At 51.3% G+C, this 142,727-nt stretch overlaps 2 protein-coding genes and 3 pseudogenes across 2 annotated transcripts; all 5 read right to left on the minus strand.

Moving 5' to 3' along the window:
• Positions 1–25,003: 25,003 nt before the first annotated feature.
• Positions 25,004–25,829, minus strand: LOC134149757 (exosome complex component MTR3-like; annotated as a pseudogene).
• Positions 25,830–25,999: 170 nt separating this feature from the next.
• On the minus strand, positions 26,000–39,991 carry LOC134149671 (alanine--tRNA ligase, cytoplasmic-like; annotated as a pseudogene).
• Positions 39,992–51,604: 11,613 nt separating this feature from the next.
• LOC134149779 (C-signal-like) lies at positions 51,605–54,289 on the minus strand. The gene is made up of 6 exons (XM_062592986.1): positions 54,143–54,289; positions 53,596–53,647; positions 53,005–53,175; positions 52,497–52,678; positions 52,005–52,124; positions 51,605–51,694 (listed from the first exon to the last, which is right to left on the minus strand). The coding sequence occupies exons 1-6, from the start codon at positions 54,287–54,289 to the stop codon at positions 51,605–51,607; spliced, it is 762 nt and encodes a 253-aa protein (XP_062448970.1).
• Positions 54,290–54,819: 530 nt separating this feature from the next.
• On the minus strand, positions 54,820–80,268 carry LOC134149672 (capping protein, Arp2/3 and myosin-I linker protein 2-like; annotated as a pseudogene).
• Positions 80,269–87,941: 7,673 nt separating this feature from the next.
• Positions 87,942–117,713, minus strand: LOC134149673 (transcriptional repressor CTCF-like). The gene is given in 15 exon segments (XM_062592902.1): positions 87,942–88,206; positions 90,188–90,206; positions 90,531–90,705; positions 91,154–91,336; positions 91,785–91,945; positions 93,589–93,738; positions 94,533–94,653; positions 96,921–97,054; positions 97,950–98,120; positions 98,810–99,602; positions 115,459–115,638; positions 115,755–115,844; positions 116,293–116,416; positions 116,927–117,053; positions 117,665–117,713. Coding segments are annotated over 15 exon segments (2,742 nt in total).
• Between the last annotated feature and the right edge of the window lie 25,014 nt (positions 117,714–142,727).

The following is a 142,727-nucleotide window of genomic DNA, read 5'->3' on the forward strand; positions in this document are numbered from 1 at the left end:
ATAGGTATCAAACAACTTAATTGCTACTTGCCTCTGTGGTTCGGAGGAAGTAGTGACTTCGCAGGCTTCATCAAAGCCACTGGGCATCTGCTGGTCTATCAGAGAGCGAGGCAATAGGCACCTCACAAGCAGAAATAGCAGCTATGTGCCTACCACTGGCCTCTCCAATACTGAAACAGCCAGGCACATTCATGGAAGCCATCGCATCCATACATAGCCTCATCTCATTCACTTGCAGCTGCATTTCCAGAGGGCTCAAGATGCTGGCAAAGATGTTGACAGCTACAGGGACACACCCTGGTGTACTGCCTCCATTCCCAGCGGCTTGAGGACTGCACTGGGAACGTACACAACTGGAGCAACCTAGAAAGAAAGACAGAATCGGGAGTGTTACTGTCAGTTCTGCTGGCCTTACATAGTCGCAACAGTTAAGGGCAAATGTCTCCCCACCATGCTGAGCTGTATCTGTGAGAGAACAGCCAGCAAGGCCACTGAGACATCCTAGTCCTCTTTTTGGCATAGGTGAGACCATGTCTTTATACCAGGTCCCCAAAACAGCAGCGAGGACACAACATGACATGTAGGCCATCCTCTCTCAGAGACACTCTGAAATGCAGTTTCCACAACAAAAGAGAGCATTGGGAAGGGCATCTTGTGAGGACACCAGCAACCTGCTCACACTCTGCTCAGCAGATCCCAAACACAGCTCTGAGCAACATCTGGAGGCTGTGGGGGCAGCAACAGCTCAGGGAAATGCTTGAAAATGCTTCTCAGACCCAAAAAAGGTTCAAAGCTTCCTGCACCCAAACCCCACCAAGCCGCCCAGGCCCAGATGCTCGGGGCAGGCCGGCACACCTGGCTTGCAGGTCAGTTCCCCTCGGTGACAGGGCGCTGCATCCCCTGGTCACAGCCCCAACAGCCCCTTTGGGAGCTCCTGCAGGAAATCAGTCCCCTCACCAGCACCGATGACCCTGCTGCAGCGAGAGGACACCCACCAGCATTTGAACGCACCCGCAGCCCCCACCAGCCCCACTCGCACCCGCTCTCAATCCCACTCCCTTCTCCCCTGCTTCACTCCCTCGTCCCTTGCAGGTCTCCCTTCTCTTGGCCTTTTCTCACTCTGGACTCCGATTGGCTGAGACAGACATCATTCCAATCCATCCCCGCCCTCCTCCTCAGGACAGCCAATAGGAAGGCCGCACTCAGGCGATGCCATGGCAATGCTGCACCCTCCTGCCCTGGCAGCCAGCTCTGCCCCCTCGCCCCGCGGGACGGTGCCATCTTGTGGGCGGCAGCGCGTGATGCGGCGGGGCCTAAGTGCAGCCCCGCGTTGGGTGCACAGGCAGTGCAGGCCCCAGGCGTGGCTGCTCTGCCACAGGGTCCCCTTGGGGCTCCTTGCTGCCCTGCACCCTGGGGGCCGTGCTGGGCTTGGAGGGCAGCCCTGGGGCCTGTGCTGGGGCGAGCCTTGGTGCCGGCGATGGAGCCCTGGGAATGGCTGGGGTGCCAGAGCCTGTGGGCAATGTGCTGCTGCCCCCAGGGCAGGGCACTGTCCTCTCGGCCCTTCTGCCCCTGCCCCATCCCCAGAGTAGCCCCAGGGCTCAGCAGCCCTCCCACTGCCTCTGGCAGGACTGGGCCACGGCCAAGCAGGGGCTGCTTTGTGTGGGGCCAGGCTGTGCCCTGAGGGGTCACTCTGGAGGGCTGAGGAGCGCCATGGGGGCACAGGGCAGTGAGGGGGAGACCAGATCTGGGCCTGCTGGTGCCGGGGAGTGGAGGTGTGGGGTCAGGAGGGGGCTGGGGGAGATGGCCCTGTTGGGGTCACCCCAGCAGTGCACCCCGCAGAGAAAAGTCCTTGGGGTAGCCAGGTCTTACAAGGTGACAGTGTTGCCCCCACCTGTTCACAAAGTGCTCTCCCAAACAGGCTGTCTTGGGTGCAGAGGTTGGAGCCCGTTTTGCAGGAGGACACAGGCTGTGGCCATCTCAAGATGGCATCTCTGAGCCCCAGATATGCTTTGTCAAGTTAAAATCATAAAAGGATACAAACGGTGTCAATCCTCACTGGAGAGCTACAGAAGCACTGGAAAGAAGCAAGTGCATTCCTGGCTGATGGCATCCCTGCAGCAGTCTTCCATCTCGCTTGTCCCTTTGCCCTCAGCTCACCTCTCAAGCCCAGGACAAGGGACGCTCTTCCCATCTCATCACCCAATACTCCTTTCCAACATGCTGCTGTTCCTCTGCATGTCGACAAGGGCTCCTAGTGCAGCCCTGTTGCCTCCTATCCTGCCTCCTTGCCACGGAGCCACTACGAAGGACAGTGGTGGGGACAGCATGAGCAGTGCCCAGCAGTGCCTGGGCCTCGCAGGGAAGTGAGGGTCCCAACCCATGGCTCCAGGGAGACCTCCCTGTGATGCAGCACATCCCGCTGTGACCTCAGCTCATGTCATGTGGGGTCTCACTACGCCATTGCCATGGAGATGGCCCAGCCAGGGAGCAGAAAGATTTCCTCTCACCTCCTGGAAAGCAATCCCCTCCCTTCCCCCAGTTATTTTCCAAACATTTCTGATAAATTCCTTCATCTCCAGAGGGGCCTTGGGCATCAGGGCAGCCCCAGGACCTAGGAGTCCTGGCTGCCACATGGTCTCCCGAGCCAGAGAAGCTTCTCAGGCAGGATTTTGCCCGGGATCCACAGCAGTTTTTTCAGCTCAGAGTTTCAGTGTACCTCCTCAAACAGGAGCCCCAGAAGGCTCCCAGGGAGCTGCAGGAGCGTTGGGAACAAGGAACTGTTGCCTGGGCTGATGGTATTGGTCCAGCAGTCCTCCATCTGACTTGCTGCGTGTCCTTGGCTCACCTCTGTAGCTGAGGAGGAGGGATGCTCTTCCTGTTTTGTCACCCAAAACTCCTTTACAATGAGCCCCTGCCCCACTGCCTGCTGGCGAGGGGCCCCAATGTGGCCCCCTTGCATCATGTCCCCACTCCTTTCCATAGAGCTGCTATGGAAGACAGAAGTTTCTTTTCTCTTCTTGCTCTCCATTTCCTGCTTTTTCACATAGAACACAGCATAAAAATCTCACTAGTCCCCTACTTTCACATACCTGCTTTCTGCACCTTTTCAACACCCTATGTATTCCCAGCCTACGCCCCCCCCCACATCCCAGTTCCTTTCCTTTGCTCCAGCAGCATGCTAAGATTGAGAACGCCTAAAAGTGGGGTGTGTATGTGAGGGAAATAAATAACGAGATGCCAGCACAAACAGCAGTGGGATGGCAAAGCAGGTGGTATAAGAAAATGCTTGCAAGCCATGTCAGACACCCCAAAGAAGTCATGTCCTTCCAAAATCTGCCAAGTGGAAATGACCTACAAAGCTAAACAATTCTGAAGGCTTGTGGAATTTGGTGCCTCTGGTTGTGCATGATGCCAGGGACACAGGGCTGTAAGAAGCACTTGGGAGAGGGCCAAGCCTTGCAGGAGGCAGCTTCAGCTAGCTGAGCCCTGGCAGGAGCAGGGGAGAGCAAGACAGGGGTCTTGAGGGCGCTCTGCTTCTCCTGCTAGCCAGGTTGGCTGGGCAGAGGCTTTGTCAGTGTGGGGCAAGAGACGGGAAATGGCAGCTGCCTTGGGCACCTGCAGGCATGTCCTTGCAGGCTGCCAGGCAGAGCATGCAGTCAGGCTCCCGGCAGACATAGACCTCCTGCTCCTTGCCAGCACTTCCCACTTGCTCCTCGGCAGCTCCAGGGAGTCAGGCAGAGGCTTTCAAGGCCACAGTCATGGTCATCTCTGCACCTTTGCGAGGACATGTGCAGAAGCCCGTGAGCCCTGTGCACTGGGCAGCCAAGGCAGCCTTTGCCTTTGGTGGAAGCAAGCTGGGCTCCAGCTGTGCTGCACTGCTGCATGCAGCTGCTGCTGGCCACCTGTGGGCAGAAGGACTCACAGGGTGGAAGCGGTTGCCTTGGTCCGAGTGGCTGGTGAAGAGCAGGCAAGCTGAGGCCCACGGGCAAGGGAAGCTCTGGCTGAGCTGGGCTCAGAGCTGCTCTCTGCCCCTCAGTGCAGAGCTCACGGGCTCTGTGTGGGCCTTGGAGCATGCAGGTTGCTGTGCTTTGTCCCAGGGAAAATCCTCAGGGCCAGCAAGAAATTTCCACCTGGCCGCAGCAGCTCCTGCCTACCTCTTTAACCCCAGCTCCTTTGCCAAACCAGCTGGCTGCTCCCATGCCTGCTGCCTGCCTCTGCCTCCAGCCCAATGGCTCACCTCGCCCCTGTGCTCCAGTGTGCCTGGCAGCGCGTGTGCAGCCTGACAGCAGCCGTTTGCTGCCGCTCCTCGTCCCTCTGCAGGATCCTCTGCTGGGGACCTGCTGCTCTGGCCCCAATGGCTGCTGCTGCCTCCTCATGGAGCGGCTCTCCTCAGAGGGAGGACCCCAGGGGCTCTGCTCCCAGCAGGGACACAGTCCCCATGGACACCACCGCATCACCATGGCCTTGGAGGCACCATGCCACCACCATCACAAAGTCCTGCTGCTCACCGTGGCAACACCCCTCACTAAGCTCTGGGGATCTCTGGGGGCACCCCCAGCACAATGCCTTGGCAGTCCCCATGGGCACACCCATCCCCATGGCCTTGCCTCCAAGCCTCTGCTTTCAGCTTTGGAGCCCGCCTGGCAGCTGAGAGCTGGGCAGCACCACCAAGGTTCCTCTCTCCACCCTTACACTCCATGCCCCTTGCACAGGCTGCCCTTCTTCAGGCACTCCAGAGCACACAGCCACTCCAAGGCCACCCCTGGCTCTGCCTGCTAATCCTCAGCCCTCTCCAGTGGCTCATTGTGCAATCCACGCCACAGCTCCCTGCATTCTTGCTGCTCTCTTAAGGGCTTTGCCTTTCCCCACACCACCTGGCACCTTTGCTTGCCATCCCAGGCCATCACTTCCTCACTCTCCTTGCAGTCACCGTCTCCTCTAGGTTGCTCCTGCTACAAGTCTCTCCTCACCAGCTTGCCAAGCTGATTCACCATCAGCTCAGCACTTGGCAACAGTCTCCTGCCAAAGACAGCCTGACACCGTCGCCCACACTGGCCTTCAGCACCTCCTCCAGCTGCTGCAAGCCCAGGCCTGCCATGCCAGCACCTGCTCCGCTCTCCTCTGAGCCTCTTCCTACTCACAGGGCGCTTTTCTCACCAGAAGTCCCTCCTTCTCACCACAAAACTCCAAGGACTCTTAGAGGCTAAGAGCAGCACTGGTCGCTATGCACTGGGCCCTGCTGCAGTAGCCTTTGACACCCCCTACCCCCTCCCCTCCAGGTGTCAACAGCTCCCAACCTGCCACCATGACAAGCGCAAAGAAAGCTCAGCTCCAGTGCTGCGCTTCAGGAGCTGGGCTAGCTTTCCCCACGCTGTTCTAGTTAGATTCCTGGGGGCCAAACATCCGGTTTGGCAAGCCAGCACAAACACACACACACACACACACAAACACTGTGCAGTAGCAAGCAGTTTATTAGGAGATACTTACAAACAGACCGACCCAATGGTAATCTCGAGAAGGACCACTCCAATGATTTTCCCGATCATCTGCATGATGAGAGAGAGAGTCAGCAGGCACAATCTTTGCGGGCATCCCCGAGGAGGCAACGTGGTCCTCTGTTGTGTAGCAGCCTCTCTCTCCTTTGGAAAAATTACGGTATTTATGATTATTTGCAGTAGGCGGGAGTCCTGGCACATGGGGCCAACAAACGCAGGGAGTTTAGCCCAACTCCACCCCAGTCGCATTACTCTTCAACTTCTGACCTTCATGTTGACTGCTTCTCACGGTTATTCTGTGGCTGGAAGCCACAGAATCCATATGTAACCAACTGCTGTTCTTTCTCGTAGATTTCCAAGACCTTGTTAATTACTTATTTGTATTCCGCTTAACACAGCCATATTGTTCTAGGCACTAAAAAGTTATAACACGGACCATTCCCATCAAGTATCACACAGTACAGATACAAGCACCCACAAATTGACAGCAGGATGCCACTTCCATTTCTAGGGCCAACGTTGAGAGATCAGCCCAGGGAGCAGCTGCACTGGAAAGGCTGTCTGACACTGACAGAGCAACTCAGCACTGCAACAGCCCTCAACATAACGCCAGACCTCTGCTGTGCCAGCTGTGCCACTGTCTCTGCCCCACACAGCTGCCTCGTCTACTACATGCAACCAAGTGCCAGCAAGAAGACAGGCATGCAGGGCACTCCCCACTTGCACACTCCCCTGGCACTGCTCTCCTCACTGCCTTCCCTTGACTTCAAAACCCAGACACACAGGGAAGCTCTTGCACTAACACCAAAGGTGGCCAAGGCACTCCAGGCTCACAAGGCACATGCAAATGATCAGCACAAGATCAGGCACAGAGATGGCTCTTTGCATGATGCGGTTCTTTACACTGGGCAGGATCCTGCTCTCTTTGGGCAGAGCAGGCTGCTGCTTCCCACCTCCATGCCCTCAGGAACCTCCAGCTAGGAAGGTGGTGAGGGGAGGGCATGTGGATTTTCTTTAGGAATACAGAAGTTGCAGATACAATGTGGAGTCCTGAGGACCCCCTGAGCCCAAAGTAACTTCAGTTCCTTTCCTTTCCTTACTTGGGCATGGAGCCCTTGGGAAGGGAAAAAGGATGCAGAGGCTTTGAAATGAGGCCCAAAGAAAGAGACAGCCCCAGGCTGGAGGGCTGCTGGAATGCCAGCTCTCCTGGCTGCACAGCCTCTGTAGCAGGAGTCTGGGCTCCACAGCTGGGATCACACAGCACTGATGGGCTGGTGCCATGGAAAATGTGACCTTGGGCACATCTTCAGCCCTCACAGAGCCAGGAGGATAAGAATTGTGACACTTCCTCAGTTCAAGCTACCAAGGCTTTGGGGCACTCACACAAAGGCACTCAACACATGCTGCCATTCATTATAAGGGTCTTTCACACATCCTACAGGGCACCACCACCTTCTAGGAAAAGGAAGGGGAACACTAGCATTTGCTGAGTGTGCTGGCAGTAAAAACATTTCTGGGATGCAGAATGTGCAGCACAGCAGAGGTACCAGGAGGTGAACCCTCACCCCAGGTCACCCATGGAAGCCAAGCGCATTTATTGAACCCCTCACATCCATACCTAGCCTCATCTCATTCACTTGCAGGTGCTTTCACAGAGGCTCACAATGATGGCAAAGATGCTGACAGGTACAGGGACATACCCTGGCATCCTGCCTCCATCCTCAGTGGCTCGAGGACTGCATTGGGAGCCTCTACAATTGGAGCAACCTAGAAAGAGAGAAAGAGTCGGCGTGTTACTGTGAGTCCTGCTGTCCTTCCATAGTCGCAACAGCCCGGGGCAAATGTCTCTTCTCTGTGCTGAGCTGCCTCTGGGATAGCACAGCCAGCAGGGCCACTGACATATTCTATCCACCTTTTTGTCACTGGTGAGACTGTGTCTGTATACTGGGTCCCGTCTGGGCTCTCCAATTCTGCAAAGGCACAAGCACACAGCAGGGAGTCCAGCACAGGCATACCAAGACAGTCAGGTGTTGGAGCGTGGGGTATCTAAGGACAGTTGCCCATCACCCTGAGAGCCCTGACTTCTTCTGAGGTAGCATCTTCCCCATCTGCCAGTGTCTGGGTAGGCACAAAGTGCAGAAATGGCTCTGACTGCTTTCCTTAACTATCCATCTCTCAGATGGATCAAAATGGATTAGGGTCTGAGATGGGAAGATGCAATCAGGGTCGGGTCCAGATTCCACAGAAAGCCTTGAAGCAGTGAGAAGACCACTTTCTCCAGCAGAGTCTGTAAAACCCCCAAGACTCAGGAAGCATCAAGACCTTCAAAAACTGCAAGCCTGAACCTCAGCTGACAGAAAACAACTAACTGCAAGCATCCCTCGCTCACACCAGGATGCTCCAAGGAGGGAGCACAGCCAGCATCAGTGCTCACCCAGGGCTCCCACAAGGACACTGTGATGGCAGGCTGGCCTCCGGGAGCAGAGCACTGCTCTCTCCAGACACCTCCTTCTATGCTGAGCAGCCAAACATTGAGCCAACATGTGCCTGTGCATCAGTGGTGCACAGCGCACAGCACCACACATGGCAGCAGACAGGACACCCCCAAGGGCCCCACAACACAGAAAGCCCAACTCTCCAGTCTTTCCAGTCCCTTCTAGGCCTCCAAGGCCTTGGAAACAATGCTTCCTCTGAACATCCACTCACAGTGCTGACCTGGTAACTTCCCATCTCCAGGAAGCAGAGAGCAAGCGCTCTCACAGCTGCTGATCGAGTCAGCTCTTGCTGCTCACTTTTGCCTCACATGCCCTCAAGGCACTCACCTAAAGGGGCCTCCCTACTTACAGGCCCCTAGAGCCTTCAATGAGAGGCCCATCCTCAGGCCTTCTCTTCCCTACAGCTGGGAGGCAGGACAAACACTTTCTTCTGAAATGGCAAAAGGCAGCTCCACTTGAACAAAAAGAAGGACAGATGGACAGGCTCACTCTCCACATGCAGATTACAACTGCCCCTGACAGCCCACAAGGTACCCAGAGATGACAGGCTGGGGGCAGGCTTCAGCACCAAGGGAAATGCAGTGGCCTCAGAGACTGCTGGAGCACATGGCAGCTTTGGTAATCTCTGAAATAAATGCAAGGCTGCTTGGGCATCGCCTGCTGCCAGAAGGATGCTTTTGGCCCCAAAAGGTCAAAGATGGTGCTCCATGTTTTAGGTACACCAGGAAGCACGACCCACCTTGCCTGACAGGAGCAGAACGACTTGACTGTCCAATTCACAAGCCACTCCACAACACTCGACAGCTGAGGCTGGCACTGAAACTTAGTCAGTGAGCACACAGACCTGGGCCCTGGCCTTGATGACCTGCCATTTGTCAGTGATCATCCTCAGCGAATCCAGGGAGTGATGCCAGAGGAAAAAACGTGGTGCTGAGCCATTTCCAGAGCAGTACCCACCATGACACAGCTCCTGAACTTAGGCCTTCCCACAATGGAGCCAGCGGTAAAAGGCTTCAAGAACAGAGGGGACATAATGCATGCCACATAGCTGGGAGGCTAGCGGTGGGATGTATGTGCTCACCACCACTGCCTTGACTCCAGCTACTCTGAGCAATGCAGCTAGAGCTAAGTGGGGCTCCTCACCACCACCCAAAGCACAGGCAAAATCCAGTCCCTTGCCAGGGTCAGCAGGGTCAGCACCTAACCACACCACACCTAGCACATTGGTGTCTACACGTGGCTGCTTTCTTATTTCCCCACTGCTGCACAAAAAGGTCACACTACAGCACGCTGGTGGGGTAATGTGCAGAGACTGCACCTGGAAGGAAGAGAGACCTGGGCTGCGCATCCCTTGCAGGGCACTTTTGCCTTGCTTCTCCCATTCAAAGGCACTCCTCCAAACAGATCCCCTACAGGAAGGACTCAGCCCCTTGACAGTCAGCTCCCAAGAACTCACCTGCCTTTCTCCAAAGACACCACACCAAAAGGCCTTCACTCCTTCACTCCAGCAGGCTAATGCCCAGCCAGAAAAGCGCATCTCCCACAACATCTGCTCCTCTCAGCAAACACTGCTGCAGACCAAAGCTCTTAGGAGCAAGAGGAAATGAGAGGAAAGGAGGGAAAACACAGGCTTGGTTCACATCACAGAGCAAGGAGAAACACTCCCTGGGCTTCAGGAACAATCCATGCTGCAGATCCTGGAAATCACATAGCATCCCCAAGGCCTGAACCTCAGTGCATCAAAGGCAGCAGGCTGCCAGCAACTCTGGCCCATGACACCAGGGAAGCCTAGGCCCAGCCAGCATATTCACACCCTCACCTTGCAGTGCTCCCCAGCTCCCCACTCTGGCAGCACTGCCCACACACAGCACCGCCCTCTCCAGCTATCTCCTCCCATGCTGAACAACAAAACACTGGGACCACCACCTGGCTCCCCCACAGGGCACCCCTGCAGTGCAACATCCTGTACACACCACTGCTCGCCTCACAGAGGGTTGCAGCAAACGTGCACCCCTGCATCAGCAATGCACAGGGCACCCCAAGTGCCCCACAACACAGAAAGCCCAGCTCTCCAACTCTTCACTTCCCTTCTAGTCCTCCAAGGCTTTGCAACATGCACTGCCTCTCAGCATCCACTCACAGTCCTATACATGGTTACTTCCCTTCTCCAGGAAGCAGAGCAGTGCTCTCACAAGCCCTGATCGGGTCACCTCTTGCCATTCGTTTGTGCCTCAACTTCCCTGAACAAGAAATCTCTTTCAAAATGTGGCCGCTACCTGTTTGGCGGTAACATTCCTTCTGTCTCCTCCAACAGACTTTGCACCCATTCTCCACTGGCTGCATACTCAGACAAAAAATCATCAACTTCTAAGGTGCTGCAGATCCAAATGTGTCATAAAAGCACGTGGACACCCGAAAGACAGGCACAGCATTTAGACCTTGCAGGAACATCTCACAAGCTCCCTCCTGTTTCTACAGGGGGTATTTCCAAAGCACACACACATGCTGGAGATAAGAGATTACTAACACTGATTACACCAACATTCAATTGAATGAGCAGTTTAAAAAGCCTAGCTGGACTTCCTAGCTGTCTGGGAGCAGCCTGCAAGCTTCTACTTAGGAACAAGGGGAAAAACAAACTCCATGTCCATATTCACTAGAGAACATCACCCGCATTTTAAAAGTAGTAGTACTAAGTCAGGATCATGGAGTGGAATAGAATTGGTGTCAGACAATGGGGAACATCTGCTTGATTAATTAGTTGACTTTCTGTATTGCTGTAGAGCTCTGCAGCGGTCAATAACTCCTCTGGGCACACGCAACAAACCCAGGAGTCACCTCAACACCACCATCCAGGACACGTGGCTTCTCCTGACCTGTCAGCTGCTCACAAGTGCAAACCCCCAATGTTAGAGAGATACTGTGAGAAAAACCTTGCAAATAGTTAACAAGACTCAAGGACAAGGGGGAGAGAAAAACAGTATTGCAAAGGATAACCAGCTCCAGCTAAATAACCTTGATGAAACTACAGCACTTTGAAGATTGCGAGGGGTAGGTAAGACAAAAACAGCAGAATAACCCAGAAGTGACCTTAGGTTCATTGAGGCTTATTAACATATTAAACTTCACACCCCTAAATGAATAATGAGATGGAAATGACATGATAATGATGTTACCGCCTCTTCTTCGCTTCCTATGCTAATTAGCAAGAATGTGAAAGCACAAGCGCAGAGAGATTACCTGAGGTAATGAAACTGTAACCAATAGAAAGATTTGTAAAAAAAACCCTAATTAATGCCTTCTTGCAATATGGCTTGCTTAGAGAGTGTCAGTCTGAATTCAATACACCAATCCTGCCAGTAAGGAAACCGCGCTCCCAAGAATATCGACTGGTCCAGGACCTAAGGGCAGTGAACCAAATAACAAAAGATATCCATCCAACCGTGCCAAACCCATCTACTCTTTTAGCCTCGGTGCCTGAGACTAACAATATTTTCACAGTGCTAGATTTAAAAGATGCTTTTTTCTGTATTCCTATAGAAGAACAAAGCCAGACAATTTTCGCCTTTGAATGGGAAAGTCCCACTACGAGGAGGAAGGAGCAGTTATGCTGGACGGTTCTTCCTCAAGGATTCAAGAACAGTCCTACCCTGTTTGGTGAGATCCTGGGCAAAGAGCTAGCCCAATGGCAGGAAGGTAACAAAAACGTCACTCTTTTACAGTATGTGGATGACATTTTGATTGGAGCAGATTCAGAGCAAATATGTTTAGAGGCGACAGTGAGTCTGTTAAATTTTTTGGGATTTGCCTGGTATCGTGTTTCAAAGAAAAAGGCTCAGATTGCGAAGAAGGAAGTCCAATATCTTGGTTTTAAAATATCGAAAATATCCTCCTCACCATCGCAAACATCAGCTTGCTGGTCTGCCAATGGCCTCTCAGGGCCTCAGGCAGCAGCAACCTCACAACAGCAAAGAGCAGCCCTGCAACCAGCACTGCACGAGCAGGCACTGCTTCACAAGTCACCTCACAGGCACCAGCAGCAGCCAGCGGCCTGCCACTGACTGATGACGCACAAGGCACAAGGCACCTCACAAGCCTGCCTACAGCTCTGCTCTACAACGCAGTGTGCCACAAGGGCCCTCACAACCACCACCAGCATCAAGGGCCACAGCACTGGCAATGACGGCCTCAGGCACACGTCGCCTCAGCAAATATGTTTAGAGGCGACAGTGAGTCTGTTAAATTTTTGGGGACTTGCTGGGTATCGTGTTTGAAAGAAAAAGGCTCAGATTGCAAAGAAGGAAGTCCAATATCTTGGTTTTAAAATATCAAAAGGACAACGTGCACTAGGAGCGGAAAGCAAAGAGGCTATATGCCGAATTGCAGTACCCCGCACGGAAAGACAGCTGAGGGGATTCTTGGGAATGGTAGGATTTTGCTGTATATGGATCCCTAATTTTGGGCTGATAACCAAACCTTTATATGCAGCCCTAAAGGGTCCAGGAGAATGGTTAGAGGGGACCCCAGAATGCCATGCTAGTTTCGATCAAATAAAATTGATGGAAGCTCCAGCATTGTGACTCCCAGATATGGCTAAACCCTTTCAATTGTATGTACATGAGCGACAGCAGGTGGCCTCAGGAGTAATGACCCAAATGCTCGGGAGCTGGAAAAGACCAGTGGTGTATTTTTCTAAACAATTAGACGAAGTAAGTAAAGGATGGCTGGCCTGCCTCCGGGCTATAGCAGCCACTGTCTTATTAATACAAGAGGCCCGCAAATTGACTCTGGGACAGCCCTTAACTGTTTTTGTACCACATGCAGTATCAGCAATTTTAAATCAAAAGGGGCATCATTGGATTTCCCCGAGCAGACTGGTAAAATATCATGCTGTGTTATTGGAACAAGGAGATATTACCTTAAAGGTGGTACTGACCTTAAACCTTGCTACTTTGCTACCTGGTGAATAGCAAAAAGAGTTACAACATGACTGTTTGGCCACTATCGAGCAAGTATATTCTAGCCGGCCTGATTTAAAGGATGAACCTTTGCAGAACCCAGATGTGGAACTACATACAGATGGTAGCAGCTTTGTACAGAATGGAGAGAGAAAGGCTGGATATGCAGTGGTGACTCAATGGAAAGAAGTAGAAGCTAAACCATTGCCACAAAACACCTCAGCACAGAAGGCTGAAATCATTGCTCTTATACGAGCCCTTGAAATCGGAAAGGGCCAAACAGTAGGTATATATACTGACTCAAAGTATGCTTTTGGGGTAGTTCACGCTCATGGAGCGATTTGGAAAGAACGAGGGCTCTTAAATTCTCAAGGAAGTAATATAAAGTATGGACAAGAGATATTAAGATTGTTACAAGCAATAATGGAACCCAAAGAAGTAGCTATAATGCATTGCAAAGCCCATCAGAGGGGAAATAGTGAAGTGGCACAAGGAAACAGGAGAGCAGACGCGGCAGCCAAAAAGGCAGCACTAGCAGGACAGGTGACTGGAGCTTTATTACCCAGTAGAAAAATACAGATGAGACCTCCTGAATATTCAGACAAAGAAAATCAATTGGCAGAAAGGCTAAAATGTACAAAAATTGCTGAAGGGTGGTGGGTCACCCCAAATGGACAAGTTTTAATTACAGCCAAAATGATGGAAGTGCTCCTCAAGAGACTGCATGAAGAAACTCACATGGGAGCAGATGCTATGATAAGCAGCGTAAAAAGATATGCTGTGGGATCAAAAATGCTATCAAATGCTGACCTTATTGTAAGGAGATGCCCCACCTGTTGTGCAAACAACCCCAAAATTCAGAAGAAACCACCTATGGGAGAACTAAGAAGAGGATTAACCCCAGGGGAACACTGGCAGATAGATTTCTCTGAGTTGCCTAAATGTGGTCGGTTTAAAGATTTACTTGTTTTGGTAGATACATTTTCTGGCTGGCCAGAAGCCTTCCCATGCTCCACCAATCATGCAAAAGAAGTAATTAAAATTTTACTAAAAGAGATGATTCCTCGATTTGGGATTCCTGAAGGTATATCCTCAGATAATGGACCTCCTTTTATTTCAGAGGTAGTTCAAGGAACATCGAAATTTTTACAGATGAAATGGGAATTACACACTCCATGGAGACCCCAGTCTAGCGGTAAGGTAGAAAGAATGAACCAAACACTTAAAAGACATATTTCAAAACTGTATCAGGAAATCCATCTTAAATGGGTAGATGTATTACCAATGGCCTTGATGAGAATACGAATAACCCCAAGAATAAAAGAGGGAGTATGCCCTTTTGAAATACTTTACGGGAAACCTTACCCAATTAATGAAATAGGGGGACGAAGTGATCAAATGCATGTAAGAGGGGAAGAAATGTTGAGAGAGTATTTATTGTCTTTGTCTCGGGTACTAACATCTTTACATAGGTACCTTAATCAACGTACCCCCCTTCCATTGGATTCCCCTGTGCATGACTTCAAGCCTGGGGATCTGGTTTATATTCAGACATGGAAAGAAGAACCACTAAGAGAAAAGTGGAAAGGACCTTACCTGGTGCTTCTGACAACTCATACTGCAGTAAAGGCGGAGGGAATAAGTTCCTGGACCCACTATTCCCGAATACAGAAGGCACCTTTGAATGATTCGTGGACTGCCACACCCACAAGATATCTCTCAAGATAAGAATACAGAAGTTACAAAAGTGATGAATTGCACTTGGAAAATTGAACTCTTTTATATGGAAATAGAGTGCTCTTAGTGTTATTAGGTGTTATTTTGCATTCTGATAGTATTGTTAATAATAGATAGAGCTGATTTATAAGAATATTGATTTGTTTAATTTAATTTGTTTGCTATAGAGTTAAGATGGAAAATGAGGACACTGTTAATTTTGTTATGCATGCTCATTGGTACAGCTAACCTGATTTTGTAGCTTATACGGGCCTTCAGAAAAAGTGACTCAGATTACTGCTTGCTTCTCTGTTCCCCAAATCTCCCAGATCACCCATGCCATGGGAAATACTTAGAATTAACTTAACATCCATGTAAGAATAATTGAAGTTAAATTTAAATGAAACTTGCTAGACAAGTGATATTAAGAAGTCTCAAAGGGGGGAATTGTTAGAGAAATACTGTGAGAAAAACCTTGCAAATAGTTAACAAGACTCAAGGACAAGGGGGAGAGAAAAACAGTACTGCAAAGGATAACCAGCTCCGGCTAAATAACCTTGATGAAACCACAGCGCTTTGAAGATTGCGAGGGGTAGGTAAGACAAAAACAGCAGAATAACCCAGAAGTGACCTTAGGTTCATTAAGGCTTATTAACATAATTAAACTTCACACCCCTAAATGAATAATGAGAGGGAAATGACATGATAATGATGTTACCGCCTCTTCTTTGCTTCCTATGCTAATTAACGAGAATGTGAAAGCGCAAGTGCTGAGCGATTACCTGAGGTAATGAAACTGTAACCAATAGAAAGATTTGTGTAAATACTCCCTGAAAAGTGTGTATAAATCAAGAACGAGAGGGGGAGAAGGTGTGCTAGCTTTGTGGATTTGCCACCTAGCACCCATCTCTGCGCAGAAATGAAATAAACAAATATCTCAACCCTGTGTGTCTATTGGTTGTTTGCACACCGGGTAACAGAACCCAGATTTTGGGACAACAAGGCAAAAGGCACCTCACCATCGCATACATCAGCTTGCTGGCCTGCCAATGGCCTCTCAGGGCCTCAGGCAGCAGCAACCTCACAACAGCAAAGAGCAGCCCTGCAACCAGCACTGCACGAGCAGGCACTGCTTCACAAGTCACCTCACAGGCACCAGCAGCAGCCAGCGGCCTGCCACTGACCACCGACGCACAACGCACAAGGCACCTCACAAGCCTGCCTACAGCTCTGCCCTACAACGCAGTGTAGCACAAGGGCCCTCGCAACCACCACCAGCACCAAGGGCCACAGCACTGGCAAGGACGGCCTCAGGCACACGTCGCCTCAGCACCACACACAGCAGCCACACGCCTAGCATTGCCCTCTTTGGCATGGCACTCACACACAACTCTAGCCACTTCAGCACCACCAAGAGCACCCACGCGCCTCGCACTGGCCTCGAGGGCCTCATGCAGAATGGACCTCACAAGCCTGCCCATAGCTCACCACAATCACGCACGGCTGCACGAGTCACCTCACAACTACCAACAGCATCCAGGGGCCTGGCCCTGGCCTCCAAAGCACACAGCAACAAGGCATCTCACAGGTCCCCACAGAGCACTGGCCTAGCAGACACTCCGCCACAAGCAGCCTCCCAGCAACTAGCAGCAGCAAGCGCCACAGCCTTGCCAATCAGAGCCTCAGGCACAACTCACCTCACAAGCACAAATTGTAGCCAGGGGCCTAGCACTGACCGAGCACGCACTGCTCCACAAGTCACCTCGCACAAACACTAACAGCAGTCACGTGCCTGCCACTGCCCACTAAGACACGCAGGCACAACGCACCTCAGCACAAAGCCTGCTTACACCTCTGGCCTCTCAGCCACTGTGCCACAAGCGAGCAAAGAACCAGCCACAGCACCAACGGCCAGAGCACTGCCAAGGAGGGCCCCACACCAAAGGCGCCTTACAAGCCCAAAGAGCAGCTGCGGGCCTAGCATGGCCCTAGCACGCACTGCTGCCCAAGTCACCTGGCAACAACTGACAACAGCACCTGACAAGCACTGCCCAGAAAGGCAATGCACCACAAGCCAGCTCTCAAGCACTAGCAGCACCCAGGGCCTGACACCCAAGTGTCAGCCCAAGTGGCTACAGCTTAGTGGCACAGACAGGGAAGCTAAGGTTGCTCTTTAGACCCTCCAGCAGACATTCAGCTGTTCCAGGGACCCCAAGCTCCAGCACTGCTCCCTCTGTGGGCAGGTGCAGCTGCTCCTGCTGCCTGCAGCGACATCCTTGACCCTAGGGGGACCTTGTCTTCAACTGCCCTTCTAGCACATAGCTGGAGAAGGCTTCCCACTCCCAGAAGAGCAATGATGGTCCAAGCAGAGCTTTGTTTCACCTTGTGCTAGGTTTAATCTAACACTCACCAACTCTGCAAGAGCTGAAATGGCAAAATGAGCTTCAGCATCTTTCTTCCCCCAATCCCCTCCTGGTTCACAGAGCGTGATTTATTACAACCATGTCAGCTGCCTGCATTGGAGGTGATTTGCTGACAGATCACTTCTTAATTTGGAGCTGAGTGAGCAGACAGCAAGGGACTGTGAAATTTAACATCAGAGAGCGCTGAATGCAGATTTCCAGATAGCAAGGCCTGCTCCAGCTGGTGCTGCACAGGGGGATCTTTCCATTGCGGGCACCCAAATACCCTGCTTGGCTCTGGGGGCAGACTGCTGCCAGCACAGAGCCACCTTCCCAGTGCTGTCCTGCATGGAAGCCTACTTGTTACCCTCTAAGATGCCTCCTGCTCCCCAGGCAGAGGAGGAGGTTGTGCAGGATGAGTGGATGTCCCTATCCTGCTGTGCCCACGTGTCCTGCTGTCTCACAGCAGTGCTGTGCCATGCTGTGGCATGTCAGTGGTCACTGCAGTGTGAGTGACTCTCTCTTCTTACCTCCTGCAGCAGTAATTGTGATCTGGACTACAATCTCTACAGGGATGACTTCTCATACCAGTGAGTGTGGCCTCCCAGGCCTGGGATGTGCTGATTGCGTGTGGGTTGGCAAATGATCGCAGCTCTGTTGACTGATAGCAGTGAGCTTGGTGTCCCAGGCTGGCAGCCCCAGGCATCTGTTCCCCACTTCTAGGAGAAGTTTAGCAGCACTGCCCTCTTCAAGGAACACCTGTACCCAGACTCCCAGGGCTGCATACCTTGAGGGTGGAGCAGCTGGGACAGGGACAGCGTGTTGGCCTGCTCCAGCAAGGGGCAAGGCCAGGGTAGGCACTGTGACCTCCTGTAATGCAGGCGTACCTTTGCCTGGCACAATCCCTCACCCCTCAGTTTTGCCTGAAGGAACAGAGCCAGAGATGTTAACCTGTCCTGCTGCCATGCCTTCTAGGCCCTGCTCACACTGCTGTGGTTTTGTGCTCTTGTAGGGTATATGAGTACCAGAAGATCCCGCCCCTCATTAACCGCATCCCTGTCAAGGCCAGACGAACTCATGTTGGGGCAGGAGGCAAAAGTAGTCTAAGCCCCCAGCCTGGGACGAGGAGCAGCACCAGCTCCATGACAGGACGGACAAAGTGTAAGTGTTATGTGGCCTGCGTAGAAGGGAAGGAGCAAGGTGATAGTTCCATTAAGCCCTTGAGGATGCTGGAAGCATTTTGGACCAGCGGAGAGACCATCTCTCAGGTGAGGGGATGTTATACATGTCATACTTAATCATAATGGGGAGAATCCCAGCTGGCTCCAATATGCATGTGTCTGTACAGAGCTCGTACAAGGCCAGCCTGCAGGTACAAGGAAGCCTGGATGCCAATGTGTGAGCCTAACCCCAAGTAGGAGCTGCCAGGCAGTGCAAAGTTGAGGGGTGGGCACCATCTCTGCACGCAAGGGAGTGAGCTTGGCCTCCAGAGCCTGCTGGAAAATTCCCTGGGCCTCCCTCCTTCCTAGTAATGGGAAAGCTGACCACGGACTTTCGGCATCATGGAGTTTTACCCCCTGCCCTGCGAGGATAAGACTACTGTTCTGCTCAGGCACTCCAAGTTTTTGCAGTCTCTGTCCCTGCAGGATCAAAGGAGATCGAGAAGAAAAGGGTCGAAGTGGGTGCAGAGTTGCCATCCCCAGCAGGAGAGGTGCCACGGGAGCCCCAAGGGAAGGAGGGATCCAGAGCTGATGGGCACAGTGACCTGCGCAACATCGACAGTACAGAAGAGAGCACAGACACTGAGGAGACTGTAAGGCCAGGGCCAGCTTTTGTACTGGGAGGCAGGGTGCACCGTGGCCCTAGTTATCTCCTTTACCAAAACTTATCTCTACTTGAGCCCAAATATCTCTGCCCTGGGGTTTGTGAGGGTTTGGTGGGCTTGGAGGAGGATTCAGAGCTGACCTACTGCACAACTCTGCACGATGAGGTGTAGGAGCAAGTGCTGTGTTGTGCTGATGCGCAGCCATAACCAGCGCCTAGATGCTGGAGGAGCCCCGAGAAGGGACTTCCTGGTTGTGGCCCTGCCACTGCCTGTATGGGTTCCGCTGGGATATGCCCGGAGTAGAGGAGATGCCTAATCAGTATGGCTGTCCCTGCCCCGGGGTTCTAGGGCACCTGAACTGCCCTGACGTGCTGTCTGGGGCTACAACTTTTGTAGGTTTGGGAAAGGCCCAAGGAAGGTGGTGATTTTTGCCCGTGCAGTTTATGGCCCTTTACCAGGCCTGCGGCCAGCCCTCCCCATGCTGACTGCTGCCAGGACCACTCCTGCTCAGCCCAGACTGGCCCTTGCCAGCACGCCAGGTCCAGGGCACAGCTTTGGCTCCCAGGCCCTGTGCTCTGCAGCACTTGATCAAGTTGTGTTCCCAGGATATGTTTGTGCCCAGGGTCCTTAGGAACATGGAAACAGAGCTGGCCCCTTTCCGGAGCCCTGAACCAGCATGGCCACAGGAACTCCTGCCCCGCAGCAATAGGGATCAAGAGAACCAGGCAGGGCAAACGAGCAGACAGCCCCTGCCCCATACCTGTGCATCATGCAGCTCACAGCTGTGAGTGTCTTACTCCAGCAGTGCAGGGGTTAGCCCAAGGTGCAAAAACCATCAGCGTGCAAATATCCTTTATCAAAGCTGTTCAACACAACAAGCACCTGCAGCTGCTTCTCACATGTGCCTCCTCTGAGCTTTGAGTCAGAGGTAGCCATCTGCCAGGGGGGCTGCACTTTCCCATGTAATCACACAGCCCTGTGGGGCTGTGGGATCCCAGCTCCTGCAATAATGTGCAGTGTTGGCAGCATCTGCTCTGTGTCATTTGGACTCAGCACCTTCAGCTCTCTTTGCCCCAGCAGTGCAGGATCTTGGGGTGACCGACAGGCTGGTGACAATGGGAGTGGAGATAACCACTTGTGGCTCTCTCAGTACCTGCAAAGATACTGCAGCCAGAAGGAGGATGGGGAAGCAGGGACTGTGGCCAGGCTAGGGCTAGGGAGCCGCCCGCTCTGTTGGGACACTTCTCTGGTGGCTCCCTGTCACGAGGAGTGGAAGGGGTGTCCAGAGAAAACAGTGGTGGCCTGTGGCCAGCTGTGACAAGGAGGCTGGAATAAGTCAGTCCTAAAAATACCCCCTGCTCTCTGATCGCCTCATATAAGCCATGCCTGAGTGGGCAGACCTGCCTTTACCCACCTGAGGCAGAAATGGACTCATGAGTTGGAGGGTGCCACTGGTCCCTGGGCATGTGGTGGCACAGGCATCCATTTCCCCAGGGCAGGCTGCCTTGGAATGCCTCTGGGTGCCAGTGCAGGCTGCTGCGCCCCCCACCCTGCTACGCTGAGGGCACACAGCAGCAGGCACTGTTGCCTGGCCAGCTCACTGCAGAGCCCTATCTGGCTGCAGCTGTGATGCTGGCAAAGCCTAGCCTGACTTGTCAGCTGGGCACAGTGATGATCTGCAGCTCTTGTGCCCTGTGCAATACAGAGAGAACAGCTTGAGGGTGCTTTGGCACTGAGACTGTTAGGGGTGACTCCAGGCTCCCTCCCTTGTCTCTGAGGCTGAACAGGCACGTATGCACAGGCCATGGTGCTGCTGTGCACTGTGCTGGGCAGGGTGATGTGTCTGGTCCTGTCGACAGGGCCAGAGGGCTCCTCATGGAAAGGTCATGCTGTATGTTTTTTCTTGCAGATGAAAAATCACACATCAGACCTCGAGGGGAGTCAGTAAATGGACTGGGATACCGTGGCATTCCTGGTGGGCCGGCCAGCAGTTCCTGTCTTGTGTTCGTCTTTCTTGTGAGGCCTACACCTAGTGCCACACGTGCTGCGAAGTACCCACTCTCAGCACTCATGCCTAGCATGGGCATCCCCTGCCACTGTTGCCAGCAGCCCCATGTCCCGCTCCTGCGAGGCTTTGGCCTGCTGTAGTAAGAGAAGCCTTTGTGTTTGCACTTTTTTTCCCCCTCTTTCCGTTTTTAGACTAGGGATAAATAAATGTGTACGGAGGGAGGGAGGGTTAGAGGGTAGAAGCAGAAAGAATCATGTCCCAAAGGAACATCAGTGTTGAGCAGAAATCTAGGCCACGTTGTGAGCAAGGGTCCACCCTTTCCTCGCACTGTGCTGCCAAGGGAGCAAGGAGGCCCTGGAGCTTGGTGCAGCACACTGTATCACAAAGGACCCAGCACCATTAGCTCTCCCCATGCCAGGCACTGCACCAACGCCTGTGTGTGCTACACAGTTCACATGTCAGCCTCCTGTGCCCTGAAAGCATGTCCTCAAGCCTGCCCTTCCCACAGCCCTTGTCTGCACACTTTGAGCCCCACAGGGAACTTGTGCCAGCCATGCCACTGTGTGGCCTCTCAGAAAGTTCAGTGGGTGCCAGTACAGCAGGCCAAGGCGCTCAGAGCTGCATGGCATCATGTCGTGACAACCCCTGTGCGGTCGTCCTTCTGCTGTACCATCAGAGGCTGTGCAGATGAGTACCGCCCTGAGGTGGCTCCAGGGGGGCCTTCACAGCAAGGGCTGAGTGTTTCCGGGTAGGGAGCTGGGTCTGCGTGCTGAGCTCAGCCTCAGCGCTGGCAGACGAATGCAGAAGGCTGGTGTAAGCTATAGTTTTCCACCCGTGTCACTGGCATCACAAAACAGGGCAAAGTTGCAGCTCTGTCTCTTCTGGGAGGTGATAGGTTGGAAATTCCCCTCATTGCTTATGGGAGGCCCAGTCATCAGGAACTGCACATGGAAGGGGCCTTTGCACCCTGTCCTGTTTGGTCTGGCAGCTCCCTGCAGTTTGACACCAGCAGCCTAGTGTGGTGTAGTGCAAGCCCAATTGCTGCCAGTCACCCACACTCACAAATGTGTTGTCTTTGTTGGTCATTCCTTGACTGTTCTCTGCTGTGCTACCCGACAGCATTTGCAGTCACTAGGACTCCCACTGAGCAGCTTTGTCACCAATAATGGGAGGTGTTTGCTTTGCCATCAGGCACATTTCGACTGTGTAGACAGTAGCAGGAGAGTGCTTTGGGACTTATCTTCAGCCAAGGGACTTGTAGTCCCTTTCATTCTCCATGTTCTGCAGTGTTGTATCTTATTTCAATGTCTCTCATTTCTAGGTCGTCCTTGCTGGTAGGAAATTGTTCTGTATTTCTAATTTGCCTTGGTAAAAGAGTGTATTGTGTTGGAAGGAAAACAAAATAAAAATTGTATTTCTTTTCTCTGGTTATTTGAGTCTGATGTATTTTTTAACAAGCTTAAATGCACCTGCTTTTCTGCATCCATGAGAGAATGACTTTGCCAAGCAGCTGCCACACACAGTCCTAGGATATACTGTGCAGTATATACTGGCTACTTCCTTGGAAAGGTGCTAGCTGCCTCTCCACAATGCCATGTGGCAGAACTGGCATTAAAGAGAGCAGGCCTCTGAGTCCTCCATGGATGCACATGTGCACTGGGGGCTGCTCGAGGAAGCAGAGGTTTCTTGAGCTGGATCCACGTGGTCTCAGGCAGGTGGAAGGTGTGAGAGGAGCCATTGCAGCTCCTGGGTGCATATGATTAAAGCTGAAATCTTAACACTTTCTACGGGTGTACAGTCAGTGACAGGCATGTGGCAGACTTGGATTGACCAGCCTAGCTGTGCAACTGGTGCTGGGCCTGGCCCAAGTGCAGGAGTGTCTGAACACTACACTTTGTGTGGTTTCTACCTCCAGCTCCCCAGTCCAGCCCAAGCCTCCCATGGACCTATGGGAAGGAAACACTGACAGCAAGAAGAGTCGTGTAGCTGCCCCGCAGCTCAGCATGGGCTCCTGTGACTTCACGGTTTTAGGAGGAAGAGGATTAAGGCACCCTCCTGGCCTACAACTGAGTGCTTTTCATGCTGCCTGATTAAAAGTAGCTGCATTTATCACTCCCAGGACCAAGCATGGTGTGAAGCTGCCTTGGGCTTTGGCTGTCCTGTAACCTTAGGCTGGTACCAGCCTGGTTTCTCTTAGGCTCTATGTTACTGCTATCCATCGCCCCCCACTCTGAGACTGTACTAGTTATCCCCAGTCCACAAGGTAATTTGCTCGGCTGTGGGATTGTAAGCAGCTGCTTTGTCCGTAGATGAGCATCCACTGCAGTGCTCCCCGCTCCGCTCCCATTCACCTGCCCAGAGCTCACCGCAGCGATGGTGCAGTGCAGGCGTAGGTGTGACAAGCCAGCCCTGCTGAATCACAAGACCAAGCACAGCTTGGCTTTTTTGCGTGAACATGAAGTTGGCGTTCTCGGTGGAAACACATCAGTCACCGTCTTTGCCCAGGATACTCCTTCTCAATGGGCTGAGGCAAGCCTCAGCGTCCTAAGGCTGGTGCAGCATGATGCAGCCGGCCTCACAGGACCAGCTCTGCTCCATCCCCAGTAACAACTCAAAGCTCAGAGTCTGGCAAGTCAGTGCCCATCTGCCTCTGCACCTCCCTGCTACCATTGCCTGCAAGATTCTGCCTTGCATCAGCCCAAGCATCTGACAGCACAATGCACAACGAAAGTTGTTCCTGGGCTGCGCACAGCCCTGCTTGGCCTCAGTGCTGCTCTCTCCTTGTGACAACCCAGGGCCAGGGCACCTCCTTGCTTCATGGGACAGCTCAGCACAACACAACCAGGAGGGAGTCAAGTGTGACTCCTGCTACTTGTTTTCCAAAAACAGTTTGGGGTTTGATGGGGAAAAAAAGGGCCACTTGAGTGAGCTGTGCTCCTGGCAGAGAAACAACCTCCCTGCAGTGCCTGGCCCAGGCCACTTCTGGGCTCAGTGGTAAGGGCAGCCCTGATCTCAGGTCTTGCCTGCATCAGGAACAGAGGTAGACTACACTGGGCAAAATTTGCTGCTGTAGTTGCCACTTCTAACACCAAGTTGCACATAACCAGGAGCCAACAGAGGAAAGTCCAAGTGTGTGCGCAGAGCCCCCTCTTTGTGAAGGACTGAGCCTGCTGCTTGGCAGTCAGTTGGACAAGTAGCCATGGACTAGCGGTGCCAGGCAAATGAGCACATCCTTCACTGTCTCGCTGGCAGACCCAAGCAGGCCAAAGACTCATCAGAAAATATGGGTTTATTATATATATTAAAAAAACCAAAAAACAGCCAAAACATGTCTCTCCACCACCCCAAAGCACTGTCCAGGCAAGTCTCTGTAAAGTCCAAGCGACGCACAGGCTGTAGTGATAGATGGTTCCTGCCAGGGCTGCTCGAGTCCTGTTGTGTGGCTGGTTGTGGTGGGGTGTTGGTAATGGACAGGCTGGATATAGCAGTCTCATCCTTGGCACCAGGGCCACCTCCAAGCTTTGGGCCTTGGTGAGTCCAGGGGTGGCCTAGTAGACTCTGGTGGGCTCCAGCAGCACGGGTGGCTGACCTGGGGGCTCCAGCAGGTGCAAAGATACTATTGGGGGGATCCAGTGGTTAAAGCAGCTGATCTCAGCAGTGTGGCCAGTCCCTTGGGACAGAGGGGGGGTCCAGGAGCACTTCAGTGGTGTGGAGGGGAGGGGGGCACAGGCAGGCTCTGGCAGCTGAGGTGATATGGGGTTTACTACGCAGCAGCTCAGGCAATGTGTGTGTTGGGGGGCTGCTTTTGGGGGGCTTGGGTGGTGTGAAAGCTGCTCAAGGTGGGGGGGGGCTCTAGCAATATGGACAGGCTGCTCAGGCAGGAGCTGGGGTGCTCTGGGAGGTCTGCGGTGCTGCAAGGGGCTGCTCAGGAAGGCTCTGGGGGTCTCTGGCAGTGCAGGCGGCTGCTTGGCTGGGCTCCAGCGGGCTCGGGCAGTGGGGGGCTGCTCCAGAGAGGCCTCTGGCAGTGCAGAGGGACAAATCTGGGGGCTCTAGCAGTATGAGGCTGCTCTGCTGGCCTCTGGGGCCTGCAGCAGCGGAGGGAGCCCTTCAGGCCGGCTCAGGCAGTGGAGGGGGTGGCACGGCGCCGGGCAGAGCGCAGGAGGCTCTGCCGCAGCACGGGGTAGAGGCGGTGGCAGCTATCGAGGCCGAGGCGCAGGGCCTGGGCCCAGCTGTCGGGGGGCCGCCCTGGCCACAGCCCAGCAGCCCCGACACCTGGTTGAGGGAGGGCAGTAGGGCCACGGTGAGGAGGGTGGCAGCGCTCCTCGGCCTCACTAGGCTGCAGGAGCCAGTAGGCGGCGGTGGCATCGGGCGGCCGGGACAGGGCGCAGCCCACCGCCAGGTCGTACATCTCCACACTGGCATTGGCGAGTGCCAGTGCGGCGGCGCTGACGGCAGCGGCCAGGGTGGAGCCACCGTCCTGCAGCAGCAGCGCGCTGATGGCGAGGTGCGCGCGCGGGTAACGTGCCAGCCGCACCACTGGCTCCAGCACCTCACGCAGTGCCGCCGCCGCCGCCTCGTTCTCCGTCGATGCCTCGCATGCTGCCGCCTGCCACCCACGCCCAGCGAAGGGCGTGCGCCGGAACTCACACACCAACCACCCCGCCGTGGCCAACGCCTGGCTCCGCCGCCGCAGCCACCTCGCACGGGCCCCAGGCAGCGCACAGCACCTTGGTGCCGCTCGTCAGCTCCACGTAGGCCGAGCCCTCGGCCTGGCTCAGCAGCCCCATGCGTGCGAACAACGGCCGCAAGGCGCACGGGTCCCGCACCTCCTCTCCTCCTCCTCCTCCTCCTCTTACTCCTCAGCCGCTGCCCACATCTCCGGCGGCTGCGACTCCTCCGGGCCCCGCAGGCAGCGGTGATCCACTGGCATTCTCCGGCCGGCCACCCCGCGAGGAAAGCAGGGAAAGAGGGAGGGAGGGAGAGGGGAGCCCGGCCCAGCCCGGTCCAGCCCCTCAAGCACAGCCAGCGGTGCACGTGGCAGGCGGCCTTTATTAGCCGAGTTGAACCCCCCTCTAGTGCCCCCATCCTCACCTCACTAAGATCTGCAATCTCCTTCTGCACATCCTTGTTGGGAGCTCTCTGCACTTTCACTTTGGCATCCAGGTCAGACAGCAATTTCTTGAGGCTGTCTACTTTCCTGAGGGCCTAGCAGAATAAAATTCAAGTTATGCTTTGCAGAGAGAGTTACCAAGTTGACCTCTGCCCAGAACCATATGCTGCTGTTCCAGACACGGAGACTCCTTGCCATTCCCACACTCAATGGAGAGCACAGTACCAAGCCCGAATAAATTCTGACACTTACGCCCCCAAGAGGACTTTAGATCTGCAGCCTATCCTGCAAATCAATGTGAGCTCGCCCTGCAGCCGCCTCTGGGATCCACCCTATGCCCTTCTGCCCCACTAACACGACAGCTAGAGCTTAGACTCCTCCAGCTCTCTCCTCCAGCTATGTCATACACAGAGACTTCCAGCACAACCTTCATTGACAGCAACATCCTTTTCTGTGACTGGGCTGCTGGAGTTCAAGCCAGGAGTCCTTTACGTACTCATAACGATACCCCATGGCGCTGAGTTATCCCAGTAGAAATACTGGCCAAACTTGACTGAAAGGAACCTCGGTAGAGGGTTACCATGTGTGTGTGCATGCTCCAGTGATTTCCTGCAGTGCACAGATTTCACAGAAGATTATCTCCTGCCTCTCCCTTACCTTTCGAGCTTCAGCACTGGTGACTGCAACTATCCTCCAGATGCCTTTAGCAATTGCTTCTTCTGACACAATCACAAAGGGGCCAGTATAGCTGGAGTTCTGCAAGTGCCTTTGAAAGAACCCAGACACAAACTCACAGGAGAGGGTTAAAAATCTCAGCAGGTATCAGCATGGGAACAAATAAATAAATAAATAAATAAATAAAGGAGATGCAGCAAGAGTGGAGACAGGACTCAACCCAGCCATCAAAAGCCTAAGAGGGAAAAAAGGGTGGCAAAGACTATGCTCCCAGCACTGCCATAGACAGTATGTGTGGGCAGGGACATAGGTGTATAGGCAGTTTCCCTGTCTGCAAAGGCTGACAGGAAACACAGCTTTACTCAGGACAGTGCACTGGGAACGCTGAGGCTTATAATCATTACCTCAAGCTCTCACCCTTCTGTGCCCAGCACACATTACAGCAGACCTTCAGGAACTCAGGATCCACAGGGACTCCTCTTCACCCACCCCACTGCCTTCCACTGCCTCTCCAGATACTCACGTCCCTCCGCAGAACTCAACAGAAGTGGTCGAGCCTGTGGGGCCAGAGGGGTCAGCCAGCAGCTCTTCCACAGGGATGCCGATTGAGACCACACGGACAGGATCGGGGTAGGTCTCCTCAAAAACAGCCCGCAAGCCTTGGATAGCTTTGGCTGCTGCGAGAATGCAGTCCTTGGCATACACAGTCTGCAGAGGACAGGAAAGGAGTGCAGATAAGAGCTGGTCCTGCCAGCTGTAACCAAAGGCCTGCATTCCCACAGAATCCTGGCTTCCTCTGAAATATCCTAAAAGGAAAGTTATGTACCTCACAGGAGTGACAGTTTGTTGAGCTGCAGGGATCCCAAATTGTTTAACAGCTACTCCATCTTCAAGTTTCCTGATACCAGGGCCTGCTCAGACCCTGTGTGCTCCTCCACATTCAGTGATTTCTAACTACAAACTCCCAAGCAGCGTGGAGGGTTCCTTCCACGGTCTGCTCTGAGACAGGGCTTGTGCTGGGCAGAGCAACTCTCTCACATCATAGTGGGTCTGGCTCACATCACCAGCCAGGCCTGAGAAACTACTCTGTCAAGTTCTCCTTGGCTCTCATAGCTAATACGACACTAGAGCAGGCAAGCAATTACTCCATCCCTAGAGAGGCCTCAGAACCAGTGAACAGAGCAAGGTATCAAAATTTTCTTGAGGTCATTCACATCTGTGCACAATACTGCATCAGTAGCTCAGCAAACTCCTGCTGGGCCAAACTTCCAGCATCCCAGATCATACAAAAATTTGACCCAAGGCGTTTTTTCCTAACTACGTCCCTATGTCCCTATCCAGCTGAACATAAAGACTGAACACAGAGAGCCAGTCCATGTGAGAAGAGTCAATGGGAACTGGTGACCAAGGCAAAACTTATCTTTGACCTGGAACATTTTGGGGAATGGCAACAAACATAAACCCATGTTACACTGCACAGTTCAGTCACAGGGAGGAGAAAGCACAGAATGAATGGGGTTCACACCAGATTTCTTCTGAAAACTGGTGCCCCAGTCGTCCACTGAGGCTGGTACAGACACTGTGGCAAGCCTATGCCTGGGTCTGCCAGGAAAAGAACAGGATCCTTTCTACAGAATTTGGACAGTGAACTGACTGAGTACCATCCCAGCCCACAAGGTCCTTCTGAACCTGACAGCCATACTCACCTTCGCTTCGTCGATTATCTGGTTGACAATCCCTTCAACCTTCTTGATTTCCTGGGTAGACAAGGCTCCCTTAGCCATGAAGTCAAACCACAGCTTGTCTGGTGCCACCAATGACCCCCTCCGGTCAGCTTCCCCCAGCACTGAGCGCAGGGCAAAGTTGAGGATGTGGGTGGCCGTGTGGTTGCTCATGACTGACCTCCGCCTGGTCTAGGGCAGGAAGCCACTGTTAAATAGGGCCTTGCACTGCAGAGTCTCTAGCAAGGGAAGTGCATTTTATGGTGCAGTTTCAAGCGAAACCTGAACTAGCCTGAGGAGACCTCAGGCTCATCAAATCCACTGCCCTGGAGCCTTGGCTTAGGGAGTAGGGCATTTCCCATTCAGTTTGCACACAGCATTTCCCAGGATGTCCCCTCACTGGGCCTGTCTGGAAAGAGGCCAGGGACAGACCAGGTCACAGACACTGTCTCCCCTCTTCAATAGGTAAAAGCGCTGCAAGATGGTAGCCTTCCTTTTTGCTCCAGAAGAGTCCCTTCAGGGAAGGGAAATGCATTTTGCAGACTTGGGCTTAGCCCAGCGCTCACTCGGCAGGCTGAGCCTGCTACAGCAATGTCTGGACCAGGGCAGCCCACCCAGGCTCTCAGCTGTCATCCCCAAGCCAGTGGGGCAGCATACATGTCTCAGCTCCCAGTCATGCCCTGAACATGATTCTGCTACGGATCAGCAAAAGCCAGTGTCCGTAGCTCAGAGCCAGCAGCGTGTTATCTGCCTTGCAGAAGGAGGAAGCCAGATCTCAGGCAGGAGGGCCACTACTCCAGCTCAACTGGAAGAGCCATGCTACTTGCCTGCACCACATGCTGCAGGGAGAGCAGACTCTCATCCCAGAGCAGCACTAATGGAACGACATGGCTAAAACCTCCCAGAATTGAGAGGTGAAGCCATCTATTATACTGTGTCTTAACTCACCTCATCAATAGACAGATGGACTTGATCTCCTACTTTCAAGCTCCCATACAGAGTTCCTATGTGAAGCACATAGCCCCCTCGGACTTGCACATTCTTCACCATGAACTCTGTTTTCTGTACAAGGAGGGAAAGGCACTCAGTGAGCAGAGGGAGACAGACCAAGGGGGAGACAGACAGTCTAGCCAGAGGCCTTGACTGCAACTGGAAAAGCCTCAGCTGAGGGAAAGCTGGACTGGTGCATGTGATTTGAGCAAGCTAAGCCCCTGCAGGCATAGTAATGCAGGCTGCAAAGCAGAGAACTGAATGAAGGACAAGGTGGGGCACAGTTATGGGGCATGGCAGAGCTGAATCAGCTCCCCACTTCATGGCTCAGAAGCACCATGTCCCAGCACCACCACTGCAGGCACCTGCATCCTGGTGACAGCCTAACACTGCAGCATGAAGTTACGAAGTTTAGTGAAGCCTCCCAAGAAGCAGGGGAGCAAACCCCAGCACACCTGTGCTATGCTGCACCCCCAAGAAGGAAACCTGTGCAATGTCTGACGCCTGCTACGGACATGGAATTGCTAGAGCTTGTTTGACACCTTCTTCCTCTCTGAACACACCCGCCCAGGCCCCAGCTCAGACTATGACAGGCTCTCAAGCCCACTCACATCCTCCCTGCTGGCGTCGTCCTTGACCATGTAGCCCTCGTCATATGTGCCCATGTGCCCACCCTGCTCAGCACAGAAGCAAGTGTGGTCCAGTACTATCCCACACTCCTGGCCAGTGGACACTTCCTCCACAAACTTCTCCCTGCGGATGGCTTTCACTGTGGCCACAAGGCTCCCAAAATCTGTCACCGGGAGGACAGGCAGTGTCAGTAGAATAGGAAAACCTTGCAGATACCATGTAGAAGCAGAACTTCATAGCAAAGGCTCCCAGTTATTGCACAAGCTCATGGCAGTTATACACACAAACAGGTGTAAAGAGGAAGAACTAGGACAACATTTAGCTGAGGAAGAGGGAATTTGATTCAATACTTTTCAAGGCAGAGAATGACACTTTTTTCCACACTTTCACAATACAAGCCAGCAGCCTATGTGGCTGTATCAAAGAATTAGCAGCAAGAGCCAAAACCAGCAAGCAGGCCAAGGACACTAATAGATTGAGGAGCATCTGCAAAGTTGTGTGGCACTGGCAATGGGCACGTAGGAAATGCAGACACTGTAGCATGGAGACAAGAAGCTGCGGGGAAGAGTCCCCTTAGGTCTCTCTGATCAGGTGAGCAGCAACTGATGTGAACAGTCCCTAGAGCAGCCCTTGGACAGTCTGCAATTCTCTTTCTCTGCTCAAGTTATTACAAATGTGCTATTCATGTGCACGCATTTCACCCACTTTCATGCCCCAAGGAAGATAAACTCAGAGGGACCCTTGTTGAGGCAAATGCCAGGAAGACCTGACAAAGAAGCTCCTGCCTGTGAGATGTATGAGGAAAGGTTTGGCAGTAGAGGATGGTTCTGAGAAGGCTTTCTCATACCATAGGCACCACTTGGATCTGAAGTGTAGCTGCATTTCGGTGAGTTGTCAGTCACCTCCAGCCCTCGGGCCCTTAGCTCTTCGATGGCCTAAATGTCCAGCATTAGAAGGTCCCCCCCTCCAGCACCCTTGCCTTGGGATTTGAGCTGCAAGTGACAAGCACAGAAGTTTGAGAGAACCCACTTCAGCACTGGCTTGCACACACCAGCCTGGACACACAGCTCTCGCTCTCGCATTCCTAGGATCACCTGGCACAGAGCTTTGCTCTGGGCAAACACCCGCCACCTGGTAGAATGCTCCCACCTCTTCTGGCTTCAGAGCAGGCTGTTCCAGCACTGCCAGCAGGCACTCAAAGCAAGTCTGAACCCAGCAGAGGCAGGTCAAGTCCGTGGCCTGCTCATCCATGCTACCCTATATTGCTGTACTGCATGTGTCAGGAGACACATCCAAGCTACAGGCCTGACTGGACGCTCTGCTTCTCAGACAGGGAGACCCAGGACTTCCATGGGAACAAGGGAAGGTGCTCCCAGGACTTCAGTAATTCTGTCTGAAGGCTGAGTTCGAGGCCACAGGCCTCACAACTTTAGTGTACAAACACAGTCTCAGCTACACAGGAAAGGCATGTCCCATAGGAAGTCTCAGGGTGTGCTCCGGACTCTCCCATAGGGCACAGACATTTGAGTGTACACATAAGAAAGGAGCAGTCTCATGACCAGAAGCTTAAAGATTGGGAATTCTCCTTGCATCCTCTCAGACCAGTGCCCCCTCGAGATGTTGTCTACCTGTGCGTTTTTCCGCTCTTCTTCAAAGCCCTCCATATCCACAACAAGGCCTTTCTCCTCTGCAATCAGCCCAGTGAGATCCACAGGAAAACCATAGGTGTCATACAGAAGCCAGGCAGTGTCACCTGCAGAGTAAAAACAGCAGTCAGCACTCCTGTTCCTTGAGCCAATATCCCTTTTCCAGCTCTCAACTGGTTGTCCCACCCAATTGGCTCTGTGCTATGGCAGTCAGTAATTGGCAGGGTAGAAAACAAGCCTCTGGTGAACATGACCACCTGATAAGCTCTTCACTGGCATGCTCAGGGCAGAGAGATCACACTAGCATGTTGTGTCTGGGCTGCTGCAGATCTAAGGAAGCGAACACAGACAAAAGAAAAATGGGGTGGCCCTACGCTGAGCAACAGGCTTTTGACTCCAGCTCGCAGCTCCCAGCCCAGCCAAGCCCTGACTCAGTCCCAAATGATAAACATCTTTTGGTTCATCTGGAAAGAAGTCACAGCCTTACCGGGGATGCTTTTACTGTCTCCCAGGCTCTGGATCTTCCCGTCCAGGATGCGACGTCCTCTGGTGAGCGTTTTCAGGAACTGATCCTCTTCTTTGTTGATGATGTCCTTCACCATATCTGGGTCCTTCTTCAGCTCAGGGAAGGCATCCCCCTACACAGCCCAGAGGATTAGCCCCTCAGCATGGTGATCTGCACAGGCTAGCACATATAGCAGAGTGAAAAGAGAACTTACCAATGACTGTACCACAACATCAACCAGTGTAGCAAAGAAGCCCTTGGGGGCATTGAGCTTCTCATGGGAGTAGCGCACAGCCCGTCAGAGAATCCGCCTCAGCACATACCTAGGAGATAGCACAAGCCCTCATGCTAACATTACATCTCCGATTCATGCTCATAAGATCCCTCTGTATCCACCTACCAGCATCCCCTTCCAGGACCAAGAATGCCGGCTTGTTCACCCTCTCTCCATATTTTCTCTCAACTAACTGTTCTCTCCAGCAGCAAGCCAGAGGTGAAGTGCCTGGCCTCAGCCCTGTTCCTCAGACTCACTAGGTGCCCAGAACCAGTCCTATGAGTGGTACCCACTGCACAGTGCCCCAGCCCAAATTTCATTACATTTTTGACAGCAGCATTACTGCAAGTGTAGTTCTGTGTCCACCTGTCCATAATGATCCTTTCTGGGGGTTGATACAGTGGGACTGGTACTCACTAGAGCTTTCAGACTGACGTGTCTTCATCTTTTGGGGGACTGTGCTGCAGGGCTTTTTGAAGTGTCAAATATACTGTGGCAAACACTCCTCTATCTACTGCTCTAGTGATGCCTTCAAAGACATTTCACAGACTCACAAGACTCCACTCCCCTCAGGAAAGCTGTACTGAACAAAACAGAAGCAGCAGCAGCATGGCAGTTCCCTTCTTACCCTCTGCCAGTGTTGTCAGGTCTGCCCCCATCAGAAAGGGCCAGCGTGATGGTTCGTGCGTGGTCAGCCAGCATACAGTAGGCCATATCTATGCTATCTGCATCATCAGCACCAACCTGTCCCATGTACGGCCTGGCACCAGTGCCCTGTGCAGAGAGAAGGCAATTGGCACAGTGTAGGGGGGGGGAGGATCAGCATTGTGGCAGAACTGCAGGGGAAGCACCTAACAAGTTAGCCTCATCTCCCCTCCCTTCCCAGGGCTCAGAGACGGCACACTCCTCTTACAAGAAGCTGAGCTGATGTATCCAGGGAAGACAGAGAGCTGCTGGGCTCCACATGGTGCCACAGCCTGCATTTGCAGGGCCAAAGGATGCCCAGGGCCAGAGGAAGGGAGAGTAAAATTACCACAGCATAAAAAACCCAAGGGAGCAGAGGTAGGGAGAGGGACAGAGTCAACGGTGATCCAAAAAAGAAAACATCTGTTTTGTGCACTGTCTCATAGATTCCAGCCTGGTATTAACCTGCCCAGGAAAAAGCCTTTCCAATTCTGTCATGTGGGTCCCAGCTTCCCTTTTTTAGGGATGTCTCTATCTCTACCCATGAGAAAGGCACTGCTGTAATAATGGAGTGGCTGCACATGGTGCAAATCTTGCACCATGGGCCAAGGTCCTCACAGTCAGGCTTCCAGCAAATCCACACACAGCAGGAAAACAAGAACACACTTGCTTTGCCTAGTCGATGGCTTTAACATATGGAAAGGTGGCCCTGTAGCTCTAACTCTGAAGTTCTGCCCCACATCCTTCTGAGGATCAGGAAGTATCTGAGCTTTCCATGTTTTCTCCAGTACAATCTGCAGCTGGAGAGCTCTGACACTTCCATAGGAATAAATGTGTATTACACAGAGGGCTCATGACAGTTAGTTCCTGGCACTGGTAACAGCCCTCCCCACCCAGGAAGACAGAGTAATTGCACACTGGTTCTGCAAGTGACCATTCATGGTTTAGGGCAGAGATCTCCTCTCTGCAGGGGATTTCTGCAGATTAGCACAACATGAGGTTCTGGGTAGAAGTCTGAAGGACAAATTCTGTCTCTGAGTCTAGTACTCAGTGGCAACATGTGCTATCTATCATTGGCAAAAGGATGGCTCTTGGCCAGAGCATCTCCCACTGTCAGAGATAACCAAGGAGTACACGATTAGGACAGCTCACAGGAAATAGATGGGAAAGCCGCACTGCTCATGTCCCTCATTCTGCCCTGGAAATATACCCCAAGGTAGCAATCAGTTGGGCCAGCCTGAGTTTCTACCCTCCTCAGCAAAGGACAAATCTGCAGAGCTCACCCTAGCTGGGAAAGCAGAGATCTGCAGACACTATCCCTGCCCAATCACCTCCCTACATCTCCCTGAGGGTCCAGGAAATAGGGAAACAGACAAAGCTGGGTCAGTCTTCAAGCCCAGACTACCCTGTTCATACCTTCTGTATGGCTTCAAAATAAGGAATGAAAAGGTCACTGTCGTAGTTGGACATCTTGTTCTGCAGCACAGAAACCAGCCTCTCCAGACCCATCCCAGTGTCAATACTCTTCTTGGGAAGAGGTTTCAGACTCCCATCAGCTTCCCTGTCCAAACCCAAAAGGAAAGACAAGCCATTATGGAGAGAGACACTGCAGAGACATGCCCATCTCTCCTCTCCATGAGATTTTGTTGCATAAGATTTAAGAGACAGGCCCATACACAAATCACACACAGGGGAACTGTGATAAAATATAATTAACAAGAACCTCAACAACAACCTAGACCCAGATCAGGATGGCATCTCTTTCCCACTTAACCCTACTAGTGAGCTGAGGAATCATTCCTAATTTGCCCTCAAAACCAGGTATAACCAACCTCTTCTGTTCAAGCTGGCTGGGGGACAGAACATTGCAAAGTGCACAGCTTCTTGAAAAAAAAGGAATGGTCAGCAGTCCCAAACCTGTTGACCTCAAGAGCCTGATAGGAGACAGGGAGACACTGAAGGGTGACCCTGCAGGACTGAATGAAGAGCAAGGCTCATATGGATTCTCCCTCGGTCAATGGTAGCGTGCCCAGCCTCCAAGCACCACGACTCCTCTAACTTCTCAGTGGTGCAATACCAAAGTTCAAAAGCTTTCTACAAGGCTTAAATTGCTGAAGGTGTTTGTAGGTACAGGAATGAGGCTGTAGCAAACAGCAAAGCAGTAAAGAGACATCTGAGTCAGAGGGCCGAGAAAGTGGCCAAACTGCTAAGTTGGGGTTAAGGCTGACAGGAGAGATGGCTTGTGGTTAACGGGACTCTACATGTCTAATGAGGAACAGCATGGATAAATGCAAGTCCCAGGACTCATAGTTCAGCTGTGCTCTCCATTCAGCAGCTCAGAAGAAAAATGGGCAGAACGGTCAAAAATGTGGTCTTGTGCTAGGAGCCATCACTAACTACACAGCCTGAGTAAACTCCCATGCAAAACCGGAGCCACCTGGAAATGCAGGTCTCACCCACCAGCTGAACTGTATGAACACCAGGTTCCAGATTTCCAGGACACTGGGGTCATCCTGATTGACCAGGTGCGAGGCATCTCTGTCCCCAATCCGGTCATAGTGGATCTCGCTGCAAGGGCTTCAGAGGCCTGTGTTTCCCATTTCCCAGAAGTTCTCCTTCATATTGCCAGGCAGAATCCTACTCTCAGCCAACCGGTAATAAGAAACTCCTGTTGAACAACAGAGACTCATGGCAAGGCAGGAATCCCCTGAACTGAAGACTGTATCAAAGAAATTTCAGTTCAGCAATTCCCTGAATGGGCAGAAGAGTGGTCAGGGTCCTGTGACAGACCAAGCCAAGAGCTTAATTCTCACGATCCTACCACCCAGATTCCTTGCTGAGTAGGCAGAGGCCTACAGAACTTCTCAGTGAAGCCTCAGTCAGGAACAAAAGGGGCTATCTCACTTTAATGCATGCTAGGCAGGTTTTGCCCCACAGTCTAGATCTGTGTCATGGGGTTCATAACAGGTTTCACAGGGGGCAACAGCCACAATACCAAAGGCATTTCATTGCTACATCAAATTTTGGCATACTCACAGCTTGACTGCTAAGTGCAGTTCAGGTTTCCACATCTCAGGGAGGGTGAGGCAGAGGCAGAGAAAGAACAGAAGAGGGCAGCTAAAACTACCTAGGGGTAGAACTTCTGCTTTACAAAGAGAAGCTGGAAATAGTAAGAGTCTTCAGTTTGGAGGGGAGGAGGTTGAGGGTGGACTATGACTGAGAGTTACAAAAATCCAACAGGCTCAAAGTAGGATCAGATATACTTTAGAGGTGCAGGTCCCTACAACATAAACAGAATAGAAGGGTATCCCTCTGTAGTGAGAGCACCCGCAGAAGATCTGTTGAAGAGTCAGTGACTGGCAGAGTACATGATAGCAGGCCCAGCGTGTGAAACTACACATTGACCAAATTCCCATCATGCCCAGGCATGCACATTCCATTTTGTCAACAATGTCTAGCTGCTTCCCAGCCAGCAGCTACTCAGGCTTAGCAAAGCAGAGACAAGGGAACAGTTCTAGTAGATTAAGAAGCCCTTAGGATCCAAGTGGAGCTTTGTCTGGGCGTCCCACTCGTGTGTCTGACCCATGCCTCCGGCAGCCTCCCATCAGTGACTCCTCTGTGCGATTCCCAGGGCTTCCCGTGCAGTTTGGAGCATTACGTCCTTTATTAAATCTATCCTGTTTAACCCCTCATGAACTCTGAGTGTCACCAGTAGCCAACCCTTCCTTGCCTGCCTTGAGGTCACACGCTCTATTGTCCTTAATCCAACAACTGCAGATGCTGGAAATGGATGAGGGAAAGAGTGCAGACCACAGCCAGGCCTGCCTGTTCTTTTTGAATAGCATCTCCTCCTCCTGCTGTCAGAGACAACACACTGAACTGAAAAGATTGTTGGTCTGACCTAGCAGGGCACTTATGTTCTTAAGCTTATACAAGAAATTTTGAATTGGAAGAGCTAGGGTACAGGTCTTGGCCTCTTCCATCTAACACTAGTGCTTCCCTTTGGCTTTGCAGTTCTACCACCCTGCAAACATTATTTGTGATATGCCAGATACGCCTGTTACTCTGCCACATAAGGCATGCCACCTTTCTCTGAACAAAGGCAGACAGTTGCCTAAATTGTGAAAAATTAAAGATTTCCTGATGCAAAGGAGCGCCTGTCAACACAAAGCTGTACTTTTGAGTGCTGGAGACAGGTCCCAGATGCCTTCCTTGGTTTAGACTTCCTCTCAGTTCAAACCCACCTTCCTCAACAGTATTGACCTCTTGCATCTGCTGGCTAAACTGGGTAGAACTACCAAAAGTCAGAAGTGCACTCACACTTGGGCAAGCAGGACCAGAGACATCTGTCCCCCTCAAGCCACAAAAGAAGCCTCCAACGCTGCCTAGCTGATACCTTCCCTATTGCTTATCAAAACATGCAGCTTCCTTGATTGTAGGACCTTACCCCAAATCCAGCCAGATCTGCTTGCACTCCAGGTCTGGTTGCAATCCTGCAGTTTCATTTCCACCAAAGTAAGTAACATAGAGTCTTTCAATAGGGATGCCAAACTCCTTGGTGAGAAGGTCCAGAGCCAGTTTGCAAGCAAGTTCCTGTAGAAGGAAAGATGAAGTAAGCAAGTAAAAGGAAGCTTCTCTTCAACATGCAACACCTGCCCATGCAGAATATCAGCTGCTGTACTCACTAGCTGACTACAGTCTACCCAGGGAGTCTCTCAAACATGCAGAAACCTTCTGTGCCTGACTTAGGGTCATTCGGAAGATCAGGAAACTAGTCTCCACACAACATTTCAGCCAAGTCTCTCCAGACGTCTCCTTGTGCTATTAGGTCTACCAGACAGAAGCTGGACCAGAACAGCTCTCCACAGAGGAAACAGTCAAGAATTTACAGACTTTTGTTATAAGAAATATGCAAACTAATATATGTAACACACAAGGTACACGGAACATCTCATATGGCTTTCCAAATGCAGTCAAATTAGCCCCTAGAAGGTTCTCTGCCTAAAAAAAACCCTTTGAAATCTGCTGTTATACTGTATTCTTAACATCCCTTTTGTGAAGTCGAACCCTCCTCTAGCAAGAAGCTTGGGCAAGGATATCATTATGTTATGATCACTCCTCTTTGAGGTCATAGTCAGAGCATACGCACCTTTCCATGGCTACAGCCAATAAAACCTCTACCTGAAGACATCAAACCAGCAGTGAGAATATAAGCACCTTTGTAAACACCAAGTGACTAATCTCAAAACATCCTGCAGTGTGGGGTTTTTACTCCATGTTCATCTATTCCAAAGGAGCACAACATGCCTTGGGGACCTTTGGAACTACTCTTGAGTAGAGGTCTTTTCTTTCCTCTTGGTACATTTGTAGACAAACACTTTGCTGAAATCATGGAGATGGGCAACTTTGCGTTAAAGATTCAGAGCTGCCAGTTTTACCTTGAAATACTCCCCAAAGGACCAGGACCCCAACATCTTGAAGAATGTGTGGTGGTAGACGTCCTTTCCCACATCATCCAGGTCACTGTGCTTGCCTCCAGCTCAGATGCACTTCTGAGTGTTGGTAGCTCTGTTCAGTTTAGCGAGTGGGTGTGAGGGGTCAGTAGTATTCAGGAAGATGGGTTTGAACTGAGAGGAAAAGGAAGAAAGAAATCTAAATGAAGGGAAAATATCATAAGCTCACTTTCAAATGTTGCTAGCAAAAGCAAGGCAATGAGTTTTATCTACCTCGTGATATGCCACCAGCCTGGACACACCTAAAGTAGCATTCAGAACCATCAAGGCTGCTGTCTCCTACATGGAAGGAGGAGTAAAACTGGCTGTAACTCAGCACATGTACATGTTCCTGGAGCACATCAAGCCCCAGGACTTCCAAAGGGACTGAAAGCAACCAGATTACCAGCTGGCAATATAGTTAGCAAAAACTGTATGCTGATCTTCTGCAGAGCACTTTCAGTAGCCCAGCCCCAACCACTCATTAAAATAGTTATTAGTCATTTGTGCCAGGATTCTTCATGCATCTATTTGCAGCACCAGCTGTGGTCCAAAGGGTCAAGGAAGGAATACTGGCAGTGCTCCCACGGCTGCACAGTCAACCCAGCAGACTCAGGAAGTTCTCCTAGTGTTTCTACCAACTCTGCAATAGAACAGGGGACCCCAGGAAATGCACCAGGTACCTCTTTATAACAAAGTGATGAAAGGGGATCATGAAAACAGCAAAGACTTTCCAACAATCCATGGAAGAGATTGTAGTTTGTTTGAAAACCCTGTCTTCAGGATATAAAGGGACAAATCTTAATCTCACTAAAATGAAATCAGAGGAATGTGACCAAGCTCAGCGCAGAGACCAGCCACTAAAATGTGAAGAGAAAACTGAATTCCCTGCAAATTGAAGTGTTTACAGAGCTAGTCACACCTGGAGCAGGCGTTTATCCGAGAGGAGAAAGGCAAATGCATTGCCATCTAAGAGGCTACAAGCGGCTTTAGACTGCACCTAGAGCTTGACAAACTACTGGTAAGTTCAGGAATCCAGGAGGAGCTTATTAAAAAGGGGCAGGCATTCCAAAAGCTCTGCAGACAGCTTCATAGATTTCAACTGCTACAGGCAATGTCCATAAGAACCACAGTACCAGAGAGGGAATCCTACCTGATTCATGCCAGCATTGGCAAAAAGCAGTGTGGGATCAGCCAGGGGTATTGTAGAAGAAGAGTGCACATAAGTGTGCTTGTTTTCCTTGAAGAAGTCAATAAATCGTTGCCTGATCTGGCTAGCTGTTAGTGTAACTTCCATCTTAAAACTGCAAGCCACAGCTGTCAAAAGCAAGTGCAAGGGAAAGCAGCCAGGCCTTGGTGCAATCTGAGGGGACAGCAAAGAACAAGGCTCTTACATCAAGACATCACGTTGTCAACTCAAGCACTAACATCAGGATCACTGCATTTATCCCTTAAAAGGGGTTCCTCACATTAACAATTACTTTCACCAACTCCCCAGATTAATCATCAATCCGTCCCAAATGGTGCTGATCCAAAACCTACCCCCTCCAACCTCCCAGATGTCTGCAGTTCTAGCTCTAGTTACCTGTTTTTTGAAACCATGTATTTGAAGATACCAAGTTCACCTGGATACTGAACTGTTAGAGACTGTGTCTGCCTTGCCCTATCCCTGGGGAGAACTCCTAAGTCCTACAACCATTCAAGGTGAATAAAGCATAGGATCGTAGAATGGCTGCAGTTGGAAAGGTCCTCTGGAGATCTCCTGCTCCAACCCACCTGCTCCAAGCTGGGTCAGCTGTAAGGATGCCTGGAAATCACCCCTGCAAGCAGTCACATTACCTTACTCACACCAGTGACAGAAGACCAGCTCCTGTGTATTGTACCTGGTACTTAGCACTGTCCTCGGCCTCCGAGAGAGGCGGGAAGAAAAGCCTCTCCCAGCAGCTCCAGTACCAGCGGTGCCGTTGCCTCCACCCTCTCACCACCGCCCCCCTCGTGGGGAACCTTCCCCCAGCCCACACCGTTCTGGGAGGCAAAGAGAGGTCGCGGGGGCAAACCCAATGCCGACGGCCCCCCAAGCCGCCCAGAGCCCCAGCAGAGGTCCTGCAGGCCGTCGCAGTCGCTCTGGCCCTCACATCCACCATGGCCGCTGACAGAGGCAGGCTCCCGGCACGCTTTGCAGCAGGCTCACACCCGGCAGTGCTGCGCCTTGCCGCCAGCACCCAGTCTGGCGCGGCACCCCCCAACCCCCTACCTGCACGGCCGCCGCCGCAGCCCCTCGCTCTGCACCACCAGCCCCGCGGCAAGAGCCACCCCGCCCCTGCCGAGGGCACCGGACGCCCCTCTCCGATTGGCTGTCGTTGTGGTCACGCTCAGGATAAGCCCCGCCCCTTTTGCCAGGCCGAGGGGCGGGGTGGCGGCTGGCTGATGCAATGGCGGGACATGAGGCCACGTGACACGGCTGGGCGGAAGCTGGGCAGGGCGCTGCCATTTGAGGTGCCGCAGCCCCTCTGTAGAGCGCTGCTGGTGGCGCCAGGCAGGCAGCGCCAGGCATGCTCTCTGCTGTGATCCTGCCTTACGACAAGGCCTCGGGGAGCTCAGCACGGGTTCGCTTTGGTGCACAGGCCTGAGGTGCTGGCGTCTGAGGGGCAACAGGCTGCTAGAAAGGCCAGGGCCAGGAGGGGAATAAGGGGGAGAAAGAGCCAGTGCAGGAAGGGTGGATCCACTGGGTGGCTGCCAGCAGTGATCAAGGCCCTCCTTGCCTGCCTCTCGGTCAATATGGCGGGGCCCCCTGCGTGGGATGTAGCAGTTGCAAAGCGGGTCTGAGGGGACCAGTTCACAAACAAGATGTACTGCAGTTGTTCAATATGCAGCAATTGTGCTCACTTCATGCAGTCAGGGAGCTGCAGGTAACGGAGGTGCACAGTGAAAGGGGCAGTGTAAGAGTGAAAGGGGCAGTGTTTATAAGGTAGAAATGGAGAAGGTTGCCCTAGAGAAAAAAAAAGTTCACTGTGAGGATAGTCAGACATTGAAAGATGGGCCCAGAGAGGCTGTGGGATCTCTTTTCGAGGGAGTTTTAAGACCTGGCTTGATGGAGCCCCGGGCAACCTAGTGTGAAGTCTGTGTTGAGCTGCCTCTGAAGGGGATTTGGATTTGAGTCCTCCTGATGTCCTCCCCATTCTTAAGAGTCACAGGGTGCTTTGACAGCATGGAGATCTTGGTTATATTTGTCTCATCTCTTTCCCACAGCAACCCTTGGGAAACCTGCCCTCAAGTAGTGTTTCCTGAGCCATGACCTGTGCCCTGGCACGTCTGTGCTGCTGTCTGGTTGGCCAAAATGGCGAAGACGGCCGAAATGTTGGCCATTACCTTGGCTAACAGTTGGATGTTTCCAAAGGTTGCTTGCTGCTTGGCTTCCTCAGCTTTGTGCTTGGCTGGCCAGCAGCTGTCCTCATCAGATCTGGTCCTTCAGCTGCCTTTTTCTCATGTCTATTTTCTCCTTTCCCAGGAGCCTAGAAAGAAAAAGAAGAAACTCTAGTCATGTTGGTTTCTAATGGGAAGTCTGCTCTAGGTGCTGCCTTGTAGAGAGGAGCAGGAACAGGCAAGACTGCATAGTGCAATTGCTTGCATGGGTGATTATGCCCATAATAAAAGCCTTCTACAGTGGATCAGTCTAATGCCAGCCATTCTCCGAAATGTACACCCTGCATGGAGGCCTTAGTCTACCCACTGGACTAGAGATGGAAGGAAACATTGCTTCTTCTTCCCATGCACTGTGTCAGCTGAAAACAGGTTTTTCAAATTTCGCTGCCCCTCCACCATTTAGCAGCTGCTGGCAGAAGCCAGAATATTTCTCTGGTGAGTGCCAGGTCTGAAACTACTTGGATCTTCAAGGAATAGCCAGCCTGTCACTTTCCTCCGAGAGGCTGAGCAGGGCTGAGCAGCAGAGATGCTCTTAGACATGTCCAGATGTAACAGACCCATCCCCACTACTTTGCTCTTATTTCCTCCCCGATCTTAAGCTCAGGTTGCCCCAAATATTGGGCCAAACACAGCCTGTGAGACTTCTGTTGAGACTTTTTGTGTGGCAGTCCCTTGTTTCTTTCAGCATGTTACTCACTTCTTCCTTCCCCAAATCCATGCCTCTGGGCTGGTTTTGGCTGCAGGAGCCTTGGCTTAGCAGAGATGTGTTGGTCTGATAAGCCTCCCTGCATTGTCCTCCAGCAGGGAGAAAGGTGATGGCTGTAGGCTTAGTGCCCTGACAGCTGTAGACAGCTGCCTGCGGAGAGCTGGGGCCTCCTCTGCTGGCTCCTGGGTGCTCTGAGGGAGATCGTTTATACAAGTTGAGCTTGCCAGCTTGTATAATAAATGCCAGATTTCAGACCTGTTTAGGTCTCTTCTGGTTTGTGGTTGCGTTTCAGGCATCCTTCCAAGCACTGAATGGAAGTGATCCTTATTCCATGATTACAGGGACTGCAGCTGGGGCTACAGGGAAGGAATCAGATCTTGGGAAACTGGGTGATGCTGCCAGACGGGGGACGTCTGGCCCCTTGTTCACCATGCTGGGGAGCTTCTGGCCCAACCTTGGCCCCTAGCCTGGCAAACCTGAGCCTGGGCAAGCTGCTGCCAGCACTGTCACCATCCCCACAGGAGCCCGGAGCCATGCCATGGCCTGTTCCCCATCTCCTGTTCCTGCAGAACAGCCAGAAATTCTGCCAGGTGCAGCCTGTTTGTCACCACCCAGTGCATAGAAAGTGGCTGTGCTGGCTCAAAGTGTCCTGGTGGGAGGGTCCAATCCAGACATTGGGCTGGAGCTGGTGAGGTAGCTTGCCGCAAGCCCCTAGGCCCCCTAGCACACCTTTGCCACCTGCTGCGAACCTGATGGGAGGTCAGTGCAGGAGTAAGGCACAGGGATGGCCACAAGCTGGGTGAGCGAAGGGGAATTTGCAGACCCCATGGCCCTGCCAGGTCTCTGCAGGGTCTGGCTCCCAGCTTGAAGCAGGTTGACTGAGTCACTCCCATGTGACATTCTCACCATGTCTCTGGGGAACTGCCAGCCCCCTGGCCAGCAACTGGGGCCCAGGCCAGCCTCATGGTTATGGCTGTGCTCGACCCAGCTACATGTGAGGAGACTGGAGGGGCACCCAAGCTGTGCCCACAGGGTGCCCACATCCTGGCCTTGCCAATGGAAACCCCTTCCCTGTCCCGCTGATCATTACCTCACTGTGACTGGGGAAGAGAAGAGAGCCTGAATCCAGCAGGACCCCTTCTCCTGCCAGCCTCTTGGTTGGACAACAAAATTCCCTACATCCTTGGCAATGCCATCCGGGAGAACACTGTGCTGCCCTGTCTGCTGGGAATGCACTAAAATCACAGAATCACAGAATGGGTAAGGTTGGAAGAAAACTCTGGAGATGATCTAGTGCAACCTCCATGCTCAAACAGGGTCACCTAGAACATGTTAGACAGGGTTGCATCCAGGCAGGTTTTGAATATTTCCAGAGAAAGAGACTCCACAACCTCTCTGGGCAACTTGTTCCACTACTCTATCACAGTAAAGAAATTCCTCCTCACCTTCAGGCGGAACTTCTTGTGGTTCAGTTTCTGCCTATTGCCTCTTGTCCTTTTGCATGGGCCAACTGAAAAGAGTTTGTCCCCATCCCCTTGACACCCTCCCTTCAGGTACTTATACACAGATTAGATCCCCCTTCAGTCTTCTCTTCTGCAGGCTAAACAGGCCCAGCTCTCGCAGCCGTTCCTCAGAGGGCAGATGCTTCAGCCCTCTGATCATCCTCATAGCCCTATGCTGGACTCTCTCCAGTAGTTCCATGTCTCTCTTGTACTGGGGAGCCCAGAACTGGACACAGTACTCGAGATGTGGCCTCCCCAGGGCTGAGTAGAGGGGCAGGATCACCTCGCTTGACCTGCTGGCAACACTCTGCCTAATGCACCCCAGGAGACCATTGGCCTTCCTGGCCACCATTGCTGGCTCATGGTCAACCCGTCATCCACGAGCACTCCCAGGTCTTTCTCTGCAGAGCTGCTCTCCAGCAGGTCAGCCCCCAGCTTGTACTGATGCCTAGGGTTATTTTTCCCTAGGTGCAGGACTCTGCACTTGCCCTTGTTGAACCTCAGGAGGTTTCTCTCTGCCCAGCTCTCCAGCCTGTCCAGGACTCTCTGAATGGCAGCACAGCCCTCAGGTGTATCGGCCACAAAATCCTTCCCTAGCCTGTGCAAAGCCATCTTGGACAGGCTCTGGCTGGGGCTGACCTGAGGGCTGGGCTGGCACAGATGAGTGGTCCTGCATCTGGGATTCATAGCCATGCTGTTGGTCACCAGTGACATCTATCCCCTGCTCCATCACTTCACTTCCAGGCCCTGAGAGAATTACCTGCCCAGCACTCCAACGTGAAACTGGTCCAGCTAGGTATGGAGCAATCTTTCTCCCTGCACTGGGTATTGTCTGTAGCCCTCTGTTTTCCTCGGGGCCAGAGAACAGCTTTGTTAGATACCCTGCCTTAATGCTGGCAGCCAGACAGCTCCAGCCCCGCCAGGCAGGGAGGAAATTCATGAATGTCTTGGCCCACTCCCTCCTGCCAAGCAGCACTGTCCTCTGTCAAACCAGCAGTCAAACTAGCTTCAGAGGCAGGCGGAGGTGGGTCTGGACAGCTTGACCAAGCAAGTTTTATGGAAAGGTACCACACCAGTTCCCAAAAGTGCTGAATGCAGTACTTGAGTTTGCCTGGCTTTTTGGACTGTGACACATAGATTCACAAACCAAAGTAAGGCAGGACACAACATTCAAACTTACTGGACAGTTCCTGAGCAGAAGGATTGGTTTGATGCCTGTTTGGAGGTGATTCTGGTCATCCTTTCCTTTGCTGCTGGCAAAGAGAGGGAGAAGAAATAGGCTAAAAGGATGCACATGGGAAATCTGTCTCTCTGTTGGTGTTGATATTACAGGTTGATGCTCAGGCCCAGAGACACAGTCTGGTTTGTGATGTTTGCAGCCTGGACTGGGGAGTTTTCCTATCCTTTTCAAAGGTGACCAAATTTGTTGACCTTTGTCAGCAGCACTGGGGAGCAGCAGGAGAAGGTAGCAAGCAGATCTGGACAGCATAAGGGCTTGTAGTGGAACAGGGAGAGAAGACAGGACAGCACTTCATGTGTCTAAAGATAGGGTATTTGTGCGCACTTGCCTACCAGGGTGGTGGGTAAGGATGTAAGGTGCCCGGAGAAGGTTGGAGTTGGGGTGAAGTGTTAAATATGCAGAAAGTGCTGGAGTATGTTTTCCTGCAGGTGTGTCTTGGGGAGGCAGACAGTAGTGTCTTAAGAGAGTGAGGGCTGCTCAGAGTGTGGGTTTTTTAAAAGAGTTGGTAATAAATCAATAAAAACATGCAGCTAAGGGAACATTTGCAATAAAATTTTCACCACTGTAATAACAGAAATAAGAAGTAACCAGAGCTCATTCCCAAAGTACTTCCGTAGTGTGAATAATAAGGAAACTGAATCAAGGAAATGCAGATACTGTATCAATTTCTACCTACCTGTTTATTTGTTAAAAATTCATCTAAAAAGTTCAAGTAAATGTTCATCATTTCTTAGCCAAAAAGACACTTCTGAAGTCAATCTTTACTAAAAATAGGCAGTGAATTTTTCTCTCGTAATACTAAAAGTAGAACGCCTTCTTTGTAATAAGTGATAGCATCTTTAAAATTACCTGAGATCCCCAACTGGTAATATGTGATACAAAGAGCACACTCACTCTCCTCACCAAAGCTTGGCCAGCATAAAAGGGACATCTCAAGGGTCTGGTCACTCAATATAAAGTCTTTACTAAAATGTGTACAATCCAGAAGAGAGTCAAGTCTCCAAGTAAGCTAAAAACTGATGAAAAATCCTATTAGAACAACAAAATAGATTCAAAAAGAGAAGCTACTCCAAATGTTCTTTCTCCATATTAAGAAAAGGTAATTTCCAACCAGTAACAGGAATACACTTTTCAGAATTGGATGTTAGAAATCAATTCTAAAATGTGTAAGACCTGTCTCTTCATTCCATTTCCTTCCTTCCCTTTCTTATCCTTTTATTTCTTTGACTGTGGCAAAGTTGAGACTCTCAGCTGTTCACTTTGCTTTTAGGAACCAATTCAGCCATTGCATAGGGGAAGGTGATTTGGTTGGCGTAGCAAAAGAAATGAGCTCATCCCACACACCTGGCTCTGATCCTGCATGCACCTTGCACACTGGGCTGCTGGCATGTGGGAAGGCAAGTGTGCACTCTACTATGCAAGTGCTTTGGGTCTCAAAGGGCTACCGATAAGCATGCCATGACTCTTCCTTGTTGCAATGACTCAGCTAGTCCAAAGAAATTAATCATTCACCAGAATGGTGAAAGATCCCTCATGGTGAGTGACAGCACCTGGAAATTGGTTAATTTTATCCCCTCAAAAGGTCACTGAAGAGTATGCTGTGAAATGTCCTGTACCCAGCCACAAGTGCCCTCTTGAATCCTGAGGAGAAGCTACATGCACACACCAAAGATGCTGATACTCTGCATGGAGTGTGAGGATGAGTCAGCTGGGGAAAGGATTTGGACTTCCAGCAATATCAGTCCCAAATTGAGCAGCACCTGAATGTGTCCAAGCTCTGTGCTGGGTCCAAAAACCTCAGCACAAAGGAAAGCCTAACTCAATATTCAAAATCACAAACAATTTAAAATTTGAGCCTAATGTTGAGAAATAGCCATTGATTTTATAAGGCAACAGCAATAATAATCTTATAAAGACCTGTGCTGCCCCTAAGAGTATTTAATTCACATAGGGCAAGCCCAAAACAAATTTGCTCATCAAATTCTCCCAGTTTGTTTTCATCACACCTTTATGAAGTCCTGAAACAGCTGCAAAACTATGGGAAATTGTGTTGTGGAAGATCAATTTAAGCACAGATTGCTAAAAAGGAGAAAAGATGTCAACCAGATCTCTGGTTGAGAGATCTGTATCTTCATGTAATTCAAAGATAAAATTAATCTATCCACCAGATTTTAGCAGCCCCTATAGCTGCTGTGCAGTGTGGATGGACTCTAGAGCATAGTTTTATTGTTTCCCCAAAGATGATGTCTCTCATTGAAACACGTACATCCAACTGGGGTTGGTTCCTAACGGCAATGACATGTAAAATAAATGTGAGAGCCTCAGTATGTAAGGACCAAGAATCTATTATAAAATAAGGCCTGTGCAGTCATAAATTCCTTGAATATATGAAGCAAATGTAGTTAAACTCCTCTTAAGAGTGGTCTCCTATATCATTAAAAAAGAGCTGGATAGCAGTTTGAAACATTGGATGAACCTTCATAAAAACTGCTTTACTTTACTTTAAACCAATCATCCTGCTTGAAGTGAAAATATGTCTTGTTAAAGCATCCAAGCAGTAAGGCTATATCCATAAACTCAGCTAGGCATCCTCCCAAGGGATGCGTTACATATATTCACAGCTAAGTCTGTGAAGCCCAGGCTTCTGGGCAAAACCAATAAGCAAGGACAAGCTGCTGCTCATTTTGATGTGTTTAGCACTCTGATCTACTCAGACCAATCCTTCCTTTTTGGATAATACTTGTTTAAAAAGAGTTACTCCAACCACAGCAATATTTCTGAGGGCACACAAGGAAGGCATGGGGTATTCAGGGTTATTTTGGTGCTGCAAATTGGAGGTGGGAAGAAGTGAGCTATGTTAGAGAGCTGATGAGCGGTGTAGCACCATTAGGGAGGCAAGGACCCTATCCCACAACAGGGCAGGATGCCAGGCAGTACCCAACTCCCGCAGCTGTGGAAACTGTCAGAGCTCTCCTCCATGGCCTTTTTTACGCTGGCAGACACACTGAGTTTGCAGAGCATCGCAGGGGCAGGCTATGAAGACCCATCTGAAAGGCTAGGGCCTGAACCTGCTCATCAGCAACGCAGGCATCGGCTCACATGCCACGTAACTGTGACAGATGGGTAGTTGCAGAACACGTCATTTGTGATGCATCTCAGGAGAAGAGCTTCACGATGAGGAAAGACTTCTTTACTGTGAGGATGACAGAACACTGGAACAGGTTGCCCAGAGAGGTTGTGGAGTCTCCTTCTCTGGAGATATTCAAAATCTGCCTGTCCGTGATCCTGTGCAGCATGACCCTTCTTGAGCAGGGGAGTTGGACTAGATAATCTCCAGGTGCTCCTTCCAATCTCAACCATTCTGTGATAGCCTGGGGATGTGCCAGGAGGATTGGTGTGCTGGCCTAAGGGACAAGATTCATGCTGATGAAACACTAGGATAGATGTGCTATCGCAAGAGGTGTGCAGCCCCCAGCAGAGCCTTCTATGAGACATGGGGTACTGCAGCAGATGTGCTGTTGTGATGGATACGTCACCACTGTAGAAACTCCAATGACAGAGGTGCCATGCTGTATCTGCTATTGCAGTGTACATGCTACCTTGATTGAAGTGTTTCAGGACAGACTAGCTACTATGAGAGATGTGCTGCCCTTGGCAGAAGAGTCGCAGGTGTTATTACAGGGCCATAGCTGTGCCACGGCAGCAGATGTGGCAGAGTATCCTGAAAGAGAGGATATTGTGTGATGCCACCTGATGCTAGGACAATATGGTGGGCCAGAGCTGGCAGCAAGCAGGCAGTAAGCTGTGGTAGGCCAGGTACATGGATAGCCAAACTCTCTGGTCAGACCCTCCTGCTTTCCGTGCAAGTCTTGGTCCACAGCAGTGATGTTGACCCTTGTCCCCTTCTGCAGGCCCCTCTGATGGTGGAGCACAGTGTATGGGGCATCCTAACCATGCTGGCCAGCCTCTAGCAGGACACTACAAGTACCTTCTTCAGCCAGGAAGGAAACAGCGTGTCCTGGTGATAGACTGCTGGCCAGGAGCTGGAGCTGTACTGGAGCCCCATGTCCGCTGTCCCTGCCAGCCTTCCCCTCACCTGTCCGCTGTAGCGCCCACAGTCTGCTGCTCATCTTTTGCTGGACTCAGGCTGCCAGGGAGACAGGAAGGACATGAGAGTCAGCTTCTCGCTCCCTTCTTTCTTACCCCATGCATGGAGTCTTGCAGTGCCCCTGTCCCCCTGCCTCTGTAAATGGCGGGAGCTGACACCTCTCTCCTCTGGCTCTGCATGCACAGCCTTTTGCCAGTATGGGGCTTGTGCCAGGTGGCCTGTGCCTGTGATGACCCAGCTCCCTGCTCCTGTCCCCCACAGCAGCTGCCTGTGAGTGGGCAGCCCTCACCAATGTGCTCCTGGTCCCCCATCCTGGTTACTGTTTGTGAGTGGCAGGTGTCTATCCCCGCCACGAGACCTGCTACTGTGCCCTCCCAGACATGGGGCAGGGCATCCCCCTGTCACCACTGGCATGAGGCTGTGTCCCTGCAGCAATGCCTGTGAAGGGGTTTCTACCCAGCCAGCGCTTCCCTTGCCCATGCACCCATGCTAGCTTGCTGCCCGCAGCCTTTTGCAGCCCACCCTTCGGGCAGATGCACGGGCCCTCAGCCCTTCCTGGCCCAGCCGGGACCTGGTGCCTCTTGCTGCCCTCCCAGTGGAGGCCAAGGGCCACAAGCAGAAGCTGGAAGTGTCTCTCTGCTCAGGCATCTCTGAGGAACAACGGAACCTGCAGGCAGGAGAGGGGCCAGGCCCCAGCAGCCCCAGGCTGTCATCATGAGGTCTGACTGTTGCCAGGCTCTGTCAACCCCATATGTCACCATGGAGTCAGATCCGGTTGGCCCCAGGCTGTCACCGTGGGGCCAAGTCTCACTGGCCCTGGGCTGTCACTGTAGAGCTGGCCCCAGGGGAAGAGTGAGGACCCAGCTGAGCTGTCATGTCCCCACATATCCACAGCCCAAACTGCTGGCGACCCCCAGGGACGTGCTGGGAGCCCTTCTCCACCCTCGACATGCATGCTGCCAGCAATACCTGGGGCATGTGCTCAGTCCCTCTCTGAAGCGGGTGGCCTCAAGCGCACTGAGCCTCCCTCCTGCCCTCCCAGGGGCTGGGGGTCACTGTCCTCAGGCTAGAGCTCCCCTGTTCCCTGCAGGAACCTTGTCCAGCTGGGCATGCCCTGGGCACCATTCCCTAGCCCTCGCCTCAGCTAGCAGCCTCCACGTCCTGGGTGAGCTGCATCCGCAGAGCATCCAGACAGGGACAGGACATGCCATCCTGAGCTCCCTGATGGGTTGGTAGCTTCTGGCTGAGCCTGAAGGCCAGCTCTCCTTGCTCTGCCCCCTGACCGTGCGAATGCCTTGCGTCCCATCTTGCATCACTAAGACCAGGAGTTCCCGGTGGGCTCTGGACCCATGGGAGAGGATGCAGGAGGCAGGACACAGTTTGCTGTAGAGCAACCCTTTTGCAGCCCCACCTGGGGAGAGGGCGCATGAGTTCCCAGGACTCCCCAGTCCCACTGAGCTATCCCAGGCTGGAGTGGTGTCCACGTGGCACGCGAGCACAGCCAGCTGGGGGAAAGGGAGCCTGACGGCTGCTCGGGATCTTTGCCAGCCCTGTGCTGCCTTCCCTCAGTACCCATGTGGGCCCCACAGCTCCTGGGGTGACCCAGCTCCTCAGAGACGGGCACCAGCCTGGGACACCTGCCCCGGGATAATTTGCTTCCTGGAGACCATGTTTCCAGAGCATGGTTACCTTCCCACAGAACCCACAGGCCATCACTCATGGGGATCCCCATGCACAGCCATGAGTCAGGAGAGCTAGCCTGGTGGCACTGCTACACAAAACGCTAAGGAGTCCTGCCGAGGAAGAAGGCTGCCCTCTGCAAGTTCATACCCCCGTACATGTCCGGTTGCAATCACAAATGCACACGGTAGCACTGCTGCTCATGGACACAGATTTATTGAGGACGTGGGCACAGCACATCGCAGCAGCAAAGGGACCTGCTGCCAGGATCTGGGCATGACGCTGGGCTGGTGTCTCACCAGGGCAGTGCTTTGCCTTTTCAGTCCAGGAAAGTCCCCGTGTCCTTCTCGGAGAGGGAGCAGAGCACATTCAGCATTCCTTGTATGCTCATGTCCACCGTCAGTGGGGGCTGCAGGGACGGAGGAGAAACACAACTTTGTGCTCAAGGCCTTCTAAGAGTCTGAGCAGGCTCCTGCTTCAGCCAATGCCTCCCTGAGCCCGTGGCTTGAAGTTCACTGGGGTGAGTGGAGCAAGGAGACACTAGCACTTTGCAGGAAGGCTCCCTGCCTGCCTTCTCCTTCCCTCCTGTGCCACAAGCTCCAGGCATTGTCCACACAGCTCCACTGGATCCCGGCAGCTCTCAGGATGTTCGGTACACAGGACGCTCTGGGTTCCTGAACAATGAGGTTCTTCTGGACCTGCCCCAGAAAACATCCTACCTTGTGTCCTGCTGAGTTCCCCATGTCCATTTGCACCAAGCCAGGGTGGAGAGCAGTGCAGAGGATGCCGTGTTGCCGGTACCCCAAGGACTGGAACTTGGTGAGCATGTTCAGAGCAGCCTGCAAGGAGGCACCACAAGGATCACTGTGGGAAGGAAAACAGTGCCCTCCCCTAGGGAACATGTGCAGACTCCAAGGCAGGGGCAGAGGAGAGCAGGCAAGCAGAGCTCCCTGCAACACACAGTGCTGCCACGGTCTCCAGGCACAGGCACTCAGCACAGCTGAGAACGGCACTGGGAAGTGGCATACAGCATCTCCTGGCATGGACAGGAAGGAAGCGAGTGCCGTGGGAGGGAGAAAGGGACTCCCGAGAACCGTTGCAAGTGGAAAGAGTTGGCAGGAGGGAGGGAGGGGAGTCACAAGAGGGATTGAGGGGGTTTGGGAGATAAAAAGCTTGGGGGCTCATGCTGTGCCAGCACAGCGTGGCAGTACCTTGCTGCAGCGGTATGAGATATATTGCACATTATCCCAGAAACATATTTTCTCAATGGAGCCAACAATGCTGGACATGTTGATGATGGCTGCCTTGCTGCAGCTCAGCTCAGAGCTCGAGCTTCCCTGGGCAGCCTTCTTCAGCAAGGGCAGGAATGCCTGCAACGAGAGGAAAGAAGGGCCTGTGCAGATGCACTTCAGGAGATTCAAACTGCTCCTTCCACACTGCATCACGTCAGCACCAAATCAGTGAGCAGATTCCTGCTCTCGCAACCTCAGACCACCAGGTTCCTGCTCCTTGGCACTGACCCATGGCTCCTTGCACTCCTCATCTGAGCTGGAGAGTACAAGGCTGTTGTCAGGACGAGAGCCCACTGGGCTCTGGAGCAGAGAGCAGGCCCTTCCCTTCAGCCCTTCCCACCTGCCCCCAGGAGCTGGAGCCAAGGGGAAGCAATGTTCCCTGGAGCAGAGCTGCAAAGCCACAGGTGGGGGTTCTCACCTGGCTCACCGGCAGAGGCCCAGGTGGCATACACTTGGGAAATGTTCTCCACCGTCTCAGTATCCAAAGAGATCACCTTTGCAATCCCAGCATTGTTGATGAGGAGGTTCAGCCCAGAGCCCTTCAGGTGCTCCCTGACTCTGGCTGCAGCTGCCTGGATGCTGGCAGCGTCAGTGACTTCTACAGAGACAACACAGAGTGAGGTAAGCACCTGCTTCCCTTTGTGCCTCCCATGATGGCCTGATGCGAGGGCACAGGAGCCCCATGTGCCCTCAGGGATGTGCTGGGGCAGGAATCAGGGCACGTGGGAGAAAGGGGGCCCCAGAGGAGAGAGGAGCCCCGGGCCACTCCCTGTCAGGCAGGAAGGCAGGAGTCTCTGGCATGGCTGGAGACAGGCTGTGGGCAGGAGTGACAGCAGTGAGCCTGCTTCCCCCACTACGTGCTGGGACTGTTGGCACCGCTCCCACCTCTCACTGGGTTGCTGCAGTGCACACAGCATGCCAGGTGAGTAGCTGGGCTGTGGGAGCAGACAGTGCTGGTTGACAAGGGGAGCCTGGGCAAGGGGCCCCTCACCCTTGGGGCACAGCCAGGAGCACCTACCAAGCGGGATGTTGACCAGGTTGGGGTGCTTGGGTGCCAAATGCTGTAACTCCTGCAAGAGAGGGCACAACAGAGAGGCAGGGACACCTGGGCAGACGTCAGCTCTCAGCCTGTGCCAGGCACAGCCACTGTCGCTCCTGCTCTGTCCCTGCACTGCCCCATGCCCAGCAGCCTACCCTGGGTGCCCTGCTCCAGCCGGACACGGCTCCATGCCTCCTGCACACATCACATGCCACTACCTCACCCTCTGCCCTCCTGTTGCAGACACAAGCCTTTCCCTCTAGCCCTTGAGGAGATGAGTGCCAGGCTGTGCCAGGAGCTCCCTGCCTGTCCTCCAGGAGCCCTAGCCTCTCTGCACACCCCATGCACAGCTTGTCGCACGGCCGTGCCAGTTGGGCTGCCCTGTTCCCTGGCAACTGCAGTGCAGGGTTGCAGCTTCCCATCTGAGCCCTTACAAATCTTCTCCTGGCCCAAACATGCCCCCCAGGCAGCATGTGATGACCTGTGCTTCCACCCTCGCAGCAAAGTCAGCTCCACTGAGCCTCACCTGTGCTTGCTCTCCCTTGGGGTCTTGGCAGGCTGCAAAGACCCACTCAGGTGGGTTTGGCATCTGCAGGAGCTGCTTGACAATTCCCAGGCCAATTCCTCGATTGGCCCCAGTGACCAGAGTGGAGCGGACACAAAGCCCTGCCATGGTGCTGCTCCTCCTGCCTCTGCTCTAGCTTGACTAGCTTACTCAGATCCTTAGTGCTACTTATAGCCTGTTCGACTGCCGCCCCACCCACTCAGGCTTGCACAAAGACTTCGCTCTAGGTACAGTCTCTCCAGCTCTCTAGGACCCAGTTCCTGCCTGGGCACCAGTCCTCATTGCTCCATAGGCCAAAAGTCACTTAACTTTCCCAAACACACAGAACTGACCTCTAGGACCTTCGCCCTGTGAAGCAGGAGCCCAGGAGAAGGTGTGCTGAGGGAGGAGGGAAGGAGCAGCCAGTGGAAGGGACACAGGGTGCCCCATGGCTCAGGTGGGCCTGACAGCTTCACAGCATTTCTGTGTCTTTCCCATGTAACACCAGTTGGAGGCTGAACGCATTCCCCTTCTGCTGGTTTCCAGAGCCCTTCAGATGCAGCTGCAGGAGGAATCGTGAGGAACTTCAGCTAAGGCTTTTATTCCTTCCTGCTGAGCAGCAGCCCCTTAAATGTGCAGCTGAGCAAAAAGGGAAAAAGTCATGTCACCCACTTCAGCTTGTTGAAGACATCAGTGACCATCCGGTCCAGGACAGAACCGAGGTTGAGGTGGTCCTGGAGATAGATGCGCTCTGACATGGTCCCGGACTCCCCTCTTCTGTACCATGGCCGGGCACAGGTTGTGCACTGTTTCCAATACGGCTTGCATGATCGCCTGCAGCAAATCCAGAATTTAGGGGTGGGAAAAAGGAATTTTATGCATCTTTTCTATCAGAATTCAGATGTTTTCCTATTTGTCTCCGGAGATGTTGTGTACAGAGGGGACCTGAGTGATGGAAGGTGCACAGTAGGTGCTCTGCTGGAGCACACTGTGTGTCAGGCTCAGAGCAGCTGTCATCCCTTTGGCAGGACAGTCCCTGCCTCTGGGGCTTTGTCACATCTTGGGCTGAGGCTGACAAGCATCCCATGCCACTGGTGGCTCCCTGCTTGCTGCACTGGCTCCTAGCAGGCACCCACCTGGATTTCCTGGCCGCAGGCCTGTGACGCTTCCTCTGTGAGACATTCCATCTTATGCTGCAGCTTGCCGTTCTGGTACGGGGTGTTTCCTGCTTCATACAACAGAGGCAAAATCTGCAAGGGGTGGAGAGAAAGTGTGGATGAGCCTATAGCAAATTATCTTTCCTCTGCTTGGCCATGTATGGTAGGCTCAGTCCTGGTCCACGGCTGCCTTGTAGCAAAGCTCTCCTTGCATTAGGTGGGGACACTCAGGGATCTACCAGCCACACCGGGCTGAAGTTGGGCCCCCCAAGCCTCTCTGCATTCTTCTCCCTCTCAGTCATTCCCTGACCACTGCCCCCAGCGTCCATTAGCTCTCCTGTCGTTGTGCCCAGACAATCTGCTCTCACACTGCTTATCTTTTCCTATCCCTTCCAGTATCTCTGCAGCATCAGCACTCTCTTCTTTAGTTAAATCTCTCTAGAGGCCTTCCCTAACCCAGGAAGCTGATGAGTAACCTCTTTCTCACCCTGCTGCAGGAATACGTACTCACCATGCACAACCATTTGTCCCCAACATTTGGAGAACAGCGCCAGGTCCCTGCAGAGCATCTTCACCATGGTATAGCCTCCAGGTGCTACCAGGAGACTTGGCAGTAAGTGGCGAAAGCCCCTCCTCTCCTTGTCTGCAGTAGCATCCCCCACCCTGTTAGGTCTCACTGTAGGTTGTAAAGTCAGTGCCAGCCCCTTGCAAGCAAGCAGTTGTGATGGTCTGTATTTGAAGCAATTCTGTCCCCAAAACACCTGATGCAAATCCTTTCTAGTGCAGCCTCAAGGAAATTCTGGCCCCCAGGAGTCCTCTGCATCTCCAGTCTCTAACAAACTGCTCATAGATTTGTGCAAATTTTCACTCCTGCTGGGATGGAGAGACGCAGTGTATCTCTTGGAAAAGCCCAGTGGAGCTGGGGAGGCACCATGGCTCTTGGCCTCGCCAGCTCATGTAGAGACAATTGCTACACAGGGATGAGGACATAGTGACAGGCTTGGGATAGGGGCACAGGCTCAGGTGTGTGGAGAGAACGACACCTCTCCCCTGCAACAGCAGCTGATGAGATAGTAAGTGATAACACTGAGGAAGAAGATGCCCACTAGCTGGATTAAACAGTAACTAGGGGGTGGCCAAGAGACTTGAGGGGAAAAAAAAAGAAAAAAAAAGTGGCAGCTTGAAAGGAAGTATAGAAGAAGAAAGAAAATGTGTAATCAGGAGAGAGAAGTGGGAACAGCAGCAGTCTAACAGAGTCTAACACTGCCAGGAGTGGCCTCCACCAGTATCATGGCCTGGTGGAACATTCTCCTCACCATGTTGTGGGAGGCTGCATCCAGCCAATGCAGCTAAGAGTATGGGGATCCCCAAGGAGGGACCCTCTGGAGGAACATGGGGAGTTTTATCACCAGCGTCGGCATCAGCAGATTGTAAGAAGCAGAAGGGGTGAGCCCAAAGCCAGAGCATTTGCAGCTCCCAAAGAGAGGTGGTGCAAGCAGGGGAATCTCCTCTTTTGAAGAGGGGATTTGCTTATAGCCCACGGTTCCTGGGGAAGGTATGCACACAACTGTGTGTATCTATGTATGTGGATTAGACCATCTTGGGATTTGAAGGGGGCTCAGAAATTTGAAGCTGCTTTTTAACATTTTTCAAGTGTTTAGTAATGTGATGTATATCTGTTGCATTTATGATACTGATCTTGAAAATTCACTGTTTGCTAGTTAAATGTCATTAATAAATCAATAAACTGCTTGGTCTTGGATTTAAACCCCATGAATTGAACGTTTCTTTCCCACAACAGGAAGGCAAAGCAGAGGGAAGGTGACCGCAGTTTTCTGGGAGTGTGGCAGACTTACACTGACGGACAGGTTGGCGTTCCTGATGGCTTCCTCTGCAAAGAGGACGTCATCTTCCACTTCCCTGCCCAGGCAGGAGCTCAGGATGTCAACATGCTTCTGCACGCTGAGGCAGATTTCGTTCACCATCTGGAGCATAGAGGAGATGCTATCATGCACCAATGCCTGAGCAGCACTGTAAGTCTCTGTCCTTTCTGTGATTTCCCAGGAGAAGGACACATGGGTGCTGCTTGATTGAGCACTGGGAGCACATGCAGGTAACGCTCCACAAGGTCTTCCCTGACTAGTGACCAGGAATGCTGTACAGCAGGGAATTTCTTGCAAGCATGTGTTGAGCACATGAAGACGGCAGCATACTGGGGGGGGGGGAGATGAGCAGTCCCTAAATTCCTCAGCACCAAATTTGTGCGAAGCACAAGGATGAAGGCTGCTTGAGTACCTCAGCCTCCTTCCCTCCTGCCCAGTCCTGCTCTCTTCTCCACGGCCTGCTCTGTCCTGGGCTCAGAAAGTGTGAAAAGTGGTCTGTGCTGCTTGCAAGGATCAGCGTGAGGTGGGCAGAGGTCTGCTTTGATGTCCTGCACTAGCCAAGATTACTCATGCTGGAGCAGAACAGCTGGCTGTACAGCCAAACATGGTGGTTTCCTGTACTTGCCTGTTCAGAAGAGGTGGTCAGGATGCCCTGCTGCAGCCAGAAGGTTTGTGTGGGCAGCATGTGTTGCATTTGGTTCCTTGTCAGGCAGGACTGGATCTGCAGCATGTAAATAACCCCGTGAGGAGGCATCTTTGGCATCCCAGCCCATCTCCCCCAGACCCCAGCCCCACCTCGTGCACTGCCTCCTCTGTTTTCTCAGGGTTGCTCCAATACGCCTGCACCACATCATTCATTGGCAGGGGCATAGACTTGAGGGTGTAGTTCCTGTGAGGCACTGGCACAGGTGAGCATCAGGACAGTGGCACTACCAGCCCCTTTGCTGCGAGCAAGCATCTACATGGCATCTCCTGCCTTGCAGTGGCAGAGACCCTGGCACATCAGCCTCATGGTTTGATCTCCACCACAAAACACCTGCATGGGGAAAGCATTTTCATGATGACAGGGCTTGTGGGGATGGCTAAACTCGAGCAGATGAGTAAACTCCCCAGGGTCACAGTGGCTGCCTGTCTGTACTCTCTGGCCACTCAGACTGAGGCCCTCTCAACTCAAACCACTGGAGCCCCTATAGTGTTTTGCCTCCCTGTGCATCTGCATGGCCGTGTGTGAGACCCCACCGTGGTCTCAGTAAATGAACAATTTTTTCCATCTTTTGTGGGTAGGAGGAAGCAGAGTGCCAGATCCCCACAAAAACAGCCTATGCCTGAGCAGATCACACTGTGCTCACCGTACGCTGACTTTGGTATGGTTCAGAGTGACAAAACTCTGTGCTTGGTTTGGACAGAGATCCTCAGCACTCCTGATGTAGGCTCTCAACTCTGGTGGGTACCACAGCTTAGGAGCAAGACTTTTCTCCTTGGCTGTAAAACTTGTCGCTCTTCCTCTTAAGTGATCCATGGTGCTGGAAGGGGGAAATGTGCGCCACAGCCAGCCTTGGGGCTCTGAAGCAACAGAGATGACTAATGAAGATGATGTCAACAGGTGCGTTGTGGGTTGCTTTGCTAGCTGCAAGGCCAGGGCCGTGTAGTGACTACACTGTATGGAAACTCCCCTAAGCACTGTTTCCAACCCACTGGCTCTGAGTGAGATACCCTTTCTGCATTTAGTGGGAAGAGGGCTTGGGGATGGTGATGTCCTGGTGCTAGAGTCTCTTGTGCATGGTGGTAGCAGGGCAGGTCAACCAAACAACCCCCTCTCTACCTCTCCAAGGCTTGAGCCACCTCCAGGAGTCCGTGGCCAGTTGTGTTGTTCCTGTCCCAAACCACGGTCCTGCAAAGAGTACAAGAGTGAGTCCTCTCCAGACCAAAACAGTAGCCTATGTCAGCTCACCAAATGGGACACCAACCTACTCTCCAGCTAGGAACTGATAGCTGGCATAGAGGGCAGGTGTCTGGCTGCCAGGAACAGGCGGGGCCGTGACAAGCTATGCCTGTCCTGCTAGGTGCCAGGAAGCCTCAGCCAAGCTGACCCCACAAACCAGGAGGCAGGGAAATGGGGTTAAAAATCTTAACCTCATGATTCAAAAGCTAAACTTTTCCCCTGCAGACGGCTGCAAAGTAGCTGGATGTCTGGAGGGGATGCAGAGCAGGGCAGCCTTACTCAGAAAGGCATCACTCTGCTGACAGGGGCAGAAGTCCCACAGAGGAATGTCTGCAGCTGACAGACCTTTCCCAGCTCCCTCTCTCCACCAGAAACTTTTACCTTTCCTTTTTAGGAATAATTTGGTAAAAAAGTGACATTTTAGGTACAAGAAACTGCTCTCTGCCATCTCTTGCCTAGGACACTGATAACAAAGCATGGATGAATAATGAGCACAAGGCATTCAGAGTGCTCCAGCACTCTGAACTTCATGGGAGCCTGGAAAAGAGCTGGTGTGGAGCTGCCATGCAGAGGAAGAGATTTAAATACTCTCCTGCCTTTTATATGTCATGTGTCAGCACCAGCAGCTGGCTGCCAAGAGGGCTATGGTCACAGCATTCAGCTGCTTGCTGGGACTGGCAGGGTTGCATCTGTGGTCCCAAGGAGCCACAATAAGCCTCTTTCAGTAGTATCAGTATCATGAGGACTATTGTGTCAAGACCACCTGCCACAATGTGAGAAGGATGCCCTTCCCATGCTACCTGAGCTTTGTGTTGATTTGCAGGGCTTTGGCTAGCATCTTGGCACCGGTGTCTCCCATGGCATTGCCGCTGATGTCCAGAGCAATGAGACTGGTGTTACTGCCCAGGGCACTGAGCAGGACATTGGTTCCCAGCTTGAGGCGCGATTCAGCCACTGACAGGGACTGGAGACTCTGGAAGGGGGAAGAGGAGGGAGAGATGTGTCTGTCATGCCAAATTGGACAGCATCCCTGGAGCGAAGTCTGCACAGAGCCGTGGGGTCATGGCGGTTGACGAGAGGCAGGGCACAGGCAGGATGGCTGGGGCAAGTAAGGGCCCCTGGTGCAGCAGGAGGTACCTACACAGTCATCCTCTTGGGTGATCTGGACAACGCGGTGCAGGACATCCAGCAGCCCATCTCTGCAGGAGAGACAGATAGTTACACATGCATCCCAGCATCACTTCCCCCAGAACAGCAAGAACAGCTGGCAAAGCTCAATCCTTCTGCCTTTGCCCAAAACCACCGCACATCTGTCAGCCTCCTGCCTGACTCCTACCTATGTTTCAAGAGGCTGTGACCTGTGTCTGTGACGGCTGCCCTCCAGCACAGACTGGGTCAGGAGCAGGTGACAGTCCCCCCATGAGTCCCTGGTATAGTAGGGCAAGCAGGCCTCTGAGGGAAGACGAGGCAATTCCTTGCATTTCCGATTGGCCCAGGGCTCAGACGAAGAGAGAGAGAAGTGAGGCAGGTGCATGGTGCTAGAGCAGCCACTGGCCTGAAGACAATGCCACAGGTTGCACTTACTTGGATTTGATGTTAAAGTTTTTCCCCAAAGAGACATGCCTAATGGACTTGCTTCTGCCAATGGACAGCACCAGCATCACCATATCTGAGTCAAAACCTATGAGAAATGAGTGGAGCCATGAGACACCCAGTAGGATGCTCTGAGCAGTCCAGACCACAAAAGCTGGGCCAAGGTGATTGTGTGGCCTACCAAGGGCAACCCACAGACCTGCCATACTGCCCCAGGAGGCTGGCAGAGGGGAATCCAAGGCAGACCCTGAATGTCTTCATCCTCTTCATGGCTCTCCCACGCAGGGCAAAGACCTATTCATCTGCCCCTGAGAGGGCAGGTAAAACCAGGGGCTGAGAGGAGTCTCACCCAGCAAATAAATATCCCCTGTGAGAGTCTTGTGATTTGGAACTAGGGTGGCAAGGCTGTGCTGAGCTGCAGGGAGCACTTACGGGGCTAGAGAGGAATTGCTTTCTGCTGCCTTCCCCCCTCAGCCCTGTCCCAGAATGCACCCAGACATCCTTCCTGTAGTTAGGGCTTGTACCCCCATTCTCACGACTACAGCTTTCCCAGGAAAATTCAGCAAGCAAAGGTTATATCCTATCGACAGCAAAACACAGAGTACCCCCACACTCCCACTCTGGTGATCCCCAGAAACTGGGAAGGAGGTCAGCAGGACTCCAAGGGACTTGTGAACCCCAACGCCTACAGAGGAGGTCAGCGGGTTCCCAAGTGGCTAGAGTGTGGCTTATGGCCCTGCTGCTGCACATGTATCTGGGCAGAGACCTCTCACCCCATTACTCCACTGAAATCAGTGGCATGCCAATATGCTATAAGAGTCCTTGATCTTTGCAAAAAGGATACTACACTGGCTGTGGCCAATGTTTTAGGGGCATCTGTCTTTTCCTCTCCTTTTTTTTTTTAATTTTTAACTGGAGCACAATGGAGCAAACAATTGCTGTTATTAAGTGAACACTGCAAAGTCTGCGGTGCTGAGATATTAGCTGGAGGACTACTGAACTGCATGCAGCTCTTAGGCGCTCACTATCCCTCCAGCACAGAGTTTCTATTTGGGGAAAAACAAAATAAAACTACATTTTGGAAAAGGTTAGCTAGAGATTTTTGGAAGGCAGCAAGTTTTTGGAGCATTTGTGAGTCAGGGAAGCCATGAGCTGATTTTACACAAGTTTCTGAATGGCTGCAGAACACGTCATCTTTCCTAGAGTGATCCAGCTATAGAGGCACTGCATGATATACTGTGAGATCTTTGTGAGGCCAGTTTAAGATATTACAAGGACTTGCAGGTGGAATTAAAAAGGCTGTAGAACTGATGCTTGCAATAAGTAGGATTGCTCTCCACAGCCCTGTGGCTTCAGAGGCTGTGGCAGGCTGAGGTTAGACGGGGCAGGGATCTTGTCAGGGACTGAAAGAGTTTCAGCTCAGACAAAGCTTTTAAACATCTTGGTTAATTTCAAAACCCAAGCTTGCAATGTTAGATTACTTTGAGTTAAAAGTGAACTGTAGAAGTTTGTGGCAAGAATGATGTGAAATGAGAATTATACAGAGCCTGAGGAAGGAGAAATCAGTAGCCAAATAAGTTATCCCACATTCTGTGATGAAGATGCTATCCTTCAGCTGAGTCTTGATCGGGTCCATCCATTCCCCAGCACAGATGGAGGAGGATTGCCCCTCTCTTAGTGATACTGGGGCACACATAAGCCCTGGCCACTGCTGGAAAAGAGCCTGGGTCCTGGTTACTTGCTCCACTTAAAGGAAAGCTACCTGGGGAGCTGAAGGCTCAGAGTACATGCCCTGCCACGGGGCTCTCAAAAGCTGCAGCTTTTGCATGGTCATCATCTCCTGTCATTCCCTGTGCCAGTCAAAGCAACTGTGGTGCAGATAACCCAGTCAGATCCCCCACAGAATCACAGAACCATTGGCTCTAGGTGACCCTGCTTGAGCAGGGAGGTTGGACCAGATGATCTCTAGAAGTCTCTTCCAACTTTACTGATCCTATGATTCTGTGTAAGCTGATGAAGCCCAGGCTAGATGAGCAACCGATGAGGTTGGCCTTTGGCCTTCCTGGCCACAAGGACACATTGCTGGCTCATAGTCAACTTGTCATCTACCAGCACTCCCTTCTCCCCAGTGCGTTGGTTTTGGGCAAAGGCAGAAGGATTGAGGTCCTTCTCTGCAGAGCTGCTTTCCAGTAGGTCAGCTCCCAGCTCATACTGGTGCCTAGGGTTATTTCTCCCTAGGTGCAGGATTCTGCACTTGCCCTTGTTGAACCTCAGGAGGTTCCTCTCTGCCCAGCTCTCCAGCCTGTCCAGGTCTCTCTGAAGGGCAGCACAGCCCTCAGGTGTATCAGCCACTTCTCCCAGCTCGGTGTCATCAGCAGACTTGCTGAGGAGGCACTCTGTCCCTTCATCCAGGTCATTGATGAACAAGTTGAACAGGATGGGACCCAGTACTGAGCCCTGGGGGACACCACTAGCCACAGGCCTCCAACTAGACTCTGTGTCACTAAGCACAACCCTCTGAGCTCTGCCATTCAGTCAGTTCTCAATCCACCTCACTCTCCACTCATTTAATGCACACTTCCTGAGATTGCCTAGGAGGATGTTATGGGAGACAATGTCAAAAGCCGTGCTCAAGTCAAGGTACACAATGTCCACTACTCTCCCCTCATTTACCCAGGCAGTCATTCCATCAGAGAAGGCTATCAGGTTGGTGAAGTAGGATTTCCCCTTGGTGAATCCATGCTGGCTACTCTTGATCACCTTCTTTTCCTCCATATGCTTACAGATGACATCCAGAATGAGCTGTTCCATCACCTTCCCAGGGATGGAGGTGAGTCTGTCTGGCTTGTAGTTGCCTGGGTCCTCCATCTTGCCCTTCTTGAAGACTGGAGTGACAACGGCTTTCTTCCAGTCCTCAGGCACCTCTCCGGTTCTCCATGACTTTTCAAAGATGATGGAGAAAGGCCTGGCAACAATGTCCGCTAGCTCCCTTAGTGTTCCTGGGTGCATGCCATCAGGGCCCATGGATTTGTGGATGTCAAGCTTGCCCAGAAGATCTCTAATCCTATCCTCCTCAACCAAAGGAAAGTCTTTCTTTCTCCAGACTTTCTCCCTTACGTCCAGGCTGTGCGATTCTTGAGGGCTGCCCTTAGCAGTGACGACTGAAGCAAAGAAGGCATTCAGTAACTCTGCCTTCTCTGTATCCTTCGTCACCAGGGCCCCCACCCCATTCAGCAGTGGACCCACATTTTCCCTAGTCCTCCTCTTGTTACTGATGTATTTGAAGAAGCCCTTCCTGTTGTCATTAACATCCCTTGCCAGACTCAATTCCAAATGGGCCTTAGCCTTCCTCGCCGCATCTCTACGTACTCTGACTGCATTCCTAAAATTCTCCCAAGTAGCCTGTCCCCTCTTCCACATTCTGTGTACTTTCTCCTTCTGTCTGAATTTGGCCAAGAGCTCCTTGCTCATCCCTGCAGGTCTCCTGCCCCGTTTGCTGGACTTCTTACTCATACAGATGCACCCCTCTTGAGCTTGGAGGAAGTGATGTTTGAATACTAGCCAGCTCTCCTGGACCCCCTTCCTTCTAAGGCCTTAATACATGAGCTTCCTCCAAGTAGGTCTCTGAAGAGCCCAAAGTCTGCTTTCCTGGATGAGATACATATGAGGACATTATGGGAGACAGTGTCAAAAGTTTTACTGAAGTCAAAGGAGACAACATCCACTGCTCTCCCTTCATCTGCCAGGCAGTCATTCCACCCTAGAAGGCTTTCAGGTTGGTTAAGCGTGATTTCCCCCTTTGTGAATCCATGCTGACTACTCATGATCACCTTCTTATCCTTTACAATGCTTGGAAGTAGTATTCAGGATTAGCTGCCGCAGCACCTTTCCAGAGATTGAGGCAAAGCTGACTGGCCAGAAGTTCCCTCCTTCTTGCCCTTTTTGAAGACTGGAGTGGCATTTGTTTTCTTCCAGTCCTCAGATACCTCTCCTGATCACCATGACCTTTCAAAGATGATTGAGAGTGGCCTTGCAATGACATCAGCCAGCTCCCTCAGCACTCATGGGTGCATCCCGTTAGGACCCATGGACTTGTGTATGTCCACATTTGGTGAGATGCTCTGTGCCATGTGACAAGGTTAGCTGGTAAGTCGAGGCAGGCTTGATCTCTCCAGAGTGTTTGAAGAAATATTGGAGAGACTGCACTTGACTCTCTGTAGGCTCAGCAGCGAGCACAGAAGGAGCCAATGCCACACAGGCCCAATACTGCCTTGGCTCCACCAAGTGTCCAGCTAACCTAGTCACCACTTTTGAAGCCCAGAACTGAATTCTTGTTACACATTTCCCCAATAATTTTGCCATTTAACTAACTGATCCTGATGAAGTGCAGGAATTAAACTGCAATGGGTACATGGAAAATGAGCACTCATATATTTTTAACATGAGTCTGATGTTGCGTGGTTGAAATTACAAGAAGGCAGACCTGTACAGGGAAGAATGTCATGGACATGAGAGGTGAGGGCCACTGTTGCTGGCCAGAATTGGATGCAATGATGGAAAAGGTCTGGCACATTAGGAGACTGCTGGATAGCAGGAAGGAGATCATTGTGGGGAAGAAGAGCACAAACAAGTCTTTCCTGTCTTGGGGAAGGCCTGTAGGTTTTGTTTTTAGGGTAGAAAGACAAAAATCTCAGTGAAGTGATAATTTGCCTCGGAGGAATCCACTCCAGGTGTTTGGGTACTCACATCTTGTGGAACACTGGTATGACTTGGTTGTCCTTTTGTACTTTGTCCACTAAACCTTTAGCTTAGATGCTTGCATAGCCTGTAATGTTGTGGCTGCTGCTAATGAAAGACTAAGCACAGTCTAATTTTGTGTTAAGCAGCATGGTCAAAAGGTAGACAAGCATAGAAGGCACAGCCCTAGTTCTAGGTGGGGGATTTCACAGCCTTCTGCTGAGACAAAGCTCTGGACACCAGGTGGGCACCAGAAAGTGGGTACACTTTGAGCCTGGTATAGATGTGCAGTCATAGGCAGGCAAGGGCCATAGGTCAGCTATGGCTCAAGAGTGCAAAGAGTATCTCTGACAGCCTGATGTGACCCTGCTCAGTTCTCCAAAGCTGCTCCATCTCCCCAGGATACTTCTACAAGCTTAGGAGATGCTGGGTCTAACTCAGCCTCTGCCGAACACCCTGAGGCAATTGTGCCCACAGGTGGAGGAGATTGTACTCCCAGATAAGGAAAAATGAACTACCATTACCAGACAAATCCAGGTCACTGATGGAATTGGCATCAGAGATGAGATCCTGGATGACTTGGGCCCCTGCTGACCTCAGCTTGAAATAAACAGAAACATGTCAGTATATGGGAAGGTGGCAAGCCCTGCAAATATAAGCCTGCTGTCAGGAAGGTCACCTCAGCCCCGTGGTAGTTGGGGATGGATCTTCCCATACGGGAATGAGCACCTGCCTCCCCTGCCATGGCCTCTTCCCCTCAGGGATGCACACCCCTAGGGATACAATATGGTACCCTGGCTGGAGACTGTGCCTCTAGCGCTGCTGGGCTCATACAACTCACGGGTGTTCGCTATACACAGGCTGCCCCCTCACCTCACAGCTGCTGAGATCCAGGTGAAGGTCACTGATACAACTGTTGTATGCCAGTCCTTGCAGCAAAGCCCTGGAAAAGTCACCAAAGCCATTGGCTAGAGCAGTGTGGGTGCCAGCCACCTGCCATAGGGCACCCTCTGTGGGCTGCCGAGTGGGACAAGGAAGATAGGGAAAGGGTTGTTTCCCAGCATGCAGAACTCTGTATTTTGCCACTCTTACCCAGCATCCTCATCTGTCCCCTCTAACTTCAAAGTCCTAAGCCATGTCCCACTGGACAATGCTTACCCATAATCTGCTCCCATTGGCAGACCCAGAGCCTCTCCATCACCCTGCTGAGCCTCTACAGGGATAACAGGGGTGGCTCATGCCCTGGAGCTGGACTCTGAGTGGCTGAATGTCTTGCCAGCGTGCTGCTCCCATCTTACCTTACAACATCTGGAGGCAGCTTTGTACCTGCCAGTGAAACATGCCTGAGGGCACAGGCCTTGCTGAAAAATTGCTTGATGGCAGGAGAGAAGACATCTTTCACCCTCCTGAAAGGAAAAGCACAAAATAGCATCATCTTCTGTGCATGCCTATAGCTGGCACTGGCTGCCCACTGCTTCAGGAGATGCCAGGCAGTCACTGCCAACTGGGCCATGATGAGCCATGGCACAGATTCCCTCCCTTTGATGTGCTGGGCTTACTTGTGTGAGTACACATTTTTGGAAAGATCCAGATGGACAAGGCTGGTGCAGCATCCATGGGTCAGTGCTCCAAAGAGCTGCAGGAGGGAGTAAGTTGAGATAGGTCAAGGATCCAGCTAGCACCATGGCACCTCATGCATGCCAGATGAGAAGAGACAGTGTGGGAGACCCTTAGGTAGGAGGTCTGCCCATGCTTGGGCTGCCAGCTACCACCATTGCTCCCAGCTCTCTTCTTCCTCCTGCTGAAGCTGGTGTCTCCCAGCCCACCCAGGCCATGGGATGCAGAACAATGTATTGCTGAGCTGGCTGCCATCATACCCCTCTGACCCAACAAGTTTCCTGTTCCTGGGCCTATGCAGCCCCATGCCACATAGGATGCAAGTAGTGGGGCTAGGGACACCTGCTGGGGTGTGGCACAGCTTCTGGAGCTGGGCACTGATAACTATCTGGGGTCCCCCTGCTTGCCTACTCACAGTGTCTAAAGAGCAGTCAGTGCCAGACAGGCTGAGGTGAGAGAGTGAGTTGCACCAGCAGAGAAGGTTCTGCAAACTCTGTCAGGAGAGAGGATCCAGAAGCTCATCCAGGACCCCTGGTATCCACCTTGGGTACCCTCTGACTCTGGGATTCCTCAAGAATCCCAGCCAATCTGGCCAACTTCCTTCCTTCTAACTAGGGAGCAGAAGTGAAGATGGTGATGAATCACACAGCGACCCACACTCCATGCATGGGCCATTCGGTGCCTGGGGTGTCTCCTTGCTCAAGATGCCATCTCCGATCCTCACGTGAGGACGGGGAGGTGTCTCCACAGCAGAGTTCCACAGCTGCTGTCAGATAGGCAGGAAGATGTCACAGCCATGGCTTTCCAGAGAGCCAAGCACTTCTGCGCAAATGCACCTGGGGATGCCAAGCACCTTGGTTTCAGACCCTTCAGCAACAGCCACTTCTGAGTGCCTGGGCCACTACAACGCAGAGATCAGCCTCTGAATGAACCAAGGCAAGCCCTCTCAATTCTCTCACAGAGGCAGCAAGGTCACCAGAGGAAGAGGTGCCCCCCATGTGTGCAGGAGACAGTCTATCCTACAATGTCAGAGCATTGACCCTTCTCAGCCCATAGCACTCACACTAGTGTCATCCATGGCCAGGGTGCTGGGGTTCCCGGAGAGGTCCAAGTGCCGGAGGGAAGAGCAGATGGCTTCGTTAGCTGCTAGGGCCTGGCATAATGTGCTCATTCCTGCTTGAGGGTAGGCCAAAGAAACAGATGCCCACAGATCTTGGACAGAGCACATCCCTGCACTATGGAGAGCCATGGAATAGAAGAAGGGGCAATTTCCTATGTCCAGGGCAGCAGGACATTGTGTTCTTGGACATATCTTGTCCATGGCATCCCTGGGGGACTGTTCCTTCTCCTCATCCCGTGCACCCAAGTATGCTATGCCCAGCCAGGCTTTGCAACATAATTTTGGAGACATTTTATTTGCCGCCAGTGGTGAAGCTGATTCTGGGCAGAGTGTGCCATTCTCCGAAATGCCTCATCAAGGGCACATGGCCCCCAGCCCACCCATGCCATCCCCTCTGGGAGATTCTTTGATGTCAGCCTGGCCCCGCTGAGCCATAAATGCTGTGGATAGAGTCAGTCTGACTGGCCTCCCCACTGGGACCTGAAGGAGGCGGGGGGAATATTGTCTCAGGGCTGTACCTTTAGCAGTGAGTGATGTCCTGGCCAAGTTGAGGCTCTGCAGGCCCTTGGGCCTCTTCTCAAAGTGGCGGCTGAAGGCAATTATCCCTGATGGAAGAGTAGAAAGCCCTGAGCAGCCGTGACAGTGCAAATGGGGGTCTGGGTGCCTCTACCACCCTTAAGTATTGTCCCCACAGTGCAGGCCAACAAGGACAGCTCTCTGAGTTGCTTGCTGCAGGCGCGGCAACAGTGATGAGTGGCTTGGGCTGCCTTGCAAGTGCAGAAGGAGGCCATGGGTTGCTCCACGTGGTCGTCATCAGGCTACACAGGGAATTAGGGGTTGAGAATGGAGCCAGCCCCTTCCTGTTGCTTTCCCCATAGGCACTTCCAGGCAGGGAGCTGCCTTTGCCCAGCTGCCAATGGGATACAGAGTTGGGGAAAGAGATGAAGGGAAGGCCCAGGACAGGAGAAAAATAACAGTTTGCATGAGCTTAAACACATCTGCTACTGTGGGGTGTGGGGTACCTCTGTCTTCCAGCTGGTTGCCAGCAAGATTGATGGTGTGCAGCACAGAGTCAGGATGTCTGCTGAGTGCCTGGGCCATCCTCTGAGCGAAGTCACTGCAGAAAGAAGGGCTATGCGTCTGACAAAGGTACAGGCACCACTGAGAGGCATGGCTGCCCACCTTGCAGCCATGTGGGGATGCAGCACTGGCTCCTACGAGGATGACAGGCTCCATCCAAAAGCAAAGCCTCACCAAGGCTGCAGCCAGGTCTGCTGGCCTCCAGGCTGTGGGAAGGCTGTTGTTCAGTGGGCTCTCACCCTGCCCAAGCTATGTGGCATCAGCACCCCAGTTGCAGGGACATCCAGCTCTGGCATGTGAGTGAGCTGGCCTACACTGCACTATGCATGCAATGTGAGCTGGGCAGGGCTGCTAAGATCCTGCTCAGCACCACGCCAGGGCTCTGCATCCTCCTGACAACACTGACAGTCCAGCTCTGCTGTCTTCTATCCATGCAGGGCAGCTGCAGGGCCTGTGTGTACTTTAATATTTCAGTGACCTTATTAAGGAGCCCCACCAGTCCTAAACTGGGAATCCCTCTGACATCCTTAGATCCCTCAGCCACTTTAATGAAGGTGCAAGCCCTGCCTCCAGCACAGATCAGTGCTTCAGCACCTGTGAGGGACAAGCATTCCCCCTCCTCCAGCCTCCAGTTTACAAGGCAGGAGTTTGTCCTGTTAGATGCAGGTTGACATGGCTCAAATGCTTTACCTGTGGATTCAGGTCTGACCAAAACTGTTACTGTTTTAACACTTTGAGGACATAATCAGCCAAATAGCTGGAGGAAAGATAGAGGAAGCTCCCTGTGCTGACCAGAAGAAATTATCTAGTGCTGTCCCGGATACATCAATATTACAGAATACCCTCAGAAAAGCAGTGTATTTCCTTACGATTTTAGCCCACTGTTTTCCAGCACCAACTCCTCCAGTGTCACTGATTTGCTGAGCATATACAGGAATTGCTCTGAAATCAACAGGTTCTGCAGATAAAGAAAGCCTTTCTGAAAGCCCATCCATCTCCAGGAGACACAGCTCCACCAGGACCTGTGCCACATGATGGGCACTCACCAGTCTGAAGTCCTTGCAGTAGAGCTTTGTGAACCACAGATTGAAGGACAAGGCAGCAACACTCAGTGCCATGTCTCTGCAGGATGACAAGGGCAAGGCAGTCAGGGGCCAGACTGAGAGTGGCTGCCTGACAAAGCAGCCAGTTAGGCCCCACTCATATGCACCCCTCCATGGAGCACAAGTACAACCGCCACAGGGTGCACAGCCACAACCACACAAGCATGCACAAACACAATCTCCCCAGGGCACATGCACACAACTGCTTCCTGGTGCACTGCCACAACCACCCTGGGGCACACAGGCACAGCCACCACAGGGTGAAAAAACAGTCACCCTGGAGCATGCAAGCACAACTGCCTCCTGGTGCGCAGCCACAACAGCTTTGGTATACCCAGCCACAGCTGCCCCAGGGTATACCTCCACAAATGGGCCCAGGGTGCACAAACACAGTGTTCACCAGAGCAGGACTGAGCAGTCAGGCTAAGGCATTTTTGGAGAAGGCCTGTGAGTTTAAAGCACCTCAAAAATAGAGCTCAGTTTTACCAGATTGTTCCCGTGAAAAGAAAATCAATCAAAAATCTGGATGTCCCCATCAGAATGTCCATTTTTGTTTAAAACTCATCTTCATTTAAGGAACAGTGCATGTTATGCTTGACTGAACAGAAAGTTTCTTTCTGACTTTCTGGTCCAAAGAAATATCCAAAAAATGTCCCCATTCAGGTGGACCAAACACCTAAATTTTCCCCAAAATGAAAAGCCCAAACCTTCTTACTATTTTCCAGTTGGTAGATGAGAGCCTGGCCAACTGCCTTCTCCCACAGATAAGCCTTCACTCCTTCTTTCTAAGGTCACATCTCTGGATATGTCTATATCTATCTAAATATGTCTAAATACATAAGTATAGAGGGATTAGAGGCCCCTGCTGACGGGAAGAGCTGCTAGGGCAACCTGAATGTAAGGCTCAGGGCACAACCTGAAATCATAGCCTCATTACAAGGCTCAAACTCTGTAACAGCAATCTGGGGTACTAGCAGGGCTGCAATCTGGAGGGGAGACAGAGAATTGCAAATTTTTGCAGCTCTTTTAGCAGAGCTGGCTGCTTTGCATAAGGAAACACCTGACAGACACAAGCTGTGAAAGGCCGACACAGCCTTCAGTTTTCACCTCCTTAGCTGGTTCTTAGGGTTATATAGATGTTAAAAACAGATAGGGAAGTCTCTCTGGCCTCTTGAGACAGCCACCCGGAGGGACAGAGGTGGCTCTCAGAGGGAATTCTCCTTCTAATTTGGAGATTTCTCTGGGGAAACGTCTGCCTGCAGCCAGCAGGACATAAACCTACCATCCTTGGAACACATGAAGAGATAAAAACCTCCAACAAGAGAATAGAAAAGCTCCTGCCATGCACAGCAAGGAAGGAGACAAGTGCTGGTGGGTGCAGGGCAGCATGGCCAGGGTGCTTGAGAAATGGTGTGCTCCAGGATGCACCTGGTGGGCTGAATGACTCACCGGCTCTCCAAGTGGCTGAAATCCAGTAGGTTAAACTCCCTGCAGTCTTGGCTATGGTAAGACTAGGGGAGTTGTCCCTCCCCTAGTTGTCCACATCCTGCCAGACAGACAGATACTCAGACAGGGCTCAGTGCCAGGTCTGGGGAAGGGCTTTGACATCTGCTAGCATGCCTGGCAAGCTGTGCTGTCAACGGAAGGAGCTATATTTTGCTCAGAGGCTGATTCATCGGGGACTCTCACCCAGAACCCATTTCCCAGAGTTCTCAAGAGCCTAAACAGATGCTGGGAGCCTCATGCCTAAATCCAGAGCCGGAAACCTTCCTAGGGACAGAGGCAGCAAGAGCACGTGTCCCATACGGGTGCAACCCTATGTTGTAGTGGCTTCCTGACTGCTTTCACAAGGATTGGCCAGAAGAAGCCAATGAACCCCTTCTATGGTGGGGATGAGGGCCTGGAAAGATGTGAATTACAGTCACCTGGTGTCCCACAGGAGGAGGGGGACAGCCTGTGCTGCTGTGTCTGTGTCCCAACATGGCCGGTTATGCTGTCACCAGCTCTTCTCTTTGGAGATACCCATCAGGACTATGGGTTTCCAAGGGCTTTTCTTATACATCAGCCTGGGAAGGTTCCTAATCCAAGGTAACTCATCCCTCTCTACATTTCATTCCACCACATCAAAAGAGAAGGGAGCACTCAAGCAGCGTAAAACTGTAGTTTCCATCCCTGGGATGCTCCCAGCCCTCTGGGATGTTCCTTGACCTTGGCATACTCCCAGCCCTGGGAGGTAGCTGGTGCCCAAGATACTCCCAGCTCTCAGGATGCCTCTGCTGCTTGGAATGGCTGTGTGGCTGCAGAGTGGGGTGGAGGCACCAGCAAGCATCCCTCTGCCATGCCCTCCAAACAGCCTGCTGTGATTGTCTCCTTTCTGCAGCGTGGGTCAGCTTACCCACTGGATCTCCTCACGAAAGGTAAAGCCATTGTCATCACATAAAGCAGCATTCCAGAAAGGGAATGCACAACTCAGGGAGCTGAGGCAATAACTCTGCTCCCTTCACCTGATCCATGTAGGAAATCCTAGGTCCTTATTGCCTGTTCTCTCTCGGCATCCTTTTACTAAGAGGTTTTGTTTCCTTATAAACACAGTGGTTATGGCCATGGACTGTAAAATTAGGCACTGGGATGGCAGAGGTGGAGCTTGGCCTGCTCTGGAAACCATACCTGGGCCACATCAGCCTTCCTGGACATGGCATCTGGACTATATGCTGCTTTTCCCACATGTCTCCTGTATGCCTGGCCCCAACATACTGCACTGCAAACATCACAGCTCCAACGTCAGGCAGAAGCCCTCCCCAGCACATCACTGTGGCCTCCTCATTATGATTCCTTGTGCTCTTCCTAGTTTGTGGTGCTGGGGCACAGTCTGCTTTTCCAATGTGCCCACAGACATCTCAGCTCCAAACCTGTGCCACAACCCCACGATCCTAGAGATTGACCTAGGATCCAATTTCCATGCTGTAACAACCCCCCTTGCCCCTCAGAAATGTCAGGCAAATTGCGTTGCTATGGTGGCAGCAGAGGTATGACAGGGTTATGTTCATGTAGTTGGTTTTCTTTAGCAACCATCTTGCTTCCCAGTTTATGTTGGTCTAACTCTTCTCCCACTAAAACCCTTGGAGCTTTTAAAGTTCCTACTCCAAATAGCTAGAACCCAGGCTTGGTGCTGCAGCAGTATCACATTAGGTAGATAAAACCCACTCACACCCTCATGGGTAGATGCATTCATGACTGTGCATCCTCACCATACAGCTATCCTGCTCCTTTCTGGGAAGCTGCAATCTCCCCAGCCTGCCAGATCGGCTCCTCACTCACACACCCTGCACCTCATTCCTACTCTGTGAGGTGGGGTACGCTGGTGGAGAGTGCAGCCTGCTGGCAGGGCTCCTACAGACATAAGCCAGTGCAGGAGCTGCCTTGCCACCAGACGTGGGGGAGCCACAAATAGCCACTGACGATGACTGTGTGGATACTGGACTTGATCTCTGAGGTACTCCAACCCTCCTGCCCCTGTCTGCTATGTGTACAGGGAGAATAGCACTTACCACAGGGCCCTTGGTTGCTCTGCAACATTTCCTCCAGGGAGTCTGTGATCCTCCGTATCCTCTCGTACAGGTTGGGGGGCGAGTTCTTGAGCAGTGCTCTGGGGGAAGGACCAGGGAGCAGGCTGGGAGAAAATCATCCCCACCGCAATATATGCCTAACTATAACCCATTTGCCAGGCCCAGAGAGTGACCAAAAATATTCTTCCCGATGTGATCAGGGAACGAGGAACATTTGGCCTCCATTAGCAAGGTTTTCTCCTATTAAAAGGCCCTGTTGGACATTCAGGCTGCTCTTTGGCTCTGTCTGAGCAAAGAATGTTTCCTCCAAGGTGACATGGTCCCTCCAGTTCCTACATGTTAGTCCCTGAGGACTAGGGAACCCTTACCCAGGGGACGAATCTGGGAAGACCTTCTTAAGTGACATGGTGACATGGATGACAACTTGCTCCAAATCATCAAATGACATAAGCCGGATGACATAAGAAGACGTATCTGTTTCTAGGACAACCTGCAGAGGCCAAAGGATGGGAAACATCTGAGAAAACTGGCAATGTGAGGCACCCCAAACCTGCAGACATGATGCTGACAGCAATTGGCCAGGCACTGCAAGGGCTGCACTCGTAATGCAAGCATCCAATCTCTGTAGTTATAATTCTAGCCAGAGCACTGTAAGTGGAGGTAAGGCTGAGAACAACAGGAATTTAGGATGAAATGGAGTAAACATATTGTCATGTGCCAGACCCCCTTACCCTTCCCTTGGCCCAAGTGATTAGCTTTCAAAGACACAGTAGCTTCACTAGTGGTCTGCCCTTTTCTTACCAAGAGCTTTAGGGATTGAAATGACCAAGACAGACCCCATTTGGCATTGATTTCAGTGCCTGAACTTGCTCATCCTCAACAAAATCCCCCTCCACCCTCAGAACTGCCTCCAGATCAGCTCTGCCTCTCACTAAACTGGCAGAGAAAAAAAGACCTCTTTGCCTGCACTGCTACAGCGAGCCCCTGCAAAATTGAGATGGCAGGGCCAGCAGAGCAGAAATGCCTGGGTCTGTGTACCCAACTGTCTGCCCAGGGTCCCATCTCTAGTGTAAGTGGTGGACAGCGATGTTGCATAGAAGCAGCTGGCTTGCTGCATCTGCCCATTCCCAGCTAAGGCACAGCCAGTTTGCTGTGTTAAACAGCCCCTGAAATTGTCTCACCTGGTTTTGATGCTTTTTTAACTTTTGTCTCCTACAAAAATCCCGTGTCAACACATTCTCCAATTTATGTAGGAGGGAGATGACAATTATCTGCTTGGGCAGCATAAAGATGGAGCTTCTTTTCAGAGCAGGGCTCTATGTGTGGCAGCAGGGCCAGTCTCTGCCTGCCCCAGGGCCAGGTGCTCAGACTGGCAGGTGAGTAACCACTGAAACTGTCATACAGTCTCAGGTCTGTGGTCCCAATCGAATGGTCTCAGAGACAAGCCAATGATCTGAAGTTAGCTGTTCTTCCACTTCCTTGTAAGTGCCCAGGTGATGCCATCCTGTCCCCGAATCACTTGTCTCTGCTCGCATCCTTGGAGCATACCTCGGCAGAATGTGCCTCTCCTCCTGACACCCCCTCCCAGGATACGTGAGGCTCTAGCTCTTCCCCTAACTTTCCCACCTGTACTTCCCAGTCTGTGGAAGCTGTCAGCTGACACCAGGCGTTTCCAGCCTCCTGATGCTATGCTGTCTGAAGGCTCATGGCTTCCTCTTCTGCTCTCTCTGCCTATCTCCTCTTTAGCTCTGTGCTCCTGCTAAAGATCTCTAAGCAAAGCACAGCTCAAATACGCATCCTGCTCCTAAGAGGATTGTCTCTCTAATGTCAAGCAGCAAAAGCCCCATTTGCAAGTCAGGGCTATCACTGCTGATGGTGCTTTAATGAGCGAAAGAGGTTAACAGGAACTGCAGCCTTGGTTTCAGCTGACATGTCCAATTTGGGACAGTCCATTCCTCTCCTTCATGGTTTGCACCTGCTACATCTACCATGCATGCATGCTTTGTTGTTAAGAGGATTAACAGGGCTTAAAACACCTTCCTACTAAATTTGGCTTTACCTGCGTAAGCCAGTTGCAATTTATCACCTTGTCCCTGCTGAACGGGAGATGTCACCCAAATGCCAAGGAAGGCAGGAGCTGCCTACAGCTCTCAGTAGTGATTTTGCAGCATGCATGTCCAGGTCTGCTGGAGGAGAGTGGGTGCAGACACCTGTATTCCCCTCTTAGCACCCCTGAGCGCCTCCCCTTACCTCTGGCTAAAGAGGGTGCTAACATGGGCGAAGCTGTAAGAGGATTTCTTTAGAGGTGGCCAACGGATAAATATGGTGGGAAGCTCCCAAAGCTCTGCAATGGTGACCCCAAATGTAAAACAGTGGGCAACGACTTCCCCCAGACCCTGCAGCAGGCTCCAGGCCAGGGTTTCCAAAGGGGGGGAGATGAGCAGAATGTGCCTTGGCAATCCAGGTGCCAGCATGCCCCATGTGGGAATTGCCCAGGGAGGCTTTCCCAGTGAGTGCCACTCACCAGGCCGGGCTCTCGCACTGTGATCTCTTGCACCTCCAGAAAGCTGAAACTGCTGTGCACCTAGTGGGAGAGAAGGGCTGGATCAGCCTCAGTGCTGACAGAGATGCATCAGCACCCTGGACTCCAAGCTCTTTCCCATGACCCAGGGCAGTGCCCGACCACAGCTTCTCCCTGCACTTGGCCAGAGCCCCCCAGCCCCCAAATCTCAGCCTGGCTGCCAGTGTCCTGATCTGACCTCCTTCTCCCATTTTGCTATCTGACCCACCTACCTCATGTGCCATAATGCAGCCCCTGATGCTGCTGCATGCTGGGGGCAAGCCCCACAGACTAATACTGCTCCCTGGGGCTTTCCAGACCTCCTGACCCAGGGTACCTGGTCACCATGCGGGACACCTGGTCCCGCACTGGGGCTGGTGTCCCAAGGCAGTGAGTGGGGTCCTGCTGGGAGCAGCAGGGGTCTAACATGGAGTAGAGGGAGCCCAACACTTACCCTCACTGGTAGTGTCACCAGTAGCACATAGGCTCGCCAGGGGGTCAGCACCTAGGCAGGAGAAAGTAAGGTGACAGGGGACTGGGGTAAGACAGGAGCTGGCATCCTGTTCAGACTAGCCCCCCCCCCCCGTCCCGCCCCAGGCAACAACCTTTCTGAAGCCCTGAAGCCCAACAGCCCACTGAAGCACTTAAGTTGCTGCCTGGGGAAACCGGGGAGAGCATAAGCTGGGAAAACTTACTGGATAATTCACACAATGAACTCTGTAACCTGCAGTAGGGTCCATCCTGTTTTTGCCCTACAAGGTGCTGGGAGGAGGCCAGATGTGTGCCTGGCCCTGCAAGTCCTGCACAGGCAGGGAAGATCCAGACAGACATAAATGTCTTCCATACCTCTGATGATACCATTTGCCCAGTTGGTTGGGTTTAACCACCCCCTTCAGTCCCTACTGTGTGTGTGGTTACCGCCCTATTGCACAGCCCAGCGAGGTAGACGCTGCTCCCTCTGTGCGCTGTGGGTTCAGGACCGCAATCAAGCTTAGGCTAACAGCCAAGGGATGGAGTGCTGGACCCTGAACGTACCAAGATGTAGTCATCATACTTGGGTTTCACCTGCAGCTGGACACTCTTGACCAGGAGGATCGTCTTCATCCCCAGGCAGGCAGTGATGCCCTCTGAAAAGACTAACGTCAAGTGTAACTGATCTGGCTGAATCTAGGAGCCGTGCTTAGTCCTTTACTGAAGGGACTGATTGCGCGGACTCCTGATAGGTTCTGATCAGAAGACATTTATCCATATCAGAAGGCAATACATATATATCGATACAGTAAGCACGAGTTGTGCACGAGACATACACAGCGCAGTGATTGGGTATACAGCGACAAGCACGCGCTCCAGCTACTAAAGCGATTGGTTATGTCCCTTGATACAATTTTCTCACAAGCAGACACCACGGTTATCTGCTTGGCTCATATTCTGCATTCTTGTTCTGTTTCTCACAGCACACCTGCTTCTAGTCTCAGTTGAAGGACGGGTCGCCTAACTCAGTGTCTAACAAACCCCACACTTTACCATGTACCTGTGATCTGGTGCCCAGGAGGGTGCATGGCACAGCATGCCCAAGATGATCCCTGTGACCCCAAACACAGCCTGAGCTCCCCAGTCCCACACCAAGAAAGAGGGCTCAGGTTAAGGGGAGAGGGATGGGATCTGGATGTGCATATCCCTCTGAGGAGAAGGTCCGTGCATGGCTCTAGCTCCCCTAAACCACAGTGGTGGTTTTAGCACCACAACATCACAATCCTCTTCCTTGGCAAGGGTGGGCATCCCCAGGCAGCATGGATCTGCCATCAAGTTGTCACAGACTGAAGGCACAAAGCACTCTTCCAGGCTACTTCGAGCAGCACACAGAGATGTGGTCCTTACCATGTCTGAGCCAAGAATGGATTTGTCCTCATGATGTGCCAGTGCCAGGCACTTCCATATAGTACTAGCTACATGCCCTGACACCCTCCCCCCCCAGTTCCATCCTATGTTCATAGTGGCAAGCCCTTGTGCGAGGCCATTTGAAAACTCCTGTTACCAGGCACAGGTCCTTTTCTTCAGTCTGGCCATTCACCCCTTTTGGCGGAGAGGCTCTTTACTTTGTGGCCTGCAGAAAGGAAGCAGTTGGTTTTGGTATTACACTCTCCCTCACAAACATGAACTGATTTAGCCCCACATCCCATGCACCTCCAGGAATTAGTTCTTCTCTAGCCACACCTGAAGGTAGACACTGATGGCACCATTTGCTCTCCATGACTTTGCAGCAGTGCTGGATGCTGCATCAGACTGAGTTGTCGGTGCCTAACGGCTTTTCAGGAAAGCTGTGCACTTCCTCACAAACCCGGTTTGTATCTTGTCTGGTGCTCAGGTGATAGACACATCCACCTGCTCATTGGCATGTGGAGCCTTGGCTACAGTTGGGACCAAGCACAGTGCTTGGGTGCCACCAGTTTGCCCTCCACGGACACACTGCTTGGCTTTCTTGTGTGGGATCCTTCAGAACTTCTCCCAGGGCTCACTCAGGGTTTTCTTAGGATGTCTGGCCTTTGACTTCAACATAATGTGTGTTTGCCTACCCACGCTAGGATTACAGTGCACGTGCTTTGGAATAGCCTTGTTCATTGGAATCTGGTACTGTGCTCCACCTGGGTCCCTGTTTCTCTTCCTTTCTTCCTGCTCGTAGTCATAGGGTCAGTGGGGAGCTCTACAGGTACCCTTCCGCCACAAGCTCCTCAGTGCCTCAGCTGAGTCCTGCCCTCTCCATGGTGCATCCAGGGAGGTATTCTGCCTTTCCATTATTTTGGAAATTTTCTTGGCCATGATGTGCAACAGCAGTCATGTGTGCCGGCCTTCCCACATTTGCAATCCTATTGCTCCTATGGTTGTTATAGACAAGTCTAAACCCCACTCCTGTTTACTATCTCTCATCTTGAGTTTTGTTTCACCTCTCTGCCTAGCTGCTTCTCTCCTTCTCATGATTCAGACCTTTTGCTCAGAACAGGCTGTTGTGTAGGAACTGCAACTGCCTGTTCCTTGCAAAGAGGACTAAGTTTTCACAATGACACTGCTCCCTCTGGCCCTCACTGAAGCTGCAGGTAGCCCTGTTAGCTCCTCCGCTGGCAGTGGGGACTGGTTAGCAATCCATGCCTTCCCATCACACTACAAGCAGCAATGGTGGCGGTGAAGCTAGGGCCCCTTGCCCTCCTGTGGTCATTTGTTTTTTCAGTCAGGTCTGGGAACTTCCCCTGAAGGCCTGGTAGTGGCTAGTCACAGTATTTCACACATCCCTTCTGATGCCTGAGAGCCCCGGCAAGGCTGTAGGCCATGCCTCCCTGCCAAGCATGGTGCCAGTCAGGCTGTCCCACGGAACAGTTGGAGATCCTCTGGCTGGTGTGGGGATCCCAAGCCTGCAGGTGTGCGTGGCACCATCCTGCACCTGAAAACCCTGCTGGTCAGTGGAAGTCTCGGCAAACCACATCCCTGATGACCCAGCCTGTTATTAGGGGACGCTTTTGGTCTAAGCAGCACCATCAAGTGAACAAGTGTTGCAGCCCCATGTCCGAGGCTCTGCTCAGACCCCCTTGAGCTGGGGTTGATAATAAACCCATGAGCAGCCCCAACAGCCCCAGTACAGACATGAGAGCAACAGAGCAGGCCCCAGATGAGCAAGTTCCATGTGGCAGCCAAGAAGCATTGAGGTGGATAACGCTTACCTTGCAGCTCAGCAGGGATCCCTCTGGGAGACACAGCCATTGCTGGGACCACAGCAACCACTCAGGGAAGGGCACAGAGGCATCAGGGCAGCATCCTTCAGCACAGCCCCCGCTTGGAGCAAAAGGCACCCTGCTTGGAGGAAGCGCTGAGGTTACCAACCAGCAGTGTCGCTGCCTCGGCACCTCCTCCCCTTTCCAGTGCTCGATGCCTCTCCCTGCCCCGTCAGGCAAGATTTACTGAGTGAGCAAGAGAAGTGAAATGAAAGCGACAGAGCTAGCAGCCCACGCAGGCCCGCTAAACCCTGCACCCAAGCTGCCAGGCCCCCAGCTAGCTTCCTCGGCCAGGCCCAGCCATGAGCAAGGCCATAAGCCTACCTGGGAGGAGGGCTGCACTTCTGAGCATCTCCTTCAGCCTTTCTTCTCCCACATGGGATAAAGCTATCATTTCTCATGGGCAAGGAGCATGCATGTTGCCGGCTCTTCCTTACTGGGAGCTGCATCTTCTCCAGCCTTTAAGCTTTGAGGGTCCTGAATTATTCTTGCCCTGCATCCCCTCGAAGGCATTTTTTGGGTGCACATTCCTGCCTCAGTGCCCAAAGATGGCTGTGAACCATGAGAGCAGCTCTGCTCCCATGCAGGATACTGGATGAGGGGCTGCCCCAGGCCCTAACATTACATTGGGTAGATGAAGGGTTCCAGTGCCAAAGGCAGGGCACTGCAGATGTGGCTGCTCCTGAGCAGAAAGGCACTGGGTATCAGGCCAAAGTGTTCCTTGGTGAGCACGACTGTGGCACAACTGCTGGCCCAAAGTAAGGAGGAGAGACAGAGACAGGGTGGCCTCCCTGGGGCAATGTGGATGAGCGGTGTTGGTACACTGAGCACTCTCCTATCCCAGGAAAAACTCTGACCTGGGCCAAAAGCTGGAGGTGTTTGGAATGCTGTAGAAGGCTGTTCTGTGACCCTTGTGGTGCTGCAGAACTGCATGGAACCGAAACCTCTCAGTACTGGATCAGCAGACCATACTAGAACCTCGGGGCATGTGCTGATGGAGCCAGCAGGCCACAACTGGAACGAACTGGAATGGACAGTACCAAATGCCTCATCCCCCTAAATTATAATTTTTGACAAACCACCAATCTCCAGGCTGCCCTGAGCAGAGATCTGCCAACCAAGGGCTCTCAAAGGAGCATTTCCAGGGGTGGAATAGCCTGGGACAGGCTGATTCCTGGCAGAGCTGGGTGATACTGCTGCAGGTAGCCAGGGCCAAGCAGACACCACAGCATTTTCAAATCTTCTGTAAAAGCAAAAGCAAGACAGGAAGTGATCTCCCTGCAGACGCTGCTGTCTCCGCAGAGCCCAACCACAACATGCAGTAGCCTTGATTCACCACTTCAGGGAAGGCAGCTGGAGAGAGCATAGCTCAGGGCAGGGACCACCTTTGGCTGAGGTACCTCCTTCTGGGGTAAGAACAGAACAGCGGAAGCAGCCTTCCTCCAAGCATTGAGAGCCACATCAACAAGCAGAGAAGCACCAGCAAAAGGCAGAGTGTTCAAGGCATTTCCCTCAGGGACAGCCTGCTCTGAATCTATGGCTCTTCCAGAATGACAGGAGAGCATGCTATTGGTGTCTGAGCATCTCAGAAGGGGCAGTAGGACCCAGCTTTTCATGGCATTAGCAAGGATATTCAGGACATGGAGAGAACAACTGTCCTTTTGTACCCATTAGGTGATAGCTCCTACTGAAGCTTAGAAGCACAAAGGACCTCCCAGCAAGTCCCATCTCCAAGCATATTTTCCAAAACACTGGGTCCCATGTGCCAGGACATGCTGAGCGCCAGTGTACCAGAACATCTTCCCCAAGAGGAGGACAGAGGAACAAGTGTTCCCAGGTGCACAAGTGTTCCCCATCTGTTGTGCAAGCATACGTTTGTCAGGATGCCTAGAGGAACCCATTTCCTCTTTCTTCCTCCTGAGCATCTGGAGTGTATTAGGGCTGGGCATTTCCTGCACCATCCTGGAATACTAGGGCCTTCCCAGGTCTCAGGGGCTTCTGCTGGACAGTCTGCTACTGTCTGGCCTCCACTGGGGAGCCCAAACTGTGTTGGATGTGGTCTCACCAGAGCCAAATGGAGGGCAGTAGTTTCTCCCCTTGGCCTGCTGTCTGTATTCTTGCTAAGCCTGTCCTGGTGCTTTGGCACAGGGGCACCCTGCTGACTCCTGGCTGGCTTGCTGTCTCCCAGTACCTCCAGGGCTTTTTTTCTGCACTGGCAGCCAACCAAATCTGGTCTGCTGCACGGGCTGTTCCCTCCCAGGGGCGTACATTGCATTTGCCTTTGTTCAGCTCCATGAGGTTTCATTGTTCAATCTTCCTGCCTGTTGAGGTCCCTCTGAGCAGCAGTGCTGTCCTCCACTTTATCAGCCACTCCCCTCAGTATGGTATCAGGCACAAACCTGATGAGAGTTCACCCTGGGCAATCAGCTAGGTCTTTAAGAAAGATGCTAAAAGGCATTGGTCCTACAGCTGATCCCCAAGGAACACCTTTCATAACTAGTAGGGCTTTGTATTGCTGAGCACTCTGAGCCTCATAGGGTAGCCAATTTTCTACCCATCCTCAGGTCCTCCAGACCCTGTGTCTCTAGTCTGGTTATAAGAAGTCTGTGGAGGACAGTGTCAAAGACCTTGCTAAAGTCGAGATAAACAGCATCCACAGCCTTCCCTTTGTCCACACAGTCAGACATGTGCTCAGAGAATGCAAAAGCCTGTCAGGCAGGATTTCCCCTTGACGTGGTGGCTGTTCCAAGTCACTACTCTATATTTGGTGTGCCTGAAAAAAAGCTTCCAGAGTGATTCACTTCCAGGGATTTAAGTGCCTCTGACAGGCCTGTAGTCCCCTGGATCTTCCTTGTTGCCCTTCTTGAAGATGGGTGGGACATCATACACTTTTTTCCAGTCATCAGAAACCTCCCTAGATTGCCAAGACCTTCCCAAGATGATAAGAGCACAGCTTCACATTGACATAGACCTCTTTTCTCAGCACCTTCAGATTTAACTGTGGGATTTGCTTGTCTCAAGTGAAACAGAAGAATTGTGGTATAAAGACAGATGTGATGGAAATGTACAAGTATGAGAGTTTCTAGTGACCTTCTTGTGAAACCAAAACAAGATGTGAGACAGGACATGGAGGAGTTCTGGAAGGATAAGCGGCTTCTGATTTGTTTTAGTGGACTTTTTAATGAGCTCCCGTTGTACTCTCCCTGGGTACTTGCCAACTATGCTGTTATATGCTCTCACGTGATTTTACACAGACTCTGCAGCTTGACTGCAGCTTATAAGTATGACCGCTTGCACAATAAAGTGGGACATTCTCTAGCATTCACATTGAATGTGTGGTGATGTCTCATTTTCTTCGCGACATGTAACTCTTAGACTGCCATGAGGCTTGGGACCTGAGAGGTCTGAGGGCAGACCTCACCAGTAAAAATCAAGACAAGAGCAGCACTGAGTACCTCAGCCATGTCCTTTGTCACTAGTCCCTCTGCTCTACTAGGAAGTGGACCCACATTTTCCTCATCCTTCCTCCTGCTGCTGCTGAAGACAGCATCCTTCATATAGAAGCCTTTTTCTTGCCTTTCACATCCTCTAGGTCCAACTGCAGCTAAGCTTTGGCTTTCCCAACTCCACCCTTGTATGCTCAGGCAATGCCTACTCTTGGGTAGCCTGATACCCCTTCTACCTTTTCTATGCTTCCTTTTTTCTTCCTATTCATCCATGCTGGCCTTCTGCCACACTTGCCTGACTTTCAGCTGAAGACTCCCTTGGAGCTTGCAGAGCTCTGGCTGAAGTTTCAAAGGCTGCTCTTAAATATACACTCAGACCAGCAAGTTTACTACAGCTCTTGCCTTGTTCCCACCAGGGTAGCACATGCCCAGTTGTGTCAAGGCTAGTTTGGATTCACTGTGCCCACAGGCAGCACTGCCTACCCTCCATAAGCCTTGTGTGAGTCAAGCAGCTCTGAAAATGCTACCTGCTCTGCCCAGGGTGGCTCTTCATCCTCTAGATCTAAGGAGCTCAGCCACACTTCCCTTCCTGAACTGTCCTCTGATCTGCACTTGCTCTCTTCGCACCTAGAGAACCACCTGCATGAAGACTATTGCAATGATCTGAAGACAAAAGAGTAAAGAGGTCATTACTTTTTCTGCACTGAGGTAGAAGAGGAAAAGCCATAGTTTGTACCACTGAAACTTCAATCTGATACTCTCTGCTAAAGAAGTGGGCTTAGTACCTTGTTAGTAATTTCAAAGGAACTAGTCTCTCTAACCTGGGGAAGCTCTCAATTGCTGGAAGCCAAATGTGCCTTTGGCAGGCTGCAGCAATCACTCAGAGACCCTGTCCCTCTCTGCATGGGCCCCTCAGGAGAGCAGCCCACAGCACCAGAGATGGCAACCAGGCAAGTCAGATGAGATCTGGATGCCAGCAGAAAGACCAAACAGACTGTAACAGCACTCTTTGCAGCTGCACAACCTCCCTTCCTTAGCAGGACTTGCTCGCAGACTTTTTTCCTCTTATTCTACATCAGTCTGCAGTTACTGCACTAAGGGAGAGATACTGGCCACAGTCTGGAAACCAGGTGAGCTAATCCTACCTCCAAACACCTAAGTGCCTGTTAACTCAGTGTGGCCAGGCTGGTGGGTGCTACAATGACGCATGCTAACCATACCTTTTCATGCGCTGTCCAGGACACAGCTTTTCCAGTGAGGATAATAATGGTGGGAGCAGACTGTGCTTTTTATACTTTTCTAGGGCAGAGATGTGCTGCCTGCATTCAGACTTGGCTACATCACTTGGAGATGCTGGCACTTAACCACCCTGGCCACCCATATTCAAGGGCTTGCTGGAACACTGCATTGGATTTCTCCAGAGCAGCTCAACCAAGGGCAAACCAGAAGCCTGTGGGAGGAACATAAATGGAGACACCTGCCCCTTGCACAAGCCAGAGCTCAAGGCACATCAAAAATGGGCTGCATAACAGTACTATTTACTGAGCAAGTATGCAGAAACCAGGTCAGCTGATTTATCAAGTGAAAGAGTAGTGACAGACCTGTCTGAGCAAAAAGGAAAATGGCCACAGGGTGACTGCTCCCATCCCTACTAAACCCTTGTATGGGCTTCTGGGAAAATCAAAAAGCAGCCTACAATACACGTAAAGTGAATCTGATAATTTAAGAATACTATGCATATCTATTTTGTTAAGTAATGTTGCTTAGAAATCATTTCCTCAGAAAAGCACAATAGGAGTTGAGTTCCTGATAAATGAGCTTCCTCTTCTCACATGTGCTGCTGCAGTGGGTTGTGACTAGCAGGGCAAGAACTGCCAAGAAACATGACAGCCTGCCAGTAGATAAAAGACAATTAAAGACAATTTGGAAGCAGTCATTTCTGTACTTTTTAGACAGATCCACCTGGCAGCCTCTCTTCTTCCAGCCTACCAGCAAGCTATTCACACAGCAAGCAATTTCTCCTAGTTCCTCTGAACACTGGGGCAGTTGGCAACGTGTGCCTTGGGCTTTGCTGTCACCTGGTGTTCTAGTTAGATTCCCGGGGGCCAAACATCCGGTTTGGCAAGCCAGCACAAACTCACACACACACGCACAAACACTCTTCAGTAGCAAGCAGTTTATTAGGAGATGATACTTACAAACAGGCCGACCTGATGGTAATCTCAAGAAGGACCACTCCAATGCTTGTCCCAATCGTCTGCATGGTGAGAGAGAGTCGGCAGGCACAATCTTTTTGGGCATCCCTGAGGAGGCAATGTGGTCCTCTGTTGTGTAGCAGCCTCCTCCTCCTTTGGAAAACTCCGGCATTTAAGATTACTTGCAGTAGGCAGGAGTCCCAGCACCTGCGGCCAACAAGTGCATGGAGTCTAGCCCAACTCCGCCCCAGTTGCATAACCGGGCTATGATACTGCGCACGCGTGCAGACTTATGTCGGGGGCCACATTTGGCTTTGGGGGTCGCTATTTCACTACTCTTCAGCTTCTGACCTTCATGTTGACTGCTTCTCATGGTGACTCTGGGGCTGGAAGCCACAGAATCTATATGTGACCAACTGCTGTTCTTTCTCACAGATTTCCATGACCTTGTTAGTTACTTATTTGTATCCCGCTTAACACAGCGGTATTGTTCTAGGCACTAAAAAGTTACAGCACTAGACTATTCTCACCGAGTAGCAGGTGGTAGAGATACAAAAGTTGCAACACGGACCATTCCCATCAAGTATCATGTAGTACGGATACACCTGGGAACAGCACAAACTGCTGCTTATGGGAGCTTGTACAGTAGTGCTGGTGTGGACCAAGGCAGGTCTCTGCTAGAATGCATGTAAGACTTCCTCAGGGAACCATTACAGACCACTACTTAAAACAAAGCAGCATTGCAACATTTTTCATGCTCCCCTTTTCAGTAGTGGGTTAAACCACAGGTTTTAAGAGATCACGGTACTCCTCTTTTCCCATCATGTTTGTAACATGAGGAGGGACAGCGCTCACTGCAACCCACCTGGCACACGGTGGTGCTACAGCACAAGTCCTGGACTGTGCACAGACAGGAGGGGACTGAGACAGTCATCTGCAACAGCAGTTGTTACCACACTTTTTATTCCATCAGTACTGACGCATGTTGTAGAAAAGCACAGTGCCTGAAGACAGCTTAGTTCCCTTCCACAAAGCCTCTCTTGCTCTAGGCTCATGCAAATGGTGTTTCCTTCGGAGCAGTGTCTCCATCTGAAGCATCTCTTACAGTTTCTGATGACACAAACTCCTTGTCCAGCTGAGAATCCACCCTCCTCTGCAGCCAGATCTGGCTCATCCTTGCCAGAAAGGCCTTGCATTTTCATCTTCCACCTGCTGAAGCAACCTTCCATCCTGCTCAGGATTTCACAAACTGACCGCTAGACACACTTTTTTTTCCCCTCTCCAAGTTCAAAGGAACCAGAGACACCTAGCCAACCTAACATCTACTGAAAATTATGTCTAGCAACTGCTTTTTTGTGCTTTTAAGGAATTTCTTTCTAAGGAGTACTATTATGTCATTTGCAGTGACTTCCATTCCGAAGTTAGTAACTAACCAGAACTTACACAGTTTGAAGTTATCCAACCGCTTTACTCAATCAGCAGTTGGAGCATGCCAAAAGTACTGTGTGCAGCCGACTTGGAAAACCGGAACTAGTCGGTGGGGAAAAGCAAAAACATTTTAAAAGTCTAGAACCCTCTCAAGTCTGCATTTACAGTTACAAACACTACTGAGAAAAGGAGGCTCAAGGACTCTGGGAACTGGAAGTCCGGAGTGCTTTACCATGTACTCTAGTCAAGGCTTCCACTTTTGTTTATTAAAACTTGTTGCATGTAAACACTGTCCTTGGACCAGCTTTACAATGCAGCTCAGAGCAAAACTAATCAAGCATCTCATAGGAAACCCTGAAGGACTCCAAAATATTTCCTAACGTTCCATGATCCTGTAATGCTAACATAAAACAGCAAGTTCTAGTTAAATCACATTCCAACGTCATTTTAAGTTTTATTTCCCAGTAAGTTTGGTAAAATGGTCTAAAATGATGCATTTCCCAAAGCCAAGAAAAAAGGTAAAAGGAAAAACAGATCTGAGCCACTTAAACACAGCCCAGGCCAGTTCAGCCAGCCAGTATAGTCGTCTTCCATCACCGGTCCATCATGCTGAGAATCATCTCAGGAGTGAGGTCTCCACTGGGAGCTTCCACTACAGCAGGTTAAGCTTCTTCTTCTTCCTCTACTGTTTCTGCATCAGGTTCTTTCTTTACTTCAACTATAGTATTTTCAATTTCACCAGTGTTCTGGTCTTCAACCTGAATGATTGCTGCAGCTAGAAGGGCAAAAAAGAAAGGGGATGGGGAGAAGGAAGAAAATGACAGATTTTTACTGGTTCCAGGGCTGGCATGCACCTCCCTCAGATGACTTTTTCAGTAGATACTTAGACTTTTGCATAGAAAGGAAAGGAGGGGCTCCCAATAAGGACACATTCCCACCTCAGGGCAGAATAATTCAGCCTGCCTCTCATTGCTCCCTGGCTCCTGTGTGAAGATGTTTTAGCAGCAAATTTCAAAAGATATATAGGAATATATGAGACAGTATTTAAGCAATTTTTACAGAGTAATCAGGTAAGACTATCAATATACAGGTGCACCTCAAATCAGCTCCTCTGCACTTAGAGTAAGGCAAAGTTTCAGTCAGATTCAGAGTCCACAGTGACACTAGTGAATGTAGTCAATGTAAAATGCTTCTGCAGGCTGTAAGCCTAGGAAGGACATGTGCTGTATTTGGAGCACTGATCAAACAGCCAAGCCACCAGGCAGCATTCACCCCTTGAAGGAAGAGCTGCTTCCATTACTTAATCCTCAACTGAAGGGAGCTGGCCCTGGTAACAGAGAAGGCGAATGAGGCCTTTGCTAAGAACCTAGTGGCACAGACTCAGTTTGTTACTCCTACATTAAAGGGAACAAAATGCCATTCAGAAAGGGAAAGAAAACATGATTTCACTTGGTGGCAGTGACTTCAATACCTCTATGAAACACTCCAGAAGTCAAGAGTGATCCAACAGTAAGTCTCCTAGCCCTCAAGAAACAGCAGCACTGTACTTATCTTTTTCTGTAACGTAGATCAGCAACTGGGGTAGCAGTTCCTGAACACCGCAACTAGTGTTCAGGACCTCAATGTCAAGTTGAAAACAGTAAAGTCACATGGAACTGGGGAGGTCTTAAGCATCACAGTTGAACACAGCTTTGCAGACACCTTGCCATGCTTTCTAGGATCATCAACATACCATAGATCATCAATCAGTGACCAAGAGCATCTTCTCCAAGACCTCTCTTTATGAGGTAGAACAGCCTATTTTACGAGGCCCTGTCCACCAACTGATTTATGATAGCACCTCCCCTCCATGCCAGCTAACTGCATTTCTTAGAAACTGATTCCAGTCCAATGGTGCTCATGACAAGTTTTAACTTCTTGCAATTTTTTTGTGGTTTATTGAGCTAAAGGCGCAAAGTTTTATACTTCAGGACATCCCTGAAATTACCAGTTAGCACCATCAATGTGCCCAGAATACTCCATGCAAAACCAAATCAGACAAAAAGCAATAAAAGATGTCAAGGGGAACAGATTGTCAGAAGGGTAAAATGACTGCCCCAGAATGTCTAAGCATGTCCACTGCACAGAAGAGTAGCTTATCTTCCTCATGAAGAGGTGAGCCATTGCATGAGGCATACTTCCATTTATCTGAGGGGGAAGAATGAACTGTAGAGATTTCATTTTCTTAGAAGCAGCAATAATGGCTCTAATACTTTTCAGTTAAGAGAGACACCCAAAAAATATCCAAGCTGCACAACTGTTGACCAGGGTGTGATAAAAATGATTACTATCAAGTGAAAAATACCTTCAAAAAGGTGGCCATTGGTCTTTGGGATTCCACAAAGATGAGGCGTCATAACACATACCAGGCCTCAACTTCAAATCTCACAAGTAAATTAAGACAGAAAACAGAAAGCAGCCAAACATACCAGGGTTAACTATACGCTGCCATCTTATGGGTGCATTTCTGGCTTGAAAAAAGATCAGTTCAACATCCCAGAAAGACTGCAAATACTCTGGATATGATGTGCTTTCATCCCCCTCAGTCAGATTATGCTGAACGGATTGATTTTATTGCCACAAGATCCCACATTAGCATCTCTTTGTTCTGTGCACTACTGCTTTCCAGACATTTCCTCATGTCTGTAAGCACCTACTTCCTTATGTACAAGGAGGTATGCATGTGCTGCACTATTGTACACAGTCATTCAAAGACAAATTTCTTTTATTGAACTTTTCAGGTCCTACCTTTTTAGAGCTTCTTCATATTTTCCTCAGATCTCAACTTTTATCAACTAACAGTCTGTCTACTTCAGCAGCTGACAGGCCAAAGCAGGGGACAACATGACTTTAGTACTGGAAAAATGTATCAGACAGTGTACTAACACACAGAAGAGCATGCAAGACAGACAACTGCAGTCTAGGCAAAGGGTAACAGACACAGCACTTTTTTCCCCAACTACTGAGTCTCGGAAGAGGTCCAGGACAGCCGAATTCACACCATCCTTCCTAAACACACACAGTCCTCTATGTGCATACATACACGATCATTTTTTTCCCCTTATCGAGTACATAAAAGCCTTTCAGGTACCAAACCAAACCTGCAGAACTGGCAAACAGCTAACAAAGAAACAATGAATCACAAGCCTGTAATGCTAAGAAGGTACTGAGCTGAATCTTACCACTGTCAGAGGAATCTTCTTTCTTAGAGCGCATTTTTCTCTTTCTGCCACGTTTGCCCTTCTTTGTCTCTCCTCCATTCTCTCCTTCCCCATCATCTGGGCCAGAACAATTATCAGCATGTCTGGCCATTGTGTTCTGTTCAGAATGGGGAAAAAACAAAACAAAAAAAAAAAAAAAAAAAAAAAACAACACACATTGAAATCAAGATCAGATATTCTGGCCCTGTGTTTACACAGACATTTCTGACTGCTTGTCTCTTTTTCCTCTTTGTAATGGAAAAATATTTACCAAATATAGGTAAATTTCACTAACTTCTACTCATAAAGTTGAGTTTTCCTACTGCTCATGATGCTACTGCTAGCACATGCCAGTATCAGTATCAATACCAGAGCCTCTTCTCAGAGAGCAGCAAGTGCCACCTTTTAAAAGATCAGTGTTGTGCCTTGTGCCCCAGCCACCCTTTTCTTTGAGTAACAGGGCTCCTCCTTTCCAAAACCCCCATTCAGCCAAAAAGCACAACTCAAAATGTATTTATACACACACACACACACACACACACACACACACACACACACTCCCTTACCCTGCGAGTGAAAGTTTTACCACACTTGGAACAGACAAATGCAGCAGGGACAAAGTTGGGATCATGGTATCGTTTGAAGTGCTTATCAAGGTGCTGTTTTTGACGGAAGGTTTTATCACAATGGCTACAGGCATAAGGCTTTTCTCCAGTATGGGTCCATTTATGCATGATCATGTGCCACTCCTGGTAGGGACAAACCAAAGAGAAAGAATAACTTGAAAACTTTCAGATGTAGACACTGAGAAATTTATTTCTGCAGGCAAGACGAGGTCAAACACTTTAGTCCAAGAAAAACACCCAGGAGAAGACGGTCCTGCCCGAGTGCAACCACACTCTGATTGATGGCATATTCGGTCCTACCTACTTCCATCCTTCAAGCAACTCTAGCTCTTTGTCAACAGATATGCCAAGGTTGTGACTTAACTCCCTTAAAAGATACTCTCCACAGGGGAGCACTTCAGTAGAAAGCAAAAGCCACTGAACTCTCCCATGCCCTTAAAATAAATAAATAAAAGTCAGAGAGCTAACACTGATTTTGAAAGTTGGTCAAACTTAACAGATAAGATTTCTTAGCTTACGTGTTTAGCTCCTGTTCGAATGCTCTTAAGGGGTGTCAGTCCCACCAGCTTACCTGCCTGCATGCATAATCACACTGGTCACACTTGAAGCGCTTCTCATTCTTGTGAGACTTTTGATGCTGTTTGAGGGCATATCGCTCATGAAACACAGCATCACAGTATCGACACTTCTTGCCCTGTTCAATGTAGGAATGCTGCTTTCGCAAATGGACACCTAGGAATGCAAGAACCAGAGCCTTTAATCACATCACGGCTATCCAAGGGTGAAAGAGCCTGGTATACAATCTCTCAGTGTCTTTCCCTCTGTATACTCTTGAGTTCAGGTGAGAAACGTAAACTGTTAATTTGAGATTCTATGAAAAAATTAATAGGCTTATAATTAACAGCAATCAGCATAATTTCTTGACAGAACTGTCCAGTCAAAAGCTTAGTAAGGTTTTTTAAAGGATTCTAGATTTGGTTAATATCAGCAATCTGTGCTGATACACTTGCATTTGATAAACTGTTTGATGATATACCACATAACTTATATTCAAAATTCACTATCTGCAAAATACAGCAGGATTCTTAGACTGTTAGTGTGTAGACTATTTCAAAAATCCATCTCAAAAACATAGCAGCCAGATCACCGATGCCCAGGACTGCTTCGGACAATCTGTAAGGATTCTCTTGGAAGACAGAGCAACATAGATTTGTGCTATAGAAGTTCATGCAACAGATGAAGTAAAGTCAAGGTAAAACACAGCACTGTCCTCAAGACACTTAAGACCACTCTGAATTGCCTGAATACAGTCAGAAGCCAGGTAATACATTGGGAAACAGGATTTTTTTGCAGGATTAGAAGTCAAAGTGACAGGACTAGAGGGTAACAGGGGTACCAACAGCTAACCCCTATCAGAGGTTTTAATCACTTTTAAATCCTCCAAATATGAGCATATTGCACCTGCACAAGGTAGCCTGCTGCAGCTTGAACAATCATTATGAAAAAAAATCTTCACAGCTATTCTGTTTTTTCCTGTTATAGATCAGTACTTGTTTGCTTCATAGACACTTGGTGTCATCGTCTCAACGTGTCCTTCATTGTAGCACTTTACATCTGTTTGTTATGAAGGAGAACCTACCTTCCCGTTATCTGGTTGATATTTTGCTTACAGACAGAATTATGCCAAATCTCAGCCTTTTCTTCACTGAGAAAGATTATCTTCAATTGCTCTGGGAGTAGTACTATTTTTCACCTTCTTGTATATCATAAAAGAGAGCGTGCCTACTAGAATCATGGGGAACTGCTCACCAGGTCAACACTCTCCTACTGCAAGGACTCAGGGCTTTTGTGACAACTCAGTCTCTCCTATTCTGTCTGTGGCACACAGCTCCACTTCCTGAAAAATGAAATTGTTTAGGCTAATTCAAGCCTTTCAGCTTGATGAAGATATATCTGGGTGATAATTAATGGCCTCCAATACATAGGAGGTCATGCCAAATGACCTTCCAATTTCTCGGACCTTAAGTCATACAGTTAAAATATTAGTCTAAGTTCAATAAATGCCTCGCACCTATGGACATGAAAATAACTTGCCTTGGATGCTTGAAAAACATGCTGCATTTTCAAATAATGAAAAGCAATTGGAAGTGCTGTCCCCATAGCATGCAGCAGTTACTGTAAGCTAAAAGGCTAAAAGTAGGTATTACCAGCCACACTTCTAAGCCTGTGCTTCATTTTGTGCAGTTACTGGATTTACTAGGTTAAAGCGGGGGGAAGACAGCTGATGGGTTACATGAACTCTAATTTTGGGAAGGCATGTTTTGTGTAGCCTTCTGCAGTAACTTCGCTAATGGCCACGTTGCCAAGATACATACCCAAGTCCCTCTTTCTTGCTATAACAGTATCACAGTGAGGACAGTGAAATTTGGCCACATTCTCCGTATGTTTCTGTAAAATGTGCATCTTCATGGTACCACTCCGAGTGAAGCGAGCATGGCAGATGTAACATTCATATGGCTTCTCTCCTACAGTAACGGAAGGAAAAAAAGTAGCACAAGCACTTTTATTAACAAGAAATCTAATCAAAAAGCCCTAAAATAAAATAACTCCCCAGAAACCAGCAAACAGCTCAATGATGTTTCTTTCTCTAGAAGTTTTAGTTCCCGTAAATATCTTTCTACAACACAAGGACAAAACAAATTCACTCTTGAGCAAATGAGTTAATTATTAGTCCTTACAATGAGAAACACATTCAAGACCTACATGCAAGATGCTGGAACACTGTGAACATCAAATTTGAGATTTTCTTTTGAATGCTCATACATACAAGCACATTTCTGTCATTAAATTTTAGCAGCCTCATCAGTTTAGCACTCCAGCAGTGTTCCATGCTAGAAAAAAAAGTCCTATTTCTATCACAGAAAAGACTAAGGATCTTCACAAACTGCATCCAGACACTGTTGCAATTACACTCAAGAATGAAACTAAAAATGGCTATAACCTTCAGTGGGAAGTAAAACATCAATAAAGAAGATATTGCTCATCTTCATACTGAAAAAGGGCCTGTATTCTGTCACCTCACAGTGAAGGCAAAAATCAGAATCCTCCAGCACATTTCTCAGTGCAATTACTAGTGTCAGTTTATGAATTTATTAATGTTGATAAACAGTGCATTCTCTTCAGCTACAGACTTCATGATAATTTTACATTAAACTTGAATACTTCATTTTGCTGACTCCGAGCATGAGCACCATTATGCACTGTCCCAGCACTCAGACACCAGCACACAGACAACGTGCTAAAAGCATGACATCAGTACCAGAGTGGGTCCTCATGTGCCCCTTCAGCGTGTAAGTATCCCTGCTGGCATAGCTGCACAAGCTGCACTGGAACGGACGCTCTCCAGTGTGAGAACGAATGTGGCATTTCAGTTTGGCAACCTGAAAGCCAAGAGCAAGACTGGAGTTAGTAAGCATGAATAGGTAAGATTTCCAAAGTAAAAGAAATCAGTCAAAAATTTTGTTACAGTAACATTTTGTTTCAGTAGCAAGGTTAAAAATAATACAACCAACCAACCAACCTGTTTCAGTGCCAGTCTTGCACTGCCATGTAACCACTCATACTCCCTTTCCCACTCGGTTCCACCTCTCAGCTTTATTCCCAGTCTTGCTCCTACATTCAAAGCAGCCGGATTTTGTCTCCTGCACTCACCTTACTGGCATCAACCATCTCAACGTCAGAGGATAAGCTAAAATTTGAAAGCATCCTGGACAGACACAGAGAAAAAGCATTCCAGGAAAGCATGCACCCAGGAACACTGCAGATGTTCTTCCACAGGGTGCCTCCCGGGATGCCCTCCAGTTACTTTGAGGAAGAAGATAAATCAGTAACTCAATAAAAAAGCCCTAGTCCTGCAATCAAGGTGACTTAATCCCTTAACGCTCCTGCCATTATCTAGGAGGCATGAACATAGCTTAAGAATTAGCAGACATGAATGGAAAGCATTTTCTGCTTCAGTAAGAGCAAGCTGCACCAACTGCTGTCTATAAAACCCTGCAACCGGCTCATATAGGACCAACTTGCTTATTCTTTCCTAATTCATGCACTGCATTCAACACAACGCATTCAGCACTTCAAACCTCAGGGCCTGGAATTACAACACCACAGTCACAGCTCAAGGTTTTGTTTGTTTGTTTTTTTAATAAATAAATAAATAAATAGATAAAACTTAAAAGACCCACAAAAACCCCAGCATTCCCCCCCCAAAAAAACCCCCAAAACATACACACACAAACTGAAACACCCACACCCAGAAAACTCAATAAATAAATAAATAAACGAAGATTAAGCACCCAGTTCAACAGCTCCACTGTAACCTTCCTCCACTGCACAGATCAGTTTTTAAAAATTTTGTTCGTGACCTTGCTCAGATTTCCTATCCCCATCTTGCAATGTAGTTTTTATTACATTTTAAAAGCTGTCCTGCAGCACAAGCAACAGTGCTGCTTAGGGCACAGGGTAGAACATTCAAGTAAGCTTTATTTCCTCAAGCAAATTAGACAACCTCTTAGAATTAGCAAAGCTGTTTTTCACTAATTTGGGAAAGCGCCATTCATTTTGGCAACAGTCACTTTATCAGCAGATATGTAAGATGCAAAGTGCACATTTCAAAATTGGAGAGCATCTCTAGTCTTAAAGTACATTCTACTCAGCAGATACCTGCCTCCTTCAACTCCTTTACTCATCTTAAAGGACTGCTCTTTTTAAAAAACAATGAAAACTACAGTCTCCAAAGAGGAAATGGAAATGATCTAGGGTTTTGGTGCACAAATATCCTCAAATAGGTTTCTCATCAACTGAGGAAACCCTATCACTTGCTTCCAAAAAAAACCAGACCTAATTCATTCAGAAAGCAGCTGTGCAGATGACCTCAGAGCGCTAGTGGACAAGCTGACCATGAGCTAGCAATGTGCCCTGGTGGCCAGGAAGGCCAATGGTCTCCTGGGGTGCATTAGGAAGAGTGTTGCCAGCAGGTCGAGGGAGGTGATCCTGCCCCTCCACTCAGCCCTGGTGAGGACTCATCTTGAGTACTGTGTCCAGTTCTGGGCTCCCCAGTACAAGAGAGACATGGAGCTACTGGAGAGAGTCCAGCATAGGGCTATGAGGATGATCAGAGGGCTGGAGCATCTGCTCTCTGAGGAACGGCTGCGAGAGCTGGGCCTGTTTAGCCTGGGGAAGAGAAGCTTGAGGGGGGATCTTATCAGTGTGTATAAGTATCAGAAGGGAGGGCATCAAGAGGATGGGGACAAACTCTTCTCAGTTGTCCCACACAACAGCACAAGAGGCAATGGGGCAAAAACTGAACCACAGCAAGTTCTGCCTGAATGTGAGGAGGAATTTCTTCACTGTGAGAGTGACAGAGCAGTGGAAGAGGTTACCCAGAGAGGTTGTGGAGTCTCCTTCTCTGGAGATATTCAAAGCCCTCCTGGATGCAATCCTGTCTAACATGCTCTAGGTGACCCTGCTTGAGCAGGGGGGTTGGACTAGATGATCTCCAGAGGTCCCTTCCAACCTTACTGATTCTGTAATTCATAACCCATTTACTCAGAGGCTTTTCAAAAATGGTCAAGGACGAAAGTTTGTAACAGATGATGAATAAGTCTTGAAGCATACAACCATGTACTTGGCACTGTGACAATTAACATACCTCCACACTAGCATAATCACACATTGAGCATTTGAATGGTTTCTCGTGGGTGTGTTTGTAGCGGCGATGCCGAACCAACTCTCCACTGGTCACAAAGGCCATGTCGCAATCTGGGCACTTGTGAGGGCGTGTACCTAATCATTTGCAGGAAAACAGGAAGATGGGGACATTCAGATTTAGTGGCAAAAAATATGACACAGCTTCTCCCTCTCCACCCCCCCACCATGAATTAGCAAAGTTCCTTTTCTTCTGAAAGATTAGATTACAGCAGCAAATGGCACGCAGGCGTCATAGCCTTTGTATAAGCAGCCAATGGATGGAAGATACTGCTAGAGAGTGTACATGCCTTCAATGAGGGAAACAAACTCCCTTATTTTCTTATCACTTGGCTATTTGCAAATTTCAAACCATTCAGTTAGATAATGCAGAGGTATGAAAAGAAAGCTAAGAACGTGAATTACACTTTTTTGGCAGAAGGGTCAAAAGAACATTGTTTAAATTTGATGACAGTTATGAAATTACTCCTATATTAAGTTTTGTAACAGAAACTTAAGTGAGGAACAATGGAAACATGCTTTCATTCCTACATGTTTTACTGGTCCAGTTTATAACCTATTCTCTGTTTTTCTGCTCCATCTGCCTTCTGTTTAGCTGCAGCCTCACCTTACACCTTATTTTTCCATAGGAAGCAATGGCAGCACAAATCTCAGAACACAGCAAACTGAGGGCCCTAATAACACCCAAGACAATCAGAATGTTTTCTACAGCTTTAAGTAACTTCGGATCAATCCCAGAGTTAGTTTTTGTATCTATGTACAGAATGAGCTTTGCACCTAACACGGTCAGGTGAAAAATTGCTCTCACAGGGGAAGAAAAAAAAATAATAAAGAAAGAGAGCAGCATTGCATAGTTTCTTCCTTTCCAGCTTGCCCATAGAGGAAATCTGACAGATTCAGATAGACCCAACCTGCCTATAGAATAAAGACAGAGTAGATTCTATTAGAAGAATGTACACAAAGGTCCGAGTACCTGTGTGAGTGTGGAGGTGCTTCCTCAGTAATTTGACTGTCCGAAAAGCCCTGCCACAGAGATGGCACTTATGTGGTCGTTCATCAGTGTGGCTTTTCATATGACAGTCCAAGTTAGAACGACGTGAACAAGTGTAACTGCACAGCTTGCACTGGAATGTCTTTTTTACACCTAGCCATGAAGGAAGTCACTTTTATTTTTGGCAGTACCATGGTGCACCGTATTACATTAGAAGTCAGCAGGGAAAAAGAAAAATTCCTGGAGGTTAAACTACTACAAGGAACCCATTTTTTAAAAAAATCATTAAATACGACTGTAATTCCTGTTAGGAATACAGGCAGTGATTAGCTTGTCTTGAATTTTCATTAGTATGCCAGCAATTAATGTTCTTGCTCCACTCCACTCTAAAAAGGGTTTCTTAATTTACAGTTTTAAGTTTCTGGAAAGGAAAAGTCAAACATACACATTGCTGGATTTTGTGCTATCCACTCTACCCAATACGTAGCTAGGAACTCCGCCCGCCAAAAACTAATTATACCACTGGTTCCTGAATGTAAAACTTTATTGTACACAATAATCTCTTGAATATGCATTACAGCAACAAGCAGAACCTTTTCAACTGTAGTGATATGGGAATACTAATACCACAGCATCACACAAGGCAAATGAGCTCCTTTGCAAGCCTATAGACAGGAGAGAGTAGGTTTGCCCAGAAAACAGAGCTGAGAGCTCTTATACAAAACGGTAAGTGACACTGAGCATGCCTGCTTTACTCCCATTTGCATCTGCTCAATCACTTCAACTGTATTGCAAGGTGCAGTCACAACCAGTGCAGTTTAGAAATCCGCTTACAAACCCACCTTTCTTTCTGATTTTTGTTGGTTTAGGTGGCTTCATGTTACCCACTACTTTTTCTGCATTGACCTCAGACAACAAACCCTCCTGTTGCTCCTCTTCAAAGTCATACACAGAGACATCCACATCTTTGCCTTCCTCAGTGTAGCGTAGCTTACTCTTTTCGTTTTTCTTTGTTTTTTTGGCTGGTGGCTGATAGTCTGGATCTTTTTGCCAATTAGGATCTTCTTGGGGCTGACGTTCACCTTGTTCCGGTGTCTCCACCTCACCATTTGCACCCACTTTCACTGCCTGGAAGCCTTCTGGTAAAGGAGGAGTGTGACAGATCATGGGCTCTCCCTCTTGCAGGCCTCCTTTGGAAACCTCATTTTCATATGCTCCCTGAAGTTCTTCCACAGAAGTGGTGGCAACAGGTACAGTCACTGGAACTGGTACTTGGACCAGCTGAAGCTCACCAAGATTTATAGGCTGCTCTTCCATATTAACAACCTGAGGTGTTCTGATCTGTGTGTCATCCACTGTAGCCTCCGTTTTCTGAGGCACTGCACCTTCCATTACTTCAGTCTTCATTTGAAGAAGTGTTGGATCCAACTGTTCCATCATAACCATCTGCACACCACTATTGACATCCTGAACTACTTCACCCCCATCTGCTTGGTTTGGTGGTATATGACAAGCATCGTCCTCCTGCCCAGCTTCACGGCGTCTTTGATAGGTTTTTCTCTCTTTTCCCTTAATAAAAGTTTCTGATTCTTCCACAATAGCTTCAACTGCCTCACCTTCCGTTTCACCTTCTTGCTGTTAAAAAAACAAACAAAAAAAATGCAGAAGAGAGAATATTGCACATCGTCTGATGTAATAATGTGCCATAATAATGGCACACACCCCACAGAAGGACAAGTGGCCTAACCGAAAACCATCAGCTCAACAGCAACAGCATACTGCAGCCAGTTATAAGAAAACAAATCCAAAACTGTAAGCATTAGTCTCTGCTAGCGTATTGTCGCTGTAAATCAAGGTGATCACAGAATCCTGCCTGGAGTGAAACAGCCGCTGTACCAGTTTCATGGGAAGGAAGGAAAGCAAGGAAGAGAGATTAAGGGATATGTATGTTTCTCTTTCTCAAGGACTGCAAATCGCTAAGACAAGTGATACGGCACGACTACTCCTTATTACCAATCTATGTAAAATAAATAAGCCGAATATCAGAAGCAGTCCTGTGCTATAATCACATTATTTTTATGTCATTAGAAATCTTACCTGTAAAAAAGCTGATTCTGTAAAGCACAATATAAATCTGGACCCCCCACAAAAAAAAACCTCCCCCAACAACCGCACTCAAACAAAAAAGCCCTTAGTCTGAGAACAGTGATTTTTCCCCCCTAAGAAAAAGCTTTGAGAATGCAAAGCAAGAATTTAAGTCTTCAAAGTTACTCTAAATTAAGTTCATATCCCATGTAAAACTCCAGCTCCAAACAACTATTTCCTCTATGTTTAGACTTCTCTGAACAACACTTGATTGGCACCTTCTCTTAAAAAAAAAAAAAAAAAAAAAAAAAAAAAAAAAAAGAAAGAAAGAAAGAAAGAAAAAGAAAAAAGGAAGAAAAAAGAAAGAAAAAAAACAAGGATAAGTAAATTTCTTGGGAGTATCCTGAACTTCAACCCTGTTTCCATTTATGGGCACTGCCTTGCCTCAGAAGGCAGAACACAGGATGAACTTGAGCACAGTGCCCTCTGTGGGTCAAAGGAGCCCCAGGATGCAAACATGGCTCAGTTAAAATTTTATTTCAATCTCAATGGTCTGGACTCAGAGCTACACGACTCTAGTGATTTCTCATGAAAACTAGGCTAAATCTAGCCAGGGCATCAACAGCATGTAATAATTCCAAAGCTCAGTATTTTAGCAGGTAGGTCTTAATTTTAACTCTCAGAACTTTTGTATAAAAGCACTATCTCCTTTTTGACAAATTTCTCCCCTCTTCTCTCTTGCCCCAACAACCCAGCATTATTCTCTACACAGGACTGTTTCAAAACCCCTCAAAACACTCTAAGACACCCCCAAACACCTGCCACCTTCAAAAAAACCCATCCCCATCCCCCCCCCAAAAAAAATCTCACAGAACTAACTTCACCCAATCATCTTATGAAGCTTGTGATCAAATTCTAATTCCAATCCCAGGGCTGATAGGAGACATCCACATTTTCTGATTTTATCTGTTGACCTCTCAGACCAACTAATAGAACCTCTTAAAGCTATCTTTTAAACTCTGTACATTTCGTATCATGTCACTACCAGCTGTCTAAACATAGCCTTGCACATTCGTTTCTGAAATACATGGGCATATATACATAACATGAAACGTAGCTATCAGTCTTTATTAGACTTCAGAAATACAAGACATGTAATTATTATTATTTTAGAGAATACTCGCTTTTACTGTTACGGCCTTTTCTAGTATCCTGCACTACTTCTTTGAGAAAAAGATGTTCTTCTCTTTTTTCAGTCTGCTTGGACTAGGGTCACTTACTAATGTGCAGCCTTCATATTCTCTATGTTTCTTGTGGGCAGCAGCAGTCTCCAGGGGGCACCAGATACCCAGAAATACTGACATAGGGCTTCATGTGAACTCCCTGCAGGGATCCTGCTTCTCCTTTTTCTTAACACTCATCAGCTTTTCAAGTCGCAGAAAATCCATATGGACAAACAGCTGAAGAACACGAGATGATGCAAGTACTTTACACTAGCCAGCAGGCGATCAGAACGGAGCTTTGGTCTTTAGCCTGCAGCAATTGTGAAAGCGTGCCCAATTGGGCTGACACCCCTGGCCTCCAAGCGATTGACACCCAAGTCACCTCAGAGCCACAAACAGCAGACACGGCCCTGCCACTGGCCTGCACGACGCTCAGCCACAAGGCAACTCACAATCCTGACCATAGCACTGGCCTATCACGCACGCAGGCACAAGGCACTTCCCAACCACCACCACCACCAGTGGCCACAGCATTGGCCTGTCATGCACGCACACACAAGCCACCTCACAGCCACCACCAGCAGCCTGCGCAACAGCGCTCGCCTCAAAGGCACTCCGGCACTACGCAATCAAGAGATGCAAACAGCAACAACATCAACCCACTGGCCCAGCAGCCGCTGCTTCTCAGCTCACCGCACAACCACTAGCACCTGACGGGGGGGCCTGCCACTGGCCTGCAAAGCAAACAGCCCAAACTCAGTGCACGCTCCCAAACATCACGTAACAGCCTCATACTGGTCTCTTACGCCCTCACACAGCAGCAACCTAACAACTCCGGACAGCAGGCAGCATCCGAGCATTGCAGTGTCACACACTTGCAAATACTTAACAAGACTCAAGGACAAGGGGGAGAGAAAAACAGTACTGCAAAGGATAACCAGCTCCAGCTAAAGAACCTTGAAGAAACCACAGCGCTTTGAAGATTGCGAGGGGTAGCTAAGACAAAAACAGCAGAATAACCCAGAAGTGACCTTAGGTTCATTAAGGCTTATTAACATATTAAATTTCACACCCCTAAATGAATAATGAGACGGAAATGACATGGTAATGATGTTACCGCCTCTTCTTCGCTTCCTATGCTAATTAACAAGAATGTGAAAGCACAAGCACAGAGCGATTACCTGAGGGAATGAAACTGCAACCAATAGAAAGATTTGTATAAAATACTCCCTGAAAAGTGTGTATAAATCAAGAATGAGAGGGGGAGAAGGTGTGCTAGCTTTGTGGATTTACCACCTAGCACCCATCTCTGCACAGAAATGAAATAAACAAATATCTCGACCCTGTGTGTCTATGGGTTGCTTGCACACCGGGTAACAGAACCCACATTTTGGGCAACAGTTTGGCGACCCAGATGGGACTTGCCAGAAGGCCTTGCCCAGATCATCTTGCCGTTCCCGACAGCAGACTGGATCGGATCGAGCTCTAGCGTGCACCGACCTGTTGATCGGGGAGTCCTCTGTCCTCCCTCCGAAGTCGGGACGACAAGAGACTCAAAGGTGCAACGCGAAACAGAGATATTTGTGGCAGGGCGAAAGGGGGGTGAATCTTTGGATTGGTGAGTATAAAATTTACTTATTTCTGCAGAAGATTATTTTGAATTAAGTCGTACATAGATGCTTGGCAAGGCTTGCCTTAAATTGACCAGAGGGGTCAGAGCTGAGTGCGCACAAAGGTACGGGAAAAAAGGTATTGCTAGGTAATAAGGCTGGTATTTCTAGGTAATTGACATGGGACCAAGCCAATCCATGATTCCTCCCTGTAGCCCTTTGGGTTGTATTTTGAAACACTGGAATATTTTTGGAGGAGATCAGATGACAAAAAAAGAATGAAAAGATGTAATCAATGGTGGCCAATGTATAAGTTGGAATGTGATGAGCAATGGCCAAAAAATGGGACCTTGAACCATAATACTATATTACAGTTACTGCTGTTTTGTTGTCGGAAGGGGAAGTGGGACGAAATACCCTATGATGTGGAGGCTTTTGTGTCACTATATAAGGAACCAGAAATTCAAAGGGAATGTGAACTTACAAGTAAAGAGGAATCTGTAATGGTTGCAGTAGCAAAGAAGGAAAAGAGCGGGTATTGTGCTAACAGAAAAATTCTGAATGGAGAGGAGCAGGAGGATGTACAACTACTGACAGTGCCCCCCTCTTGTGGAAACGATTCCACCTTGTTGAAGCATCGGCCCCCCCGCTAGAAAGCAAAGAGTCCAGCCCCGTTTCTGGCCGAACTAGGAGACGGAAACAACCTGTTATACAGGCTTCTTTGAGACAAGCAGTGGGACCAGAAGGGCTGCCAGTATTTGTACATGTTCCTTTTACAACCTCAGATTTACTAAACTGGAAGCAGTCTATTGGATCATATAGGGAAAATCTTGAAAAGCTGCATCAACTTTTGGAGACTATTATGATAACTCATAATCCTAACTGGGGAGATGTGCAGGCGCTGTTGAATACTTTCCTGACAGGAGAAGAAAGGAGGCTGGTAATTGATAAGGCAAAAGAAGAGGGTGAGAGAAGGGACAGAAAGGGGGATCCTGAGGTCTATTTACCCACCAGAAAGGATCCAGAGTGGGATCCAAATAGGAGCGGGGGTAGGGAGCTATTGAGGCAGCATCAACAGCTAATTTTATATGGGGTTCAGTACGGGGTTCCGAAACCAAAGAATGTATCAAAATTGTATGAAGTAAAGCAAGGGCCTGAAGAAAATCCCTCAGCCTTTTATGAAAGATTATGCGAAACAGCCAGAAAACAGACAGACCTGGATCCAAATGAGGAAGCGAATCAAAGACTGTTTAATACGCTATTCATTGGCTAGACAGCTCAGGATATTAGAAAGAAGCTACAGAAGGTAGATGGAGCTGGGGGAATGTCTATTTCCCTGCTGATAGAAATAGCGTATAAGGTATATAAAAATCGAGATGAAAAGAGAACAAGAGAAACACAAAATTGAATGAAACTACAGGCTTCTATCCTGGCAGCTGTTCAGGGGAATGAATTCCAAGGCAGGGGCAGGGGAAGCAGAAGAGGTAACAGAGGAGGAAGCGGTGGAAGGGGAGGGAGGCCAGGAGGAGGCCTCCCTAGACCCGCTTTGGGTCCAAATCAATGTGCAATTTGTAGACAGGAAGGGCACTGGAAAGATGAATGTCCAAATTGAAGAAGGATAACAAAGCTACAGATCCCAGCTAACACCGACCTAATTATGTTAGAGGAGTCAGATATGGAATGAAGGGGACCGGGGGAGAAAATTAGAATTTCCTCAGCTGATCCCCTGGTTCCAGTAAAGCTGGGGAATGAAACTATAGATTTTTATTAGATAGTGGACCCACTCATTCAGTGATAACTAGTTGTAAAGGACCCTTAAGTAAGACTACTACCACCATTGTTGGGGCTATGGGAAGGAAAGCTTTGAGGCCATTTTTGCAACCAATGGAGTGTACGATTGGAGGTACTAAATTGACTCATGAATTTCTCTCTCTGCTAGAGTGTCCCCTCCCTTTATTAGGATGGGATTTACTATGCAAACTGAAAGTGCAGGTGACCTTTTCTGAGAGTTCCGTGCAGTTCCACATCCCTCCAGAATCGGCATGGAGAGCACAAATCTGTCTTTTGATGGGATCAGCTCCAGACGATAACAGTGCAAGTATCCCTTCAAGTGCATTGGATGAGGTGATTCCCTCAGTTTGGGCCTCAACAAAGGCAGGTAAAGCAAAAAAAAAACGCGACTCCAGTCAAAACAGAGCTACAACCAGGAGCGAAGTCAGTTAGGGTGCATCAGTACCCTATCAAGCTAGAAGCACGTAGAGGATTGGAACCCCTAATTAATGCCTTCTTGCAATATGGCTTGCTTAGAGAGTGTCAGTCTGAATTCAATACACCAATCCTGCCAGTAAGGAAACCGCACTCCCAAGAATATCGACTGGTCCAGGGCCTAAGGGCAGTGAATCAAATAACAAGAGATATCCATCCAACCGTGCCAAACCCATCTACTCTTTTAGCCTCAGTGCCTGAGACTAACAATATTTTCACAGTGCTAGATTTAAAAGATCCTTTTTTCTGTATTCCTATAGAAGAACAAAGCCAGACAATTTTCGCCTTTGAATGGGAAAGTCCCACTACGAGGAGGAAGGAGCAGTTATGCTGGACGGTTCTTCCTCAAGGATTCAAGAACAGTCCTGCCCTGTCTGGTGAGATTTTGGCCAAAGAACTAGCCCAATGGCAGGAAGGTAACAAAAATGTCACTCTTTTACAGTATATGGATGACATTTTGATTGCAGCGGATTCAGAGCAAATATGTTTAGAGGCGACAGCGAGTCTGTTAAATTTTTGGGGACTTGCTGGGTATCATGTTTCAAAGAAAAAGGCTCAGACTGCGAAGAAGGAAGTCCAATATCTTGGTTTTAAAATATCAAAAAGACAACATGCACTAGGAGCGGAAAGAAAAGAGGCTATATGCCGAATTGCAGTACCCCGCACAGAAAGACAGCTGAGGGGATTCTTGGGAATGGCAGGATTTTGCCGTATATGGGTCCCTAATTTTGGGCTGATAACTAAACCTTTATATGCAGCCCTAAAGGGTCCAGGAGAATGGTTAGAGTGGACCCCAGAATGCCATGCTAGTTTTGATCAAATAAAATTGATGGAAGCTCCAGCATTGTGACTCCCAGATATGGCTAAACCCTTTCAATTGTATGTACATGAGCGACAGCAGGTGGCCTCAGGAGTAATGACCCAAGTGCTTGGGAGCTGGAAAAGACCAGTGGTGTATTTTTCTAAACAATTAGACGAAGTAACTAAAGGATGGCCGGCCTGCCTCCGGGCTATAGCAGCCACCGTCTTATTAATACAAGAGGCCCGCAAATTGACTCTGGGACAGCCCTTAACTGTTTTTGTACCACATGCAGTATCAGCAATTTTAAATCAAAAGGGGCATCATTGGATTTCCCCGAGCAGACTGGTAAAATATCATGCTGTGCTATTGGAACAAGGAGATACTATCTTAAAGGTGGTACCGACCTTAAAGCTTGCTACTCTGCTACCTGGTGAAAAGCAAAAAGAGTCACAACATGACTGTTTGGCCACTATCGAGCAAGTATATTCTAGCCGGCCAGATTTAAAGGATGAACCTTTGCAGAACCCAGATGTGGAACTACATACAGATGGTAGCAGCTTTGTACAGAATGGAGAGAGAAAGGCTGGATATGCAGTAGTGACTCAATGGAAAGAAGTAGAAGCTAAACCATTGCCACAAAACACCTCAGCACAAAAGACTGAAATCATTGCTCTTATACGAGCCCTTGAAATCGGAAAGGGCCAAAGAGTAAGTATGTATACTGACTCAAAGTATGCTTTTGGGGTAGTTCACGCTCATGGAGCGATTTGGAAAGAACGAGGACTCTTAAATTCTCAAGGAAGTAATATAAAGTATGGACAAGAGTTATTAAGATTGTTACAAGCAATAATGGAACCCAAAGAAGTAGCTATAATGCATTGCAAAGCCCACCAGAGGGGAAACAGTGAAGTGGCACAAGGAAACAGGAGAGCAGATGCGGCAGCCAGAAAGGCAGCACTAGCAGGACAGGTGACTGGAGCTTTATTACCCAGTAGAAAAATACAGATGAGACCTCCTGAATATTCAGACAATCAATTGGCAGAAAGGCTAAAATGTACAAAAAATGCTGAAGGGTGGTGGGTCACCCCAAATAGACAAGTTTTAATTACAGCCAAAATGATGGAAGTGCTCCTCAAAAGACTGCATGAAGAAACTCATATGGGACCAGATGCTACAATAAGCAGCATAAAAAGATATGCTGTGGGATCAAAGATGCTATCAAATGCTGACCTTATTGTAAGGAGATGCCCCACCTGTTGTGCAAATAACCCCAAAATTCAGAAGAAACCACCTATGGGAGAACTAAGAAGAGGATTAACCCCAGGGGAACACTGGCAGATAGATTTCTCTGAGTTGCCTAAATGTGGTCGGTTTAAAGATTTACTTGTTTTGGTAGATACATTTTCTGGCTGGCCAGAAGCCTTCCCATGCTCCACCAATCGTGCAAAAGAAGTAATTAAAATTTTACTAAAAGAGATGATTCCTCGATTTGGGATTCCTGAAGGTATATCCTCAGATAATGGACCTCCTTTTATTTCAGAGGTGGTTCAAGGAACATCGAAATTTTTACAGATGAAATGGGAATTACACACTCCATGGAGACCCCAGTCTAGCGGTAAGGTAGAAAGAATGAACCAAACACTTAAAAGACATATTTCAAAACTGTATCAGGAAACCCATCTTAAATGGGTAGATGTATTACCAATGGCCTTGATGAGAATACGAATAACCCCAAGAATAAAAGAGGGAGTAAGCCCTTTTGAAATACTTTACGGGAAACCTTACCCAATTAATGAAATAGGGGGACGAAGTGATCAAATGCATGTAAGAGGGGAAGAAATGTTGAGAGAGTATTGATTGTCTTTGTCTCGGGTACTAACATCTTTACATAGGTACCTTAATCAACGTACCCCCCTTCCATTGGATTCCCCTGTGCATGACTTCAAGCCTGGGGATCTGGTTTATATTCAGACATGGAAAGAAGAACCACTAAGAGAAAAGTGGAAAGGACCTTACCTGCTCCTTCTGACAACTCATACTGCAGTAAAGGTGGAGGGAATAAGTTCCTGGACCCACTATTCCTGAATATAGAAGGGACCTTTGAATGATTTGTGGACTGCCACACCCACAAGATATCTCTCAAGATAAGAATACAGAAGTTACAAAAGTGATGAATTGCACTTGGAAAATTGAACTCTTTTATATGGAAATAGAGTGCTCTTAGTGTTATTAGGTGTTATTTTGCATTCTGATAGTATTGTTAATAATAGATAGAGCTGATTTATAAGAATATTGATTTGTTTAATTTAATTTGTTTGCTATAGTTAAGATGGAAAATGAGGACACTGTTAATTTTGTTATGCATGCTCATTGGTACAGCTAACCTGATTTTGTAGCTTATACAGGCCTTCAGAAAAAGTGACTCAGATTACTGCTTGCTTTTCTATTCCCCAAATCTCCTGGATTACCCATGCCATGGGAAATACTTAGAATTAACTTAACATCCATGTAAGAATAATTGAAGTTGTTTAAATGAGACTTGCTAGACAAGTGATATTAACAAGTCTCAAAGGGGGGAATTGTTAGAGAAATACTGTGAGAAAAACCTTGCAAATACTTAACAAGACTCAAACAGAAAAACAGTACTGCAAAGGATAACTAGCTTCGGCTAAATAACCTTGATGAAACCACAGCGCTTCGAAGATTGCGAGGGGTAGGTAAGACAAAAACAGCAGAATAACCCAGAAGTGACCTTAGGTTCATTGAGGCTTATTAACATATTAGACTTCACACCTCTAAATGAATAATGAGACGGAAATGACATGGTAATGATGTTACCGCCTCTTCTTCGCTTCCTATGCTAATTAACAAGAATGTGAAAGCACAAGCACAGAGCGATTACCTGAGGGAATGAAACTGCAACCAATAGAAAGATTTGTATAAAATACTCCCTGAAAAGTGTGTATAAATCAAGAATGAGAGGGGGAGAAGGTGTGCTAGCTTTGTGGATTTGCCACCTAGCACCCATCTCTGTGCAGAAATGAAATAAACAAGTATCTCGACCCTGTGTGTCTATGGGTTGCTTGCACACCGGGTAACAGAACCCAGATTTTGGGACAACACCAACACATGCCTGCTGATGGCCTATGGGCTTCAGAGACACTAGCTGCCTCAAAATAACTTCCCCAGCCATGAACCACTACTGCCCTAGCAGGTACTCAGACAAAAGAGACCTCACACTCAACGCCCATGCCCAACTGCCTGCTGCCAGTCTATCAGGGACTCAGAAAGATGGGACCTCACAGTCACCTGCACAACCAGGTCTCTCTCACTGACCAAGAAGCCTCTAAGGCAGGAATTACCTCACTAGAACTTCCCCAGCCAGGAGACAAATATTGGCTGATCCGCTGCTCTCAAGAACACATCCTAGGGCAGACCTGCTGCTGCCCTAGCCACTGCTCCGCAGGAAGTGACATCACAAGCAACAGCCACGCCTTCTCCCTCCAGCCCGCCTATCAGGGACTCGGGCAGAACTGACCTCACCATCAACAGCTGAGCTGAGCCTCCTCCAGTCCTACCAGCTACCTACAAAGACTTGATGGGACACAGGGCATTTTCTGATACAGCCCTTTTAAACACTAGGGACCTCACTGCCCACCCTGCTGCTGCCTGCAGCTCCTGCTGCCCTTTCCCACGGCTGAGCCACCTCCCAAATGGCCTCCCTGATTCACTTCCTGGCTTCGCAATGCTCACAGCTCAGAAGTCTACCTCCTTCCCCAGTGCTGAACAAGCACAGCAAATCCTCTACACATCAGGCACAACAAGCACTCTCCTATTTTACGCACTGACAATTTGAGACATGGCAACGGACTCTGTGCAGGACATGTCAATTGCTGAAAACAGCACAGCCAGAATTCAGCAACTCTTCATCCGCATCTAGGATTATGGGAATAACAACGGTGAGTGTGAAAATGGACATTCGTCAACTTCCAAGGCCCCTTTAAAGCAGAACACCTCACACTTAACAGAGCTCTTCTGCAAACACCCTTCAGGCTGCTCCCAGGGTCACAGGTCCTGGAGCAAACCAAGACATATGGAGCAAGCACAATGACTTGAGCATGACACCTCGTGAGGACAGCAGCAACCTGCTCACACTTTGCCCAGCAGATCCCAAATGCAGCTCTGAGCAGCACCTGGGGGCTGCAGGAGCAGCAGGAACTCAGCGAAACACTTGAAAATGCATCTCAGACCCACAACACGGGCAAAGCTTCCTGCACCCAAACCCCACCAAGCCGCCCAGGCCCAGATGCTCGGGGCAGGCCAGCACGCCTGGCTCGCAGGTCAGTTCCCCTCGGTGACAGGGCGCTGTGTGCCCTGGTCACAGCCCCAATAGCCCCTTTGGGAGCCCCTGCAGGAAAGCAGCCCCCTCGCCAGCACCGCTGACCCTGCTTCAGCGAGTGGGCACCCGCCGGCATTTGAACGCACCCGCAGCCCCCACCAGCCCCACTCACACCCGCTCTCACTCTTCCTCCCTCCCCTCTTGCACCTCTCTCTTCTCTTGGCCCTTTCTCACTCTGGACTTCGGTTGGGTGAGACAACCATCATTCCAATCCATCCCCACCCTCCTCCTCAGGACAGCCAATAGGAGGGCTGCACTCCGGTGATGCCATGGCAATGCTGCACCCTGGCAGCCAGCTACGCCCCCTCCTCCCGTGGGACGGTGCCATCTTGTGGGCGGCAGCGTGGGGTGCGACAGGGCCTCGGGGCAGTCCGGCGCCGGGTGCCTGGGCAGTGTGGGGCCCCCGGCGCGGCCACTCTGCTGCAGGGACTCCTTGGGGCTCCTCGCTGCCCTGTACCCTGGGGGCTGCGCTGGGCTTGGAGGGTAGCCCTGGGGCCTGTGCTAGTGCTAGCCCTGGTGCCGGCGATGGGGCCCTGGGAATGGCCAGGGTGCCGGAGCCTGCAGGCAACGTGCTGCTGTCCTCAGGGCAGGGCAGTGTCCTCTTTACTCTCCTGCTCCGGACCCATCCCCAGGTAGCCCCAGGGCTTGGTAGCCCTTCCGATGCCTCTGGCAGGGCTGGGCCACAGCCAAGCAGGGGCTGCTCTGTGTGGTGCCGGGCTGTGCCCCAAGGGGTCACTCCAGAGGGCTGAGGAGCCCCATGGGGGCACACGGCAGCGAGGCGGGACCAGCTGTGGGCCTGTTCTTGCCAGGGAGTGGAGGTGTAGGGTCAGGAGGGGGCTGGGGGAGATGGCCATTTGGGGTCACCCCAGCAGTGCACCCCCCAGAGAAAAGTCCTTGGGGGTACCCAGGTCTTACAGGGTGACAGTGTCGCCCCCACCTGTTCACAAAGTGCTCTCCCAAACAGGCTGTCTTTTGGGTGCAGAGGTTGGAGCCCGTTTTGCAGGAGGACACAGGCTGTGGCCATCTCAAGATGGCATCTCTGAGCCCCAAATATGCTCTGCCAAGTTAGAATCATGAAAGGATACAAACGGTGTCAATCCTCACTGGAGAGCTACAGAAGCACTGGAAACAAGCAAGTGCATTCCTGGCTGATGGCATCCCTGCAGCAGTCTTCCATCTCGCTTGTCCCTTTGCCCTCAGCTCACCTCTCAAGCCCAAAACAAGGGACGCTCTTCCCATCTCATCACCCAATACTCCTTTCCAACATGCTGCTGCTCCTCTGCATGTCGACAAGGGCGCCTAGTGCAGCCCTGTTGCCTCCTGTCCCCTGTCATTCCCACGGAACCACTACAAAGGACAGTGGTGGGGACTGCGTGAGCAGTGCCCAGCAGCACCTGGGCCTCGCAGGGAAGTGAGGGCCCCCACCCATGGCTCCAGGGAGACCTCCCTGTGATGCAGCACATCCCGCTGTGACCTCAGCTTGTGTCATGTGGGGGCTCACTATGCCATTGCCGTGGAGATGGCCCAGCCAGGGAGCAGAAAGATTTCCTCTCACCTCCTGGAAAGCAATCCCCTCCCTTCCCCCAGTTATTTCCCAAACATTTCTGATAAATTCCTTCATCTCCAGAGGGGCCTTGGGCATCAGGGCAGCCCCAGCCCCAGGACCTAGGAGTCCTGGCTGCCACACAGTCTCCCGAGACAGACAAGCTTCTCAGGCAGGATATTGCCCGGGACCCACAGCAGTTTTTTTTCAGTTCAGAGTTTCTGTGTGCCTCCTCAAACAGGAGCCCCAGAAGGCTCCCAGGGAGCTGCAGGAGTGTTGGGAACAAGGAACTGTTGCCTGGGCTGATGGTATTGGTCCAGCAGTCCTCCATCTCACTTGCTGCTTGTCCTTGGCTCACCTCTGTAGCTTAAGAGGAGGGATGCTCTTCCTTTTTTGTCACCCAAAACTCTTTTACAATGAGCCCCTGCCCCACTGCCTGCTGGTGAGGGGCCCCAATGTGGACCCATTGCATTCTGTCCCTGCTTCTTTCCATAGAGCTGCTATGGAAATCAAAAGTTTCTTTTCTCTTCTTGCTCTCCATTTCCTGTTTTTGCCCGTAGCAAGACAGCGGAAAAATCTCACTCTTTCAGCAGAGTCCCCTACTTTTGCACACCTGATTTCTGCACTTTTTCAACACCCTCTGCATTCCCCGCCTACCCCCCCCCACACACACACATACCCCAGTTCCTTTACTTTGCTCCAGCAGCATGCTAAGATTGAGAAAGTCTAAATGGGGTGTGTATGTGAGGGAAATAAAATAAATAATGAGATGCCAGCACAAACAGCAGTGGAATGGCAAAGCAGGTGGTGTATGAAAATGCCATGTCAGACACCCCAAAGAAGTCACGTCCTTCCAAAATCTGCCAAGTGGAAATGACGTACAAAGCCAAACAATTCTGAAGGCTTGTGGAATTTGGTGCCTCCGGTTGTACATGATGCCAGGGACACAGGGCTGTAAGAAGCACTTGAGAGAGGGCCAAGCCGTGCAAGAGGCAGTCTTGGCTGGAGCTGAGCCCTAGCAGGAGCAGGGGAGAGCAAGGCAGGGGTCTTGAGGGTGCTCTGCTTCTCCTGCTAGCCAGGCTGGCTGGGCAGAGGCTTTGTCAGTGTGGGGCAAGAGATGGGCAAAGGCAGCTGCCTTGGGCACCCGCAGGCATGTCCTTGCAGGCTGCCAGGCAGAGCATGCAGTCAGACTGCCGGCAGACAGAGACCTCCTGCTCGTTGCCAGCACTTCCCACTTGCTCCTCGGCAGCTCCAGGGAGTCAGGCAGAGGCTTATGAAGCCACCATCATAGCTGAGCTCTGCACCTTTGCGAGGACATGTGCAGAAGCCCGTGAGCCCTGTGCGCTGGGCAGCCAAGGCAGCCTGTGCCTTTGGTGGGAGCAAGCTGGGCTCTGGCTGCGCTGCGCTGCTGCGTGCAGCTGCTGCTGGCCCACCAGTGGGCAGAAGGGCTCACAGGGTGGAGGCAGTTGCCTTGGTACGGGTGGCTGCTGAAGAGCAGACAAGCTGAGGGCTGTGGGTAAGGGACGCTCTGACTGCATGCGGCCTGGCTGAGTTGGGCCAAGAGCTGCTCTCTGCCCCTCAATGCAGAGCTCACAGGTTCCGTGGGGGCCTTGGAGCATGCAGGTCACTATGCTTTGACCCAGGGAAAATCCCCAGGGCCACCAAGAAATTCCCCCCTGGCCACAGTAGCTCCTGCCTGCCTCTTTCACCCCAGCTCCTTTGCCAAACCAGCTGGCTGCTCTCCGGGCAGCTCCCATGCCTGCTGCCTGCCCCTGCCTCCAACCCCATGGCTCACCTCACCCCTGCGCTCCAGCATGTCTGGCAGTGCGTGTGCAGCCTGGCAGCAGCTGTTTGCTTACTGCTCCTTGTCCTCCTGCATAATCTTCTGCTGCAGACCTGCTACTCTGGCCCCAAGGGCAGCTGCTATCTCCTCAGGGAGTGGCTCTCCTCAGAGGGATGAACCCAGGGGCTCTGCTCCCAGCAGGGACACAGTCCCCATGCAGACCGCCTCATCACCAGGGCCTTGGAGGCACCATGCCACCACCATCACAAAGCCCTGCTGCTCACTGTGGCAACACCCCTCACCAAGCCCCAGGGATCGCTGGGGGCACCCCCAGCACAACGCCTTGGCAGTCCCCATGGGCACACCCATCCCCATGGCCTTGCCTCCAAGCCTCTGCTTTCAGCTTTGGAGCCTGCCTGGCAGCTGAGAGCTGGGCAGCACCACCAAGGTTCCTCTCTCCACCCCTGCACTCCATGCCCCTTGCACAGGCTGCCCTTCTTCAGGCACTCCAGAGCACACAGCCACTCCAAGGCTACCCCTGGCTCTGCCTGCTAATCCTCAGCCCACTCCACTGGCTCCTTGTGCAGCCTACGCCACAGCTCCCTGCATTCCTGCTGCTGTCGTGACGGGCTTGCCTTTCCCCACACCACCTGGCACCTTTCCTTGCCATCCCAGGCCATCACTTCCTCACTCTTCTTGCAGTCAGTGTCTGCTCCAGGTTGCTCCCCCACCAGCTTGCCCAGCTGAATCACCATCAGCTCAGCACTTGGCAAGTCTCCTGGCAAAGAAACACTGCCACCCTTGTTTGAGCGATGCTGTGAAAAAAACCCTGCAAACAGTTAACAAGACTCAAGGAAAAGAAGGGAAGAAGAGTAAGAAGCAGAGAAGGTGTGCTAGCTTTGTGGATCTACCACGGAGTACCCATCTCTGCACAGAAATGAAATAAACAATTTTCTGGACCTTTTGTGTCTATTCGCTTGCACACTGGGTAACAGAACGCAGTTTGGGGACAACACAGGGATAACAACAAACAGGCTGACCATGGGCTGGGGAAGCTCTAGGGTGAAGGAATAGCCCTCGCAGGGCAGGCTCATTCCCCCATGGAGAGGGGTCTGCATGGGGTAGGGCTGCTCACAACTCCTGCTCACCCCCAGGACACTTCCCAGGGGCTTCTCAGCAGGTAGCTCCAGGCAGGGATGACACCAAAGACAAGGAGCCGTCCCGCAGCCCCAGCACACGCCATTGCTTTGGTACCCAGAGCCCCTTTTGGCCCTGGAGGCATTTGGGGCTTGAAGTTAGGGCATCAGAGAGGCTCCTGGAGGGAAGGTCTCCCCCAGGTCCTTTGGGGCCCCCAGAAGCCGGGGAATGCTACCCCCAGCCCCGCAGATGAGGGAGAGGGAAAGGGGACGTTGTGGGTGCAGGGCTATGGCACTGGGCTGTGCCTGGCCTTTGCCGCAGCTGTGCCCGCTTACTCTTGCCAGGCTTCGGCAGCTGGAAAGTCACTCTCTTCGCTCGAGCAGGTGGCTTCCTGCCCTGCATTTTCGGTTTGCTCTGTCTCCTGAGCTTGTCTGGAGGATGGGGAACCCTTCGCTCCAGAGGGCCCAAATGCTGCTGAGGAAGTAGAGGCCAGGAGAAGTAAGACTACAAGCAGTGGGGCTGTTTCCTGGTGCCTTGGGGCAGAGGTGCCCTCTGGCACCCATGCTGCACCTCCAACATGAGATCTCCACACACCATCTTGTGTGGAGCGCACCAAGCCTGTCTGCTCTTCCTTTGCCTGTCACCTGGGCTTCTGGAGAAGAGCTCCCAAGCTTTGACGCAGAAGTGCCCATGGTGGCCTGAAGGGCCTCCTTCCCCAAGAAAAGCCTTTCGTAATGGTCCTGCATCTTGGCCGTACTCTCCAGCCTTTCCCTTTTGGCCAGCAGTGGATCTTCCACACTGATCCCTCCCGTCCAGTGGTGATACTGTCAGGAAGGCGAGGGAAAAGAGAAAGCAGTGGAGATGGAAGTGCAGCGAGAAGAAACTTCACGCCACATGAGGCGGGCGTGCAGGGCTGAATGGCTTCAAAGGCTGCCAGTACCTCGTTCCTCCAGCCTGGCCGTGTAGTTTGGTTGGCATATGCATCCCAGAAGTATCCCATATCCCACTTCTCCAGAAGCTTGCAGATTTTCTGCAGGGCCACAGCATGGCAATACCATTAAGCATGAGTTGGGTAGCTCTCCCTCTCTCTCCCGCTCTCTGGCACAAACCTTTCTGCCCATGGGGTTTTGCTCACCACTGCTGGGGCATGGACACATGGTAGGCTCCCAAACCCTATCCAGCCACAAAGGTCTCTTCTGCCATGAGCAGTGACCATGGTAGTCAATGTGCTCAGGAGAGCCGGGACGCTTGCCCTCACAGGAAAGCCCACCATTGCCTTTGCTGGCATCAACAGTGCCCACAGAAGGGACCCTTCTGTGCTCCACAGAAATGCAGGAGTGCCCTGCAAAACTACCAAGCGTCTTCCCTCTCCTGCAGCAAGGCCCGAAGGAAGGACTTTTCCAAAAGGGACTGCCAGGCAACTAGGCTTTTCTCCAGGGACAGCTGCCATAAGAAACGCATCCAGCCAGCGCACCTACCGCCGCTATTTCCTGGCAGGCTTTGCACTCCTGCTGCATCTTCTGGACTTCAGCTGGATACAGGAGTCTCCTTTTGCCATCCTCCTCTACCCAGGGGCAGCCGGCCAGACAGGGCACGTGCACTCTAGGGAGAAGCACCATGGGCAATGGGTAGGTGCACAGGAGGACTTTGCTCTCCACTCCATGCTCACAAGCTATGCGCTGCCTTTGGACACATCCTTCCCATTGCAACCGACAATCCCAACAGGCTCAGTCCTCTCTCACTCCTCTCTGGCAAGAGCCCAGTGCTGAGCACAGCGCACAGAAACACTTGCCCCCTTGGCAAGCCAGGAGAAAAGCCTCTGTCCCCCTTGCCCCTGCTGCAGTCTCCAGGCACTGTGAGCACTGGTCCCTCAGGCAAACACATCCTGCTCAGCCCCAGACAAAGGAGCCAACGAGGTACCACTTCCCCCTTCCCGATTCCCAGGGCGTTCCCCAAATGCTCTGCCTACTGCGAGCAGAGTCAGCACAGAAATTACACTGTCCTCGGTGGGAAGAAAACTACTCATTCCCCTTCAGGCTTCACAGGGACACTGTGTGCAAGGCAAGAGCTCACTCCCCTGGCGACAGCAGCACACTCCCCAGCAAATCTCACCTGGCTGCAGGCGTTTTGATCTCGACTCTCTCCTCCCTGGGTTTACTTTCATTGGCCCTGGGTACTTGGGGCAGATGGTGTTTCCCTCGGGAGCAGGAGTCCTTGGCCGCACATTCCTCTGTGCGAGCTGAAAGAGGAGACCCTTCAGAACAGCGCTTGCCCTGTGCTGGCCACCTTGGGCCACGTGGGGCTCACCGGGAGCTCCTGCTGACCTCAGGGAGTCTGCTTTGGGGGAAAGCGTGTCCCCCAGCGAAGCGCTGTGTCCCGCTCCAGGGACACACATGTGGGCTCCTGTGGCCTGCTACCCCCCGTGGCCTGACGTGGGTCCGGGAGGCAGGGACCTGAGCAGAGCTGTGCACAGCACAAGGGCGTGCTGCTGCTGGCCCAGCATGGTGGGGAGGGGTCTGCAAGCGCAGGGCCTGCTCTGTCCCTCCGGACTCCTAAGAAGAGGCAGCGGGGAGAAAGCCCCAGCAGCGGCCTGGTCCCTGCACGAGCAGCCCAGCAGGGATGAGGGGAAGCCAAAGGGCTCTTCCTAACGCGGCCACCTCAGGCTGTCTCTTGGCATCTCCGCAGCAGTCGGAATCCCTGGGGCCATGCTGTCCCCTTCACCCCCCAGGTGCGCTCCACCAGGGCTCTGGGTACTGTCACCAGCCCTCCCCAGGCATGCCCCCCCGGCTCCCGGCTCCACGCAGTGCCTTTACTGGGAAGAGTGTCTGGGACAGCTCCACAAGGCCGTACCCTCCATGCCGTGGTCACACACTGCTGCGTACAGCCAGCTGCCGGCCATCCCGAGGGCACGGTGTGTGCTGTCCCTGCCCTCCCCTCAGAGCAGTGAGGGGGTCCACAGAACCACAGAGCCAGAGGCCCTGCCCCCACAGCTGCAAGTGACACCTCTCACACCGTGGCTGCCGGCAGCCCCCGGCTCTTGCACCCCTTCTCCCAGTGGCCCCGCGGCTCAGTGCCAGGTGTTGTGGCTGTTTCTCAGTGCTGTCCTGGCTGTGAGGAGAGGCCATGAGTGCAGTAGTGTTTGTGGTGGCTCCAGGTGCCCCACAGATGCCTCCTGGCAGTGGGGCAGTGTCGAGGGACATCTGCCTGTTGGCAGGTGCTCAGGGGCAACAGGGACAGATCCTGCTGGGGCCAGCCAAGGTGCTACTGGTGCTGTGCATGGGCAGAGAGTGGAGGAAGACACTCTGTGATCTTCCTCACAGACCTGCTGGTCTGTACATCAGCTTGGAGTGTCAGGCTCTTGTCTCAACTACCTCCTGAGAAGCACCTAGGAAAGGTCTGGGAGGCAAGTGGGAGCCGTCAGCAGCCCTGCCCAATGCAGACCCCTCTCCATGGGGGAATCTCCATGCCCTGCGAGGGCTATTCCTTCACCCTAGAGCTTCCCCAGCCCATGTTCATCCTGTTTGTTGTTCTCCCTGTGTTGTCCCCAAACTGTGTTCTGTTACCTGGTGTGCAAGCACCCAATAGGCACACAGGGTCCAGAAAATTGTTAATTTCATTTCTGTGCAGAGATGGGTACTCCGTGGTAGATCCACAGAGCTAGCACACCTTCTCTGCTTCTTACTCTTCTTCCCTTCTTTTCCTTGAGTCTTGTTAACTGTTTGCAGGGTTTTTTTCACAGCATCACTCAAACAAGGGTGGCAGTGTTTCTTTGCCAGGAGACTGTTGCCAAGTGCTGAGCTGATGGTGAATCAGCTGGGCAAGCTGGTGAGGAGAGACTTGTAGCAGCAGCAACCTAGAGGAGACGGTGACTGCAAGAAGAGTGAGGAAGTGATGGCCTGGGATGACAAGGAAAGGTGCCAGGTGGTATGGGAATAGGCAAGGCCATCAAGAGAGCAGCAGGAATGGAGGGAGCTGTGGCATGGGCTGCACAAGGAGCCAGTGGAGAGTGTGGGGCTGAGGATTAGCAGGCAGAGCAAGAGGGGTGGCCTTGGAGTGGCTGTGTGCTCTGGAGTGCCTGGAGTAGGGCAGCCTGTGCAAGGGGCATGGAGTGCAGGGGTGGAGAGAGGAACCTTGGTGGTGCTGCCCAGCTCTCAGCTGCCAGGCAGGCTCCAAAGCTGAAAGCAGAGGCTTGGAGGCAAGGCCATGGGGATGGGTGTGCCCATGGGGACTGCCAAGGCGTTGTGCTGGGGGTGCCCCCAGCGATCCCTGGGGCTTGGTGAGGGGTGTTGCCACAGTGAGCAGCAGGGCTTTGTGATGGTGGTGGCATGGTGCCTCCAAGGCCCTGGTGATGAGGCGGTCTGCATGGGGACTGTGTCCCTGCTGGGAGCAGAGCCCCTGGGTTCCTCCCTCTTAGGAGAGCTGCTCCATGAGGAGGCAGCAGCTGCCCTTGGGGCCAGAGCAGCAGGTTCCCAGCAGCGGATCGTGCAGAGGGACAAGGAGCGGTAACAAACAGCTGCTGCCAGGCTGCACATGCACTGCCAGGCACGCCGGAGTGCAGGGGCGAGGTGAGCCATAGGGCTGGAGGCAGGGGCAGGCAGCAGGCATGGGAGCTGCCCGGAGAGCAGCCAGCTGGTTTGGCAAAGGAGCTGGGGTGAAAGAGGCAGGCAGGAGCTGCTATGGCCAGGGGGGAATTTCTTGGTGGCCCTGAGGATTTTCCCTGGGTCAAAGCATAGTGACCTGCGTGCTCCGAGGCCCCCATGGAGGCCATGACCTCTGTGCTGAGGGGCAGAACGCAGCTCTGAGCCCAACTCAGCCAGGCTGTGTGTAGTCAGAGCGTCCCTTGCCCAAAGCCCTCAGCTTGTCTGCTCTTCAGCAGCCACCCGTACCAAGGCAACCGCCTCCACCCTGTGAGCCCTTCTGCCCACTGGTGGGCCAGCAGCAGCTGCACGCAGCAGCGCAGCGCAGCCAGAGCCCAGCTTGCTCCCACCAAAGGCACAGGCTGCCTTGGCTGCCCAGCGCACAGGGCTCACGGGCTTCTGCACATGTCCTCGCAAAGGTGCAGAGCTCAGCTATGATGGTGGCTTCATAAGCCTCTGCCTGACTCCCTGGAGCTGCCGAGGAGCAAGTGGGAAGTGCTGGCAACGAGCAGGAGGTCTCTGTCTGCCGGCAGTCTGACTGCATGCTCTGCCTGGCAGCCTGCAAGGACATGCCTGCGGGTGCCCAAGGCAGCTGCCTTTGCCCGTCTCTTGCCCCACACTGACAAAGCCTCTGCCCAGCCAGCCTGGCTAGCAGGAGAAGCAGAGCACCCTCAAGACCCCTGCCTTGCTCTCCCCTGCTCCTGCTAGGGCTCAGCTCCAGCCAAGACTGCCTCTTGCACGGCTTGGCCCTCTCTCAAGTGCTTCTTACAGCCCTGTGTCCCTGGCATCATGTACAACCGGAGGCACCAAATTCCACAAGCCTTCAGAATTGTTTAGCTTTGTACGTCACTGGCAGATTTTGGAAGGATATGACTTCTTTGGGGTGTCTGACATGGCATTTTCATACACCACCTGCTTTGCTATCCCACTGCTGTTTGTGCTGGCATCTCGTTATTTATTTTATTTCCCTCACATACACACCCCACTTAGGCTTTCTCAATCTTAGCATGCTGCTGGAGCAAAGGAAAGGAACTGGGGTATGTGTGTGTGTGTGGGGGGGGTAGGCGGGGAATACAGAGGGTGTTGAAAAAGTGCAGAAATCAGGTGTGCAAAAGTAGGGGACTCTGCTGAAAGAGTGAGATTTTTCCGCAGTCTTGCTACGGGCAAAAACAGGAAATGGAGAGCAAGAAGAGAAAAGAAACTTTTGATTTCCATAGCAGCTCTATGGAAAGAAGTGGGGACAGGATGGAATGGTGTATCCGTGCTACGTTATACTTGATGGGAATGGTCCGTGTTGAAACTTTTGTATCTCTACCACCTGCTACTCGGTGAGAATAGTCTAGTGCTGTAACTTTTTAGTGCCTAGAACAATACCGCTGTGTTAAGCGGGATACAAATAAGTAACTAACAAGGTCATGGAAATCTGTGAGAAAGAGCAGCAGTTGGTCACATATAGATTCTGTGGCTTCCAGCCCCAGAGTCACCATGAGAAGTAGTCAACATGAAGGTCAGAAGCTGAAGAGTAGTGAAATAGCGACCCCCAAAGCCAAATGTGGCCCCCGACATAAGTCTGCACGCGTGCGCGGTATCATAGCCTGGTTATGCAACTGGGGCGGAGTTGGGCTAGACTCCCTACACTTGTTGGCCCCAGGTGCTGGGACTACTGCCTACTGCAAGTAATCTTAAATGCCGGAGTTTTCCGAAGGAGGGGGGGCTGCTACACAACAGAGGACCACGTTGCCTCCTCAGGGACGCCCGAAAAGATTGTGCCTGCCGACTCTCCCTCTCACCATGCAGACGATTGGGACAAGCATTGGAGTGGTCCTTCTCAAGATTACCATTGGGTCGGTCTGTTTGTAAGTATCTGCTAATAAACTTCTTGCTCTTGAAGAGTGTTTGTGCGTGTGTGTGTGTGAGTTTGTGCTGGCTTGCCAAACCGGATGTTTGGCCCCCGGGAATCTAACTACAACATAAATTGTCGACGAGGATGGGATTCCCGGGGTTGCAGCACAGTGAGATTGGTGAAGTGCATAGCTGCACCGAGGCCGCGCCACCTGCATTGGTGGGACTTGGTCAGTAGAGCGCACAGCTGTTCTGAGGCCGCGCCACCTGCATTGGTGGGACTCGGTCAGTGGAGCGTACAGCCATACCGAGGCTGTGCCACCTGCATTGGTGGGACTCGGTCAGTGGGGTGCATAGCTGTACTGAGGCTGTGCCATCTGCATTGGTGGGACTCAGTCAGTGTGTTTTCTTGCATTTCGCCCGGGCTTGACATTTTGGTGTGTGCACTGTGGACATAATATTGCTTTGGAGCCAGGTGTCTACTGCTTATCTTTGTCACCGTAGTTATTGTAAAATGTATCGTACCGAGCCTAGGATTAGACATGAGCCTGCTGGTTTGGGCTGTAGGGGCAAAAGGGGTTAAAGACTCAGCCCCATCCCTTGAGTGTCCTGGGTGGACGCAAGAGCCATGGGCTACGCTATGTGATAAGTGGGAAACGTGTACGGGTGCTTCTCCGGAGTCATGGACCGGGGCAAGCCCCATGGAAGTGTTAAAATACTGGGAACAATTTGTAGAGACCCCCCACACCAAGGGCAAGGAGCAATTAAAGCATGCAGGATGAATGGGGGGAAGAATCCTGTTTGCCTATAAGGTACTGGAGGGACAAGCCTGTGAATCAGATGCAAGGGTAGGACAGCTAGAGCAACAGGTGCAAGAGCAGAAGGCTGCAATTCTTATACAGCAGCAGGCTCTATTCACTGTAACACAGCAAAGAGACACAATGGAGGGGAAATGTGTTAGTTTAGCAGAACAATTTGCAGTGATATTAGCTAAGAGATGCCGCCGGCAGAAAAAAACAAAAGATGGATGTGGCCCTCGAGTCTGAGCTATTGTTACTAGTCCTGACTGGGATCCAGAGAAGTGGGATGGAACCATCTGGAGTACATCTGATTCGGAGGATGAAGTAGAAATACAAGAACTAGGCGTTGATAAGGGTAAGCGAGCTGTGCCGATAGTTCGTAGGAAGGCTACTCTTGACCCAGGAAAGGGTGCATTTGTCAGGTCCGATGAGTTGATAGATTTTGGACCGGAGGACATTAAGAATTTGCTGGCTAAATACAGTCAGCGTCCTGCTGAAAAGCCGCAATTTTGGCTTGTTCATCTTATGGAAGAGGGAGCAGAAATGGTTAGCATTGATGACTTTGATGCTAAGAAATTCATGGGGTTGACTGGGGACCCGTATGTTCAGTCTGCCCTTCGCAGGCTGCCTCCAGGAGAAACTCGCTCCCTCATAGCTGTGATTGCGGAGGGTCTGGGGGATAGACACACTAATGATGGTGCCTGGCCCCCCACACTGAAAAGCTGGGTGGCATTTCGCCAAGCTACTGCTACCCTAAAAACTGAGGGAATGAAGCTAGCTGTAAACATGGGTGACCCTGGCACATACCTAGACCAGCCTTTGTTGCCAGGAACACAAAACATACTATTGGAGGGTTGTCCCTCAGGATTAAAGCCATATTTGATCCCTCTTTTAATGGCTGAGCAAGGAAATCCCTTGTCACAAGTGACAGAGAAGTTGAACCAGCTGGGTGACTTGCCTGGAGTTCCCCGTCAGGAGGACAGGGAGCGTAGGGGGGACGGACTAGGGAAACACAGGATAAGGAGGAAGACCAAGCCGACCTTGGAAAAAGGAAACGGCTATTCAAAACACTTTTGGGAAGGGGTATTCCTAGAACAGAGCTAGATAGGCAGCCTCTGTCCGTCTTGCATCATATGGCGCAGCCTCGAAGACAGGGGCAGGTACGCCAAGTGCAATACAAGAACTGTGAAGGAACCCTGGCTCCACATTTACCACCGTTGGAGGCTGAACCCACATATCCATGGAAGGAGGCGACTTACCCCACCTCGTATAGTAAGGGTACGGTCCCTCCAGAGGATTTTGGCCCCAACCCTGTGCTACGGCCTCACTATCCTTGGAGGGAGTTGGACAAAACAGTGGCCCAGTTCACGGACTTGATAACCGAATAGGGATTAGACCAAGCCTCAGGTCCAGACTGCCATGTACTACGACATGACCCGCGTCCCTTTGTCTTGTGCACTATTTGGTGGTCAAAAACAAATTCACAACAGATCTGGGCACTCGTGAACACTGGGGCAGAGGTCACTATTATGCACGGCAATCCTGATAAACACAAAGGGACACGGACCCCTGTATGGGATCTGGGCGACCAACCCATCATGGGAAAAATTGGCTTACTAAGAATAAAAATTGCCTCATCATGACTGCTGCGGTAGACGAATATATAATAGGGATGGATATCTTGCGAGGCCAAACATTAGAAATAAATGGATCCCTCTGGGCATTTGGTACTGCACGGTAGATGCACATCCATGCTGTCCAACTGGGAAAGATCGTGGAAGATGCACAAATTCCAATTGCTACCACTGTTGTTAATCAACGACAATATCGAATTCCAGGGGGTGATGAAGCTATTCAAGCCACAATTAACAACTTACTACAGCCAGGAGTAGTGCAATACACACATTCTCCATTCAATAGTCCTATCTGGCCAGTAAAGAAACCAGATGGCAGTTGCAGAATGACAGTGGACTATCGAGATGTGAATGCTGTCACATCGCTGATATTCGCTGCGGTTCCTGAGGTAGCTACCTTAGTACAGCAGATCCAACAGCATGCCGGCACATGGTATGCAGTCACAGATGCGGCCAATGCTTTCTTTACCATCCCCATTCCAAGGGAAACGCAAGAGCAGTTTGCCTTTATCTGGAATGGTAATCACTATACTTTCACCAGATTGCCTCAAGGCTGCAAACACAGTCCTACCTATTGTCACCAAGCCATCCACCACACACTCGTAAAAACAGATGTACCTGCCCAGGTACAACTGTTACAATACATTGATGATATACTAATACAGGGGTTAACACATGAAGAAGTGCAAACAGTCCTGGACATGACTGTTTCGTGCTTACGGGAAGCTGGATGGGAAGTCAATCCAAAGAAAATACAAGGCCGAGCACAGAGTGTCAAATATTTAGGCATCATGTGGAACCAAGGGAAGCAGCAAATACCAGAGCAGGTTGTTGATACCGTTTGGAATTGGCCTGTACCGGCTACCAAACGACAAGTACAACAGTTTGTAGGTGCAGTGGGTTTTTGGTGGGCTTATTTACCTGGCCTTGCCATCATCCTGAAGCCTCTGTATCAAGTTTCATGGAAACAGGTTCGCTTCCAGTGGGGTGACACCCAGCAACAGGCCTTTGACAAAGTAAAACATCTGATTCAGGAGTATCTTGAATTACATCCCTTAAGGGATGGTCCTGTGGAACTTCACGTAACAATTGAACAGGATGTGGCTCTATGGAGTCTTTGGCAGTTACAGGAAAATAGGCGACGACTGCTTGGCTTTTGGTCCCGACGGGTGGTTGGAGTAGAGCAGCATTATACCATATTTTAGAAACAGTTGCTGGCTGTTTATTGGGCTCTGCTCCACACAGAAGCCAAGACCCTGAATCATGAAGTAATAGTCCGTATGGACAGCCCCGTGATTGCTTGGGCACTCGCACCCACCACAACACATAAAATAGGACATGCTCAGGAAGCTACCATTATTAAAATGAAGTGGTATTTGCAGGAGCGAGTGAAGCCAGGGAGCAAAGGAGTACATCAATTACATGAAGCAATCAGTCAAGGGGTACAAGGAGAATCAGGAAAACCCATGAATTTAATCAATTATCAAATTAGCAAATGGGCCAAACCTTATGACGAATTGTCTAACACAGAGCAACAACAGGCATCGTTTACTGATGGTAGTTGTACCGAAAGGGGACACTGGCGTGCTGTAACATTTAACCCTGCAAGTGATACTCAGCTGGTAATAGAAGGGTAGGAAGGTAGTAGTCAGTTAGCTGAACTGGTGGCTGCATGGCAAGCTATTGATGCTACACCCATAAATCACATTTGTTGCTTATATACCGACTCATGGGCAGTGGCACAAGGTCCAGTCAATTGGTTAGGTAAGTGGCAGCAAGATCAATGGCTTATGGTACCAAAGAAGTGTGGGAAAAGCAGTACTGGGAATATATATGGCAGTTATTACAAGAACAAGATGTTGGAGTGTTTCACATGGACACCCACACTAAAGAGTCCACAGAAACAGCAAAATGGAATGCAGTCCTCCTCGGGGACTGTTCTAGTTAGATTCCTGGGGGCCAAACATCCGGTTTGGCAAGCCAGCACAAACTCACACACACACATGCACAAACACTCTTCAGTAGTAAGAAGTTTATTAGGAGATACTTACAAACAGACCAACCCAATGGTAATCTTGAGAAGGACCACCTCAATGCTTGTCTCAATCGTCTGCATGGTGAGAGGGAGTCGGCAGGCACAATCTTTTCGGGCGTCCCTGAGGAAGCAACGTGGTCCTCTGTTGTGTAGCAGCCTCCTCCTCCTTCGGAAAACTCCGGCATTTAAGATTACTTGCAGTAGGCGGGAGTCCCAGCACCTGGGGCCAACAAGTGTAGGGAGTCTAGCCCAACTCCGCCCTGGTTGCATAACCGGGTTATGATACTGCGTATGCGTGCAGACTTATGTCGGGGGCCACATTTGGCTTTGGGGGTCGCTATTTCACTACTCTTCAGCTTCTGACCGTCATGTTGACTGCTTCTCATGGTGACTCTGGGGCTGGAAGCCACAGAATCTATATGTGACCAACTGCTGCTCTTTCTCACAGATTTCCATGACCTTGTTAGTTACTTATTTGTATCCCACTTAACACAGCGGTATTGTTCTAGGCACTAAAAAATTACAGCACTAGACTATTCTCACCGAGTAGCAGGTGAAACAAAAATTGCAACACAGACCATTCCCATCAAGTATCACGTAGCACGGATACATGCCACCGTGTGGTCCGTTGTTGGAACACATCTATATTCCACCACACGAACAATGTGGTGTTGTAAAAAGGGGTCCATAATAGAACGTAATAATGATAGCATACAAGGGATACAACAGGAAATACAAAGGAAAATTACAAATAGTAAGCAGCAAAAAAGCAATAATTTCTGTAGCCAAGGCCATCCCCATGTCCACATCCGAAAAGGATTCCACTCATCACTAACTTGCAGTTGCTTTGTTAAGTGTTGTAGTTCTTGAATCTTTGCATGAATGGATTGTGAATGATCACTTAAATTCATACAACACATGCCTTTAACATCTTGACAGCCATGACCATGGACTAGCAATAGAAAATTAATGGCAACACGATTCTGCAATGTAGCTTATCGTACGGAATCAACATCAGTCAGTAAGCCTGCTAAAGCACTACTGGTGGCGTTACTAAACTTACTTAACCAACAGCCAAGTTTAGTTAATGCAGCTAATGCCTGAGCACTTGCAATTTTAAAGGACGTTTTCTGCTTGGTAGTAGTGATGTTACACCAAGCAGTGGCATTTTGGTAAATCGCCTTGGTACTGCTCACCCACTAGGTTGCAGACTGATTTTTCTCAGTATAGTTAAACATAGTACAATCAGAAGTGGACAAAGACCCTAGAAACTGCAGTTCTTGCGGTGGTAACGCAGGTGATACGTCTGCTCGCGATAGCCAGCCATCCCAGGAGTTGTTCCACTGTGTACCATGAGACTGGCCGCTGCTGAGTGTGGTGTTACACAGGGCTGTTAATTCTTCTGCCGTCAACGGTGCGCCAACCAAGCAGGTAGAGAGCGGGTTCTGCAGAGTAGCAGTACTTAAGCACAGGTGATCTTGTCCCGTGACATTGGCTAGAGTCACCCAGACATTCTGTTGTGGCTGAGGTACAGTCCAGGCTTACCTGGGAAAATAAGAGGGGGGAGGGGAAGACAACACACTTCTGTCCCTGCCTGCTCTCTTCGCCTAAGGTGCTCAGTTGGTACTCGCTTCCACTGCCGCTCTCCCTGAATGACAATAGTTACTGCATGCGAATCATCAGCTGCAAGTATTTCGGCTGGAAACGGCACCGGCTGTAAAGGGGGTTGGTACCAGATGCGAGCTGCTGTAAACCAAGTTGATGGTGGCTGACTTGGTGTTACACTGTGGACATAATACACATTAACCCATGGAGCAGGTGGTACCAAGACTGGGAAGATACGAACAGCCTCTGGAAGGTGGTCTACCCAACCCTGAAAGGAGCCTCCTCCTAATCTCCAGAGCTGCTCCTTTCACAGTCCATTTACCCATTCTACCAAGCCAGCTCCCTGGGGATGATAAGGGAAGTGCCACGTCCACGTAATTCCCCACTCTTCTGCCCACTGCTGCACTACTTTATTTTTGAAATGTGAACCACTATGCGATTGTATTTCAATATCAGTGTATTTCAATGCCATCTCAATGGCATTCAACATTGAATAGTTACAAAAGCATTACTATAGCAGCTAGGAATGACGACAGTCAGCCCAGAAAAGGTGTCTACTGCTACACAGGCATATCGCTGTCGTCAATGTTCCTTCAATGGACTTATATAATCAAGTTGCCAGACTTCCCCCCACCATGGTTCCTCGCTTGATCTGTCCCAATGGTTGAGATAACATTTTCCGTTCCTTCAGCATCTGACAAACGGAGCACTGATCAATGACTTGCTGTGCTGACGCTCGGCTCAATAGCAGACCCCACGCTTTTCTCCATGCAACGGTAGCATCTCGCCCAGCGTGGCCAGCTTTATCATGAGCCCACTTTGCCAACGCCTCTTCCTCTGGGACTGTGATGGTGAGATGGTGGATGCGAGCCAATTGGTCTACATGTGCATTTCATTTTGCTCTTTCTGTGTCCCCCACACCCATGGGGCTCTCCCGCACCACAGGGACAGCTGGCCTCTCCCCACAGTGCCCCACGCCTGCCCCACACTTCCCTGCTAGGCACGGGGGGCTGCTCTCACCCCTGCCTGCTCGGCAGCAGCTGCCCCGCAGCCAGACAGCCAAGGCTGAGGCACTGCATGGCAGGTGCTTTGGGGAAGGGATGCATGGAGGAGGAGAGGCCAGAGGAGCAGGTTCTTCTGGGCAAAGGAGAAAAGTCCATTCTCCTGACCGGGCAGCCAGGTCTCTGCAGGCAGCCATCGGGATGCCCCAGAGGGAGGGCAGGGACAGCACACACCGTGCCCTCGGGATGGCCGGCAGCTGGCTGTACGCAGCAGTGTGTGACCACGGCATGGAGGGTACGGCCTTGTGGAGCTGTCCCAGACACTCTTCCCAGCAAAGGCACTGCGTGGAGCCGGGAGCCGGGGGGGCATGCCTGGGGAGGGCTGGTGACAGTACCCAGAGCCCTGGTGGAGCGCACCTGGGGGGTGAAGGGGACAGCATGGCCCCAGGGATTCCGACTGCTGCGGAGATGCCAAGAGACAGCCTGAGGTGGCCGCGTTAGGAAGAGCCCTTTGGCTTCCCCTCATCCCTGCTGGGCTGCTCGTGCAGGGACCAGGCCGCTGCTGGGGCTTTCTCCCCGCTGCCTCTTCTTAGGAGTCCGGAGGGACAGAGCAGGCCCTGCGCTTGCAGACCCCTCCCCACCATGCTGGGCCAGCAGCAGCACGCCCTTGTGCTGTGCACAGCTCTGCTCAGGTCCCTGCCTCCCGGACCCACGTCAGGCCACGGGGGGTAGCAGGCCACAGGAGCCCACATGTGTGTCCCTGGAGCGGGACACAGCGCTTCGCTGGGGGACACGCTTTCCCCCAAAGCAGACTCCCTGAGGTCAGCAGGAGCTCCCGGTGAGCCCCACGTGGCCCAAGGTGGCCAGCACAGGGCAAGCGCTGTTCTGAAGGGTCTCCTCTTTCAGCTCGCACAGAGGAATGTGCGGCCAAGGACTCCTGCTCCCGAGGGAAACACCATCTGCCCCAAGTACCCAGGGCCAATGAAAGTAAACCCAGGGAGGAGAGAGTCGAGATCAAAACGCCTGCAGCCAGGTGAGATTTGCTGGGGAGTGTGCTGCTGTCGCCAGGGGAGTGAGCTCTTGCCTTGCACACAGTGTCCCTGTGAAGCCTGAAGGGGAATGAGTAGTTTTCTTCCCACCGAGGACAGTGTAATTTCTGTGCTGACTCTGCTCGCAGTAGGCAGAGCATTTGGGGAACGCCCTGGGAATCGGGAAGGGGGAAGTGGTACCTCGTTGGCTCCTTTGTCTGGGGCTGAGCAGGATGTGTTTGCCTGAGGGACCAGTGCTCACAGTGCCTGGAGACTGCAGCAGGGGCAAGGGGGACAGAGGCTTTTCTCCTGGCTTGCCAAGGGGGCAAGTGTTTCTGTGCGCTGTGCTCAGCACTGGGCTCTTGCCAGAGAGGAGTGAGAGAGGACTGAGCCTGTTGGGATTGTCGGTTGCAATGGGAAGGATGTGTCCAAAGGCAGCGCATAGCTTGTGAGCATGGAGTGGAGAGCAAAGTCCTCCTGTGCACCTACCCATTGCCCATGGTGCTTCTCCCTAGAGTGCACGTGCCCTGTCTGGCCGGCTGCCCCTGGGTAGAGGAGGATGGCAAAAGGAGACTCCTGTATCCAGCTGAAGTCCAGAAGATGCAGCAGGAGTGCAAAGCCTGCCAGGAAATAGCGGCGGTAGGTGCGCTGGCTGGATGCGTTTCTTATGGCAGCTGTCCCTGGAGAAAAGCCTAGTTGCCTGGCAGTCCCTTTTGGAAAAGTCCTTCCTTCGGGCCTTGCTGCAGGAGAGGGAAGACGCTTGGTAGTTTTGCAGGGCACTCCTGCATTTCTGTGGAGCACAGAAGGGTCCCTTCTGTGGGCACTGTTGATGCCAGCAAAGGCAATGGTGGGCTTTCCTGTGAGGGCAAGCGTCCCGGCTCTCCTGAGCACATTGACTACCGTGGTCACTGCTCATGGCAGAAGAGACCTTTGTGGCTGGATAGGGTTTGGGAGCCTACCATGTGTCCATGCCCCAGCAGTGGTGAGCAAAACCCCATGGGCAGAAAGGTTTGTGCCAGAGAGCAGGAGAGAGAGGGAGAGCTACCCAACTCATGCTTAATGGTATTGCCATGCTGTGGCCCTGCAGAAAATCTGCAAGCTTCTGGAGAAGTGGGATATGGGATACTTCTGGGATGCATATGCCAACCAAACTACACGGCCAGGCTGGAGGAACGAGGTACTGGCAGCCTTTGAAGCCATTCAGCCCTGCACGCCCGCCTCATGTGGCGTGAAGTTTCTTCTCGCTGCACTTCCATCTCCACTGCTTTCTCTTTTCCCTCGCCTTCCTGACAGTATCACCACTGGACGGGAGGGATCAGTGTGGAAGATCCACTGCTGGCCAAAAGGGAAAGGCTGGAGAGCACGGCCAAGATGCAGGACCATTACGAAAGGCTTTTCTTGCGGAAGGAGGCCCTTCAGGCCACCATGGGCACTTCTGCGTCAAAGCTTGGGAGCTCTTCTCCAGAAGCCCAGGTGACAGGCAAAGGAAGAGCAGACAGGCTTGGTGCGCTCCACACAAGATGGTGTGTGGAGATCTCATGTTGGAGGCGCAGCATGGGTGCCAGAGGGCACCTCTGCCCCAAGGCACCCAGGAAACAGCCCCACTGCTTGTAGTCTTACTTCTCCTGGCCTCTACTTCCTCGGCAGCATTTGGGCCCTCTGGAGCGAAGGGTTCCCCATCCTCCAGACAAGCTCAGGAGACAGAGCAAACCGAAAATGCAGGGCAGGAAGCCACCTGCTCGAGCGAAGAGAGTGACTTTCCAGCTGCCGAAGCCTGGCAAGAGTAAGCGTGCACAGCTGCGGCAAAGGCCAGGCACAGCCCAGTGCCATAGCCCTGCACCCACAACGTCCCCTTTCCCTCTCCCTCATCTGCGGGGCTGGGGGTAGCATTCCCCGGCTTCTGGGGGCCCCAAAGGACCTGGGGGAGACCTTCCCTCCAAGAGCCTCTCTGATGCCCTAACTTCAAGCCCCAAATCCCTCCAGGGCCGAAAGGGGCTCTGGGTACCAAAGCAATGGCGTGTGCTGGGGCTGCGGGACGGCAGTGGCAGCAGGGCTGCCAGCCAGCGGGTGAGAGAGGATTCGTCACCACTGTCGCAGGAGCACTTCACTGTGGGGAACGCAGGCTCTGCCCCCGCTCAACGCCCAGGCATCTCGGTGAGAGAAGTGGCTGGAGGCCCAGCGAAAACTCCTGGAGCAGAACCTACGGCAGCAGCACTTCCCTGCATAAGTACCTGCCAATATAGGGGTTTTTGCTGCTCCCCTGCTTCTCCTTCGGAAAGAGGGTCTATTCTTCAGGCAGCCCCAGCCTGAGAGAGCAGCAGGCTTGGGAGCCTGGTGCCCGAGTGGGACACCCCGGCCATCCCCGCTGTTAGGCCCTGAGAAGGAGAGAAGAAGCTGCGAGCTTCTCACCATCAGCAATGGCCCGAGCGTGGCCAGCAGCATTTCTCAGCTTCTCTCCTCACGCTCAGCCCCTTCCTGTTTAACTCCGCAGCCCTCGGTAGATGTCTCACCTCCTGGAAAAGAGGCAGAGGTACCACTGATCCCCAGCCGGGCTCCTGCGCTCTGGATTTTCCTCTGTTGCATTAAACCAAGTGGCCAGGTCACAGGAAACTGTGTTGGAGGGGATGTGAAATGGGCACTTTGCAGCGTGGCTGCTTTGGAGGGGAAGTAAAGCACAGCTGAGGGCACAGGGACTGTGCACCCACTTGGTGTGCACAGATGTGCCCGTGTGTGTGCCCACACTCGTGTATTGTGGGGCTTACTGCCCCCATGCAGCTGGAAACTGCCATGTGGCAGCAGGACCTTTGGGGACCTCCCTTGCCCCTGACTTTGATGGCATCTGCCCTGCATGTTTCTCTTGGAGCACAGTTCTGGCCACATGTGAACGCTCAGCCCAAGATGTCTCCTGCGAGCAGGATGGGGCAGGCAGAGCTGCATGGGGGGCCACAAGCACCTCTCCCAGAGCCACCTTTTCACTTCTGTTCTCTCTCCTGTTCCCAGAGGGTTCCGGTTCACGGGCTTCCCACCTTCCCTTTCCTCCCTGTGCCTTGGCTCTGGCCATTGTAAGGATAATTTAGGGGCTCGATCATGAAAGACATGAGGCTCATTAATATAAATATATTTATTAACAACTAGGTTAAAAAAAAAGGGGGGGAGCAATGTTACCAATGCAGGAGGGTTCCCCATACTCCCATGGTGGCCAGTCAGAGAGACAGCAGGGCTGCCCCGAGCACGGCTCTGATGTGAGGAACTCCCACCATCTCTCACTTTTACGTTTTATAGACAGCTTAACAAATATTACAATCATCAAATGTTCTTTTCACACAGATTTATGGGGTACATGTGTATTACATCTTTATCCTAAGGTACAAAATATAAACAGCTTAGCACATCCATGAGCAGATATTTATAGTTGCTGATTAGTAACATTTGCCCTGACACCGGGTTATTCGTCGGACTTTCATGCCGGACAAGGCAATTTACATAATGTTGAAAGTAATACACATAGTGTTATGATAGCCAGCACTGCTATGAGACCGCCTGGATATGGTGTCCAAGCCATCCAGGCAAGGAGCCCACCACTCAGCCAGCCATGCGTCACCATCATACTGGACAAGCTCTTCGATATGAGCAACATCATACTCATAGACAAAGATTCATTAGTTAAATTAAAACACCATGTTCTTACAAAGCTGTGGAATCTGTGGTTATTGCGTGGAAGCAAATAGTCACTTACCAATCTCTTCTGCAGTACTCCTCGACGTAGCTCTTGTGTGAGGCGATAGCCTTGAATGTCCAATTTAGACCCTGTGCCAGTGCACAAGCTACACGTTCCAATTGCCAATAGTTATGGGTCAGCACCCCCGGCATCCCTACTAGGCCTAGCAGCAACCCTAGAGCTTCTCCATGTGAAAAAAGGCTTCCATGGGGGTTACATGTGTTGTCCAGAACATGCTGTGGAGATCTAGTTTTATTTAACATGTAAGGCAAGATACTTAATGGTACTCTTCCCATGGCACAGGGACCTCCTGCAGAATTAGCAGGTACATACGTATAAGCTGTACTCCCACATAAAACGAACTGTCCGAAAGGCAAGATTAAGTAACTCCTCCCCTTACTCTTTGTTCTTTCCTGTATCGAGCTGCTGGTGTGCACTCTAGGGAGTTTAAAGCTTGTTCTGCTTTTTAGGAGCCTGTCCCTTTAGCCAAATCCACAGCAACTTCAGCCTCTTTCTCACAGGCCTCCCAGTAACACCCCCATCAAGCACCCAAGACTTCTGTTGTTACTAACAACATCAGACTACCCCTGCCCCTTGCCTCCTTCCTCAAGGAAAGCAACACACTAAAGATTACTAGGCCAGCTCAGATCAGAAAGAAACATACAAATCACTACCTTCTGTAAGCTCCAGAAAGAAAAAAGCAACTCACAGGCACCCACTGAAGTCATGTCCTACCAAAGGAGGCCTCAGGAGCTAGGCCTTTCAGTAAGTCTCAGCTGCACACTTCCTTACCAGGCAGTGAGGAAGGCAATACTCAGGTGGAGCATTTGGTCAGCAGATACAAAGATGGAGGCTTGCGAGTAGTTCTGCTTCAGGTACAGAGACTGAAAGCTGTTGACAAGTTTTCTTCTGCTTGCTTTCCAAAAGACTAGGCAACACTGTAGGGATTCTTCAAACCTTCTTCAATAAAAGCACTTCTTTTCAACACTTTTGCTCCCAAACCCAGCTGGTACCATCACGACAGGATCACCTCCCTTTTGTGTCAGGTGCACAGAAGCTTCCTACCACAGAACTAAGATCCTTAGCTGCACTTTCCATGTATTTGCTGTCAAAAGACTACTCAAGCCAAGCAGAAATCTTTGGGGGCTAGACGACAAACATAAATCTATTCCTATAAAAATAGAACCCTACAATGGTAAGGTTGGAAGGGACCTCAGGAGATCCTCTAGTCCAATGCTCAGCATAGCCCATATGAGAATTGAACCCGCGACCTTGGCATTAGCAGCACCACGCTCTAACCAACTGAGCTAAACCTGCCCCCAAACACATTCTTGTTCAGCAGGGTCTGCTACTTCAGAAAGTAAAACTCAAGCACACAAAACATTTCTGTGTCCCCCAGGTCAACTTTTAGCAAGACACAAGTTTCTGCCGAGCTCTCTTCAGTCACAACTGGCCAGCATCTGCCTGCCAGCAGAGAGAAAGAACACTACAACCTGCTCAAGGTGACATTCACAGATGATGACAGTTTAAATACCTGGCTGTAGTAAGAATACCTGCTCTTGAACAGAAGCACATCCTTCTCCAGTTTTAGGAGAGCACTCACCATGCGGGAGACCTTGTTCTGCCCTTATCAAACACTCTGGGAGTCAGAAGTAGTTTGACCATACAGGAAGAGCCATCTTCTCTTCATATTCAGGAATGAATGGAGAGAGCTTGGATTTGCTAAAGCAGCTGCAGCCAGGGAACACGGATGGCCACCATGCAGACGTAAGAAAAAAAGCAGAGGTATCTCTGTTTAGATATCTCTGTCTCCAAGAGCAATGCACACCTTATGTTCTGGCTTTAAAATGTAGGTTTAACCAAGGGCCTGGGAAAAAGGAATAAGGACACCGAGGCCAATAGATATAAACAGAAACTGTGGGGTCTGACCTGTAAGCTCTTTGAAATAGCTCTCCATGCAAGGGTGCGTTCACATCCTTCTCCTTGCTCTAGCAAGGACAGAGCCCATTTGTGGCCATCTTTTTCCCTTCCTCCTTAGCAAAAGGAGGATGAGAGGAAGCTACCAAAACAGCACTAGAGCTCTACATGTACATACCTCAGGGCTCAGGCCTTGCTCTTTTCACAGCCATCTTCTTTCCTCTTTTTCTTTACTGCAGAGGACAGACTGCTAAGGTTTGTAAGTTTAAGCTGAAAATAAATCACATTTTCACAGGTTGATCAAGAAAACTGAATACTGCACTGCCCCCGCACACTACAACAGCAGCTCCTACCTGTCTGCTTTCCCCAACAGTTTCCCCTACACACACCCAGGGTGTTTCAGCTTTCCAGGAGGGGACAACATCATGTGTCAGAAGCAGTACAGGAAGCAGCTGCTCTGTTCCCCTCCCTCCTCCCCTGCTGCCTGCGGGGTCACTAGTGCTGCAGCTCTCACAGCTCAGGGCTTCTTGGCACCTGCCAGGCTGCACCATGGGCTGAAAACCCCCGCTGTGTCCCCAGGATGCTCACAGGCAGCAGCTGCCCCCAGCACAGTGCAGAGCTTTCTCTCCCGTTCCTCCCCTCCCCTCCCGCAGACACACCCAGGCCCCGGGGCAGAGCAGGACCCTGCGGCAGCAGTGCCCGGCAGCAGTGTTTCCCCACGTACCAGCACCAGCAGCCAGGGACACACAGGCCCCGCCCCCACAGCCAGAAGTAACGCCCCCTGCACCACGGCCCCTCCCACCCTGCACTCCTCCAATTGGCTCCCGTGGGGCGTGGCCTCGCGGGGCTGGACACCAGGGAGGGGCGGGAGGGAGGCAGCAGTCTGCATGCGCTGTGCAGGGGCTGGGTGGGGAGGGGCGGGCAGGGGAGCCAAGGGGAGGGGCCCTGAGGGGAGGGGAGGGGCGTGGAAAAGAGGGAGGGGCGTGGCCGGTCAGGGCGGAGCATGCCCAGAGGAGGGTGAGGAGGGCGTGGCAGGGGCGGGGCTGCCCGGGCAGTGCGGGCAGGGAGGGGGCGAGAGGCAGCTGCTGCTGCGGGGCAGCGTCTCCTGGCCTAGGGCCGCCTGGAGCCTTTAGCTGCAGTGGTGGGAGCTGCCACACCAGGGCCGAGGGCCACGGGTTGGGCAGAGCGAGTGGCCATCTGTGTGGGGGCAGCCGGAGCCGCCACGGCCTGGCTGTGTGGCAGCGGCAGCTGGGGAAGGCCCAGCCCGGCCTGGGCCGCCTCTGGCCCCCGGCAGCCCCTGTCTCTTGCATCCTTTCTCCTAACAGCCCCATGGCTCAGTACCGGCTGTGGTGGCCATTTCTCAGCGCCATCCTGACTGTGAGGAGAGGCCGTGGCTGCAGCAGTGCTTGTGGGGGCTCTGGGCAGGACGCAGGAGGCAACCAGTGTCCCAGTGCCCCTACTGACAGCCCCGCTTTCCCTGGGGCAGGTCCCCAGCTCCCCTCTGAGCCCATCCCGGCTGTGGGCACTGTGAGGAGCAGGATGTGCAGAGGCTCCTGATGGCCGTGGCCAGAGCCAGGCTCTCGGGTATCGCAACAAAGCGGCTGTGGGAGAGCTGTGCCCTTCTGGAGGGTGCTCACAGCCCCTCAGGACACCTCCCCAGAGACAGTCGAGGGTCTGAAGGTGACATTTCCTCAGGAGAGCAATGACCCACAGGCCCCATCACAGCCTTGTGTGCTCAGCTCTGCCCCACAGACACCTCCCGGCAGCAAGGCAGTGTTGAGGGGCATCTGCGTGTTGGCAGGTGCTCGGGGGCAGTGGGGACAGATCCTGCTGGGGCCAGCAAAGGTGCTCCTGGGGCTGTGCATGTTGGGGAAGGAACTTTGTGAGCTTCCTTCAGACCTGCTGGTCTCTCCATCAGCTTTGGAGTCTCGGGCTCTTGTCCAGGCTTGGCAGCTCCTCTCCCTTCCCCCCACCCCAGCAGCAGGGACCTGAAAGCAGAGACATGGGGAAGCTCCTTGTCTTTGGTGTCATCCCTGCCTGGAGCTACCTGCTGAGAAGCCCCTGGGAAGTGTCCTGGGGGTGAGCAGGAGTTGTGAGCAGCCCTACCCCATGCAGACCCCTCTCCATGGGGGAATGAGCCTGCCCTGCGAGGGCTATTCCTTCACCCTAGAGCTTCCCCAGCCCATGGTCAGCCTGTTTGTTGTTATCCCTGTGTTGTCCCCAAACTGCGTTCTGTTACCCAGTGTGCAAGCGAATAGACACAAAAGGTCCAGAAAATTGTTTATTTCATTTCTGTGCAGAGATGGGTACTCCATGGTAGATCCACAGAGCTAGCACACCTTCTCTGCTTCTTACTCTTCTTCCCTTCTTTTCCTTGAGTCTTGTTACTGTTTGCAGGGTTTTTTTCACAGCATCGCTCAAACAAGGGTGGCAGTGTTTCTTTGCCAGGAGACTTGCCAAGTGCTGAGCTGATGGTGATTCAGCTGGGCAAGCTGGTGGGGGAGCAACCTGGAGCAGACACTGACTGCAAGAAGAGTGAGGAAGTGATGGCCTGGGATGGCAAGGAAAGGTGCCAGGTGGTGTGGGGAAAGGCAAGCCCGTCATGACAGCAGCAGGAATGGAGGGAGCTGTGGCGTAGGCTGCACAAGGAGCCAGTGGAGTGGGCTGAGGATTAGCAGGCAGAGCCAGGGGTGGCCTTGGAGTGGCTGTGTGCTCTGGAGTGCCTGAAGAAGGGCAGCCTGTGCAAGGGGCATGGAGTGCAGGGGTGGAGAGAGGAACCTTGGTGGTGCTGCCCAGCTCTCAGCTGCCAGGCAGGCTCCAAAGCTGAAAGCAGAGGCTTGGAGGCAAGGCCATGGGGATGGGTGTGCCCATGGGGACTGCCAAGGCGTTGTGCTGGGGGTGCCCCCAGCGATCCCCAGGGTTTGGTGAGGGGTGTTGCCACAGTGAGCAGCAGGGCTTTGTGATGGTGGTGGCATGGTGCCTCCAAGGCCCTGGTGATGAGGCGGTCTGCATGGGGACTGTGTCCCTGCTGGGAGCAGAGCCCCTGGGTTCATTCCTCTGAGGAGAGCCACTCCCTGAGGAGATAGCAGCTGCCCTTGGGGCCAGAGTAGCAGGTCTGCAGCAGAAGATTATGCAGGAGGACAAGGAGCAGTAAGCAAACAGCTGCTGCCAGGCTGCACACGCACTGCCAGACATGCTGGAGCGCAGGGGTGAGGTGAGCCATAGGGCTGGAGGCAGGGGCAGGCAGCAGGCATGGGAGCTGCCCGGAGAGCAGCCAGCTGGTTTGGCAAAGGAGCTGGGGTGAAAGAGGCAGGCAGGAGCTACTGTGGCCAGGGGGGAATTTCTTGGTGGCCCTGAGGATTTTCCCTGGGTCAAAGCATAGTGACCTGCATGCTCCAAGGCCCCCACGGAACCTGTGAGCTCTGCATTGAGGGGCAGAGAGCAGCTCTTGGCCCAACTCAGCCAGGCCGCATGCAGTCAGAGCGTCCCTTACCCACAGCCCTCAGCTTGTCTGCTCTTCAGCAGCCACCCGTACCAAGGCAACTGCCTCCACCCTGTGAGCCCTTCTGCCCACTGGTGGGCCAGCAGCAGCTGCACGCAGCAGCGCAGCGCAGCCAGAGCCCAGCTTGCTCCCACCAAAGGCACAGGCTGCCTTGGCTGCCCAGCGCACAGGGCTCACGGGCTTCTGCACATGTCCTCGCAAAGGTGCAGAGCTCAGCTATGATGGTGGCTTCATAAGCCTCTGCCTGACTCCCTGGAGCTGCCGAGGAGCAAGTGGGAAGTGCTGGCAACGAGCAGGAGGTCTCTGTCTGCCGGCAGTCTGACTGCATGCTCTGCCTGGCAGCCTGCAAGGACATGCCTGCGGGTGCCCAAGGCAGCTGCCTTTGCCCATCTCTTGCCCCACACTGACAAAGCCTCTGCCCAGCCAGCCTGGCTAGCAGGAGAAGCAGAGCACCCTCAAGACCCCTGCCTTGCTCTCCCCTGCTCCTGCTAGGGCTCAGCTCCAGCCAAGACTGCCTCTTGCACGGCTTGGCCCTCTCTCAAGTGCTTCTTACAGCCCTGTGTCCCTGGCATCATGTACAACCGGAGGCACCAAATTCCACAAGCCTTCAGAATTGTTTGGCTTTGTACGTCATTTCCACTTGGCAGATTTTGGAAGGACGTGACTTCTTTGGGGTGTCTGACATGGCATTTTCATACACCACCTGCTTTGCCATTCCACTGCTGTTTGTGCTGGCATCTCATTATTTATTTTATTTCCCTCACATACACACCCCATTTAGACTTTCTCAATCTTAGCATGCTGCTGGAGCAAAGTAAAGGAACTGGGGTATGTGTGTGTGTGGGGGGGGTAGGCGGGGAATGCAGAGGGTGTTGAAAAAGTGCAGAAATCAGGTGTGCAAAAGTAGGGGACTCTGCTGAAAGAGTGAGATTTTTCCGCTGTCTTGCTACGGGCAAAAACAGGAAATGGAGAGCAAGAAGAGAAAAGAAACTTTTGATTTCCATAGCAGCTCTATGGAAAGAAGCAGGGACAGAATGCAATGGGTCCACATTGGGGCCCCTCACCAGCAGGCAGTGGGGCAGGGGCTCATTGTAAAAGAGTTTTGGGTGACAAAAAAGGAAGAGCATCCCTCCTCTTAAGCTACAGAGGTGAGCCAAGGACAAGCAGCAAGTGAGATGGAGGACTGCTGGACCAATACCATCAGCCCAGGCAACAGTTCCTTGTTCCCAACACTCCTGCAGCTCCCTGGGAGCCTTCTGGGGCTCCTGTTTGAGGAGGCACACAGAAACTCTGAACTGAAAAAAAACTGCTGTGGGTCCCGGGCAATATCCTGCCTGAGAAGCTTGTCTGTCTCGGGAGACTGTGTGGCAGCCAGGACTCCTAGGTCCTGGGGCTGGGGCTGCCCTGATGCCCAAGGCCCCTCTGGAGATGAAGGAATTTATCAGAAATGTTTGGGAAATAACTGGGGGAAGGGAGGGGATTGCTTTCCAGGAGGTGAGAGGAAATCTTTCTGCTCCCTGGCTGGGCCATCTCCACGGCAATGGCATAGTGAGCCCCCACATGACACAAGCTGAGGTCACAGCGGGATGTGCTGCATCACAGGGAGGTCTCCCTGGAGCCATGGGTGGGGGCCCTCACTTCCCTGCGAGGCCCAGGTGCTGCTGGGTACTGCTCACGCAGTCCCCACCACTGTCCTTTGTAGTGGTTCCGTGGGAATGACAGGGGACAGGAGGCAACAGGGCTGCACTAGGAGCCCTTGTCGACATGCAGAGGAGCAGCAGCATGTTGGAAAGGAGTATTGGGTGATGAGATGGGAAGAGCGTCCCTTGTTTTGGGCTTGAGAGGTGAGCTGAGGGCAAAGGGACAAGCGAGATGGAAGACTGCTGCAGGGATGCCATCAGCCAGGAATGCACTTGCTTGTTTCCAGTGCTTCTGTAGCTCTCCAGTGAGGATTGACACCGTTTGTATCCTTTCATGATTCTAACTTGGCAGAGCATATTTGGGGCTCAGAGATGCCATCTTGAGATGGCCACAGCCTGTGTCCTCCTGCAAAACGGGCTCCAACCTCTGCACCCAAAAGACAGCCTGTTTGGGAGAGCACTTTGTGAACAGGTGGGGGCGACACTGTCACCCTGTAAGACCTGGGTACCCCCAAGGACTTTTCTCTGGGGGGTGCACTGCTGGGGTGACCCCAAATGGCCATCTCCCCCAGCCCCCTCCTGACCCCACACCTCCACTCCCTGGCAAGAACAGGCCCACAGCTGGTCCCGCCTCGCTGCCGTGTGCCCCCATGGGGCTCCTCAGCCCTCTGGAGTGACCCCTTGGGGCACAGCCCGGCACCACACAGAGCAGCCCCTGCTTGGCTGTGGCCCAGCCCTGCCAGAGGCAGCGGAAGGGCTACCAAGCCCTGGGGCTACCTGGGGATGGGTCCGGAGCAGGAGAGTAAAGAGGACACTGCCCTGCCCTGAGGACAGCAGCACGTTGCCTGCAGGCTCCGGCACCCTGGCCATTCCCAGGGCCCCATCGCCGGCACCAGGGCTAGCACTAGCACAGGCCCCAGGGCTACCCTCCAAGCCCAGCACAGCCCCCAGGGTACAGGGCAGCGAGGAGCCCCAAGGGGTCCCTGCAGCAGAGTGGCCGCGCCGGGGGCCCCACACTGCCCAGGCACCCGGCGCCGGACTGCCCCGAGGCCCTGTCGCACCCCACGCTGCCGCCCACAAGATGGCACCGTCCCACGGGAGGAGGGGGCGTAGCTGGCTGCCAGGGTGCAGCATTGCCATGGCATCACCGGAGTGCAGCCCTCCTATTGGCTGTCCTGAGGAGGAGGGTGGGGATGGATTGGAATGATGGTTGTCTCACCCAACCGAAGTCCAGAGTGAGAAAGGGCCAAGAGAAGAGAGAGGTGCAAGAGGGGAGGGAGGAAGAGTGAGAGCGGGTGTGAGTGGGGCTGGTGGGGGCTGCGGGTGCGTTCAAATGCCGGCGGGTGCCCACTCGCTGAAGCAGAGTCAGCGGTGCTGGCGAGGGGGCTGCTTTCCTGCAGGGGCTCCCAAAGGGGCTATTGGGGCTGTGACCAGGGCACACAGCGCCCTGTCACCGAGGGGAACTGACCTGCGAGCCAGGCGTGCTGGCCTGCCCCGAGCATCTGGGCCTGGGCGGCTTGGTGGGGTTTGGGTGCAGGAAGCTTTGCCCGTGTTGTGGGTCTGAGATGCATTTTCAAGTGTTTCGCTGAGTTCCTGCTGCTCCTGCAGCCCCCAGGTGCTGCTCAGAGCTGCATTTGGGATCTGCTGGGCAAAGTGTGAGCAGGTTGCTGCTGTCCTCACGAGGTGTCATGCTCAAGTCATTGTGCTTGCTCCATATGTCTTGGTTTGCTCCAGGACCTGTGACCCTGGGAGCAGCCTGAAGGGTGTTTGCAGAAGAGCTCTGTTAAGTGTGAGGTGTTCTGCTTTAAAGGGGCCTTGGAAGTTGACGAATGTCCATTTTCACACTCACCGTTGTTATTCCCATAATCCTAGATGCGGATGAAGAGTTGCTGAATTCTGGCTGTGCTGTTTTCAGCAATTGACATGTCCTGCACAGAGTCCGTTGCCATGTCTCAAATTGTCAGTGCGTAAAATAGGAGAGTGCTTGTTGTGCCTGATGTGTAGAGGATTTGCTGTGCTTGTTCAGCACTGGGGAAGGAGGTAGACTTCTGAGCTGTGAGCATTGCGAAGCCAGGAAGTGAATCAGGGAGGCCATTTGGGAGGTGGCTCAGCCGTGGGAAAGGGCAGCAGGAGCTGCAGGCAGCAGCAGGGTGGGCAGTGAGGTCCCTAGTGTTTAAAAGGGCTGTATCAGAAAATGCCCTGTGTCCCATCAAGTCTTTGTAGGTAGCTGGTAGGACTGGAGGAGGCTCAGCTCAGCTGTTGATGGTGAGGTCAGTTCTGCCCGAGTCCCTGATAGGCGGGCTGGAGGGAGAAGGCGTGGCTGTTGCTTGTGATGTCACTTCCTGCGGAGCAGTGGCTAGGGCAGCAGCAGGTCCGCCCTAGGATGTGTTCTTGAGAGCAGCGGATCAGCCAATATTTGTCTCCTGGCTGGGGAAGTTCTAGTGAGGTAATTCCTGCCTTAGAGGCTTCTTGGTCAGTGAGAGAGACCTGGTTGTGCAGGTGACTGTGAGGTCCCATCTTTCTGAGTCCCTGATAGACTGGCAGCAGGCAGTTG

This window comes from Rhea pennata, chromosome 21 (assembly GCF_028389875.1).
Source record: "Rhea pennata isolate bPtePen1 chromosome 21, bPtePen1.pri, whole genome shotgun sequence".
Lineage (NCBI taxonomy): Eukaryota > Metazoa > Chordata > Aves > Rheiformes > Rheidae > Rhea > Rhea pennata.

What these genes read in the sequence shown, in the direction of transcription:
- LOC134149779 (XM_062592986.1), bottom strand. Translation starts at nt 54,289, where the DNA reads ATGGCAGGGCTTTGTGTCCGCTCCACTCTGGTCACTGGGGCCAATCGA. An exon ending in TGCCACCTGGGCCTCTGCCG is followed by an intron (nt 52,679 to 53,004) that starts GTGAGCCAGGTG and finishes GCATCTGCACAG; the next exon opens with GCCCTTCTTTCCTCTCGTTG. An exon ending in TCTCATACCGCTGCAGCAAG is followed by an intron (nt 52,125 to 52,496) that starts GTACTGCCACGC and finishes GCCTCCTTGCAG; the next exon opens with GCTGCTCTGAACATGCTCAC.